Consider the following 144,179-nt stretch of genomic DNA (forward strand, 5'->3'; position numbering starts at 1 on the left):
TCCACATCATCCTCTTGCCTGTTCTCCTCTCCTGTGTCCCTCACCTTTATTTCTTCCACATCATCCTCTTGCCTGTTCTCCTCTCCTGTGTCCCTCACCTTTATTTCTTCCACATCATCCTCTTGTTTTTGACTCTTTTTCAAATTTTCCGACTTGGATGCTCTGCTCTACTTTCCTGATACCCCTCATGCCGTCGTCTATAAAATGGTATGTCAGGGCTCTGGTGTCGTCATGAAAACTACAGATAAAAATATGATTTTAATCTTCAGTGGTCTTGAAACGGGGCATTTGTTGGTGATACAGAGGCAACGGCCCCCTAACACACTCACGCAGGATAAGGGGGAGAATAACACCAGGCCCAGCAGGAAGAGGCCCGAAGGATCCTGGTTTGTTTGCTTGTTGCTTGGTTTTCTAATTTTATGGACGAGGGAGTTGAATCCTTGAGGAGCCTGGTCTGAAGCTTCATGTCTAACAGGCGGAAGGAAGGGCGAGTCCCATGTCACCTGACGACCCCACTGTGCTCCAGAATCACAGATTTCAGCAACAGCCCTCAAGAAACACAGAAGCATTCAGGTCTATGGAACCGTATGGTATATGGAATTATTTAGCTCATAAAAAAGGAGCCAAGTTAGCATGTCTCATCATTTGCATATTGTCAAATGCTTTCTTAGGCTAATCTTTCCTACTTGACAAGTCCTTAGTGTCTGAATAAATAAGGACCTTAAGAAACCTTCAGCACCATCACACACAAACCTTCAACTTTCTGAACAACTGAAACCATCAGTGTCATAACACGCGAACCTTCAACTTTCTCCACAACTGCTAGTGGCTTAGCCGTTATCTTCACGTATCTATCAATGTCAGGACATTAGGTTTGTTAAACGTAACGTGTTTACTCTTCACTTTTATACAGATGTGAGAATCTAATTAGTGAATGTGGTGGTTCTTCCTACACATCTGGTTCAACGGAAGTGTTGTCAAAAAATTGGCATTTGGTCCACTTGGAAGACTCTTGTTTTGGGGAGGGTGAAATTTCCACCTCTACCCTTCTTGAGTTCTTCGGGCTGGACTAATAATAAAGTTGATACAAGACAGATGAACAGGAGAAAAAGAAACAAATTTTAATTCGTGCACATGGAGGTCTCACAGAAATGGGACCCAAGAAGTGGTCAAAGCAGGCAGCTTTTATACTTTTTAGACAAAGAAACAATACATTGGTGAGGAACTGACAGGACAAAGAAACCTCGGTTTGGGTGCTCAATTCGTGAAGAATCTAAAGAGACCTTGGGCCTGGGGAGTCAACGAGAGGAGTCACAGGTTTGGTCCATCCAGCCTGCTTGGCCGAATTCCCCATCTCCGGAGATAAGGACGTCCTTCTACCTCTGGACGCAGGGAGAAGCACCTTTCACAAGGGAGATTTATTTCCTGCTTCAGGGAGACAGAGAGGAGGGTCAGAGTGTCCCCCTTGCCTTGGCCATTTCTTCAGTAACTTTAATTCAAAATAATCAGTCAAGCAGAAACTAACACACCATTGTAAAGCAATTATACTCCCAAAAAGATGTTTAAAAGAATCAATCAAAATAATCAACATTGATTATTTTGAGGCATAGTTGGAGGTGGCCCACCCTGAGTCCCAACAGTTCCAATATGAAAATTTAAATTCAAGAGTTTACTTTCACCTTTCTGATTCCTAGATACTGATTCTCTCTGCGGGCCTCAACCACAGGCGGATCGGGCACTCACAGATCCCTCCAGCGTCCGAAGGGGGGGTCCCACCTGGACCAGCATTCCTCGACACCTACGGTGAGGCCTCCATCTCGTTCACCAAGGTCAGGAACAAAAGGCATCCACAGGGACGCCTGCCTTCAAAACACTAAATTCCCATCCGGAAGATCCCAACGGCAAAGGAAAGCTCTGTGCTTAGTGAAGCCGCTCCCTTGGGGCCTGTTTGTTGGCAGCTGGGCCCTGGGGCCACTGCAGCTCCGGCTTCAGCAGCGCCCCTTGGAAACCATAAAACCCTAAAGCAAGCTCGGCTTCAAATGCGCACACACAGAACCAAAACGCTCCTCTACCCCTTGCTACTCCATGGAACGGGACTGACTTTCAATCTGAGAGGACAGTTAAACTGAGGTGTAGTTACCGAATTTGTCCTCGTGCTGCGTATTTTTATAAGCTACAGCGCTCGGGCTGCAAAATGCAGCTGGATCAGCGAAAGGCAAACACACTGGTCGTTAGGAAAAAGCCCCATGAAAAAGAAGACAGTTCCGAATCCTTAAGGACAGGGGCTTCCCTGGTGGCGCAGTGGTTGGGAGTCCGCCTGCTAATGCAGGGCACACGGGTTCGAGCCCTGGTCCGCGAGGATCCCACATGCTGCGGAGCTGCTGGGCCCGTGAGCCACAACTACTGAGCCTGCGCGTCCGGAGCCTGCGCTCCGCGACGGGAGAGGCCGCGATAGTGAGAGGCCCGCGCGCCGCGATGAAGAGTGGCCCCCGCTTGCCACAACTAGAGAGAGCCCTCGCACAGAAACGAAGACCCAACACAGCCAAAATAAAAAAATAAAATAAAATAATCACAAAGAACTGAAGTAATCTGCTGATTCATAGATCTAAATATTCATTAAAAAATAAAACAAAACGAATCCTTAAGGACAATGGTCTAGGAGCCTGAACGCGCGCCATGATCCCTTCCAGATTATTGTCTGGGTCTAATTCCTAGCAGAAAGTAAATGGTAACATGAGAAAGATGAAAACAGTAGCTTTGGACAGTCCCCAGGGCAGGCAGGAAGCCACTGTGTGTGCAGCTCCCGCAGCCACCAGGGAGAAGGTGGAGACGCTTTCCCAGACCCCCCAGCACCCGTTGTGGGGAGACTGGGGCTTAGAAAAGCAAGGCTTTAGCCACCATCCAAGGATGTGCAAATCCAAGTGTTTTTTGGGGGGTTTTTTGTTTGTTTGTCTTTCCTATTGTATCCGTTAGGCATAGCTTAGGCTGCAAATAACAAAGTCTGAACCAGGCTCAAACAGACACATCCCAGAAGACCTGGGGGGCTGTCGGGCTGCAGCCCCCAGCGTGTCGTCTGCGACAAGCTTTTACATTTCCACCCTCGGCACGTGGGCTTCTTACTCCTCATTATAACAGTGGCTTATTTTCTTGCTACCAGGAGTGAGACAGAAGAGACCTGCGGCTGAATGTCCCTGGACCCAGCAGGGGTAGGGACGTCTCACCCTCCTGTCGTGAGTGCCCCGGGTCCAGGACCACCAGCGTCACTGGCTGCATTGGAGGCTGGGCGACTGAGGTGTAAGTTACCTGTAATCCAACGACCTACTTTCCAGCATTATAACTGTTTTTCTTTTCGAAAAAGGTGGCAGCCACCCACAGGGAACCAAGAAATACCAAGCACAGCTAAACCTTAACAGTTTGCCTTTACCTGTATTTTCCTATGGTGCCCTAAAAGGGTACTTTTCATTGCTTACCGGTCACATTTGCTTTGGTCATTTTTTTTTTAATAGAAATTTTTTTAAGAATGTTGTAATTTGTCTTTTCAAGTGCTATAAAACTCAAAGATGAACACGTCCGCTTGAGGTATCTCGTTTTACAGTTTCCTGTGACAAGTCCTCTGACTGTCCGAGGACTGGGGATCTCCACTTCTTTGTAAATAGATCTGGAAATTCTTACACAGGTTACCGGCACGAGCACCTCCACTACTTTTATAACCATCACAGCTGGATGTTTTTAATTCTTCGGGATCCCGAACTTGTCATTGTGTTAAAATGCTCACAGACTAAAGATAAGCTTTATCTGAGTGGCACCAGCCTGTGACCTCACCATCTACCAATCAGAGAACTGGCGAGCTGATCACATAGCCTGTGACCCCCTCCATCACCTGGCTTTCCTGAAATTCATCCTGAATCCCATCGGGGAGCTCGGGCTTTTGGAGCACTAGCTGTCCTGGACTCCTTGCTCGGTCCCTTAACAATAAACGCTGCTCTTTCCTCCACCAAGCCCTGGTGTCAGTAGATTGCCTTTACTGCGGGCAGGCCAGCGGACCCAAGTTCGGTTCGGTACCAAGAGTAGGATATCTGTCATGGCACGTTTTCCTCTTGCCTCCAGCTCCCCGCCGGCCTTAAATAATTTCAGACCAAGGGCCCATGGACACGCAGATGAGACCGGATGTTAAATTCTGACAAATACCATAAAACTAGGGCACCGGCACTCACACACAAGGGCAAATCCCATCCTCTTCCCAAAGCCTGTCCCATCATGGCCCCAGGATATCTAGGCACTAAAGGAAGCTCCTAGGTGGGGACAGAGAGAGCCAAGGCTGATCTCTCAGAGGTTACAAAGCCAGAGAAAAACCCAGCAGAGCCTCCTCGCTGGGCCAACGTTCACAGGCAGAAAGAAGCCCCGAAACAGAGGTCCCGCCAAAGGTGGAGCTGTCATCGGCTGACAGCCTTCACGTGGCGGACGAGGCCTCCGAACTGCAGTCGGATGCGTTTTACCTGGCACTGAAGGCTAGAATCGCTGTTGACATTCGAGAATTTATTCCTATAGCTGTGCTACAGTCATTTCTAAGAGATAGATACACATCTGGTCCTAGCACACTGGCTCCTAAAGCCTTGGAATTTCCTAAGGAATAAGAGCGGGGAGAGAGAATCTTTTGTTCTCAAATAGCCCCGAGTGATAAAGGAGAAAGAAGTGTCTTGTTATTCCTAATGGACCCCTTCCAACCTCACCAGGGTTTATGTTAATTAGGCAACTACTGGAAGCACCTAAGGATGGGGGCTGGTTGCCAGGGGAACCAACCATCCATCTGAGGTTTGGAATTTTCAGCCCCGCTCCTTCGTCCTCCCACCCCCAACATACTGGTAGGACACAGGGGCTGGAGGTTGAATTAATCACCAGTGACCAATGACTTGATCAATCATTCTTATGTAATGGAACCTCCATAGAAGCCCAAAAGAAGGGGCTCGGGGAGCTTCTGGGCTGGTGAAGAGCTGGAGGTGCTGGGAGGGTGGTGCGCGCAGAGAGGGCGTGGACGTCCACATCCGCCCACACACCCCGCGCTGGGCATCACTCCCACCCGGCTATTCTTGAGTTACATATACCCTTTTAGAATAAAGAGGTAATCTGATAAGTAAACTGCTTCCCTAAATTCTGTGAGCTGCTCTAGCAAATTAATGGAATTCAAGTAAGAGGTCATGGGAACCTACAATTTGTGGCTAGTTGGTCCACATGTGACACCCTGGACTTGTAAGTGGTGTCTCCGGGGGGACGGGCAGGGCTGTGGGACTGAGCCCTTGACTGTGGATCTGACGCCGTCTCCAGGTAAACAGTGTCAGAAGTCAGCTGAATTGTAGGACGCCCAGCTGGTGTCACAGAATTGCCTGGTGTGGGGAAAACCCCACATATTTGGTGACCTGAAGTGTCAGAAGTGTTGAGAGTAATGTAGACGAGACGTAGATGTGAAACACAGGAGTTTTTCCTTTAAAAAATACCATATACCGAAAAAGAGAGAGAAAGAGGAATAAAGAAAGAAAGAAGAAGGGAAGGAAGGAAGGAAGGAAAGAGAGAAAGAAAGAAAGGAAGGAAGGAAGGAAGAAAGAGAAAGAAGGAATGAAAGAAAGAAAGGGAGAAAGAGAGAGAAAGAAGGAATGAAAGAAAGAAGAAAAGGAATGAAAGAAAGCAAAGAAGGAGGGAAGGAAAGAAAGACAAAGAGTTCCTCAATGTCTGTAAGCAAAACTTCTTGGAAAAATCTATAAAAAGCAATTATTCTCCCTTCTGAGCAGTGTAAAATAAAGTTGCCCCCCATCCAGTTCTACGAGGACCGTGTCATCAGCCACTGCAGTCACTGTGCACCCTGAAAGGAGTTCAGGACGCAGAAGAGGATGAGGTGCTCTGTGCTCTGGGGAAATAGGCAAGATAGGCCCTTAGACAGATATATTTCAGGAACCCGAACACCTGTATCTTCCCACACTTAGCAAAGCACTGAAAACATTAACTGACATGTCTGCTCCCCGTGAGTAGCAGGAACCTGGCCCGAGACGCGTCCTGGACGGCTCGCAGCCCTCAGCCGAGATCGCACGCTCGCCCGCCCCTCCAATGCCTCTTCAGTTCAGAGGGGCTCCCCCGGGGGCTGCAGTGCCCAGTGAGACCCTGAATAAGACCACCTCACAGACCTGACACTGTGCGTTTTCCTTTCAGTCAACAACAGCATTCCCCAAAGTCTTAACTTTCCTGATTAGTGTGCAGCTCACTTAGGGAAGGCAGAGGCATGTGGTGGAGAGAACACAATTCGAGTCCAGCTGACGCGGATTCGAATCCAGACCCTTGAATTTAGCATTCCTAATGCCTCGATGCCTTGCAGAGACAAGGGAGAAAAGTGAAAAGAAAGAAACAGGCACAACGGAACCCAGACGCAGAACTGCCTTCACAGAGCTCCCGGTGCTGCAGGCAAGCCCACAGCCGGACGGCAGCTGCTGAGATGGGCTCAGCCTCAGGGCCGCCCGGGCGCCGGTACCTGGCGCGGAGCATCAGGAAAGGCTGCCCTGAGCCCCACGCGGAGGAAGCAAAGGGCTGGCGCGCCGAGCCTCGGCCGCAGGGACGGCAAGGCTCCCGACGGGGCGCTGGTGGGAGGGCCACGGGGAAGCTGGCGGCCTCCCTCCGGACAGCAAGGGCCGCCCGAACCGTGCCTGGACCCCTCCCTGGGGGCGACGGGAAGCCACGGCGGACATCAGATAGGGCCGTGTCCTCATCGCGCCTGTTTTGAAAGGCAGTCTGCGACGGACGCCCAGGGCGCTAGACTGGGGAAAATGAAGGCGGAGGGGTGCCCCGGGGAACAGCAGTGCGGACGCGGCGGAGACGTGCTCAGGGGCGGAACGGAACGTCTGTGTGCCTGCCCGGCGGGTGGGGAGTCCGGGGCGGCAGGGCCGAGCACCACGAGCCCTCTCGGCCCGCCGCTGGGTCCTGGGGCTGCTGGCCGCGCGAGGGGCATCTCGGAAGGGGCGGGCCTGGGGCCAGCGCGGGAAGACTGCGGCCTGGGCTCTGCTGAGGACATCTGAGCCACGGTGTCCAGGGGCTGGTGGATGCACTTGACCAGCGTTCGGAAGGGAGTCTGGGGCTACAAAGGGCTGTTTCGGGACTCGCCAGGGTAAGGCTGTCGTCGAAGGAGCCTGGGAGGGGCGTCCAGACCTTCCGGGGAACAGAGCCCCACGTGTTTGGCCCATCATACCCTGGTGTCTCCGAGCCGTGATGGCCACAACCTAGGTGTCTGTTCCACCAGTCAGCAAAGGGCACCGCAGGAGACAGGAGAAAGGCGCGTCGGGAGGCAGAGCCTTCTCGAGAGAACCTGAACTTGTGTTCATCCGTGGCTTCCAGGGCGTCTGCCGTTGGGGTCGGCCCCCGGTGGAGACGCCAGGTCCGTTCTTAGGCGATAAGGTGCCACCCAGGGGCAGCGCCAGCACTGTCCCCAGGAGGTCGTCGGGGGCTCCCCTGGCTCTGTCCGAGGAGTCGGCCCAGAAGAGACTCACTCCGGGGCACGTGGTGTCTTTCCCAGTCAACCACATAGGAAGGTCCTGAGGACAAAGGCCTTTTCATGGTTGTCCCCTCCCCCCGTGGTGCTCACAGCCACGCCTCGAAAATATCAAGCTTTCCACCAAGGCTTGTCACCCGGGCCCTGGCACGTCGGCGTCACACCGTGCTCTGCCGATGGGTCACAGGCAGGCCAAGACATTGGCCACGTTAGCGGGTCCACATCTGCCCCTTTCTCATCAGCGAGAAGCACGAGAATTAGAAATGAAAGCTGTGTGCTCTTACTAACACGTGAAATGCAGGAAACAGATTAAATAAACCGAGTGCAAATCCTACCAGTTTGTGTAAATGTGCGTTTCTAACACCACTTATTTTATTGTTCTTTGATAAACTGAGCTACAAAGCTTCAGGCAGCACCTCCACCAGGTGAGGTTCTGAGGACGTGCTCAAGGGCAGCGTACTCTTTCCTTCCTGGGAGCCGTCGGGGGGACAGGACGCTGGCCACCTCCGGCTCCACCAGCTGCCAGGTGTTGCAATATCGGGATGAGCGAGCGCTCCCAGGCCAGAGTCATAATCCTGGGAGGGGACACCTGAGGAACAATTTGATGGGGAAGGTCCGGTTTTCCTTAATACACGTTATCGTTTTCGCTTTTTGTGACTATGGATTGCAAATACCCAGACATAACTAGTCAACAGGCAAATATTCAAAAGATCACCCCTGAAGTGTAGGCCGGTGTTATGGGCTTTCTAAGATTTCCTCCACTCGGTTTAGATGGGATCACTGGCCATGTGAACAACGCTGCACAGATGTTTTGGCTCAGCCAGTGACTGACGATGGAGCCCCAACTAAATCGCTCCGTCCTCTGAGCCTCAGCTCTCTTAACTGTAAAATAGGGGTTGTCTACAATCACCATGAATCTCCAGACATTCTAACAGTGATTCTGTGATGGGAACAAGACAGATCCCGGCCCGCTGTGTGCATCTCCGTTGCAGCTCTACCCTCACCCCGATCACACCGGTGTTTTCATGGTCCAGTTCTCCCACAGAGAGAGCTGGGGGAGCAGGGCTGGTTCCATCCATCGTCCCTGCAGCCCTGGGGCAGGGTCAACCACTCTCGGTGCCTTGGGTCCAGGTCCCCCACTGAGTGGAGCCCCTGTGCCCCTCCTCTACCCCGTGGGCACCCTGCCCCCGCCAGGGCTGGGGCAGCCCAGAAAAATGGCATTCACACACATGCCTGCACATCTGCCCTCGCCTGCCACTCGTATGCCCTTTCGTTCTCAGGGAAACCACAAGAAACAGCATTCATGACTCTGCAAACAGAGACAGAAAGTGAAGAAGCCGGGCCTTCACACCTGCCCATGAGGCTTCTTTATTAATCAGCGTTCTTTATTATTTATCTGGACCTCTCTTTCACTCAAAGTCTAAGTTATAACAGCTTCATGGAACGTTAAACAGCACTTAAAACAGCATACACTTAACCTAAGACCAGCGAAACAAAGTAATTTACAACGGTTATGAATCTGGTGTGAATTCTTCTAACATTTTCATTACATTGAGCCATTAAAAGAAAGTAATATTTGAAAACAGAGTCAACTCTATTGAAAAGACTGATTTCGTTCATCAACCTTTTAGAATATTCCATTTGAGGGGCTTCCCTGGTGGCGCAGTGGTTGAGAGTCCGCCTGCCAATGCAGGGGACACGGGTTCGAGCCCTGGTCTGGGAAGATCCTATATGCCACGGAGCAACTAAGCCCCTGCACCACAACTACTGAGCCTGCGCTCTAGAGCCTACAAGCCACAACTACTGAGCCCACATGCCACAGCTACTGAAGCCCGCGTGCCTAGAGCCTGTGCTCCGCAACAAGAGAAGCCACTGCTCGCCGCAACTAGAGAAAGCCCGCACACAGCAACGAAGACCCAATGCAACCAAAAATTAATTAATCAATTAATTAAAAATATATATTTTAAATATTTTAAATGCTAAATGCTTTTGGCCGATTTCTTATTAGCAACAAATTCCAAATAGTCAGTCAGCAAAAATATCTGTTTTGTCCTACTTTTAGATTAGAACAAGCCTTTCACTTAGGACGCATAGCCCCTGCTAACATCCCATAACTGCACAATCTGAAGTGTAAAAACTTAATAAACAGAAACCTCAATTAAACAGAGCCGGGAGGCCGGAAGGGGGAGCTCTCATGCCTGTGCCGATAGCAGACCCCACCAGGAAGAAGACAGTCTCCTCTCTCCTGGCCAGGACTCGGCCAGTGACGAGCCAGGGACCCTTTGTTTACTACATCCCTCCTCAGTTCCTTTCCCCTCTATAAAAGATTCTCCTTTCCTTGCCCTGCGGGGACTTGCTGTGGTTGCCATGGTTGCAGACTCCGAATGGCAATTCTCTGCAGCTCTGAATAAACCCACCTTTGCTGGAGAAATATCTGGCAGGCTAATATTTGTTCCAGGTCAACAGAAGCACAAGTGACCTCCACAGTCACTGATCTTATATTTTCATCTGAAGTCGGATTATGCGGTAGAACTAATATCATGACTACCAAACAGCTGGAGAAGACACAAAAACAGTACTAAATTCCAAATATCATTTTGTCTTCCTCTTTTTAATTCCCATCTGTTTGCTAAAAAGCCTACATCTCACCCAAGTAATTACAAAACAAATACAGATTATAAACAAAACCAGATTCTAGATTTCAAACAAGCTTACGTATTTTGTTTTTCTTATACAGATTTGTGGCAAAAGTCCGGTCTAATAAAGCCTGTAAGTGCGCCGTGGGTGCAGCGCCTGCCCTGTGGCAGGCAACCCTCTGTAGCTGCTGTACCGCGATACCAGTGCATCTGCAAGAGTGCGGCTCATCAGCGCCACCCACCTGGTTTTCCAGCCATCCAGCCATCCATCAGTACAAAACCGCAAGGTAGTCACATCGACACTAAAAGCTTTCCTGGTCCAAATGCCGGGTATGTGATTTTAATTATTCTCTGGGTTGTTGCCAATCCAATGGCTATTTTCTCATGTGAGTTTATCATATTTATAATTAGGTTAATGTAAAAAGTTAGATTTAGGTCCTTAGAATTAGATTTAGAATTAGAATTAGATTAAGGTAAAAAGTTGAAGAAACAAGTCTCACAAATTACCATTTAAGGCATGAAATTAAATTAAATTAAATTACCATTTACGCCTAAGAAATCGTTTAAAGTTGGAAAGAGGAGATTCTCCACGCGGTAAGGAAGAAGCCGTGCAGGTCCCAGTGGAGCCTGCGGGGACGCCTTCAAAGGCTGCTCCGGCCTCAACGCCTAACCAACAGCAGGGATGGGGGGTGGCCACGTGAGTATTACGAACCAAAGCAAAAGGGCAGCAAAAGCCACCCGAAGGAAAGAACAGAGGAAAATAGTTTCTCTTCCGAGAATTACTCCTGCGTCATGTGTCTGTGTATATCTCCCCCTTTACACCGCCTACCTTTTATAACAATACTACACTTCACACTTGCGAGGTTTAATATATTTATCACTTTTGTAGTGACTGCCTACGAGGCAAACATTCACCGCGAGGCTGGACACCGGGCACCTTGATGGGGAATGAGCAGGAACACGACCCCCCAGAGTGCCAGCGTTCCTGGAACACACGCGGTGGTGGGTGCACAGGTATGGGTAACAGAGACGGAAAAGGAAGACTTGAGAAGACCACAGGCGGCACTGAGAGGAGATGGGAAGATACGTGCAGAGGACAGCGTAACAACAATGGACGTGACACCCAGAGACAAGGGGCAGCCGTGCAGGCTGGCGATGGCGTCAGGGGTGCCTCTCGGAGAAAGGGACACTGCAGGGGTCCCGTGAGCCAGGACGAGCCAGGACGAGCATCTGAAAACCAGAAGTTTGAGCTTTTCCCAGCACTGACTCAGCAAACTGAGAACAAGGGGTGGGTCCTGGGAGAACAGAGAGCAGCTGGGAGGGGGCAGGACCAGCTCAGATGGACAAGCCCTGGCCCCTGAGGGCGGTCTGAGTCCATCCCAAGACCCATGGACACTGCCTGGAAAGTCTTAAGCAAGGGAGTGTGACAACACAAGTTGTGTCTTAAAAAGATCCCCCTGTGTGATATTGTGTAGTATTTTATTTGGCCGCTGCAAAAGATCTATGATGTAGTCAGCTCAGATAAATTACCTTGTACATATAATATCAGATATAAATATAAGGATTTTGTATTTTATAACCTTTTCAAAATGTAGTACCAATCTTAGTAGAACTGGGTTAGGAAAGAGCCTTAGTGAGGGGGATTTGGTATTCCTAAGGGACGTATATAAAAGCTATGCACTGTACTCTACAATAATCAGGTTTGTAGAACAGTTTTCAGTGGAGAAGCACTTAATTAATTAAAAATCAAGTTCCCTATGCAAGCAGGAAAGCTTTTCAACTTTCCTTTAAAAGTCAGCACAGGGGGCTTCCCTGGTGGCGCAGTGGTTGAGAGTCCGCCTGCCGATGCAGGGGACACGGGTTCGTGCCCCGGTCCGGGAAGATCCCACATGCCGCAGAGCGGCTGGGCCCGTGAGCCATGGCCGCTGAGCCTGCGCGTCCGGAGCCTGTGCTCCGCAATGGGAGAGGCCACAGCAGTGAGAGGCCCGTGTACCGCAAAAAAAAAAAAAAAGTAAAACTATAAAACTCCCAGAAGTTAACATAGAAGAAGGTCTAGAGGACTTCGGATTTGGTGATGCCTTTTTAGGTACAACACTAAAAACGCAATCCATGAAAGAAAATTGATAAGCTGGACTTCATAAAAGTTAGAAACTTCTGCTCTGCAAAAGGTAGGTCAAAAGAATCAGAAGACAAGCCACAGACTGGGCAAAAATATTTACAAAAGACATATCTGATAAAAGATTGCTAGCCAAAATATAAAAAGTGCTCTTAAGACTCAACAATAAGAAAACAAACAATCCAACTAAAAAACTGAACAAAAGACCTCAATGGACACCTCACCAAAGAAGGTAAAAACATATGGCAAATCAGCATATGCGGAGACGCTCCACATAATACATCGTTTGGGAAATGCAAATTAAAACAATGAGCTACCACTACACACCTGTCAGAAGGGACCAGAATCAGAGCACTGACAACGCCAAATGCTGCTGAGGACGTGAAGCAACAGGAACTCTCATCCGCTGTGGGTGGAGTGCAGAATGGTGCGGCCACTTTGGAAGACAGTTACTGCCAAAGTAAACATACTCTTACTGTACTCTTACTGCTCTCATACTCTTGCTATCATCTAATAATTGTGCTCCTTGGGATTTACCCCAATGAGTTGAAAACGTATATCCTCAGTATAACCTGCACACAGATATTTATAGAATGTTTATTCACCATTGCCAAAACTTGGAGGCAACCAAGATATCCTTCAGCAGATGAATGGATAAATAAACTGTGGTCCATCCAGACACTGGACTATTAAAAAAGAAACGAGCCATCAAGCCATGAAAAGACAGGGAGGAACCTTAGATGCACGTGACTCAGTGAAAGCGGCTCATCTGAAAAGGCTGCACACTGTGCGATTCCAGCTCTAAGACATTCTGAAAAAGCGAAGCTACGGAGACAATAAAAACATGAGTGTTGCCAGGGGTTAGAGGGAAGAGAGGGATGAACAGGTGAAGCACAGACGATGTTTAGGGCAGCGAAAACACTCTGTATGATAGAATAATGCCCGTATACATTTGTCAACGCTCACAGAATGTCCAAAACCAAGAATGAACCCTAATGTAAACTATGGGCTCTGGGTGATACTGAGGTGTCAGTGTAGGTTCATTGATTGTAACAAATGTACCATCTGGAGGAGGATGTTGATGGCGGGAACCTGAGCTTGGGAGAGGCTGTGTCTGTCCGGGTGGGCGGACAGGGGGTATATGGGAAATCTCTGCATTCGCCACTCAGTTCTGCTGTGAACTCAAAACTGTTCTAAAATATAAAGTCTATTTTTGTAAGTCAACACAATCAAATAACCCTTCCTGAATTTTGTTTCTCTTTCCTTCATACATCCCATATTTCAGAACCAGTTTTTAATTACAGCACATTCTGTGAATAAATCATAGCTTTATTTTCACAATCTGGCTTTGATCAAACCACAGTCCTTGTTTTGCAGTGATAAGGGGGAAATCTCTAGTCTATGAGCAGGTTACCAATTGTCTACTATGCCGGTGACTGTCTATATGCTGTGGATACAAAGATAATTAAGAGGAAAGCTCTGACCCTATGGTCAAAGTAAACACTCATAAGAGGTGTTTATACATAAAGAAATACCGACATGGGATCCCACGTGTGTTCCACCGATGCACTGTTCTCTGTTCACTACAAACACTCAATGCCTGCGGCTGCTTCTGGAGCAGGTCCTTTCCTAACAGCCCTAATGACAGTCTGAGTTGTGTGTTCTTTCTGAACGGTGCCCATCGTGTGGTCAGTGCTCAGCAGCTGTCTGGGGCACGAGCACAACCCTGGGAACAGTCACCTTAGAATCCGATCTGGGAGTAAAGCTAAGGCCGAGGGGAAAGGGAAACCCTGCCTTGGCCTTGCCTGGGATGGTAACACTTATTTCAGGAGCATCTGGAAGAAACCAGATAAGCAGCACAGTGTTTGCTTCCCTCTTCTCTCTTTCCATCCCCAAAGGGGCGACCACAGCTCCCACTGTGCCCAAGGGGCTGCCCCAGGGCTGGCAGACCTCTAGGAAACTCAAGCGTACTCAAGCATACTCAGACGGGCAGATTTTGGTTTTGGAAAATCAGAGGAGTAGAAGATCTGCACACCATGTGCTTACCACGAACAGAAATCAAGTTTATTGATGATTCATTTTTGGAAAAGGAGGATACATGAAGGAGAAAGGAACAGAAGAGGGTGGAATATAAAGAAAGGAAAAAAACGAAAGAAGAGATACAGGGAGGTCTGCCCGGCCCAGAGTGCATTTTAAGTAACACACCTGCACAAGAATATTTCATTTCATGTTAACAAACATCTTGAATACCTACTTTGTCATTAACACCAAACATCCTTGTCTAAAAGTGTATCTTTCTTTTCTTTTATTTATTGAAGTATAGTTGGTTTACAATACTGTATTAATTTCTGCTGTACAGCAAAGTGATTCAGTTATACATATATACACATTCTTTTTCATATTCTTTTCCATTATGGTTTATCACAGGATATTGAATATAGTTCCCTGTGCTCTACAGTAGGACCTTGTTGTTTATCCATTCTCTCTATATAAAGTTTGCATCTGCTAACTCCAAACTCTCAGTCCATCCCTCCCCCTACCACCCTCCCCCTTAGCAGCCGCAAGTCTGTTCTCTATGTCTGTGAGTCTGTTTCTGTTTAGTAGATAAGTTCATTTGTGTCATATTTTAGACTCCACATAGAAGTGATATCATATGGTATTTGTCTTTCTCTGTCTGACTTACTTCACTTGGTATGATAATCTCTAGGTCCATCCATGTTGCTGCAAATGGCATTATTTCATTCTTTTTTATGGTTGCGTAATATTCCATTGTATATGCACCACATCTTCTCTATCCATTCCTCTGTTGATGGACATTTAGGCGGCTTCTGTGTCTTGACTTACTGTAAATAGTGCTGCTATGAACACTGGGAAAGTGTATCTTTCAAGCTGAGGAACAATGGTCTCATCGTATCAGCAAAGAAACTTCACTTTCAGTATATTACGGAGCTTTGGTCAATAGGATAGCATCTTTCTAAGTTTATTATTTTGGAAATTATTTTAGAACTTACAGCGCCAAGAATTTTTTTTAAGAGTCTGTTAGGGGAGAATAGAGATAAACAATGAGTTCAGACTAACTAGTTTTTACATCATTTACTGAGAATAAGAACTGAAGAGAACTAAAACAAAAATAGAGGACATATCTGAAAATACCCTATTTTTCCAGTACCCTAAATTCCTTTCTGTGTATGGCCTAGATAAACTGGTCTATTTGAGTTCCAGTTGTTCTTTCAAAATGATGGAAACAATTTGGTTATGATAGCTCAGGCCTGAAAAAGGGAATCTCGGAAGGAGAGTGAATCGTCTCCAGCCCTTCAGGAATTCACAGCTCATCAGTATCAAGACACAGTGTTTGTATGAGAATCTTAACGTTTTAATAGGAAAGAGATAAACGACATAGACAATACAAACAGTCATTCTGCCCAGCAATTTCAGGCATGCATGCCTCTATATATAAGGCAGAGGAGAACAGACCAAACCATCCACTACCTTCTAGGTTGACTCTTAATAAATCAAGTGTAGACAGTGTTTCCTGCTCTGCTCTTTCAAACCTCCAAGGAAAATTAAAAGACAGTGTTAACTCAAGCGTGGAGTCACTGAGACTCAAAATTACATTACTTGGCACTATTAGCATGGCAGAAACCTGAGAACACGAGAGGTGAGTCCCGTGACCCTCCTGGAAGTCTCCCACACGGAACACCGAATTAGAATAGTCACGACCAGTCCTTCACCCTGATGTTCTAGAAAGAGATGCTGAGGCAGCGGGACAGTTCCGTGATAAAGGCTGCATCTCTGGACAGGTTTGGAGGCTCCTCCCAAGAACTGTTGTCTTTCTCCCTACGTGTCTGTCAAGGTAAAGCTTCCAGCTTTCAAAAAAACCTCAATCACTAGTCAAAACAAAATAATACAAAACAAAATAACCAAATAAGAGGAAGAAAATCAACAAAACCCCTGATTCTGTTAGCCCAGCTGGTCTCCCATGCTTCATTTAAAAGCTGTCCACCTCTCTAGCAAGGCTTTAAAATAAGTTATCTTCAAATATATATTCATAAAAAAGACAGATAATCTAAAGGAAGCATGTGCTAGAGTAGCAGATTTTATTCACCTCCAGACTATTTAATCTAACCCAGAAGGCAAATCGCTACTCTGCTCCCAGGGTCATAAATCGATACCTACCGCCCTGAGGCACAGGCCTTACCTGAAGGCAGAGAGCAGACGGGGTCCCCTGTCACACACTCCCTTCAGGTAAAATCAGAGTCAGCAATCCTCACAGAGCAAACGCCCTTACATCCTACAACCACCTCCAGTTCTCATATGCGGCGTAAGTCTGCAACACTCTGGTGCAGACTCGGAGTCTGCAGTGTCGTGGTGATGTCATTAGTCAGGAAGATCAAGCAGAGAGCAGAGATCGAGGCTCTGTCTTTACCTGTGCACACTGTCCTCATTAAGGCACCCGATGAAGGGCAGACACCACTTCCAACAGCAACGTGCATTCAGCTCTTCAGGGGATCTGGCTGAAATGCACGTTCTGCGTCAGAAGGTCTGGGTTACTGCTGAGACGGAACCACCTCCCAGGTGGCACCACTGTTGTTGCGATGAGTTGTTCAGGTATAAAAACATTCCGTCCGTTACTAAATACTATGTTATTATTACCATCAGCAGCTGCTGCATTATTGGTGTTGTAGGCTGAATAAAGTTTTCCCCAAAAGCTCTACGTCCTAATCCCTGGAACCCATGAATATGTTAACTTATATGACGAAAAGAACTTTGCAGATGTGATTAAATTAATGATCTTGCAATGGGGAGATGACCCTGAATTATCCAGGCGGGCCCAGGGTAACCACAAGGGTCAGAGGTAAGAAAGAGGCAGGACGGTGAAAGTTAGGGAAGATGGAAGGTCAGAGGCAGAGATCGGACAGAAGAGAGGACGCCATGCTGCTGACTTTGAAGCGGAGGAAGGGGCCCTGAGCCCAGACACGCAGGCACCTCTAGAGGCTGCAAAAGGTCGGGAAACAGACTCTCCCCTGCAGCCTCCAGAAGGAGCCAGCTCTGCCCTCACCTGGACGTCAGTGGAACTGCGTCCAAACTTCTGGCCTCCACAACTGTAAGAGAATAAATGTGTGTTGTTCTGAGCCACAAAGTTTGTGGGAGTTCGTTACAGCAGCAACAGGAAACCAATACAACGGATACCAACAGTAACAGTTTATAAAGAGCTCACTATATGCCAGGCATTGTCTTAACTGCTTTACATACATAATTTCTCAAAGCAACCCTATTGCTACACGGATAAACCTTGAAGACATTATGCTAGGTGAAATCATCCAGTCCCAAGAGGACAAATACTGTACGATTCTTATATGAGGTCCCTAGAGCATCAAATTTACCAAGACAGAAAGTAGGATGGAGGGTACCAGGGACCAGGGTTGGGGTGGGGGGCGATGTTATTTAATGGGTACAGAGTTCCAGTTTGGGAAGATGAAAAAAAATTTTGGAGATGGATGTGACGCTGGTTCCACAGCAGGTGCCTGTAGTGGATGCCACTGGATTGTACATTTAAAACGGTAAGTTTGGGCTTCCCTGGTGGCGCAGTGGTTGAGAGTCCGCCTGCCGATGCAGGGGACGCGGGTTCGTGCCCCGGTCCGGGAAGATCCCACATGCCGCGGAGTGGCTGGGCCCGTGAGCCATGGCCGCTGAGCCTGCGCGTCCGGAGCCTGTGCTCCGCAATGGGAGAGGCCACAGCAGTGAGAGGCCCACGTACCAAAAAAAAAAAAACACACACAAAAAAACGGTAAGTTTCATGTTAAGTTTATTTTTATACCATTTGGTAAAAAGCTATCATCTAATGCAATCCTTGGAAGACCTAGAAAGCAACGCTCTGTGGCAGGAAGAGCCCAGGTGTGAGGTGAGGCGACCCAGCCACTCACAGGTCACCCTGTCCTGGGCCTTCGGGCCTCAGCTTCGGCTCAGGAAAGAGCTGAGGGCTTCCCAACATCCAGCCGTGAGCAAATTCCTGACGGGAAAAGAAGCTATTTTTTAAAAGCCACCATTGTGGGTTTCATTATTAGGATTTATTAATAAATCCCACACAGAGGCTCCTGGCCCCAGACATATGTCACCCAAAATGAAATAACTCAACCCAAGGAGGTGGATGTCTCTTTCTAAATAAGAGACGGCAGGTATTAGAAACAAAGATTGATCACAAGAGTATTTCGAGAGAGAAGCCTCCCGTGATTAAATTCTTTCAACGACTCTTTGGGAAGTTGTACATTTATGGTAATAACACGGAGTTTTTACACTTCTTGTAACGTAACTTTGCCAGGCGGGATTTCAGTACGTCTCTCCACAGTGGAGTCCAGGCTCAGCCAGGCCCTGGAGCCCGGCTCTCAGTTCTGCCCTGTCATTTGTGTCTCCTTGGACACATCGCTGTTCTCTTATTTCTGTAATGGGGACAATAATAGAACTTGCCCCATGAGTTTATTACAAGGATTAAATGAGTTAATCATTTAAGGTACTTAGACGAGTGTCTAGCACATAATGTGCATTATAAATTTTTGCTATTTTATTATTATGATTCCTCCCAACTCAGCATAGAAACCTATGACCATGATATTTTAAAGGCAAGTTAATGCTGTGGGTAGACTACTGACATACTGACACAGTTATTGTTAGTTAATATAGTAACACCGCTCTCGCTGTTTAAAGACAAAATATAAATAGCTACAAAAGATAAAACATAAATACCTATAAAGATATCCAAAACTCTATTAACCCTCATAATCAGAGAGGTAAAAATTAAAACAGCAAGCCAATAACAGGAGTGACCAGGACAGTATCTCGGGAAGCCCCGACCCAGCCTCCCAGGGGCCCCGAAAAGCCTGCAGAGCCACGACTCTCCAGAGCATCTCCATAAGCAGCACCGGCAGAAAGGAGCTTCTGGAACTACAGACGCGAAGAAGGAACCACAAGGAGACGGGGCGGGCGAGATGCGGTTTAGCTGAGCCCCACCCCAGGATGGGCAGCCAAAAGAAGGAGGGTGACCACACCACAGAGGTTCAGCCGGGAACAGAGGTGTGTGCCCCATGGGGCTCCCCAGCCTGGCTCCTGCGCCAGGAGACGAGCCCCCAGAAAGTCTGGTGCCAAGGCCAGTGGGGCTGACTCTCGGGGGAGCAGAGGGCTAAGGGGATGGAAGCTCCAGGCCTAAAAGATGTGCAAAACCTCCCAGGCTCCGGGTGGAAGCAGTGGCCCAATAGGAGACTGGGCACCTCCACCAGCTGGTCCTGGAGGGCCTCCCAAGGAGAAGGCTGGGTGAGAGACAGGGAGGGGAGGGGACCCTGTGCTTCCCAGGGACACAGACAGGGCACAGCCATCCTGGGAGCTCACTCTACCGCCAGGGCATCTCCAAGTCATTTGCAAACATCTTCTCCCATTCAGCAGGCTGCCTTCTCATTTTGTTGATCGTTTCCTTCACTGTGCAAAAGTTTTTCAGCTTGACGTGGTCCCATTTGTTTGTCTTTGCTTTTGTTTCCCTTGCGTATTTTTATAGAGACAGATCCATTAAAATATTGCTAAGACCAATGTCAAAGAACATACTGCCTACGTTTTCTTCCAGGAGTTTTATGGTTTCAGGTCTTACACTTAAGTCTTTAATCCACTTTGAGTTTATTTTTGTATATGGTGTGAGAAAGTAGTCCAGTTTGTTTCTCTGGCATGTAGAAGTTCAGTTTTCCCAACACCATTTATTGAAGAGGCTGTCTTTTCCCATTATATATCCTTGCCTCCTTTGTTGTAGATTAAATGACCACATAAGTGTGGGTTCACTTCTGGGATCTCTACTCTGTTCCATTGATCTATGTGTCTGTTTTGGGGCCAGTACCATACTTTTTTAATTACTGTAACTTTGTAGCAGACTTTGAAACCAGAGAGGATGATACCTCCAGATTTGCTCTTCTTTCTCAAGATTGTTTTGGATATTTGGGGTCTTTTGTGTTTCCATACAAGTTTCAGAATTATTTGTTCTAGTTCTGTGAAAAAATGCCATCGGTATTTTGTTAGGGATTACATTCAATCTGTAAATTGTCTTGGCTAATAATCTTTTAACAATGTCAATTCTTCCAATCCATGAATATGGTATATCTTTCCACTTGTTAGTGTCATCTTCTATTTCTTTCATCAGTGTCTTATAGTTTTGGGAGTATATGTATTTTACCTCCTTGGTTAAATGTATTCCTAGGTATTTTATTCTTTTTGATGCAATTGTAAATGGGATTGTTTTCTTAATTTCTCTTTCTGATAGTCTGTTGTTAGTATATAAAAATGTAACAGATTTCTGTATATTAATTTTCTATCCTGAAACATTACTGAATTCATTTATTAGTTCTAATAGTTTTTTGGTGGTGTCTTTAGGATTTTCTATATATAGTATCATGTCACCTGAAAACAGTGATAGTTTAACTTCTTCCTTTCCAATCTGGATTCTTTTTATTATTATATTTTTTAGTCTGGTTGCTATGGCTGGGATTTCCAATACCAGGTGGACTAAAAGTGGTGAGAGTGGGCATCCTTGTCTTGTTCCTGATTGTAGAGGAAATTCTTTCAGCTTTTCACTGTTGAGTATGGTGTTGGCTGTAACTTTGTCATATATGGCCTTTACTATGTTGAGGTATTTCCCTCTAACCCACTTTGTTGAGCGTTTTAATCATAAATGGATGTTGAATTTTGTCAACAGGTTTTTCTACATTATTGAGATGATCACATGATTTTTATTCTTCAGTTTGCTTAATGTGGTGCCAGCAGGCCGGTGGGTAGGACTGGAAGTGATAACAGTACCTTCATCAGCATCCTCTGTGAGGAGCAAATGAACTGCTGCATCAAGAGTGCTCAGTCAAGGGACTTCCCTGGTGGCGCAGTACTTAAGAATCTGCCTGCCAATGCAGGGGACACGGGTTTGAGCCCTGGTGCAGGAAGATCCCACATGCCGCGGGGCAACTAGGTCCGTGCACCACAACTACTGAGCCTGTGCTCTAGAGCCCGCGAGCCAAAACTACTGAGCCCGCATGCCACAACTACTGAGCCTGCGCTCTAAAGCCCATGCACAACTACTGAGGCTGTGCTCCAGAGCCCACGAGCCACAAGTCCTGAAGCCTGGGTGCCTAGAGCCTGTGCTCTGTAACAGGAGAAGCCACCGCAGTGAGAAGCCTGGAAGAGTAGCCCCCACTCACCGCAACTAGAGAAAGCCCGTGCACAGCAACAAAGACCCAATGCAGCCAAAAATAAAGAAAAATAAATAAATTTTTAAAAACTAAAAGAAAATAAAAATTACCTGGGAAGGGCGGTGCTCATTTTCACAATTAGGGCACTAAAACTAAGCAGAGAATGTATTTTATTTAAGAACCTCATTTGCTTTAAAACTACCTGTTGTTTCTTTCAAGTTTATTTAGATTTCATTATAAATTCAAAGACTTAACTAGTCTAGGTGTAAGAGGATCACTTTAGCACATAATAACCTAAAAAAAAAAAAAAAAACAATTTTAAAGGAATCAGGGACTTTCCTGGATGCCCAGCAGTTAAGACTCCACACTTACACCGCAGAAGGTGCAGGGTTCGATCCCTGGACAGGGAATTAAGATCCCACATGCCACATGTGCAGCCAAAAAGTAAAAAATAAATAAATAAAAAATTGTAAAAAAGAATCATTATGAATTCTTTTAAAACAGTGTTAAACCTTTTGGTACCAGTGTTCACTGCATTTGTCTGCAGGCTTTATTCATCGATACCAATTACCTGACTCAAGGAGTGTGTGCAGATGATCGTGTTTATATAAAAATAATCTTCCAAATTATGTCCTAGGACTCTCTAGGAGGGCTTGAGATGTAAACGGACAGCAATCTATTTGAGATAAATGGTCGGACAATTATTTTACACCCAAAGTAGCATCTGAGCCAGAGCTACTTAGAGGGCAGGAGACAAGTTCTCTTACTCATTTACCCTTCCAGTTACCAAAGCTTTCTGAAAGTCTTTTTCTTGGAGTCAGTCCCAATGCCCAGTGGTATCTAAGGAAACGTGACGTAGGCTCCAGAACCCCAGTCCTCTGAGGGCAGAGCAACCCGACACACGGCCCCTCGGCCGCCCCTCAAGGTCTCATCAAGACGCAAGGGGACCTGTGCTGCCCGCGGCTTCCTGGGCAGGAGGCAGCCTCCCGGGGTGGAGGGAACCCCCCTGTCAGAGTCCCAGCCCTGGCTGACCTCCAAACACTCCTTGTAAGGCCTTCAAAGCCCTGTTTACAAGAGTCCACCTGCCTAGACCCAGCAGCCACGGGGATCACTGGGCGTTTTCTGAAGCTCTGAACAAAGGTGTGGGCTGAATTGGGAGTCTCAGGAGATACCGCAGGTCCAGAACCCAGCCAGATCCCTCGTCAAGATCACCTTCAGCATCCTTTGTTTCCTCTCCTGTTAACTGAAATACTTATCTACCCCGTAGCGAATGGGGAGGCTGACAAATGTTGTTGAATTTAACTATTAAAATACTTTAGAAACGCCCTCAATAAGACAACCGTGATTCACAAACTTGGGATGAGCCACACTGACCCCACGTGCACTGCCTCTCTCTTTCTGGTCCCCTGCTTCTCACCCAGAGTGTACTCTTCTGTTAGGGCAGGTGACACAGCACTGACTGATGAACAGCATCCCAGGCCAGGTTTAGGATGATGCACAGCACTGCCTCCAAAATCCCTCATCACCAACACACACACACACACACACACACCCTCCAATAATAAGGGAGAAAAGGGCACAAATGACGTGATGTGGAGGACAGGTCAGCACCTTCATGAACATGCACCACATCGATACTCACAATTCATCCCGAGTTTCAGTCTGAACCAGAGGCCACAGGTGGATTAAATCACCCACATCAGGCCCCGTAAACATCACGGAAGAGGCAACAGAAAACAAAATCCTTTCTTTCTTTCTTACACTGTCTACCCAACGCTCAACCCAGACAACCTTCTAAAAAACAGCGGCCTTAAATACACACATTGTCAAAAAAAAAACCAAAAATACACACATTGTCTTTGCTAGTAAAGAGGCAGTTCAGACAGAGAAGTTTCCCTGGCTTGGGACAAGAGCAGCTATGGCTTTGGCCGTCTCCAACTTTCTGCTTACGGCAGGGGAAATGCAAAGTCTCTCCAGAGAAAATGCCAGTTATTTAAATATATGTATATCCATAGAGGAAAAATACTCACAGACAGTTGCAATGATTTTTCAAACAGAAATGTCAGCGCTCTTACTTTGCCAAAGGGAAACTGAGAGACCTCATCGTGGGTCATATCAATGTGACCTGGTGACAAAATGCTTCAGACACCATGCTGGATATGGGGCAGACCCCTTCTAATTTTAATTACTTGAAAGCTTAAAATTACTAACAGAATACAATTTACAATAACATAAGAGACACTATAGACATACAGCGCCACTAAAGACTGTATTTTCAAGATCAAATACTATCCAGTCTTCCTTTTCTGAGTACTTCCTCAGCAGATTTTGTCCCTGTCAAAATGTTTTTTATTTTCCATCTAAATTTTAACCACCATTTCCAATCAATGATTTCTCTGTGAGGTGTGAATAAATGAATTGGCACGTTTCTTTTACACTATGCTCGAGCTCATGTTTTCTCTGAGCTAAAGCTCATGTATTAGATGATGCTGTCTGACTCCAAGTCACCATGGATTCCAAAGGTCCGATAAGAAAAAAAAGGAATGTTGCATTGGAATATTTGGTTTAATCCCAACTGCATCCTCCTGGCTTGCCCTCTGATCATGTCCAGATTCAGCAAAGAAAACCCAGACGCAAGAAGTTGGGTGGGGGACAGAAGGGGTTTGCTTTTATTGTCATCCTACCTGGTCCTCGATAATCTCAAAAAGAGAATCAAGGTTTATAAACGTAAGTAGTTTTTGGTAGTTAGTGTATTCTCCCTCCAAATTCCTTTCTTTATCAGCTAAGATACATACTTCTGTAATTTCAGTTCACACTTAGTTAGGGCTGTTGTTGTTTTTTTAAATTTATTTTATTTATTTATTTATTTGGCTGCCCTTGGGTCTTCATTGCTGCGCGCGGGCTTTCTCTAGTTGCAGCAAGCAGGGGCTACTCTTTGTTGCGGTGCTCAGACTTCTCATTGTGGTGGCTTCTCTTGTTGTGGAGCACAGGCTCTAGACGCGTGGGCTTCATTATTTGCAGCACACAGGCTCAGTAGTTGTGGCACACGGGCTTAGTTGCTCCATGGCTTGTGGGATCTTCCCAGACCAGGGCTCGAACCCGTGTCCCCTGCATTGGCAGGAGGATTCTTAACCACTGCGCCACCACAGGGAAGCCCAGTTAGGGCTGTTTTAATATAGATCGTGTATTCTAGCATCATGAACCCAAACTAAAGACCACCACCCACCATCTCTGGCCAAATGGGTTCAGATGGGGGAGGTTAGGTGCGCCCATACATCTGCAGTAAGGTTTTCTGTCCTCAATGTTCATTTCCTCTATGCTTACCTTATTTAAAATTACTGTCATGACATCAGTGATACCTGCTTGCATTGTAACAAAGCACCAAGTTACAGCAGCCCCAGGAATTCCTTTGGCAGTGGGGAAAATCCTGGCCTTGCAGATGGAAGTGAATTTGGTGGTCACATCTCAGCTCCCCAAGAAAACTTTCCACATGACAAAGTCTGCTCACAAAGGATGAGCAAACTATGTGTGTGGGCGGAGGTGCTCTCCAAGCTTGTCGCTGAGGTATCTCAGGTCAAGACGGAAGTGAAGACCCGGAAAGGCGGGGCGTGCCAGCCAACACCCGGGCACCTCCAGCCAGCACCACTAGCCCTTCATCAGTGAGCACGTGACCATTTACACAGCAAAACGGGAAAAGCACAGTCACCGTTCAGGGCACAGATCCGTCCTCCAAACATATCTCTCTTGCTCGCGTAAAATCTAACAGAATAGTTTCCAGAGAAATCTAATTCCCCTTTCCATTGTTCAGTAAAGATTATCCAAAGCCGTAAACTGCTATTGGCTATTTTTAAAAACTATTTTTGAATACTGATTACTTGTTTTCCTCTTGAAGTTGCCATCACATGACCTCCCAGGTGTGAGACAATGAATACCAGGCAGAATCCTTAACAGAGACCGTCCTGAAGGAAAGAGTAAAGACCCCCAGGAACTGCAATCATCCCTCTATTTCTACCAAACCGGTGGAAAATGAGGACGCATTTCAAATGTTTATAAACTGACGTCATTTCATTTGGAGCTGCTTTTTAATAAAAAAGAACACCTTTTTTCTGTTTTCACTCTGACCCATAATATCACAGTCATCCTAAAATAGCACCTCAGTGAAGTCCTGAAACCCGCACGTCTCATGCCAAATGGTTCATCAGTGATCTGGTTCATCTTCTGCCTGAAGCAAGCACAATACAAAAGAACAGAACGGAATTCAGCTAAGGTCAAGCTGGGAAGATTCCTTCACAAGGACAGAAAAACGAAAAAGAAATAAGGTGCTTAAGGGGGTATAATGTTTTCTGAGAAAGTTATAGCAGCTAAAAACAGATCATCTATAGCAAGCAGAGTAAAGGTGGTTCCAACAGCAGATTTACAATTAAATAAGCAGGGCAGGAAGATCCTGACCCAAAGCCTGGCTGTGCCGAAGCTCTGGTCCACACAACCTCTCAGACCCAGTAGACTAGCGTGCACTCCTTTCTTTGACTTGATAGAAAATCACACTTAACCTCAACAGATTAATGCATCTTTGACCCTCAAACTATGTATTTCTTTGATCAAGCCACCAGAGATCTGAAACTTATTTTCATATTTTTCTCTTGGCTATTTTGATAACAACTTATAAAGATTTATCCTGAAACATTATAAAAATCATCCACCACCACTGGTGAAACATTATAAAAATCATTCACCAGTCTAAAAATGAACAGTGTCTGTTATGTACGTATTTAATACAAGGTTAAAAATTCTGCAGCAAAAGGACAAAACCACAAGTACTTATTTCATAAATGTGGAGGAATAGGGATTTTACTATAGGATTTACGTATAGTAATTTCTTAAAATATCATAGCCAGTAAAAGAAAAAATGTACTGAATATCCCCATGCCAAGTCCTGTGGGAAGCTGCAAAGACCAGTGTGTTTGCCCTAAGGCTGCTGTTGATACAGGGATAGAGGGGATGCTGAGAGCATCTGCGATGACCCTCTGTGGGATGCAGCCAGATGTAAGGTCTGCAGAAGCGCAGAGGGAAAAGCGATGGCTCGGGCTGATGGGGGATGGGAAATGCTTCCCTAAGAATGAGCCAGTCCATCCAGGCTCTGAAAGGCAAGTCGTAGTGACAAGTGGAACTGCAGGAGGGAGTACCAGGTAATATGCGTTCATCTGGCAACACTGATTGGGCATCACTTCACACGAGGTCCTGGAGGACACAAGAGGCCCCAGCGCTGAATGATGGAGGCTCGTCCACCCAGGCCAGCACTTCCACTGCAGAGTCTGGACAAGACTACAAATAGACCCACACTGTGTGTCTACACTGTAAAGTAATGGAAACCAAACTATTAGATAAAGTATATTCTGCCACCCTCTCCTGACAAGAATACCTCCACAATCATAAGGTCTTTTGAATATCATAATCGTCACCTGTGCTGAGATGTTCTGATGATGGACCAGTGGTGGTGGATGACTAATAAAATGAAGACCTAGAGAACTCATAAATACTCACATATTTATTCCACAAAATTTATCTCTGGCCTTCATGTCAAAAAAAATCACTAATTATGTGTTTACAATCCAGACTGTCCACATTATCTTGCTCTGTTGAGAATAATGCCAAATTAAACCTCATTTCTAGAGTCACTGTAATTCTTGGAGAGATGTTTTCAGTTTGGAGAAATTTTATTCACTGAGGCAGCAGCAACTGTTAATAAAATTCTTAAAGTGATACTTAGACTCAGAAAGAAAACCTAACAGATTTTACATATAGAATTGTAAAGGCGGATTGAATATGGAAAATTATCATTATCATGGAAAATACCATGAAATATTTTAACTTCCTTCATATGAAACATTATTACAGATCTCAACATCTCTTAAATATCTAAGAGTGGATATATGTATATGTATAACAGATTCACTTTGCAACACCTGAAACTAACACAACACTGTAAGTCAACTATACTCCAATAAAAATTTTTAAAAAATAATAAATGAAAAAATAAATATCTGGATCCTAACAATATTCCCATTATATTAAAATTTTCACTTGATTTTATCATTCTAGATAGTTTGTTTTTTTTGTTTGTTTGTTTGTTTTTGCGGTACGCGGGCCTCTTCACTGTTGTGGCCGCTCCCGTTGCGGAGCACAGGCTCCGGACGCGCAGGCTCAGTGGCCATGGCTCATGGGTCCAGCCGCTCTGCGGCATGTGGGATCTTCCCGGGCCAGGGCACGAACCCATGTCCCCCGCATCGGCAGGCGGACTCTCAACCACTGCGCCACCAGGGAAGCCCCATTCTAGATAGTTTTAATTTGTTTTATTATTTTTATATTTATCTGACATATTCAGACATTCTAGCCCCAAATTCCAAAGTTACTTCTTCTATACTTAGAATCTATCCATTGTTTTCAGTAAATATTGGACACTGTCAAAAAATAAATAAAGTGTCATTTTATTTGACTAAATATGTTTAGCTAAGTATTTTTAGAACATCATACCAATGTTTTTATATTGACTATTACTTCTATTTGTTAAATACTACCAATTTTTTGCTATTTCTCCAGGATTTTTTCAATTCTAGCCATTGTATTATGTGTGCTTTTCTCTATAATAGTGACTTTTTTATATTCTCTTCATAAAGAACCCAAATGCTTCCATCACAAATAACTTCACTGACAAAAGCTGCTCTCCAAAATTAGCTATAAAACATAGAAAAATAGTAACAAAATATAGATTGTCTGCCAACTTAAAATAAAGGTTCGTTTCTATTTCTTCTTCATCCAATGCAAAAGGTTTCTCACCATGAACCCGAATCAGCTTGTTTTCCGGGAGCAGGGCCACACCCTCCAGGATCAGCTCCCAGACGACAGCGGGGCCCCCAGTCCTGACCTTCTCCCCCGATCTGCTGATTCTGGGAAGGCGTCTTCTTTGTCATCTCACACTGGACAGAACCGCCTTTGTGCTTCTGGGTTAGAAATTTGATGTAAATACTTCTGTCACTTATTCTCATTATTTTGATCAGTAACTCAAGCTTCATTCACTAAAGACTGTAGTTTCATAAATTTTATCAGACCTGATAAAACTGTGGATTTGATGAGAATAATTTTCTGCTCATTTTCATTATTTTGATCAGTGGTAAAAATCTAAACAATTTGCAATGCCCAGTTGGCTTGTTTTTATTGTTTTGATCAGTAATTAAACCTGAAAAATGCGTAATGAACTCTGCAGATTTTATATGGGTCATGCATGACAGAAGCCTACTCTTTCATTATCTTCAGATTTTAAAAATTTAAGCAGATTGCTTCTAAAATCCTACTTTTCCGCTGTTTTTTCCCCTTTTCTAAGCTCTATTTTTGTGTCTTCTTTTCCAGCCCTTCCTTGGCATGTACTATAATATTTCTCAATGATCTAAAGAATTTTTAAAACATAATTGTATCCAAAGGCTGTTTGAATATATATTCATAAAAATCCAAATCAAATGTAAAAACTGAATAAATTATTTTCATATGTATTTTGACAAAGTTTATTTTTCTAAAATAATCTAAACTGAGCAAGATGAAACAGTAGGAGATACCAGCCTTCGTTCCCCTCACAAAAAAACAATTAGACAGCTATTCACAATTGAAAACAGCCTTAGGAGGGCTGAAGAATCCAATTAAGGGGCTTCCCTGGTGGCGCAGTGGTTGAGAGTCCGCCTGCCGATGCAGGGTACACGGGTTCGTGCCCCAGTCCGGGAAGATCCCACATGCCGTGGAGCGACTAGGCCCGTGAGCCATGGCCGCTGAGCCTGCGCGTCCGGAGCCTGTGCTCCGCAACGGGAGAGGCCACAACAGTGAGAGTCCCGCGTACCGCAAAAAAAAAAAAAAAAAAAGAATTCAATTAAGAACCTACAGCAACACAGTGGAGCAAAAGAAGGAGAAAAACTGCACAGAAAGGATTGCTGGGGAGCTCAGCTCAGCAGAGACGTCAGAGGCAGCGAGGAACAAAGAAGAGGGGGGTCCAACAACACCAGGCAAGCAGCAGGTGCCCCTGTGGTACCCACGGCCTGCTCTGTGGGGACCAGGCAGCCTTTGCCACTGGGGAGCACGGCAGCTGTAGATTTCCTGCAGCTTCCCTAGTGGAGGACCCCTAGTGTTATATGCACAGGCCCCCCGGGAGGGAGATGCTGCCATGCCCCCCACCGAAAGGAGCCTCTGCTACACTGCCCCATGAGCACAACTGCCAGCAACCTCACCCCGGTGCACACCCAGCCCCCAAAGCCTGCTCTGCTTGCTCTGTGCCCACCTGCACCCCAGACAATGGCTCTGCACCTGTATCTCGGGCTCCCCGAGCCAGCACTGCTGCAGGCTGGCCAGCACCCCGGACGCAGGAGCCGCTGCAGATCCACAAGTGCCCCCTCTCCAGACCCCGGTTCCACGGCTACTGCCTGGGCACCCACACATCCAACACCAGTGACATCACCACCATGAAGGCCACCACAAGCTGGACCAATTACCAAAAAAATCCCCTCAGCCACGACATCCCCCATGGAAGAAAAGAATATCGGGTGGTCCCAGCAGGCTTTGCCACTAAAGACCCCAGCATCCCTCAGCACCACTGTGGACACCCACAGCCTTGGTCCTCTAGAAGGCCTGCAATCTTCACCAACACTGCCCCCAGCTGACAGAGCTGCATAGAGCCTAACACAGAGGCATCCCCAGAGCCAGAACCACTACTCCAACCCAGCCACACCCTCTTACCCACACACAGGTGAAGGTCTTTCCACACCAAAACCAGTCTGTCAAGTATGAAAGAGGTGACTGCTGCATCAGATACGCAGACAGCAGAGCAAGGCTACAAGAAACATAAAAAACTGAAAAACGTGACCCACCACAGGAGCACAACTTCAGCTGCCGTCAGCTTAAAAGAGACTGTCACATTTACAAGAAGTTTCATGTAAGCCTTATGGTAACCACAAGGCAAAAAAACCTATAGTAGATACACACAAGACAAAGAAAAAGGAATCAAAGCACACCACTACGGAAAATCATCAAATCATGAGGAAGAAAGCAAGAGAGGTAGAAAAAAAAGAAAAGAACCACCAAACAGCCAGAAAACAATGAACAAGATGATAACAGTGAGTCCCTACCTATCAATAATTACTTTAAATGTAAATGGATTAAATTCTCCAACCAAAAGACACAGAGTAGCTGAATGGATATTTTTAAAAAAGAGAGAGACCCAACTATAGACTGCTACAAGAGACTTGCTTCAGCTTTAAGGACACAGGCTCAAAGTAAAGCGGTGGAAAAAGATATTCCACACAAATAGAAACCAAAAGACAGCAGGGGTAGCTATACTTATATCTGACAAAATAAACTTTAGGTCAAAAACTATAAGAAGAACAGAGAAGGTCATTATATAACGATAAAGAGGTCAATTCATCAAGAGAGTATAACAATTGTAAAAATATATTACCCAACACTGGTACACTCAAATACATAAAACAAATATTAACAGATCTGTAGGGAGAAATAGACAGCAATGTAACAATAACACGGGACTTCAATACCCCATTTTTAATGATAGATCATTCAGACAAAATAAATAAGGGATATTGAACTTAGACTACACATTAGCCAAATGGACCTAACACACATATACAGAATACTTCATCCAGCAACAGCAGAACACACATTCTTCTCAAGCTCACATGGAACATTCTCCAGGATAGATCATATGTTAAGTCACAAAGCAAGGCTTAACAGATTTAAGAAGATTGAAATCATATCAGGTAAATATCTTTTCTGAACTACAATGGGATGAAAGCATACATTAATAACAAGAGGAAAACTGGAAAATTCACAAATATGTGGAAATTAAACAGCACACTCCTGAACAATCAATGGGTCAAAACAGAAACCAAAAATGAAACTTAAAAAAATCTTGAAACAAATGAAAATGTAAACACAACATAGTAAAATTTATGGGATTCAGCAAAAGCAGTTCTAAGTGGGAAGTTGATAGCCATAACACCCACGATAAGAAAAAAGAAAGACCTTAAATAAACAATCTAGTTTTACACTTCTAAGAACTAGAAAAAGAAGAACAAACTAAGCCCGAAGTTAGCAGAAGGAAGGAAATAACAAAAATCAGAGCAGAAATAAATGATATGGAGACTAGAAAAACGGTAAAAAAGATCAATGAAAGGAGGAGCTAGATTTCAGACAGGTAAAATTGACAAATCTGTAAGTAGACTAAGAAAAAAAGAAGACTCAATTAAAATCAGAAATTAAAGAGGAGACATAACAACTGATAGCACAAAAATACAAAGGTTCATAAGTGGCTACTATGAAAAATTATATGCCAACACACTGGATAACCTAGAAGAAATGGATAAATTTCTAGAAAAGTACAACCTACCAAGACTGGATCAAAAAAAAAGGAAAATCTGAAGATCTGTAACTAGTAAGAAGATTGAGTCAGTGATCAAAAACACCCAAAAAAGAAAAGTCCAGGACCAGATGGTTTCAATGGTGAAAACCATCAAACATTTAAAGACAAATTAACCTCAATCCTTCACAAACTCTTCCAAAAATTTTAAGCTGAAGGAAAACTTCCAAACTCATTTTACAAGGCCAGCATTACTCTCAATAACAAGAATAGTACGAGAAGAGACAATCACAGGTCAATATCCCTGACAAAAAATACATGCAAAAATCCACAACAAAATACCAGCAAACTGAATTCAACAGCACATTGAAAGGATCATACACCACAATCAAGTGGGATTTATCCCTTGGATGCAAGAACGGTTCAACATACACAAATCAATAAATGTGATACACCACATTAAGAGAATGAAAGATAAAAATCAAATTATTATCTCAATAGATGCAGAAAAAGCATTTGACAAAATTCAACATTTTTTCATGATAAAAACTCTCAACAAAGAGGGTTTAGAAAGAACATATCTCAACATAATAAAAGCCATATATAGCAAGCCCACGATTAATATCAGACTTGGTGGTGAAAGCTGAAAGCTTTTCCTCTAAGATCAGGAACAAGACAAGAGTTCCCACTGTTACCATTTCTAATCAACATAATACTGGAAGTCCTAGCCGGAGCAATTAGGTAAGAAAAAAAAATAAAAGGCATCCAAATCAGAAAGGCAGAAGTAAAATTGTTTCTGTTTGCAAATGACAATCTTAGATTTAGAAAACCCTAAAGACTCCATCAAACTAACTGAAAGAGAAATTAGGAAATCAATCCCATTGACAATTGCATCAAAAACAATAATATACTTAGGAATAAATGTAACCAGGGAGGTAAAAAAATCTGTGTGCTGAAAACTATAAGATGATGATGAAAAAAACTGAAGACACAAACAAATGAAAAGATATCCCATGTTCACAGATTGGAAGAATTAGTATTGTTAAAATATCCATACTATCCAAAGCGATACACAGGCGCAACGCAATCTTTATTAAAACACAACGGCATTTTTCACGAGAACAGAAAAACATTTATAACTCCTAAAATTCATATGGAACCACAAAATACCCCAAAATAGACAAAGCAATCCTCAGAAAGAAGAACATAGCTGGAGAAATCACACTTTCTGAGTACAAGCTACATTACAAAGCTATAGTAATCAAAACAATATGATACTGGCGTTAAAAAGACACATAGACCAATGGAACTGAATAGAGAGTCCACTATTAAACCCACACATATACGGTCAATTAATATTTGCCAAAGGCACTAAGAATGCACAATGGGGAAAAGATAACCTCTTCAATTAATGGTGTTGGGAAAACTGGACAGCCACCCACAAAAGAATAAAATTGGATCACTAATTTATACCACTCACAAAAATTAACTCAACATACATTAAAGATTTAAATGTAAGAACTGCGACCTAAATCTCCTAGAAGAAAACACAGGGGAAAAGCTCCTTAAGATTGGTCTTGGCGATTTTTTGGATTTGATCCCAAAAGCAAAGGCAACAAAAGCAAACACAGGACTACATCAAACTAGAAAAATTCTACATAGCAAAGGAAATCATCCACAAAATGAAAAAGCAACCTACAGAATGGGAGAAAATATCTGCAAATCATATATCTGATACCTGGCTAATACCCAAAATATATAAAGAACTCATATAACTCAATAACAAAATCCCCAAATAATCTAATTTTAAAATGGGCAAAGGACCTGAATAGATATTTTTCCAAAGAAGATATACAAATGGCCAACGGAGAGATGAAAAGATGCTCAACATCACTAGTCATTAGGAAAATGTAATTCAAAACCACAATAAGATATCACCACGCTTGTTCAGATGGGATGGCTGTTAACAAACAGACAAGAGATGACAAACGTTGGCAAGGATGTGGGAAAAAGAGAACCCGTGTGCACTGTTGGTGGAATGTAAACTGGTGCAGTCACTATGGAAAACAGTATGGAGGTTCCTCAGAAAAATGAAAAATAGAACTACCATATGAACCAGCCATCCCACTTCTGTGTATATCTCCAAAGGAAGCAAAATCAGGATCTCAGGGGGCTTCCCTGGTGGCGCAGTGGTTGGGAATCCGCCTGCCGATGCAGGGGACACAGGTTCATGCCCCGGTCCGGGAGGATCCCACATGCCACGGAGCGGCTGGGCCCGTGAGCCATGGCCGTTGAGCCTGCGCGTCCAGAGCCTGTGCTCCGCAACAGGAGAGGCCACAACAGTGAGAGGCCCGCATACCGCAAAAAAAAAAAAAAAAAAAAAAAAAAAAAAAAAATCAGTATCTCAAAGAGATTACCTGCACTCCCAGGTCCACTGCAGCACTGTTCACAATAGCCAAGATACTGGCAACGTGGATGACCTGGAGGGCTTCGTGCTAAGTGAAATAAGCCCAATAGAGAAAGATAAACACTGTGTGGTATCACTTATATGTGGAACCCTAAAATTAAACTAAAGTTGAACTCACAGAATCAGAGAATAAACGGTAGTTGCCAGAGCCTTGGGAGTGGGGGAAATGGGGAGCTGTTGGTCAAAATGTACAAACTTTCAGTTAAAAGAGGTTCTGAGGATCTAATGTACACCATGGTGACTATAGTACTGTCGATGTGAAATTTGCTGAGCGAGTACAGTTAAAGCATTCTCACAAAAACAAAACAAAACAAAACAAAAAAAAAAACAAAAGAGTAACTATGTGAGGTGATGATGTGTTATTTAACTTGGTTGTGATAATCATTTTATAATGTATTCACAGATCAAATCATCACATTGTACATTTTAAATATATACAATTTTGTCAATTATACTCAATAAAGCTGGAAAAATAAAAAATATATTAATCTAAACTAGTTAAATGCAAATCATAATCTATCAAATTTTAAATCAAATGTATTAAAATTAAATCTTTACTTATAAAAATGTAATTAAACCTTATTAAATATTTTTACAAAAGTAAATCTATTTTTAATTAAGCATTCCAAGTTTATACAGTTACCAGCGTAAAGAGTCTGTTATCACACTTCACACACATTATGTCTAGACATACAAATATACAAACGTAGAGTGTGTGAATTCAAGAGGAAGATGCAAATCCCTTGCTAACTTATGAGTATGTCCAGTCCAGGGATGGGTTCATGAAGAGAATCAAGGAAACGGATGATCAATGAGATTGGGAAATTGATTATGCATGAATGAGAATAGCTGTCATGCTATTGTGAATGGAGGGATGTGACAAGGTAGCGTATTTGTGTTCTCTCTTATCTACATGTTCCTACAGCTCAAATCGCCTCTCTGCTCCAGGGTTAGCATCAGTATCTCCCATAAATCCCGGCAGCCTTTGGAGAGGTAACATCCCCTTTTGTTTTGAGGCATTAGGGCAGGAGATGAGGGGAAGCATCTTCTGGGACCACAGAAGATGGTCCTCGTGATGGCCACATGATGGCCACGTGATGGTGATGGCCACGTGATGGTGATGGCCACGAGAGCAGACGTTCGGGTTTTGGGTGCACCTTGCCAGCACCAAGCCCTGGCTCCCAGGGACAGAGGCCCAGGGGCTGCTCGCCTGCCCAGGCTTGGCTGAAGGAGGTTCTCCTCTACTCACTTCCTCTACTCGATGTCTTGAGACACTCTCCTTCCAGCCACGAAGCCCCACTGCCCTTCTTTCAGCTTCTCTAAGAGCCAAAATCTACTCAGCCTTAGACTTCACTCCTCTGCTTGGAAGTTCTTTGAATGGCTGTCTCCTCATTCTGTAGGTTTCAACCCCCTTCTCAGGCAGGCCAGCCCTGATGCTTCTAAGTAAGCTCTCCCCACACCCACCCCTGCTGGCAATGTTCCATCCCTGCACAGTTTCCTACATAGGACATCTCAGAATTTGCACTCTATATATTTGAGGGTTGGGGTTTTTTTTCTTTATTATCTATGTTCCCATTTTTGGTATAAGAGCCAGAGGGAAGGACCAAGAAGCAAAATATAGCTTTTTTTTTTTTATTTTTTAGCTATTAGTATAAAATAGGCACTCCATGAATATTTGGAGGAAGGAGAGAGGGAAAGAGACTGGAAAATTCTCTGTAGGCAGGAATTATTTATAGATCAATTCTCCACTTAAAAATACTGCTAAAGGGACTTCCGTGGTGGTGCAGTGGTTAAGAATCCGCCTGCCAACGCAGGGGACACGAGTTAGAGCCCTGGTCCGGAGAGATCTCATATGCCGCGGAGCAACTAAGCCCGTGTACCACAGCTACTGAGCCTGCGCTCTAGAGCCCGCGAGCCACAACTACTGAGCCCACATGCCACAACTACTGAAGCCCGCACACCTAGAGCCCGTGCTCCACAACAAGAGAAGCCACCGCAATGAGAAGCCCGCGGACCGCAACAAAGAGTAGCCCCCGCTCGCCACAACTAGAGAAAGCCCGCGCACAGCAACAAAGACCCAACGCAGCCAAAAATTAATAAATTAATTTTTTTAAAGAAAACATTGATGAAAGAAATCAAAGATGACACCAACAGATGGAGAGATATACCATGTTCTTGGATTGGAAGAATCAGTATCATGTTTTCATTTTTCTTGGACCAGAATTGCTGGGTCATACGGTAATTCTACGTTTAAGGTTTTGAGGAATTGCCAAGCTGTCCTCCAACGGGCTCTGCTTCACAATTCCATCAGCAGTGTTTCTCCACATCCTTGCTGACACGTTATCGTCTGACATTTTTATTTTGTCATTCTCAAGAGTTAAAGTTGTAGCTCATTCTGGATTTGCATTTCATTAATTACTAATGATGCTGAGCATCTCCAGATGGGTTTTATTCGCCATTTGTGTACCTTCTTTTAAAAAATAGCTCTTCAAATACTTTGCTCAATTTTGACTGGGTTATGTGGGTTTTTAAATTGTTGAGGTAAAAGGGTTCTCATATATGATTTGAAATTTTTCTCCCATTCTGTCTTATTACTTTTTTGATGGTGTCCTTTGAAGTGCAAAAGTTGTTGATTTTGATGAAGAACAATTTCTCTCTTTTTTCTTTTGCTTTCAAAGGCAGATCTGCCTTTTCTTTTTCAGAATTTTCATCTTAAGCAGTTAGTTGTGGTCCTTCATGATATTGCTTGCATGAAAATGTAATCCTATGTCAAGGATTTTTGGCCCCAAAGAAGTAGAGGACCAATCTGAACAGACTTTGCATATACTTCTCTCGGCTTTCATACCCTGTCTCCAATAGGGGTCAAAAACTGAAGGTTCTGGGCTGAAAGCAACCTGCAAATACACGTGGTCGAGCCTTTCACTTTGAAAAACTGTAATTAGCTGCTAATATTGAAAAGTCAGGGGGACTTCCCTGGTGGTCCAGTGGGTAAGACTCTGTGCTCTCAGTGCAGGGGACCCAGGTTTGATCCCTGGTCAGGGAACTAGATCCCACATGCAGAAACGAAGATGCCGTATGCCACAATTAAGACCTGGCGCAGCCAAATAAATAAACAAATGTTTTTTTGAATAAATAAATAAAAATAAAAGTCAGGGAGGGAACTTCCTGGCAGTCCAGTGGTTAGGACTCCACGCTTTCACTGCCTAGCGCCCAGGTTCCATCCCTGGTTGGGGAACTAACATACCTGCAAGACGTGTCGCTTGGCCAAAAAAATTAAAAAAAAATAAAAATCAGGGAATTTCACTTTTGACTTCCATATTTTCTTGAAAACTACAGCCAGCTCATTATCAATGGGCCCCAAGCCCTGAGGGCAGCACCCACTCAGGAGCTGGCTGGCCCCGGCTGTCCCCGCTCCCCAGGACTCCAGCTGCAGGTCAGTCGCTGCCCATCACTCTACTAAGGTCAGGTCGTCTTTCGCGCCCCCCCCCCCCCCGCTCCCCTCAGAGGACCCTGACAGCCAGCTTCCTGTGGGTATATGAGTCCAAAGTTCATGCCCTGAGCCGTAAACAGTAGTCACTGCAAACCCTTCCATACAGCTGGGCAGAACCAGATCCTCTCCTAAGCGTGTAACGCGCACGAGCTCATGTCACCTGAGAATAACGCCAGGAGGCGAAAACCGCTAGCATCCCCATTTTACAGACTGAGAAACCGAGACCCCAGGAAGCTGGGAACTCGCAGGGGGCCCGGCTGGGGTCCTGAGGGTCCAGCCACTGGGCATCATTCTCCAGCCGAGGAAGGCTCTGCACAGCTGCAAGGCCAACGCCCTCTCCCTTCCGCTCAGGGCCTCCAGGAGAGGGTGTCCGGCATGGGCCGACCGCCGACCTTGGCACCTGACGGGCGGCGGACAGGCCGCCCTGTGCCTGGCGCTGGGGCTTCTGCAGAAACTGACGCCGCAACACGACACAGGCAAGGTTCAAGGCCAAAGGCCCCGCTCGCCCTGCCCTCTGGCCACCACACGAGAAGCGGCCCCGGGCTCAAGAATGCGTCTTGTGGGTTTTTCCAGTAAGGCTGTTTTTCGTATTCACGAGCACATAAAATTAAGATGCTTAACAAAAATTACTCTGGGCCGAATATAAGTGGGCTTATGTGCAACGACCACCACCAGCTTGAACTCTCATTACCCAGCTAGATCCTCATTTCACGATTATGACGAAAAGTGACCCGGCGCTGCTCGTCCTACCTCTTGCTCAAAATCCCCGGAGTCTCACTCGGGGAGAGTGAGACTCACCCGCCCAGGGATGCACCCGAACGGGGCAGGCGGCTCTCTCCCGCGCGCACCCGCCACGACCGGCAGACACTTTACCGGGGACGCTGGGCCCTTCCAACCGCCTCGTCCTAGAGGCACTTCTCCTCTTGGGGCGTAAAACCTGAGCACCACGATGAGAAGGGTGCGCACGCCACACACTGTGCGACCCGAAGGGCAGCTCAGTGATGCGGTTTCTCTCCCCACACAGAAGGCGAGGACGGCGGGTGAGCACCCAGGCCCATCTGCCCGCCCACTCCGGCGTGGTCTCCCGGGCGCCGACCTGCCTGCTCGCCCGGGCCCCCGCCCCGCGCTCCCGGCTGCTCTGGGTACCCGGGAGCAACGCCCACCGCAGGGCGCGGGGAGGCCCAGCCGGGAGCGGGGGCACGCGGCGTGGGCGGCTGCTTCACCCAATTCAGAGTAGGGAAGATTTGGGGGTGGGGGGCGACGATAAAGGGGTTAAACTGGGACTCTATGGAGGCAAATTACCCAAGGAATGAAGATGGGAATTCTCTGTGGTAAGTTCTGGAAGATGCTAGGAGACCCGTTCCTTTCACCGCTTCAGGGCTCGCGCTTTCCAGTCTAAGCGCCGAAGCCTGGGGTTGCGGAAAAGTGAGGACCCTGCTCCGACGACCCGAGCGGGGGCGGGACCTGGGGGGACAGAGGCGCGGCGGGGCGGGGGCGCACGCCGCGGGGGCGGGGGGGAGCGCGGGGCTGGGCCAGGAGGCGGGGCGGGCCAGGAGGCGGGGCGGGGTGCGCCGCGGGGAAGAGGGCACGTCAGCGCCAAAGCCGCCCGACAAGGCACCTCCTCTTGGCGCGTCGCTCCACTGTTTCCGTGAGCCCAGCCTCTCAGCCGTCGGCCGGGCTTCGGCAGCTCACGTTGGTTCATTATTTATTGCATCCACGCAGGACAGCTTTTCTTCTTTTTATCCGGTAACACTTCCAAACCCTGAAGGGCGAGCGCAGTAATAATTGGCTGACCCGGGGGCACATACTCCCTACTCCGAACAGTATTATTCCACTCCTGAAACCCAAAGCGCTGCACTAATAAGAGATTCCCACCAGCTACTTCTGGTTTCTTCCTTGAACACTGTTTAGCGCCCACGCCCGGCCCTGGAGCAGACGCACCCACGGTCACGCGTGTGAGCACGTGAAGTGGCACCGATGAGCCTCCAGGACCCGCCGCCCCGGCGGCTGCAGACCCGCCTCTCACCCTCTAGGTGCCCGGGGGCGGGCGGCCCTCTCCCGGCGACACCGCTGGAAACAAGACTTCTGCCACAAGTATGTCTTGCAGTTCAACGTGTACTTTTTGGGCACTCTGTAAGCAGGTATTTAAGGTTTTGGTTTTATCTTTGAAGACTGAAACTTTCAAACAAATCTCATCCCTAAAATAGGACTTTAAAAAATGCAAAACAGAAAAACAAAGTGAAACTTGGATGGTTAATTTAGGCAGCAACTCCAGATGACCACGCTGCGAGACAGACGTAGTGAGCGGAGAACGTTTTGTCAAATTTTATCAACCTTATGAGTATAAAGAAGAAACATTCATTCTCCTTCTCTCAGCAATTCTTCGTTCCTTTACATTCTACTGTAGGTGAACACTGCCCTCTATTGGCAGAATGTTCCAACTTTTAAATATGTGGGGTTTGGGGTTTTTTTAATACAAAAATCAGAAGAAAAAACTCAATCTCCATGAACAAGAATGATTTTAAAATAAACTTGAACTATGCTTGACATTGTTCGTGTGTCTCTTATTGTCTATATCAATAAACGAAAAAGCCAGCTTCGTCCTTTCAGGCCCACCGCTAACGATTCCGATGCTCTTGGTGATGTTTGCAATTTGGAGAACTTGGACAAGACATGCGGGTTTGTGTGTCGTTTTCAGTTCAAAATATTCAATATAATAAATATTACATTGTATTCGTAGGGCATTTTTCTGGAAGGAAAGACTAAAAACTTTCTACTTTTAAAAACCTGACAGTCAATGGAAAAAAAACACCCTACTGTTACCTTCCATGAGTATAAGGCTAAGAACTGCAAGAGGAGCACATGAATGCCAGCCGCATCGTGGCTGTGGGACCTTTCCTCGCAGGCCTTAGGAAACTCCAGCAGAAAACTGTGTGCGCTAGATAAAAGCATTAGAAACTTTTTTTTTTTTAAGGCATCAGTGTGCTGAGTGAGCACGTTAGTAAGACATAGACAAGGGTCCAAAAACGAAGTGAAAAGGGAAGCCAGCAAGGTACGTGAGCACCGGAGTCTCATTCAGCTGGAGTATTCGCTTAACTTAGCGACGTTAACTTCAGATTTGGGGCAGCAAGCTTACAGGAAGAAGGGGAAAAGCCCTTTCCTAACTGGGGAGGGCTTCATTGGAATCTCCACGTCCGCATAAAGTTCATTAAGGAGAACTAGAAATAATCCACCTTGTCCCCTCCTTCCCCCAGAGAACGCAGAGAAAACTGCCTATTTCAAAACTTGCTATGAGGAGGGAGTAAAATCTCCCCGAAGATGTAACGTCCCAGGTTAGCTTTCCCGTGGATGTTCAGGCCCCTCTCCCTGAGTGGTGTGAAACCCTTAAACCCAGGACTTAGTTTGAAGAGGCCGTGAGCCAGCAGTGCTTCTGGCAAAGACCAGCTGGCCTCCAATAAACCCTCACAGATAGAGTTCCACAAGCTCAGTCAAAGCCCGCAAAGCACAAGAGAAACGGGGTCGTCACAGCTGGCCCTCAGAGACATCCTGAGCAGAAGCCCGCCACAGAGTTCAGATACTGGAATCAGATATGGAATAGAAAACAGGTTCAGTGTGCTTACCGAATTGAACGTATTAATAAAGAGCAGGAAATTATTTAAAAAAAATTTTTTTAAGAACTAGAAAATTTAACAGACATTAAAACTCAGTGTAAGGGTTTAACAGCAGACTTAAAGCAAGTGAAGACAATTAGTGGTTGGAAGATATATTTGAATGAATTATTTAGAATCCAATGCTGAGAGGCAAAAAGTTGAGGCAATGTCTGTAAGAAAAGAAAATGGCCAAGAATTTCCAGAGCTGATCAAAGAGGCCAGTCCACACACCTATAAAACAAATACCAGGTAGGATTAAAGATAAAAATTAACACCTAGCACATTATATGAAACTACAGAAAATCAACAATGCCAAGACAAGAGTATTAACAATGTCAGGACAAAACTGTAAAAACAGAGATAAAAGACAACCTTCAAAGAAATGGCTATCAGTGAACTTCTCAACAGCTACAATGAAAGCCAGAATGTAGAGAACTCCATTGTTTTAGAGAAAAATACTGTCATCCTAAAATTATATTAGTAATATTTTTCAAGAACAAAGATAAATTTTTTTCAGACAAAACTAAGAGCTAGCTACCGCAGGGTCTTTCACCAAAAGAAATTTCAAAAGATGTACTTTAGGCAAAAGAAAATTGAGATGATCCAAGAGTCAAGAAGAAATAATGAACAAAAAAGTGGGAATGTGGGAATCTAGCATCACCACAGACAACAGGGACCAGCCTCAGAAAGACAACGTGCAGTGAAAACTAGGTGCACAGGAATGAACAGGGGTGATTCCACTCATACCGCCTGGAGATACGAGCGTATGTGTAAAACCGCGGCAAAAAGCCAGGTGTGACCGTCACAAACGGGCACCCTGAGAGGGGGGCTAGGATGAGCGGGGAAGAGGGGCACACACAGGAACGGTAGTGCTGTCAGTCAAGCCTCATGGTTCGTACTCACATGTACGGACATGAACACTCATTCCTTGGACTTTCCAAGCATCTTATAAATATCCTTCGTATCTACTTGAATAGTTCATAAAAATACATTTTTTGTTGTTGTTGTTTTGTTTTTTTGCGGTACGCGGGCCTCTCACTGTTGTGGCCTCTCCCGTTGCGGAGCACAGGCTCTGGACGCGCAGGCTCAGCGGCCATGGCTCATGGGCCCAGCCGCTCCGCGGCATGTGGGATCCTCCCGGACCAGGGCACGAACCCGTGTGCCCTGCATCGGCAGGCGGACTCTCAACCACTGCGCCACCAGGGAAGCCCCATAAAAATAAATTTTTTAAAACCCTACACCCTTCAGCGGTGGCAACAGTCAAAAGGAAATGAGATGTCCAAATACAGACAATTCTATACCATAATTCAGCATATATCCATAGGTGTACTGACATTTTCTAAATTTAGAAAGAGAAAAAAGGCAGGCCACTGGAGAACGATGCTTAATTATATGCAACTGTTTATTTAAAATAATTTTCCAAGTTTTCCCATAAATTAACAGGTTTTGCTTCACTTTTGTCCTCTCAAACAGCTGGAAACCAACACTTCCACATTTTGTATTTTAACTACTATGTGTGCTATCTTAATGACATTTTTCTTTATTAGTACTAGAACCAGATATATGGACCAATAAGCAGTACAGATTTAAACGATGTTCCTGGTAGTTAATGGTGTTGCCGGCAGTTTCTCGGGCTCTATCAGATCCTGGGTGCTATTTCAAGCCATCTCCAAGCAGCAATCTGACTGAGGGGGGAAGTCGTCGTGCTCCCTCCCTAGGCCTACTTTCTCTCCGCAAAACAAATAATTACCCCACTGTAAATTCCCATGAATACACTGCTCATCATTTTGAATTACTTCATCTTTATTTGCTACCTCTCCACCTATAAAGCACAATTATCCACACTCAAATATAACATGATTCATTAAAAAATAAACACCCAAAATATTCTTAATCATTCTAATATATTCCCATTAATAGATAAAAGGGCTTTCGCTTAAAATTTCATTCTTTATTTCTACTTCTTTATTTGAAGTCAATAGTAAAGTCACAACTGTGAAATAAATGCATTTAAAAACACAAAAGATACATTTCAATGACAAAAAATAGGCAATGATTATGAAAACCTACTGTACATTTTGCCAAAGCCAACAGAATAAAAGCTGCTATGAAAAACTCCATCTTCAAATATATCCTTAACAAAAACGTCCCTCATGAATAGTTAACACGACGATTTAAGAAAACGTCGTGTTGACGTTATCTGAACACTTGCCCCGAAAACAACAAAGCTGGTGGGGGGGCGGCTAGATAAAAAATATGTGGGCACCAGGAGCCCCAAATTAAACTTCTAAAATGGACACTGATTTCAAAATAAAAGGAACATTTCTAACGTGACAATAGCATGAAACTATTTTTTTTTCCTTGACAGAAATGAATGGGGCATTTCTTAACAATAACAGCTTAGTAATCGCCTAAGAAAAATTGTGGAGATACCCCCAACGCCCAAGCCCAGTCAATGGTAAAAAACGAACAGCTTCCACAAAATTATCTTTCACATTACTAAAATATCCTGATTTACCTGGGATGATTCATGCTTAGACTATTTCAAACAGTTGTTTTTAGACGTGTGGAATTACCAGAGCTGAGATTTTTTTAAACCATTCATCTAACGGTTGAATCTTTGCAGAGACATAAGAATCCTTCCACTACACATCGATTGCATTTCCTCAAGCATACTTGTTCAACAGTTGTAACAGTGATGCTGGTGGTGATAAGTGATACTCTCAAATTTTTCCTTCTAAAAAATATATAATCCATGGAACACTAAATAGTAAATATGCTACACTGTATACTTTCTTAAACAAGGCATGACTCTTCAGGCCCTAGTAGGAAGAAAAGAAACACTAATAACGGCATTTACCGCCTGTTTCACTACTGACATTCAAATAATGAATACAGTAGTATGCGATATTAATCAAAAAAATGAAAATCACTGTTACTTTACCACAAGAAACAAGAACAAAATAAAAACATGGGAAGAAATTAAATGAGCCCAGTGTAGGTCCCAAAGATTACACTATGATTCCGAATTTTCAAAGAAAAGGTCATCTACATATAATTTCTGTGACTACTTCCTATGCTACAAAGATGAATTTCAAAGCAAATGCAGGCTGGCGCAGCCCTGCTTGTCAAGGATGAACCTGCCAATGAACCAGGAGTTTCCTTTGCTAAAGTGCACCTGTGACCAGCCCACTCAGGCCGATTCACCGATGAGCCATCAACAGTCGCGTAGAACAACGGACTCTCTTAAAGCAAATACTTTATACAGTGGACTACAGGGAAAACCGTCCTAAATATACTATCTTCTAAAACTTCAGAGTAAGATAACCTCATCATTTTTAAATACTGAAAATGTAAAGGGTCCAACCAAACTAAGAGTTGTATTAAGTATATACGTTTTACTTTAATATTCACTTGACGTGCTCCTAAAATCTCTATGAGAGAAGCAGATGTTTTCCCCATGTCTTTTGGCAACAGATTCAAGAGCAAGAGTAGCAGTGCTGTTGAACCCCCTGAAAGGAGGAGGCTTTTTAAAGCTACATTACTCCGTATCTGCATCGTTATTGCACTCATACATTGCCCGGAACAGACCTACAGCAACTCAGCAATAGTGACGGCAACACACAAAGCTTCTGATTTCCTTGTTGGATGAAGGTTTCATGGAGGAAATGCAAATGGCTGCAATTGGAATCAGACTACATATATGCTTCCTGATTATTTCACCTTATGGAAGATTAAGTCTAACCCTCACCACTACTAGTCTGTAAGGAACCAGATGAGGGTCTGAAGGACCCAGTCTTGACTACTGTTACATTCCACTCTTGAAGTCGCTCCAAGTTAAAACAGCAATTTTAACAAGATTTAAAGAAAAATATATTTTATAAAAGGGATTCTTTTTAATCACAGAATACATCATTTTTATTACCAAGACAGAAACAAGTTATACTTTTTCCACTAAAAATTCACTCTGATGAAAGAAAGCATTCTCTTTTAACGTCTAACAATGCTACATTTTCAAGACTAAAGGAGTTATCAGTAGGCGTTCTTCCTTCTTGCTCTAAGTTACTTCTCCCTAAAGTACGTCAGGTACGCTTTTAGAGCCTCGGGCAGGGGGAGCCTCATGATCTTCTCCCTCAGCAAGTTCTGGGGCGGCGTCTCCTGCTCGCGGGCGGCGCCGCGGCCCGTCTCCTCCCCCGCGTTATCCTCTTCCATCTTCTCCTCCTCCTCGCTGTCCAGAGGCTGAGGGATGAGCTGATTCCCCACAAAGACGTAAGTGTTAATCCTCTGCTTGACCCTCTTCCTTTTCCTTTTGGGCGGAGCCCTCTGAGGAACGCCCTTGGCCTGCATCTCATCATTGATGAAATTTCTAAGTGTGCGTCGAATGTAAATACGAGCCAAGTCCTGCAGATTCCTGACAGCACAGGGGGCTAAAAACACACGGAAAACATAAAAAGTACAACGTTATATACTGTTCACTTCTTAGTGAGTATTAGGAGACAGGACATAAAAAACTGACGTTCATCTAACACAGATTTTAGGAAGCACGCCTACTATGTGCCAGACCACTGCAGTACTGAGGACAGCGGACGGCACCGGGGTCTGTGTGTACGGACATGTGCGCACCCCCAGGTATGAGCATAAACCCTCTCGGGGAGGATAAATAACTTACAACGGCTGGAGCGCACGTGAATTAAGCAGTTAGGGGACACGAAGAGAAGAGCTTTTACCCTACACATCTTCTGTACTTTCTGATGTTGAAAAGTACGTGAAGGACCTGTTTCAAAACCTCAGATGAAGGCACTGTTTGAACAGCTGCCTCAGCCTGAGCTCTAGACTGTTACACGCATGCACACGCAGTTTCCATCTTTCTGTAAATCAACAGGCAGAACTGGTTCACGGGTAAAGGGCCCCCAGAAATCATGGCGCACACTTTAGCAGCCCCGAAACACCACAGACCTAAGCTGCTGACGCTCGCTTCCATCTAGCGCACGGGGAGAGTCGGAACAGGCCCTGTCTGCTTCACTCCTGCTTCCCACCGGCGCGCAGGTGTTAAGACCTAGCGCCACACGCCCCTCTTGGTGGCCTCCTCCAGTGCATTGCACCCAGACAAAGAAAATTCTCAGGTCCCCACCTGAAATCCGTTCTTCCTAGTTTCCACCCCTGTGGGAATAAAACCCTTATCAAGGATTCTTCTCAAATACCTAACAAAACAAAACACAGCCCTCCTCAGTTCAACAGCACAAGAAAGCCTTCATCACTTCTCCCCTTACTTTTGGTACTTGTTCTTAGCTACCTCCTTCCCAACCTTCCTGTGATCATGTCACTTATCCGAATGTGTATGTGGCCACTCTTTGCCCTCAGCTGTGAGCCCTTGGGGGCGGGGGGTAGGAAAGAGGCCTGGGGCCCTTCCTCACCCCCCCACAAAGGGCCTGAGGGTGCACATCCTGTCCTGGGTGCTTCCCTCCTGCCCTAGTGCCCGGGGCTCTGCCCAGTCACAAGCTGGGCACATCGTGCAGCGGGAGATGTGGTCTTTCATAAAACTCCAGGCAGGAGGCATTTTAGACCAATTCCAAGATCCCTTAGCACATACTTCCTGGCCTGCTACAAAACCTTTTCTTCAGACTCTCTACTGAAACCCAAAATGGAAGAGCACGGCCCGGCCCGGCCCCTCTGTGGGGTGGCGGCTGGCAAGGGAAGGAGCGGGCGTGCCAGGGGCCGGCATGAGACAGGACCACGCTGGGGCGGAGAGAGGGGACAAGCCTGAGTTCTGCTGTGAAGACAGGACGGACGGGGACTGGACGCGGAGTCTTTGGTCCGAGCGGCGAGGCGGATGTAACGCTGATTACCCACGTGACCAAGAGAAAGCACAGTTCGGGGAGGAGAAGATAAAGATTTGCTTTGCTCGCGCTGTGTGTCCTAAATGGAGGTCTGGGCGCTGCTGCCACCCCGTGGGCCTTTCACATGGGGCAGCCAGTCAGTGCCGGGCGAGGCAAGCGGGGAGGGGCCGGCAAGGTGCTCGGGGCCCAGAGGCCACGCGACGTGCCGGCCCTTTCCAGCCGCTTCCAGCCGCGGCAGTCCCTCCACCGCCAGGCTGGGGGCAAGGCCCGGCTGCAGACGGGAGTCATGGGGTCATCAGCCCCAAAGGCCAGGACGGCCCCCGCGGGGGGCGCCGGCGGGAGGGAGGCCGGAGGTCAAGGGACCACTGCAGGAAGCGGGGTAGAGAACAAGCGGGGGTAGAGCTTCAGAAGCTACAAAGAAGAGAAGGAGTACTTAGACTTCTCGGGCGTCCCTGTGGGTGTGACCCGCCCACACCCCGGGCGCTCTCCCAACACGTCCACTGTCCTCCTCCTCTGCCAGCACTGCCTGCTCCTCCAGGGACACGATCACCACGACGACCGCCGGGACAGCCCGACTGCAGAAGCACCGACGGACCCGGACTGGAAAAGGATTCAGACCTGGCTCCATTCAGTCGCTTCTAACACTCACAGGTCCTCATAGTCGCTTCTAACACTCACAGGACCTCACAGGTCCTTCTAACACTCACAGCACCCACAAGAGCCTCATTTAAACGTTTTTCTGATAATACGAACACTTTTAGACAATTCTCAGCCCTACTTATTCAAAAATCCCAGTATTTTCTGTACTGCAACCTCCTTGTTCCTAATGCTTCTAGTCACGAGAAGGATTCAATGGACCAGACAGACAACACTAGTCCTGACTGCTATAAAATTTTACTGTGAATTGAAGCTTTCAGGCCAAAACTACAATGAAGGTTATCTCTAACACACACGTCAGCTCTATTTGTTTCCCAAAAGGTGGTCTCTATGTAGATTTTATAGGAACCTAGCAGTCAGCACTTTCATTTTTATTTGTTAAGTAAGACTGAAAAGGGCACTGGATTTAGGTCAAACCCCATTTTTAACCTACAAAACCGCAACTTCGTATGGCTCAGTGTGGTGCAGTTCAACAGTTCATGAAATCTCCTGACCTCTGTGATACTGAGATTTATAAGAAGAAATGCACATTTGGCTTCCCCTTCCTGACACAGAGCTCCTAAAACACGTGGAATTTCCTAAGTGATGAGAGCATCAAAGTGAAAAGCAGTGCTTTTTAGTGTTCATGAGAGGCTCCCTTCAACCACACGTGACTTGATGTTACGGGGTGACTTTCACTAAGCCCTTCAAGGTGCTAGGCTGGCTGTCGGGCACATCAACCATGGGATTAGAGAAATGGAACTTTCAGGCTACCCCTCCAGAGACGGGAAAGGGGCTAGAGGTTGAGTTAATCACCGAGAGTCGATGATTTAATCAATCGAACCTCCACAGAAGCCCCTAATGGAAAGGCTCGGGGAGCTTCTGGGCTGGTGAAGAGCTGGAGGCGCTGGGAGGGTGGTGCACGCAGAGAGGGCGTGGACGTCCGCATCCGCCCACACACCCCGCCCTGGGCATCACTCCCATCCGGCTGTTCCTCAGTTAATCTAATGAGTAATCTGTTCTCCTGCATTCTGGGAGCCGCTCCAGCAAATTATCGAACTCTAGGAGGGGTCATGGGGGCCTGATTCACAAGCAGCCCGTGAGAAGCTGGAGGAGGACAGAGCCTGCAGCCTGCGGGGTCTGGGCTAGCACCGGCGAGCACCACAACTGCACCAGACCACAGTCTAGCTCGCTGGGGTCCGCAGAGGACTGCAGGATTGCTCAAGGAGGAGAACCCACAGGTTTGGACGACAGGAGGATTCGGCAGGTGGTGTATAAAGGAAACAGAGTTTTCCTTTAGTTGGTGTAGTTTTTCCTTCACCCCTTCTAAAGGGCCTGCTGTGAAATTTATTTTTATAATGTCTTATACCAAAGAAAGAAAAAGAAATATGACTTTAAGTTGAATAAAAATTTGTGATGAACCTGAGGAAAAGTTATGAATATATTTCAGTAACTGCTGACATGAGCAATTTCATAGCTACAAAATACATTTGGCAAAGGATTTGCACGTGTATTTTTTAGGGTTTTTTTGTGCTAACATACTTTCATATTTTTATTCCCTATAATTAATGAAATAATGTTCTCTACACAGAAACCTATTTTAACTTATTTTAACAGAAAAGCAAACGTGTTCTTATTCTCCACACATCCTATTCCATTTCAATTCCTAGCTACCTAGTCCCCAAGTCCACCTCTCCACTGTTAAGAACTTGAGCAGGGGAAACAGGTGTAATTTACTGACCTTCCCAAAATCCCAACACTATTCTTTACTAAGCCATTATTACCTGCTAAGCACTTTTTATAAACACTACTTCATTTAATTCTCAAAACCACCCCAGGGCTTCCCTGGTGGCACAGTGGTTAAGAATCCTCCTGCCAATGCAGGGGTCATGGGTTCAAGCCCTGGTCCGGGAAGATCCCACATGCCGCGGAACAACTAAGCCCGTGCCTGCAACTACTGAGCCTTCGCTCTAGAGCCTGCATGCCACAACTACTAAGCCCACATGCTACAACTACTAACACCCACGCGCCTAGAGCCCGTGCTCTGCAACAAAGAGAAGCCAACGCAATGAGAAGCCCGCGCACCGCATGGAAGAGTAGCCCCCGCTCAACACAACTCGAGAAAGCCCGCGCGCAGCAACGAAGACCCAACGCAGCCAGAAGTAAATAAATTAAATAAATAAAATTAAAATTAAAAAAAACACCCCAAAAGACCACAAAACCACATGGGTTGTGGGAGGGTAAAATAACCCTGAAAATAAAATGAAATCTCTCCCAGGTTCCTATGAAATAAATTCATTTAGAAAGCAAATTAAACCAAGAAGTCTACTATGGTAAAGTTCTAAAGCTCATTTTTGGCAAAGAACTTTACTTACTGGTCTCCAAAGCCATGATACACGCTGGGCCAACCACGGCCGCGCTCACCGCTCTTCCTCAGGGTCTCAGCAGCCCTCAGGGAGCTCAGCGCTCCCGCCTTCTCCAAAGTCCAGTCTCGCACACCGCACACTGCTGTCCCCCCACTTCTCGGCCTTGCCTCTGCTCGTGGTCCAGCTCTGACCTGGTGGATCACAGGCCCAGTCCCAGTGCCTCCTCACCCATCCTCCTAGCTCGTGCAGCGGGGTGACACCCACATGCCTACCTAATGGGAAACTCAAGCCCAGCCAAAATAAAAGTCTCTGATCTTCCTACACCGATTTCCAAGCTATTCACCCCTCAGTCCTAAACAGCAATAAATGGTACCATCACTCAGTGAGGGGCTCAGGGTAAAACTTTGGAACCCTCTTTTTCCTCCACCATTTTCCTACCTTCAAACAACTCCACCCCCATCAACACTGACTCTCTCCTTGAGGACAAGGCAAGTCTCCATCAGCTATCCTCTGCAGCCCAGCCGAGGAGCCTCAGTGACCCTGAAAGTTACTGCTGGTCTTGGAACGAGCAAGCTCTTTTCAGCCTAAAGAAAGGCTTTTGTGTCTGCTGTCCCTCTGTATGGAAAATGGTGCCAACAAATTTACCGTAATTAATCATTTCACAACTGTAAGTAACAAACTCATCTCTTCATTGACCTGCCCCTTCTTTTCATGCCTCCATGAAGGCAGCTAACAGGGTCTGGCGCAAGGTAGGAGCTTCATCGAAAAAAACAAATCCATGGAATGTATTACTGCATTATTTACTTAACTCTCCATAATTAACACAGTCCACTAATCCCAAGCACAGCTGCTGAACAACACAAGCCACGGGCCAGTCAGAAAGGCCCGGCGGTTACTTACGGAGGCCCACAGAGTCCGGTTTGCCACTGTCGTTCTTGCTCGGCTGCACGAGTGGGGCAAATGACACAGCAAGGATGTTTTTACTTTCCCAAGTGTTTTGTCCAGTTCGCATAATTTGTGTTAACTATTTAGAGGGAGAAAAGAAATAGAACGGCTTTATCTTGGAAGTGTGATCACCTTACAGTCACAATTTTGTTTTAACAGAATAACAGCAGTGATTGCTATATAATCACTTGTATCTGAATGCAAGCAAATTACTTTCGTTTAAATATTTACCATAAAATGATACAGGAGGAATCACAAATACCTGCTGTTCAAGACAGACACTTGAGCGCAAAAGGCATGACTTTGCAGGTTGTATCTGGGGTCTGAGGGCTTCTAGGGGTACTCTTCCAACCCACACCTGCCACTGGCCCCCAAAACACACGTCCCACACAGGTTCAGTTGTTTGGCTGAAGTGTTGTATTAGTAAAAAGACGTTTTCATTACTGTACCAACGAATCAACTTCATGATCTTCCATGGTGGTTATAAAATACAGATTCTAATTCTAATCCCAGCTTGACATTTCACAGATATATGTAATTAGTCACAAGGGGATTAGAAGTTTTACCCAGTCAGCAAATACCCACCATCAGTTCTAGAGAAAAAATATTAGCTCAGTACATGACTGAAGGAAGATGAATTAGCATCTTCAATTTATATTATAGCAATCAGCCTATTATATTTTACATTAGTACAATAGTATATAATAAATATTCAATAAAATACCAATGGGAAACCATATTTTATATGTTTAAAAACGTCTCTTTAAAGGAAAACAGAAAAAGATGATTAATCTGGGAGTCTCAACACTCCGGAAGCATTCAAGTAACATTTTTCCAAGAATGTGTTTTAATGAATGCTTTATATTTCTTTATATACACAGTACATGGTGATGGTGAAATCCTCTGACCTGCAAATCACATGTGTGAACTTAGGGGACCCTCAGATATACAAACTCCAAAACGACCACACTATGTCCCAGTCATCTTGGACAATCGATCTTCTACTTACAAACCACAAGGTGTTTTAAACATCTCAGATGTAGGTTAATATGAATATAAAAGATATTTTTTGCAATGTATATTTATAAAATTTCAAAGTAAAAGAGCCACCCATTTTCTGAATAAATTAGCATTTCATACACTTATTATACCTAATAATTCCAAACCAAAGGCAGACAATAGGTGACAAATACTTTCAAATGCGCCTACGTATACTAAGAGAAGATCTAAAAATTTACTCGTTTCTGGAATGGAGTTAAGCAGTTCAAACCAAACCGCAAACAGGATTTCCTTTTCATATGTTCAGCTAGAAGCAGTTACCACATTCAGTGGCACTCGCTCCCCTCACCCGGACCAGGGAGCAGCTCAGCGCGGCTCTCCTAACCCTAGTTAACGGGTCTTTTCCGCACCTGCCTTGGTTAATAGTCAAGAGCCCGTTTCAATGTTCTCCTCTATAGACAGATCTGTGAAGAGTAATTATTTCTTCCTTAACACTTACAGTGTACCTTTCACTGAGGTAACGCTTCCCGTCTTACGCTAAGTGCGTCTCCTACGTCAAGTGAAAGGACAGTGGAAGCTACCTGGTCTTCTACAGGCATGACCAGGATGCCCCCGACTTTCAGCAGTATCTTCATGTAGTGTTCGTGGTCCTTCTGGACTCCAGCCCCGCAGTAGACCCGGTCATACTGGTGGCTGTCTGATGCTATCTGCAGACAATTACCAACCACAAATGCAGGCTCACAGAACTCGAATCTATACGGAAAACAGATGGCATTTTACCTCATTAAGCAAAAGATCAGATCTAAACAAATTAACAGAGTCTAGCTTCTTGAAATAGTGAAGTTACCAAATTAATTATAAGGATAAAATATTATAAAGTTTGACTGAAATATCAGCTTTATGAAGTTTAACACTGATCAAATATATTGTTTTATTATCAGTGATGCATTGTACATTTTTTCAAAACATTAACCTTTTTTTTTGCCACACTGAAACCTTACTTAAGGCTTAAAAGGTGAATATAGTGAAAAAGCCATCACAACACCAACCTTGCGATGCCCACAAAGGACATACAGTAAGGATGAGAATCCCAAAGGTCAAACAAGAGAGAAAAGGCTTCACTCCCCCCGCTCTTTCCAAAAGAAGCCAGGGGCCAGTGGACATGGAAGGGCTTGTGCAGTCTCCACTGCGGGCACCTTGCTGCAGTTAACAGTGGCAAAGCTTGTCAGGAAGACACCGGTGCCCTTACCCTATGCTCTTGCAACCACTAAAGAGTAGGGAGATTTTCCTAATACATTTTGGCAGAACTATGTTACAGGGTTGGAAAAGAGAGCAGAATGAAGTGTTTTTTGGCCCCCATGATCTCCCTACACAACAAAAGAAGAGAGATGGATGGTTTCAAAGCAAAGGCATCTTATCCAGGCCGCCTGTTCCTGGTTACAGTGTTGGTTCGTTGTATATAGAGTTAGGCTTTTACAAACTATCCTATTTAGACTTCTACTTTATTCCTTAAGTTCTGGCAAATCTGAAAACGGTCTCTAAAATACATAATTAAAAGCCTAATTCACTAATAAAACACGTACGGTAATATTTTTAAATTAATTCATGAAATATCCTTTCACTTTTAAGTTGATTGATGTTAATTTGACCACACAGCAAAATCAGGCTATCATTTGAGGGTGAAGTAATTTACATTAAAAGTTTCGGCATGCGGTGAAACATGACTCTGAATCATAATCACTTTTATTTTGTAAAACGTATCCTGTCCTTTGGTAATTAACAGACTTATTCCGCAGTAAGTTCCCATTAAAATTCACTAAAGTACAGACACACTATGGTCATCGATATCTAAAGAAGAGTTTCGCAGCATGATGCCGTCCTCAACTTCCTGTCCCCTTGGTGGAGGGGCTGGGGGCATGAGGGTCAGTGTAGAGCCTGCACCCTCCTCTCCATACGGGGCTCCACACAGGGCCGGCCCCGCGCCACCGCTCCTTCTGCGGCACCTGCGCCCCAGTGCTCACGCCTTCTGGCTCTCCCCTCCCTCCACCGCTTCCCGCACGGCTGCTCAGCACAGGTCCATGCCCCTTAGAGGGCCATGTGGGGCTCCTTACGGTTCTACCTGGAACCCCACTTCCAGACTCACTCCCTGGCTCTGCCCCCACCCCACACACACTGCACTGCAGCCACAGGTTGAACTGTTGGCTTCTCATCACTTAGAGGAAATATTACAAAGTGTCTCCTGTACCTGTGTCTGTGCTGTTCCTTTGACTGAAAGGCCCCTCCCTCTCTACTTGATAAATGCCTAGCATCACTTGGAGACACAGCTCAGATATGAGATACACAATGAAATCTTACCCAACTCCTTAATCGGGTCTCATTCTTTCTACTTGCATAATACACACAAAAGTGTGAACTTACCTATTTAATGGACAATGTTTAATTCCTCTCTTACACTCAACACAACCTAGGCTTGTCTATAATCTGGCTTTCAAATAACTAAATAATGTGATCACTTGGTTTAATCATCTCATCAAACTCAAACAAAATAAGCATCCTTTAAAAAGAAAAAAGACCAGTATTTTCAATCTAAAAATCCCATTCTTATAAAATTTCATTTTAAATAACTTAATTTTATAATAATTTAAGCCAGTCTTAAAATTTTCAGGACGAACGTGAGCAGGGAATTTAAATTTAAAAATCTGAATTATTAAACCTCTTTTACCATTAAGTCTGTTAAATCAACTTAAAAATATGCTTATAGTTTAAAAGTTTCCTACTAGTTAAAAATACTTGAAAGCTCACAGAACTATTATCTAGCAAAACACCATTACAAGTAAACAACTTACAATTAAAACCACTTCTCATGTTCGTGATATTTTTATATACTCTCATCCCAGCAAAATGAATTAGAAGGAGTTTAGTGTCTGATTCTAAAATCAAATGTGTGACTCTAGCCAAGTGGCCTGACACTAGCGATTAGGACAATTCATCCCAAATACTGTTTCTGGAGCACCAGTTGTGTGTCAGCTGGAACTACAACAGGAAACACTCAGGCCTGCATCTAGTGGAAGAGACAACAATCTCAGTAACTGAAGATTAATTTACAAGTGTGATAAATGCTCTAAAGGTATATGACTCCATAAATAGACTGAGGATGCAAGGAAACCGACAGCCCTGGGGAGTGAGAGAAAGGCTCCCTGAGAAATGATTAAGCCGTGATCTGAAAGGGGAGACAGGACAAGCAAACCACACGACCCAAGATGGCAGCCACTAGCCACATGTGGATACGAGCCCCTGAAGTGTGGCTCGTCCACACTGAGATGTGTTGAAAGGATAAAAATCACACAAGATCTCAAATATTCAGTATGAAAATGTAAAATATCTCAGTATTTCCTTCATATGCGTGTGTATATGTGTATGTATGTATGTGTGTGTGTATGTGTGTGTATATGTGTATGTGTGTGTGTGTGTATACTTCAACAGCCGCATAAACTGAAAACACTGAACAACTACCCTTCTAACTCTATCACCTGTAAACAGGAGCTTCAAATATTTCCCTTAACACAAACTTCCCTTTGGAATATTCTCCTGGTTTTCCTGATATCTCTTCAAACACTTCCTCTGAATTTTAATTGTATCTCCATCACCTATTACGGGCCTCAAAAAACACTAACTAAGTAGGAGAGAAACATAAGAAACAATTGTTTTGTCAGCTGTTCCACCTACCAACTTTGAATATGAACCCAAACTTGACAAACTAAATATGTTAATCACAAGAACCCCAGGACTAGAAGAGAAACCTGCACAGAAACAGTTACAGAAAAAATATGTGCCCATGGCACCTTCTATATCAATATGATGGTTCTTGTTTTACTAAATTGGATAACTATAAATAACTGTAGCTTCATGTTACAAAATACATGATTTTTTCCCCAAGTGCTAAAAAAAAGGCAAAACTCAAACAGTAAAAAAAAAACAAAACAAACACTTTTGCCTTTAATGAATAAACCAAACCAACTGTCCTCTAACTGAAAGGTACTTTGTTTTTGTTTTTTTTTGAGGTACGCAGGCCTCTCACCGTTGTGGCCTCTCCCGTTGCGGAGCACAGGCTCCGGACGCGCAGGCCCAGCGGCCATGGCTCACGGGCCCCGCCGCTCCGCGGCATGTGGGATCCCCCTGGACAAGGGCACGAACCCGCGTCCCCCGCATCAGCAGGCGGACTCCCAAACACTGCGCCACCACGGAAGCCCCTGAAAGGTACTTTTTAGGGGCCTTTCTGAAGATCTTAAATAAGCCACCTTATTCTAGGAACGAAAGTCTTTTCCCTTGTAATGCAGATCTGAACAAGTATAACTGCTTCCACTTAGGGAATATTACAAAGAATCATTATAGAGAAAAATTAGACCTCTAAATTTATAAATAACTTCTATTAATGCAAATGGACCACATACCTCTAACAAATGCATATGGGTCTTTACACTTTCATTTAACAAATTAATTTCCTTTACCAGCATACTCAAATTTTAAAGTTTAACAGAACCTGAGACAACATTCCAAAGAGTAGAAGGATTGGACTATTTCTAGACACAAAATAGTAAAGCTTCAAGGACACATCAGGTAGAAAGGTGAATGCTTTTAAATATAGGCACAAAAACACCTAGCATAGTAATTTACTAGTTATAAGAAGCATGTCTAGCAGAGACAGTGTTCCGTCTGGGTACTGTTCATTACACTTAGAGCCATGGCTTCCCCTTCACCAATAATTCACGAATCCTTCACGTTATCAAAGAAAACAAAACAACTCTCAAACTGCCTGTACTTATAACGTTATTTTTTTAAATACACAAATGGGTTATAGATTATCTTTCCTAATAAAGGATTTAGAGATGAGCTTTAGTATTTCTGACGAGGTAGAGGTGAGAATCTTACTTAGACATTCTGTATTCTGATACTGAAATTATGGCTCATTTTTAAAATAGCATTTCATGTAAAGAAATTCATATAAATCCTACTAATAATATTTTTTCAAAAGTCTATGATTAAACTTTTTCAGGCAAATGTTTACGGATGTGCTCGTATACGTATGAAGAACAAATGACTGATTTGAGGCATGGATGACAGCTACCGTGTGGCTAGAGTCAATTACAACTGCTACTAATTCTTCCAGTGTAAAGAAGAAAATAAAGAGAACAGTTTCCTCCTTCAGCTTTAACTAGATTCTGAAAGCTGCATCTTCCCCAAGTTTCCACAAACCTCTATAGGCAAAGGACATATAACAAAAATACCATTCTGTATAATCTGGAAGACTGTAGTAATAAACTAACCAGAAGTTTTCACTTTATTATAAAATAGTGCTACATTATTTATAGATTTATACATAAAATCTAAAATAGTTTTTAGTTTAAATAGTTTAATAGTTTAAAAATAGTGAAAGAAAAAATCCAAATTCCACCTTTCCACATCAACCACACACAAATGGAACCTGAGAAGGGAAAAAAAAAACAAACAGCAAAACAAAAATAAACAAAAAGAAGAAAGATAAGAGACCTACCAAAAGGAGACTTCCTACGTGGTTATCATTTTAATCCTAGAAGTATGGTTCTTGTGTTCTCTTCCAGTTTTCACACTCGATTTAGGGGAGCTCATTAAAATTTTATGTCTGTTAGTAATGTGAAAAGTAGCAATCATTTTTATCCTTTGAAGAAAATTTCCAAAACAAAATTTCCCAGATACAGATACCTTATACTCCTAATATTACACCAAATTATACTTCCTAACAAGTTAGGTAACTTAGTTACCTGTATACAAAAAAAAAAAAGTTAAACAGTTCTAAAATGTAATAACTACAAATTCATCCACTTTAGACTTATAATTATTTATTGATTTAAACCTGAAAATCTAATGGCTTTTTAGACTCTTACGTCGAGAGGGAAAATTATTTGACATGCCCTTACTAAAATAAAATGTGCACGGAAAATCATTTGTGGGAAAAGAGAGAGCACAGATAGCTTGGTTTACGACATGAGCGCTTGGCCAAACTAGCACCCGAAGTCCAATCACTTACCTCAGCAGTGCTTTTCTTTACAGGTGCATGCTGGATTATCTTCATCTCGAGATGGACAGACGATTCCATTCACAGCAGGGACCTTGCCAACTCGCCCATATAATTCTTTTGATAAGCTGCTAGGAGACCAGGGTGACCTAGCCTTGCCCTGCAGCTTCCCTCTTAGATGGATAGTCTAGGTCTAGGAGCTGACTGAGAGTAGAAAAAACAACATTCCCCTTCAATACACCGTTGGAGTGGGAGCTGACAGTTTGCACACCAGTTTATCATGTGCCATAGGACACTATCATTGAAATTTCAGACTATTATTCCCGTGGAATACAGGACTTCAAGGACAAAGGAAAGAATCCTATCTTGTTCTCATACTTCGTCCAAAACAACCTGCCAAATGAATCACAGACACTTCTTTTTCTTAAAACACTGTCATAATATACATTTTGAACTCTAACAGCTAGGACTACTTCATTAAAACAAAACTTCAGGGCTTCCCTGGTGGCACAGTGGTTGAGAGTCCGCCTGCCAATGGGACACAGGTTCGTGCCCCGGTCCGGGAGGATCCCACATGCCACGGAGCGGCTGGGCCCGTGAGCCATGGCCGCTGAGCCTGTGCTCCGCAAAGGGAGAGGCCACAGCAGTGAGAGGCCCGCGTACCCAAAAAAAAAAAAAAAAAAAAAAAAAAAAAACTTCACAACATTCCATTGGGAAGGAAACGTTAATCTCTTGATCTCCAAGTACAGTTATACCATTCAAAAACTCGTACAACCAAGGATTAAGCTACTGAATTTCAAAAAATTTAAAAAATCAAAGACTTTACCTTTTCAAGTGGTTTCCCTTCCAACTGTATCAAACTCATTCCAGAATAATTCAAGCATTATTTAAAGCACAGTGTGAAGAGTAAACACACAGATTTCTCATTGAATAGAGCTTTAGGAGACTCCACAGGACCAAAAACAGTCTCTAAACATTTTATAGGGAATGTGACAGGTACGTCGTATAAAAATGAGCCTTCATATATTTCAACAATAATTTCTTATAAAGTAACTTGGGATAAAAACTATTTTATTTCTGTCAAACAGTATGTTATTCCCGGAATAATTTCTTCTCCTAAAATGTGTTAGAAGCCATCAAACTTTTACCCATGCCATTTCTAACCAATGTTAAAATACATAACTGGTAGCCCTGATGACTATTTTTAAGCATTTTTCTGTCCCACCATTTCAATGTTTGTCATGATTAAAAACTGTGTTTACAACCTATAATATCTCTCATACAACTACCATCTGAACATTATTAATATACCAAAGTGTTCAAGTATCCGAGAACTAGTTTGAAATAATATTGACTATATATCTAAGATAGCAAAACTACTTCAAGTATGCCGTAATTCTCTTAAAGATGAAGCAGGACTGCTCTAGTGATAAACTCATAGAATACAGTATCATTTAATATTTTCCAATGCAAACTATATAATGTGGAAAAGGAGTCTATAATTAAAAATAAAATTAGGACACTAGACATTGCCACAAATCAATCAAATTCTTCTAAAATGCAGACAACTACACTAGCTCTGAAGGTAATTTAAAGTGTGTACCTTGACTGACCCTGAGGGACACGCTTCCTCTCCTGCCCATCTCCATCACCCATACCACAGGTAAGTCTCATTAATGAACAGGTAGGTGTGCTTTTTGATAAAAATGCTATAGTGCACGTAACCATGCTAACAGCAGTCCCTAAATTCTAATCTGGAAAAAATAAATAAATGATGGAAATAAAAGTGCTGCTTCAACTTTTGTACCTGGGGCCAAGTCGCTAGGCTGTAATTCATTGGCACAGCTTACCCCTGATAAATCAGTTTTTACATCATCATAGCTAAATCAGAACTAAACAAAGACTGGCCTAGCTGAAGTTATGGACTGTCTAACCCTGTTTACCCATCTGGGAAATGTGGACATCAATATTGCCTCTAGGACTGTGGGTACAGCACTTAGGATGGTACTTGGTACTTAAGGAACAGATAATACACATTACCTGCTGTTATTTTTATCATCTCATTACTGTCTTCATGACTCATTTCTACAACAAACTATGTAGAAACAACAGTCCCCCATTCAAAGAGAATGAAAATCTTCAATTAGGCTACGCTGCACTCATGTGGCTAATGACAGTAGAGTATTTCCAAAATCAGGTACAGCTTCCTTGGAGGGGAGAGGAGACAGGACCTATTGTCTCACAGGGAATGGCACACCCCAAAGCATGCCCTCTAGGGAGCCAAGTCGGCTCCGTGTATACAGCGTATACAAACACATCAATGAAGCCGTAAATAAATGCTACACCAATTACCACTTACTTGCAAAGCACTTACAGGGTAAAGGTTTATAATTCACGCTCCTTTAACTGACTTACTCTTCCAAGTAAACACAGCTGGACAGATTATTTTGCTTACTCTACGTGCACAAACACTGATTCAGATAACCTCACCTTCCCCAAACTTCTCCTTCGCTCATGAAAGCCACTGGGCTAAGATAAAAACGTCACGGAGCGTGTGTGTGACGGGCAGAACAGGAGTCGGCAGACCACGGACAAGAGGCCAAATGCAGCCCGCACTTGTTTCTGTCAATGAAGTGGTACCAGAACTCCTCGCCCACCCCTCCACAGGGTGTCCCAGGAGGCCTCTGCACTGCAGTGGCACAGCTGAGCAGCTGCAACAGAGCCCGCTTGGCCCAGGAAGCCAGATACATCCACTATCTGGTCCTTCATCTGAAAAAGCTTGCCGGTGTTTTAGAGAACCTTTGAAATCAAATGTCAGTTCATTAGGGAATTTCGGTACATGTATACCACAGGCAGAGCAAAGGAATAAACCACACAAGAGAACTCCCCCTTCCCTCCTATCTCCAAGTACAGTAAATTCAGGGTAGCCTCTCCAAATTATTTCATTTGCTGATACAGAACCAAGACATAGAAAGAAAGTTTAAAAGTATATACATTATACTAAGGATCTTTTTTCTGAAAGAAGAAATAGTATTTTCAAGACTCAGGAACCAAGCTTGCTTTATAAAGCACACACAGAAACATACATCTGTATATTGTTTTTTAAATATGTATCTTACATTACATAATCTAACGTTGAGTAGTTTACTGAATCTTTTCCCGCCTACTATGTTTGGGAGTTCACTATGATCTCCAATAGATATACATAAGAAAACTTTAAAGATACAGTTTAAATCATAAGTGACATGACAATACTTTCGAAAAAGGAACTGATAAAAAAGATCCAAACCAACAGGATAAATAAGATTGGAAAAGTATTAGGTTTTAGCTTTCTACTGTCTTTGTGTTACACACAATCAAGGAGAGCCTGGTACTAAGGAACAATACTAAGTACTAAGGAATACATAAATAGCAATTTGTTTTCCTGAGTTACTTTATATTTTATTAATTAAAACGTATTTTGATGACCCGTACACAATTAAATGTAATAAAATTGCTTAGGAACGGAATTTTAAACATCACTTTCCAAAGCAAGGTTTTCAAATTTAAAAATTGAAAATAACTAGGAATATTATCAACAAACGCCAAGAAAAATCAAAGAAATCATCAAAACACAAGTAAGATAGGAAGAAAACTACTACATCTTCATCATTTCTATCACCAAAACCAAATGATGTTAAAGGAGCCCATTAAATGACTCAACTTTGATTACTTAACTTCCACCCAACTCACGACTTTGTGCAAAACGAAGCATTTCCCAGTACCTACTACCCCTTGTATGTGCAAGGTACCTTTATAATCTGAAGTACATAACCACTAGTTCAGGAGCGACTTGAAAACCAGAATAGATAACATTTCCAGAACTGTCTTTTTTTTTCAGAATAGTTTATTAATATAAGAATCTGTTTTAAAAGTAAGTTGTAACACTTCAGAAACAACCATATCATAAAGTCTGATTAACTAAAGTAACAAGACCATTAAAAATTATAAAGAAACATTTAGATCAGTCATATCACCATATTTGATGATTCACCATTTTATGGATAACAAACCTGTATAACACGGTAACAACAACACTCAGGAAATACAAGCCAAGGACATTTGATCATCTTACGATTACATGAAAACAATTTTAGAAAAAAAAATTTTAATTGAGACACTTAAATATATAAAACCTTCAAAATTATCTGTGTTATAGATTACTTAATATTTAAATTACATCAACACAGAAATACTTTAAAGAATGACATATTTTACTGTTTGCCAGGACCATGCCCACTTGGCAGCAAGAAACTTGACTCCACAGATATTGTAAAGAGGTACTTCGATGATTCAAAGTTCTTCCTTGAGTTTGTTCTGCCTGATTAATGACCCAAAAGTGAATTATCTGTGCCTTTATGTGTTAACACCTGAAATATATTATCTAATATATAGCAGTTCTTAAGATAGACCTTAAACATTTGCTTTTAGTAATATTACTTTCATATTTTCCAAGTTTACTTGTATTCAAAAGGTCTTATGTGTATGTTAAGTTTCAACATCAAAACGAATACTTAGAACAATAGAAATTCAATAAATTCAACAAAGTTCCATAGTTCTAATAACCAATATAAAAACTAGCCATGCCCATATCTTAAGCACTTACCATACCACTAATTATAAGACAGACGGAAATGATGAAGACACAAAAGGATACTAACATTGAAACTCAATTTCTTATCAAATAACTTGAACTCAAAACTATTTTATTTCTGTCAAACAGTATGTTACTCTTGGAAACAGAATACGATCCCACACGGTAAGCATTTGAAAAATGATTCAAAAACATGAATTAAATGTTAACTCTTTATAAATAAGATAAAGAACTGTGTTCAGCAAACTGCTGCAGAAAATTCAAGGGACTTGCTCAGATCCACTGGCTTGATGACAGAACCAAGCCAAAGCCGAGCCGAGCACAGCTCCCGGCTCGCCGCCTGAGGCCGGTAACACCCAGTCACACTCCCTCCTGCACTGCGGACTCTGCGGCACCTGGGTTTTCTGTTCTTCAACCCACCCAGTGCCACTTGCCAGGGGACACATACAAACTGGCCATGGCAAAGGGGACGGAAAGAAAAGGGCCAGGGAAGGAAGGTGAGGAGGAGCAGAGAAGGGAGGAGAGAGGGGAAGACGCTCCAGGAGACCCTCAAAGGCCCTCCTGCTTCCTTCTTAGCGCTGACCCCCAGGCCTGAACCCTAGGAACAGCCCTCAGCTCGGAACCCACCCCCAGCCCAGGTCCCCACCTCCAAGCAACGCCAGGCCAGGCCAGGCCAGAGCTGAGTGAGGCCCACTCCCAACAAGCTGGGTTGGAACCCTGGACCAAAGCTCTGCTATACAGTAAAGGGACTAGGTTCTAAGCTTGATTCCTATCCGTTTTAGGCCTTTCTCTCTTTGAAAATATGACTAGTTGAGAGAAATAAATGCCCTCCAAATTTTCCAGTTTCACAAGAGTTCACGGACTTCAGCAGAAGCAGCCTTTGCCCCACAGTACTACCACTGCTGAACTTCAGGGACATTACACAGCAAACAGACTTCCTTGCCCACGCAAGGGCCAACGCCTGTGCAGTATTTCTTCTAAGGGAAAGTAGGAGTTCAAAACAATGGTTCTATAAGCAAATTTCTCAAACACAGCCCTCACAGGATATATTAATATACTTCGATGATAATTTCCTCTGGCTATATTACTAAGTAACTTCATGTTTTTAAGAAAGTCCTCCATATTCTAACAGGTATCACTCTTATGCTACAAACAAAGAGGGCAGACTATTAAATTACTATCCCAAAGGTGTGAACACAGTTCCCAAAAAGTATTCTAATGCCAAGCACATCTTTACATTCTATCTTCAGGAAAGGTACTTGTATGATGTTTAATGAATGCAACATTACCCTACTAATAAAGTGACAGTAGCATATAATTAAAACATAGAAGTTATTTATTTGTAATTCACTATATACGTACACAGAATAAAAATCACAGCAGTTTTCTAACTTAATTTTTTGTCTCATTTTATACCACACTGATTGTCGCTGCACTCAACTGACAACTCAGGATCAATAAACTAACAGCAGTGAGGAACAGACATGTCAACGCGTCTACTTATCAAGTGCTTTCGAAGCAGAACTATAGGTGTGAATACTTACTTATCAAAGCTATCACTATTTTTGATGAAGCTCTCCAGCTTTTCCTTGGCATACTCCACCACATCTGAATGAAGCTCAATCCCATGATTTATTCCAAAAGGACCTGCAATTGTAGCAGCAGCATTTATAAAAAATATTAAGAATGTCTTTATAGAGCTCTTTCAATTTCTGCTCATTTATCTATCACAGGAGCATTTAAAGAGGGCTTGAAATATGTCTCTGCTAGCCACAGAGTTAAAAGCTATATGGAAACCTATTTACACCGCTTTAAAAAAAAATAAGTCACAAAGAGTTCTCTCCAGGGTGTAGCTTATCTGTCAGGACAATACTGCCAAAGAGATAATCATATTTCTATATGAAGTTTAAGTTAATTACCATTATCTTCTCCTTTACCATTTGTTAAGAATTTGGTAATTCTCAAATGTCTGCAGCCACGGGCTGACACAGGTATGACAGAAGCCTCGCACAGCACCCCCCGACCCAGTGAATGCTACTTTCCCCCAGGGCTGACACCACACCCTCTGCCTCTGGAGCTCCCACTGTCCAGGGGAGTGTGGCGCCGGGCGGAGCTGGTTTGACTCTCCTGTTCCCGCCCACTTTACACCGCTTACTTGGCATTTCTTTTTGCACACAGCCAAGGATGAGTGACAGTCCAGGAACGAGGTACAGGGCAACGATCTAGGGACTGCTCCTTCCCCCACCCTGCTACTGGCCGAGAATGTGACCAACAGGATTCCCATTTCCTAAGGCTACTGTGCCTTGTGCCTGCCCCACGACCCCACGACAGTAACACACTGTTCTGAGCTAGTCATCTCATTCGTCCCAAACTTCTGAGACTGAGCCAATCAGGTTTTCCATTCTACGTTTTTGTTATATTCCTGTCTTACTTTGAGATTGGTCTCTCAGGAAAAAGTGTGTGTGTGTGTTATTTTCTGTATCTGGTATGTATCTTAGGAACTACTTAACTGGATGTGCCCCCTTCTGAATGCCATTAAAAATACAACATATACTGGAGTTCTACCGACCTCTAAGAACTTTAAAATAACAAAAAAATCAGTCCTCAATTAACATTTTTGAATGTACAGGGGGGCACATGAAATACCGGTTTGTAATCTAGGAATTACCTAACTATAAAAATTAAACCAAAATGTTCAGATACTATCTTCAGGTCAAAAGCAGATAAACCTACTATATTTCTATTGCATTTGATTAATTTAAAAAAAAACTGATTCTATTTGGAAAATGTATTCAGATTAAAAAAAAGATTAGATAAAAAGGTCCATCAGACCACAACACTTATAGCATTACCTTCCTTTGAAATGCTTTATACTTTTTTAAATAAGTTATTCTGATCAATGAAATCTTAAATGTTTTGCTTCTCATTTTTTGTTTCCTTACTGTCAAACCATTAGTCTTCATCTGCTAACTGGGACACCCATCCAATATCTTTTAAGATCTCTTGTAATTCCTTAATATTACCAAAGACAAATTGCCAAAAACTAGAATTTCCTTTTTCAAAAAATAAACGAAAATGGCACCAAAAAAATAAACTTAGAGAAGTACACGTAGTAACGTCACTTTTTAATTTAGTATTGAATCTGACTATTCTGAAAACTTGAATTTCCGTAAGGAAACAAAAAAGGCTAGGAAACACTGAGTAAAGTTTTCCTCATTTAAAAAAACTCAAATTACTCTACAGTTACTTAACATTATATATATAGTAAGGAAAATATTGCTCTAGGAAATGAATCTAATTTTCCTTCTACCCTTTTAAGGTAATCCACTGAACGTAAAACATAACGGAGACTTTTTTCATTTTAAGAATCTAGTTATACTCATCAACCATCTGGAAAACAAAATGAGGGCTATATGGATGAGAGGTCAATAAAAAAAGGTCACTATTGCTGGGGCTGAAGCTTCCAATAGGACCGAACGGATAAACACTATAATAAAGGCGGCAAGTAGAGAATGTAGAAATCAAGGCTTCTGCTCAATATTTCAGACTGCCTTAGTAACAGAGGGCGTCTGAACTTAAGAGCTCTAAGTCAAAAGGGACTACGTAGGCTGTTTGTCACTTAAGACACCACTGGTCTCATTTTCCTTTTCTTGCTTTCTGCTTATACAATATCTAAAAGCAAAGTGGCACCTTTTGGAAATAAGGTTTAAAGTTTGTTAAGAAAATTTCTTAACGTTGTTTTTCACATCACCTTGACACAAAATAAAGACAATTTCATTAACATACAATGGATTTGTTTGGTAGTATCATAAACACACATGTACGATATACTATCATTAATTTCTAGTACAAACACCATTCATGATTTTTTAACAGGTGGAATTGCTTCATTTTAAAATATCATGGACATATATCTTTAATTATCACTAATAAACTGAACAGTAATTAACATGTTGAAAAAATAAATTGAAAAGAATGCATTCATAGAAGGCAGAACTTAAATGGCAATGCCACCAGTATCTCATTTATTTGGAATGTGATATACAACTAGAGCACATCAAGCACACAATAAAATTGCAGCGCGATGCTCTTTATTACAGCTCATTTGACACCTGTATCAAATAGACCGGAAGAATAAAACACAGAAAACGAAAAAAGCATACACAGCTGCTTCTAGGGAAGGGGACTAAGACGCCTGGGGTGGGAAGGAGGCATTCTCACCATTACACTCTATTGTCTGAAGTGTGTCTTAACACATGCATGTATAACTTTTTCGATCAAAAAATAATGAGCTTAGTCAAAGAGATTTAAAAAAAAAAGTACAAGATTTTCAAATAAATAAGTAATGTACAATAACTCTAATAGAAAGGTATAAACTGTTGCTGGAGAAAACTGAAATGGCATCCAAAAGATGAGAGCTTAAGACTCCCTATCACCATCTAACAGATGAAATGTTAATCTGACTGTGCTGAATACATGCCAGTGTTACTTTGTATGTGCCAATGTGAAGAGATTTTTCTATGAAATAATAAAAGCTTAACTTTTGTCATATAAATTCTTAAAAAATCAAAGTACTGACAGTTGACCACTATCTTTAATTGCTAAATACTAAAGAGAAAACAGAAACTTACACAGAAGTCAAAGTTTATTAAGACAAATACAGGTATTAGAAAAACATAGGTATCCTATATTAGAAATTGTTTTTAAGGCTGGCAAAAGTCCATTTATTAAGAGCAATAATATAACAAAATTCCTATATAACAAAAAAATCTAAAGACTGTTTTTCTTTTGTAGTATTTGGACCTAAACCAGCTTATTTATCATCTTCCAGTTAGTCGATAATGAGAGCTTATACATAAAGGTCGCTGATTATTAGGTCTAGGTATCAAGTGTCTATCAACACCTCCACTTCTTACCTACATGGCTGCTGGCCCTGTGTGACGCCCAGCACCCCACACCCCCTCTGAAGCACTGAGCGTGGTGTGCAGGCCCGGGCACCTGAGAGCTGCACAGCGCCCGGGATGCCCGGTGTCCTCCGTGCTGTGCGGAGAGCTAATCCGTGGAACAGCCACAAGCAAAAAGCACCTCACAGTGCACAGCACGTAACCAGAGGAGCTCTGAAGATGAACAAGTCGCAGTCCGTGTGAGACCGAAGCACTGCAGGGTGCTGAGAAACCGGGTGGATTAAGGCCAGTGCCTTCGTTTCCAATCCTGGCTCCTGCTACAGCTGGATCATCAGACCAGTCACTTACCATGTGAGGTCTTTCCTACTGTATGGAATGGGTCTGTGGGAAAATCATGTAAATTATGTAAAAGTCTTTCACACACCATAAAGTACAAGATGGGTACAAATCATTAGAAATTATAACATGCTCTCCCCTTGAATACAGAACTGGTTAACTGTAGAAGCAAAACTGCAGCTTATAGGTGGTTCTCTACCCTGACTGCATGTTAGAATAACCTGTGAATTTTAAAATCAAATTTCAAAGTCGATTAAATTTAATTTGATTTAAACTGTAAACAGGGGGAGGGAATCTCTCAGGGTGAGGCCCAGGCTCTGCAGGTGACCCTAACAAGGCAGCTTGGGTTGAGCACCCTAGCTACACCCTCCTAATTATTGCCATGCCCATCTAAATGATTTTTTAAATCTCTTTGGACTATTCAAATCTGTGCTCTCGTTGCTAAAATGATAATCAAGAGTTAATAACTACAAATAAAAGCATCGGGATAAAACTAAATATTTACCACAAGAGGGAGTAGGTGAATCAGTTATTCGGTTTCCATGAAATTAGCATAAAGTTTCTCAGTGAGAATTAAGTCACCCTTCAGTATTGGGGCGAGGGGGGGGGGGCCGTTGGTTCCAGGACCACCCCCTGCAAATACCAAAATCTGTGCAACTCAAGTCCCTCATATAAATGGTAGTATCCGCATGCACCCTGCACATCTGTACATCCTCCCCTAATCATCTTGACTACTTGTAATACCCAATACATAAATGCTACGTATAGGAAATACAGCGTAAATACTATGTATATAGTTGCCGGCACGTGACAAATTCAAGTTCTGCTTTTAGAGACTTGCTGGACTTTTTCCCCCCAATATCTTGATGCACGGTGGATGAATCCATAGATGCAGAACCCGTGGATACAGAGGACCAACTGTATATGTAAAAACACCTTTAAACAAGTTACAATGATATTTTATTACTAATTCTAGTTGAATAAAGTAGGCATCTTTGGGAAGATTTACAAGTAACTTTAGAAGAATTCAGAGATGGTAACAGGTGAAAAGCAGACAAGAATAGGTTTAATTCTTTCTTTCCGTGAACACCCTGGGGTATAACGCCAAGAAACAAAATAGTGCAAAGGTAGATGAAGAAAAGGGAAGAAAAAATGAGATCAGCAAAAGATTAAGTAACCGATAACCAGATAAGAGAAACTGATCGAATGCATTTCCATTACGATACAAATATTTTCTTATGGTTCTCCGCCTTATTATATCACGTTACCAAAGCATATTAACAAAAGACACTGTCAAACATTTACCTGAATCTTGCCATGTTAAGCTTAAAATTCTTTAGCTAGTGGGACATACCTAAGACTGGAGACTTGTTCTCTGCTCTCTAGGTTTGGGAAAGGCCGCGTGAAGCAAGCCTTGGAATTTACCAGAACATTCCAGTCCCTCAGGCTTCTCTCAGCTTATGGATATAAGTACTGTTTTCTTTTACTACAGGTGAATCTTAAAAATATGTTTACACGAAATCTGAAAGTGTCGGTTTAAACAGTTACGGAGCATGGCCCCAAGATCCTAAGTAAACTATGTCTAAAATGTCCACATATCAAGAACACATGTCACCATCAGCTGCTTCAGGTATTTCCACCCAGTGGGCTGATAATACCCAAGTCTAACGTGGCCAGAGTAGTTTACGACCATCTCTCACACGCCTACACCAGACACTACGCCAAAGCAGTCAGTAAACTGAGGAGTGTGCGCAACTGTGACAGAACAGGACATGGTTTACAAGGTAACGTGAACAGCTGTAGGTCTTGATCCAACTCTGTTCACGCACTCACTTTCCACGGAAGCCATTTCATCAGCCCTTTTGTTGTACTGCATATTCACCTGTGAAGACACTCCAGGGCCAGTGCAGTGACCAAGTCACATCAATACTCAATAAAAATTCCTGAACTAAACGAAGAACAGCCAATAAATCTGACCCAACGCTTCTATTGCTAGTTCAGAAGCGATGTGCACGATTTCAAGGGTGTGGGATGTGTCTTCTGCACTGCTGTATCCTCAGCAGCGGGCTCAATGGCACGTATAATAAATACTCTTTGGGAGAATGATAAAGTACATAAACTTAGCTACCATCCCAAATTTAAAAGGTTCACAAGGAAGGCTGAGGCAAGTGATATATATACAAAGCATAAAAATGTGTATTTGTCACGTCTTCATGTGTCAAATCTATTTTATCACAGAATGAGGCATTGTACAGAAGTAAATCTTACAGAAAAGTATATGTCATTGAAAATAAATTTCTTACTAATTTTAGCTGTTTGCTAGAAATCTTCTAAAATGCAATACAGACTTTCCTTTATGTACCTAGGAAAGGTCTTCTGCTTTCAAGTCAACTGCCACCCTCTAAGCATCCTGCGAGTCTGTGCCGAAGCGGAGGTGTCCCCAGGGCTCCATGCGCTGACTGCTCTTCAGGTGGGAAGATGAGACAAAGCGAGGAGACAGGTGAGGGGCCTGGCGGTTCTTTCAGGTTTCTAACCCTGTGAACAGACTGCCTATCCCGCAAGATAAAAGTTAAGGACAGAGAAGAGAGACTGCTGTTCAGGCCCTGCCTTGAGTAATTTTTGTAGGAAAAAGTACCTTTCACCAAAATGCAAACACAGGAGGTATAAGCCACTTGAGCTGCTCTGTCTTGTGTGGGCGAGGGTAAGGAAGGGCAACTTGAGCTGGAGACAGGCTGAACTTGGGAATCTCGTGCACACTGAAGAAGAGGCGTGCAGTAAGCACTGCATAATCAAATATCCAGCTTGTTGGCCAGCTTGGAGGATGCGGAGTGTCCAGAGCTCAGCAGACAGACCTGGTGCTGGAAACCTGGGAATCCTCTGCCTGGGGAGGTGACCTGAAGACAGAAGGAAGAGCCACCCTTCACCATAGGCTGAAGCCAAAGAAGCTTCCACAAAAGGACAGAGGAAGTGTATGTAAAGGCAACGCAAAGAGCAGCAGAATCCGGGGGAAGATTCTTTGCACCAAAGGTGAGGGAGGCTGGACGGGCTGAGGCTGCAGGAGCTCCCGCACAGACGACGTGAAGGCAGCTTCCAGGAGCAGCCCTGCGACACAGGTGAGCCTCTGACGCGGGTGCTCAGGCCGGCACCCAGCTCAGCCTAGAGGAGGCTGCCAGGGAGAGACACGGCGTGGGCGCCAGCTCCGGAGGGAGTCGCCGGGAGACGGAGATTCACAAGTCATTTCACACAGAGACACAAATTCAGAGAGGGTGAGGAGTGTTCTGGAGTACACAGTCAGCACACGGTGTCTGTGGTCGTTTATGTTCTGTAAAGTCCAGAAAATACTTACGAAGCAAATGCTACACCACGGCTACTAGGGAAATACGCACACATACACATACATACGTACCTCACAGAGATAATAACGTTCGGTCCTAAAAACTCACCCTGGTGGAGTCTATTTTCTCTATTTTGCACAAGAAGCGAGCTTCTGGAGAAAGGGGCCCAGCACCCAAGCTGCTCGCACCGCACTGTGACTGGATCCTCTGGCCGCCGCTCTGAGACGCTGAAACCAGGAGCAGAACCGTCCCTCGACCCAGGCCAGCTGGGGCCACGCCCACAGAGCGGCTCCCACCACCACCACTCCGCCCCCACCGGCACCCGCACATGTGCGTCAATGACAGATACTGACATCAGGGTTACAGACGCATTTCAGCAAGTCGGCAAATTCGCAAATACGGTTCAACTGGTTTTGGTGCATGGACGATCCAGGCTGGGGAGCGTTAAGCCTGAAGGTAAAAACTCAGGATGCAAAGTGACCCACCTGAGACTTTTCACAGCACCGAGGGAAGTGCCTTTCAACCTCGAAGAAGAGCTTGAAGAAATATAACCAGAAGAAATTACTATGAAAACTTGGTAAAATTTCTACAGCTTGCACTGTTCCCTAAAACTGTATTTTTATTACTATTAGCTGCCCTGTAATAATCAGCAGTAACACCCATAAACACAGAATCATCTGGGGACTTCCACAGGAGCAGCAATGAAGGAGACGGCTGTCAGTAATGACTTCCGCTCCACAACCAGAAGTGAGGGGAAAACCCCAAGAAACACAATAATGGTAGCAACTCAATGCAGGGCATATGGGCAGAAAAAAGATGCACGGGAGCCCAACCAGGGCTAAGAAGTAACGGTGTAAAGGAGCTTAACTGATCTCAGAAAATGGTAGTGGCCTAAACGCAAGGGTTCTTTTCAAAACAGATTTGCTCAGAGCCCAAAATAAAGCCCATTCCAAGGACAGTCTTTGTAATTCTTAAAAAGAAAAATAATAATCTCCTAAAAAAGAAGAAATAGGGTAGAAATATAGAGGGAAAACTGAGGTTTGGCTTAATGCAGAGAAGAAGAGAAGAGAATCTACCTTAGAGAGAACCCTGGAAACGTGCAGAATGGGTTTTGTCTCACCAAAAAAGATGGGGGAGATGAGGCAGAAGACCACTCTGGATCTCCCTCATTCTCAGGCCTGAAGTGAGCCATGGGGGTTTTCTAAAAGGGGTGCTTAAAAAGATATGAAACGATTATTTGAAAATCCTATTTCTGATAAAGGGCTTGTACCTAAAATATATAAAGAACACTTACAACTCAATAATAAGTACACCAACAACTTAATTTAAAAATGGAGAAAAGGTCTGAATAGACATTTCACCAAAGAAAATAGAGGAATAACCAAAAAGCACAGGAACAGATACTCCACATCATTAGGCATCAGGGAAGTGCAAGCTAAAACCACAAGATACCACTTTATACCCACTAAGATGGCTATTAAAGAAAAAAAAAAAAAAACCATCAGTGCGGCTATGGAGAAACTAGAACCTCGTGTACTGTTGGTGGGAATATAAAATGGTGCAAGCCACTCCAGAAAACAGTTCGGCAAGTTCTTAGAAAGTTAAACATAAACTCCCCATACAGCCCAGCAATTTCACTCCTAGGAACCCACCCAGGAGAAATGAAACTGGAGGTCTCCACCAAGATCTGTACATGAATGTGCACATCAGCATCATTCAAAATCAGCATTAACTGGTGAAAGGACAAACAAAATGTGGCACACCCACACGACGGAGGATTACTCAGCCACCAGAAGGAACGGACCACTGATACACGCCACAGCACAGGTGAACCCTGAAAATGTAACGCTCAAGGACAGAAACCATACCCAAAAGACCACAGACTGCATGACTCCACGGACATGACAGGTACAGAAGAGGCGAATCTACAGAGACGGAAAGTAGCTAAGTGGCTGCCAGGGGCTGGGGCAGGGGCCTCTATGTGTGATGGAAGTGCTCTCAAGCTGGATTACGGCCATGCTTGTACAGCTCTGCTACAGACTTAAACTCCCTGACTTGTACAGTTAAAATGGGTGAACTTTATGGCATGTAAATTAGAACTTCATCCAAGTGAGGAAGAGGGCTAAAGTGAGAGAGAAAACATGAATGTCTGAGGTCAAAGGCAATGTCAGTGTAGCTGAATAAGTAAGTACCACTTAATGTCCTGTGGTAGAGAAAGAGCACAGAGACCAAACATGACGGCCACGCACAGCTTGACCAGCCCCCTGGGAGGTGAGGGCATTTAGGTACACTGGCGGTGCTCTTCCCATCAGACACGCAAGCCTGCCCACCGTGTGACCTGTAGGACCTAAGGCTGCAGAGCTGAGGCAGCGGCGTACGCAGTGCTGGGTGATTCTGGCAGTCTCTCCACAGTCACGTCTGCTAACTCAGGACCTAGGCAAGAGACTGAGAAAGTCATTCAGCCCGAGGTTCCAGGTTTTATAAGCAACACCTAAGTTTTATATTATGGGTTACATAAGGGGTGAATCCCTCAGCACAAAGGACCAGAATGGAGACGAAGCGTCCCCACCTGAACCAGAAAGATGATCAGAGTAACGTGCCTGCGTGGTTCTGATATTTAATGACACGAGAGACCTCTTTCCCGCACCCTATTCAATGGGCTTCCCTGGAGAAGACAGCACTGAAAGGAGGGTCAATTAAGGACTAGATTCTGTGTGGAAACCCTTTGCTCCAGGAAGACTCCTAAGGAGAAGAGAGCGGAACAAGAATTTATCTTCAACTGGGAACGAAACAAGTTGTCAGAAGGAGGCATGATTTAGAACCTGGAGCAGTCCATTTCCTCAGTGCGCGGCAAAACTAAATTCCATTTATGAGTAACTGCTCCAAATGTGGTGGAAGACACTTCCTGCAGCCAGGATCACCCTAACCTCTCACTGAATGAGAGCTCTCAGGACTGCAGCCCACCCTCTCCAGGGGAGATCCCTCAAGGGGCCTCGTCAGACGCGCTGCCCTCCCGGTGCGGCCCAGAGCCTCCGGATCACACGAAGCGTGTCCTCGGGCGAGGAGTGCTGCCCACGGGGAGCACGCGCCGCCCGTCTCGGGACTGGAGAGCAGGGCTGAGGGCCAGAGTGCTAGAGCAGTGCAGCTAGGAGACAGCTTCTGCTGCTATGGCCACTGCGAAGCACTGGGCCAAGCCCGACGCACGGCTCTCAGATTATTACAGGCAACACGGAAGCAGCCCCCTGTGGAGCTGGTTCTAAGTGATTTTTACGGATGTATCCCCCTCCTTGACTTTAATTAAATGCTCGAGAAACACAAACCAAAAAAGGGGAGCAGGAGGAAAAAAGATTAGCTTCCTCAGAAGCTGGAGAGATCCAAGGTTTATTAACTGTAATCACAGTCTTACAGACTCCGCTCTCTCTGCCTTTCCTTTTTTAAAATGTCTTTATCTTTCTCATCAAGTGAATTATTTACCAGCAAAAGGAGAGGTATTCTATCTTGGTCTTGACTGCAGGACCACACACAGACAAACGCTGGAACACTGTCCAGTCAGCACGGTCACACATGTGACTGAAGATTCGCGACCTCCTGGAGCCTGCTAACAGGAGGAAGCGGCATCACTGTGGGTCACTCAAACCAGGGTCTGTTTCCCCACAATGCCCGCGGGTATAGAGGAGAAAGCATTCAAGATATGATGACGTTTGCAGTCGGCCTTCAAATACATCTGGCCCCAGTCATCTAATTTCTTGGAGACAAGTACTAAGGAATGGAGTTTAGGAGGGTGACCTCACTGCTGGTAAGGCAGCTAGTTAGGACCCCTGCTCTCCCCCCACCAGGCCTTTGGCTAAACTGCCCTCCCTCAGCAGGAGCCAGCTGACCGGCTAGAAGAGTGAAGGGCAGAACAACAGGTGCCTGGATGTGGAGTGAGGCCTGGACTTGAGCCTTAAGCAGCCACAGCTAGTCAAGAAACGCACTGGCTCAAGGAAGGCAGCTCCCGCTTTGGAAAAGCAGCTCTCCCTACTCCCCCTCCGCTAAGCTCCTTTGATTTGGAGACCGTCTCAAACCCTAGAGATTCCTTTTTCAAAGAGGCTCTAATGACACAAGTGCTAGGTTTCTGGGATTCCCAACCTGATGAAAAATTGCTATCTCAGGATCAGCAGAGCACCAAATTTAAATGTAAGCTGCTAAATTTCTTTCTTGGCAGAAATTAATAATGTTACCGTTTTTGACCAGTTATTATGTATCGGGAACTGACTCAGCTGTGGGATGAAAGGGCTTTTTTTTTTTTTTTTAAAGTGAAATGATTGCAGGTTCCACGACTAGGAGAGCAAGTACGGAGCTAGTCAGTGTTTAGGAAGGGGGAACTTCAGGCCTGAAAATGCCTAAAGTCGTACGATGTGAACACATAATTTACCGTGCAGACTGGGACACTTTGGGAAAGAAAAGGACATCATTAATATTGATGCTAGGATAACCAGGAAAACCCAGGACTGCCTCAGTGCACCAGGACCTCCTGGAGTACAGCCATTTCTCTATTTAAAATCCTTCCATGATCCCCATCACTGTAGAGTAGTCTGTAAACCAGTCTCATCCCTATAACGTGGGCACACACCCAACCACGGCACACAGCACACAGGATGAGAACCGTGCGTCTTCCTGTCTCTCCACTCCCGCCAGTCTGCAAACTCAAGGGCAAGAGTCCGTGTTATGGGCCTGACGCTCTACCTTAATGCTTGTCGCACAGCAGTTCTCGGTAAATACTAAGCGGCTCAGTGACACTCGTGATTGTTCATCCTCCATCCAACATCACAATGTCTCAGAGCAGACGCTCCTGCGTGCATGCTTTGTCCACCCGCCTCCTCAATCCCCCAGCTGTCATTTCCTAGCTACGTGACTCTAGGCGAGTTACTGAACCTCTGTGCCTCGGTTTACTCACCGACATACGCAGGAATCATGACAATACATACTTCACAGGGTTACTGGGAGCATTAAATGAGTTACTGTATGTCAAGTGCTTTCAGCAATGCCTAGCCCTCGTAGTAAGCACCCAGCAAGCTTCTTGAAGGCAGAGACATTTGTCCCTTTTGATCACTGCTGCATACTCGCTCCAGAAGTAAGGCCTGGCAGAGACACTCGACGAGATGGCATACACACTTCTCTCCCCGGTCCTGCGCTTTGCCCCACAGTGCCACACCCTCCATACCCCACAGACTCCTGCACCCTAACAAGAGCACAGCACCATCCCCTTCACCATGGGGCACTGACTGATAGCCATCAAACTCTCTATGCCAGCTGTCAGGATGCCAGCTGTCAGGACACTTTACCTGAAGTAGATTACATGATACTTCTGAGTTTCCCACCTTCCAACTGTTCAATTCTAAGTACAGACAATGGCTGGGGGTTCAAAAACAGCTCCAAGAACTTTTTAAGTCTAGGACTGAACGCAAAGCTAACTATCAGGGTCAGGGCTGAAAATAAGGCAAGATTACTACTATGACCTTGTGTTTCCACACTTAAGGAAGGTAACTACTTTTAGAATATACATTCAAACATACATTGTACACAAAGTTACAAACCCTATAAATCATAAACAGTAATACAAACTCAGCTTACTTTTTAAAATAGAATTTTACAAAAATTAAATTACCTAAAATTAAGCCCACCATTGTACTTAAATATCCGGTTCCACTTCCCAGGTTAAGAAAAGACAATCCTGGTTGAAGTTTCAACGCTTCCATAACTTCTGAATAAATGCAAGGTGCTGACAAGTGTATGTTGCCATGCTTCCAGGCTAAGTCTTTGTAAGCATTGTCTCGGTAGCCTTCCAAATAGTAATCTCCGCGATCAATCGCTCTGAAGGCTTGCTCCACTCTTTCAGTGCGGATATACTGAGCTTCTTTTAAGTTATCAATTAAGTCATCATTATCTTCCCCAGCACTCACAGCTCCTCCCATGATAGTATTCAAATCAAACCATAAATTTTAAAATGTAATAAAATTAGCAGAAATGGCTTCCAATAATGTAGTGTGGTTTGTTTTCCTTTAATATTGCACTTGATTTCCAAAAATAAATTAATCCTGAAAGGGAAGAATAAAAATAAACAGGTTTAAATGAATGCTCAAAAGGAAAGTAATTCCAGCTTATTAAATATATAATAGTCATTATAACTAACTACCATTTCTCAAGGACATATTCTGTTCCAGGCACAGAGTTAAGCTCTTTAAATATATTGTTTTATTTATTCTTATAACCACCACAAAAGGCAGCTTAAGTTTGATCTCCTCTGTACAGACAGGAAACCTGGGACACAGAACTAAGTTAAATCACCTCATACTGTGAGGTCCGGTATGGCAGCCACAGTCACACATGGCTACCCAGACCTAAATTAATTAAAATTAAATACAATTAAAAATTCAGTCACACTGGCCACACTCCAAGTGCTGAAGAGCCCCACGTGGCCAGTGGCTGCCATGGTGGACAGGCTGCTCTGGAAGGGGGCGCGGCTGGGGCGTGGCCCCCCGGCCTTCCCGACTCCAGAGACCATGCCCCTCCATCACTGAGCCACGTGGCCTTCTTCAGAGTGTGGAAAGCCTAGGTAAATAAACACGAGTTACTGGATTTAAAGTTCCTAAACTTAAACATCCACTATCAATTCCTAAATGCACCACATAAATTCAAAAGGTTAACATAAAGAAGAATAGATTACCTAAACACAGAATACAAAATGGAACATGTTTAAAATGTGTGTCTAGAAATACATATATATACCTATATGTAAACATACATACTAAGATTGTTGTGTTTGGTAAACCCTGTCATGATAAATGAGACCACAAATTTTGTTAACAACTTTAATAGGTTAAGCCTTAGAACATACGTTATACACACGTAGGTACAATGAACTTCTAACAAGTCAAACTCAGCATCTTTGAACGGAAACATAAGTGCAACTTGATAAAATAAGAATTTCAATAGTACTATTCAATACACAATTTAAGCTTTATTCAATGCGCTAATAAGCAAATTCATGTATCAATTAATTTCTGAATTGATAAATCAGGCGAGAGGGAAAGCGAGAAACAAAAACACCCATATGGCCAAAAACCAGAGTTCTGACAGCCCACTCGGTCCGCTCCTGACTGGCGAGAAGGCGAGCAGCCGGACCGCAGCCGGACCGCAGCCGGACCGCAGCCGGACAGAGCGGCCGCGCCCCTAGGGCCTGCCCCACTGCCGGGGCCCCTCTTGTCTCTCCTCCTCTCCAAGCAGGGGAAACACTGCAGACTCGCGCCGCGCTCCTATCTAGCGCGCTCAAGCTCAGGCACACAAACGGCTGGCTCCGACGTCCCCACCCGCTCTCCTTGGAAAGGGCCAGGGCCCGCGGCGCCATCCTCCCCGCGAGCTGAGCGCCCTGCAGCCGCCACGCAACGAAGGCGGACGGGGACAGACCCTTTCCAGCTCAAGCACCGCGCGCCGCGCGGGGTGCAGTTCCAGCACTTAAAGGTGGTGGGATTTGGGGCCGCGCCGTGAGGCTTGCGGGATCTTCGAGGCCTACCGCTGGCCCGCCAGGGAATTCCCCATTTAGAGGTGTTTTGACAGCATGGCCTCTAAGCACAGGTTATAGCTTTCTCACCGGGTCCTCAAAGTCTTCCCGAGACGACAGAAAAGCTGGCGACGCTGGGCAGCGGCGGCTGCCGTCAGACCCCCCCCCCCCCGCCCCCGCAGCACTTGCTGAGGATCTGACGAGAGCGACTCTGACTACACAGAGACATTTTACAGACGGCTCTACCGAAACGCCGTAATCTACTAGCTTGAAAAGTTCCCTTCTGCTCTGTTTTATGGCTGAAGAGTGACCTGACCCTTCTCGGGTCCTTCTTAACTCTAACCCAAAATCATCACAGCAAAACGCACGCGTGGACCGCACCACACGGGAGCTCACACTCTCAGTGAGAAAGGCAAGGGGAAGACCCAAGCGACCAGGGACTGCCGCCATTTGCCGCCATCTGTGTACTGCCTCACCAACGCCACCGTAAGCCTGGTAAGAAGGCCCTGGCACGCCCACTGTCAAGTGAGAAACCGTCCGTAAAGGATGGGGAGCTACAGCTCACGTGACAGACGCTGCTGAAGGTGCCCACGGAGCCCACAGGGAACTGGCTCCGGGGATCAAGGAAGCTCTCCTAAGCGCATGGACTGTGCAACACAGTAATGGGAGTCAGGGAATTTACAGGCTAAGGAAACAGCTCAGCCTAAGTCAAGAGAGCAGAGAAATTACACGGAGCTGGGTAGACTTCAGCCTGCAGGCCAGTGATTTCTTTGGGGGGGACCCTTTTGAGAGTCTGATCACAAACTCCCCTCTATTAAAAAATGAACAAATTAGAAGTGTTGCATACAATTTTAGAAGGCTCCTGAGTTCCTGGAGACCCAGGAGTCCACTCTAGTTTAGGAACATCTACTATAGGCAGCAGAGTCAGTCAGGTATTAACAAGGGAAATTACTTTTCCATTTTAGAAAGTGCAGTGCATCTGTGTTTCAGATCTACTGCAACAGACCAGGCACTCAGAAGGCTGGAAAAAACATCACCTTTGTCAACAGGGTGTAGCGCCCAACTGCAAAATCAGATTTCCCACACTCCTTTCTCTCTGGTCTGGTAGGAAAGAAACCGATCTGAACAGAAAGCTGAAAGGCTGTGCAGGAGGGAGGAAGTCAGGAAGGGCTTCCTGGAGTAGGAGGTACACCCTGCTGCAGTGCATGTTTCTTCAACACAAATGAGCTCACACGTTCAGCATACACGGTAATGACGTGGAGATAATGAAGGTGTGGTGGTTTACAATACATGTTCGTGTTCTGAAGTGACAGGAAGGCACAAGCTTCCACACGCTAAAGGCATACCGTGGCAGCTCATAAAGACTTCAAGCAAAAAGCTTAGAATAGAGTACCTTCCTAGGTAAGACAATGAGACGATGGGACAGTGTCTTCAAGTGATCTGGGGGACTGTGGATGCAGATGTAAAAATGCTAAGACGTTTTCCCTGAATTAAAACAACAGACTAATGAAGGCTATACCCAGGTTCATATTTTTTAATTTTAATAAAAATGACATCTATATGCAAATAAAATGATAACCCATAAGCAAATGGTCTTCCAGGGCCTGAATGTCAAAGGAGGACGATGAGCCCCAGGGTTTAAGGCTGTGAAGGACTGACTGGCTGTGATGCCAGCTGCAAACCCCAGCAGAGGTTTAGCTGTCCCAGAAATTTCCTTAGGATTGGTATTGTTTCTGCTGGTAAGCTGGCTGCACAGGCTTTGAGTGGCATGCCCCAACGCTATTTTTCCCACAAGCCCTGCTGTTTTGCAAAACATTAGGTGTTTTCAGATGTTATAGTAGAAAAACCCAGTACTTGACCTCTCAGACCCTTGAAAAGATCCTAGGAGACCTCAAGGACCCCAGAGCACATGTGGCAAGCAGCTGGCATAAACAATTACAAACTCAGATGCACAGGGCACAGCAGTTGCACAAGGTGTTAGGGGGCACCCAGCCCAGACACAGTGGGGGCAGGGGAGGGGATGGAAGGACCACACGAGTTGCCTAAAGAAGGCCTGGGAAGCAGAGACAGAAGAAAGCAGGAAAGGCATTTCGGGATGTAGAAGGGACAGGGGCAACACACCCGCTCAAACACTGCAAACAGCACCGCAGAGGTGAGCCCGGGGACAGAAAGCAGTGCTCCCGAGGCCAGAAGGACCAAGGGGCCTGGCAAACTCGCAGGCCACAGCACATGGAGCCTGGACCTCCTCCTGCAGACGGGGCAAGCCAGGGAAGGATTTCAGACAATGAGAAGCGCACTGAATGACTCAAACAGGATGTTAAGGGAAAACCAAAACCATAAAAGAAAGGGACTGTTAGAATTGGAATACATTATTTGGTCTGTGGAAGGCAATATTTACACAGTCATAACAGAAACCATGATTGCTGATTTAACTTGAATAGTCATTTAACCACACTGGGAGGATGAGAGGGAGGTAAAGGGGGTATGGGAGTTAACCCTTCATCTGTAGCAGGACGTAAAAGCTACCTTTTTAAGTTCCCTCTGGAGTGTGAGCCTCCTGGGGGGGACAGGTGAAGCCAGGAACTGCTATGCTTTGTCTGCAAGGCTCGTAGTATCACTTAACTTTCTAAACTGCGTATCTGCATTATTTGAACAAAACTGACAAGGTAAAAATGAAGACAGCTATATATATTTATTTAGACCAGAAGAAGTACAATAAAGACACATGGAGAATAGTTTCCTAAGGAATAAAAATATATTTAACAAATAAAATAAGTCTACAGCAGAAAAACCACGGAACAAAAAAGAGATCATAATATAAATAATAATTTACACTACAGAGCTTCAAAGATGTCATTTTATCATATACATTGTTCTGAAAAACTGAGTGAAAATGAATCACATAGTACATATAAATTGTATGTATGATTATAAATTACATTTTATAATATTCACTGATTTGATTATAAAAGTAGTATATGCATTTGCAGAAAACCTGAAAACCAAGTAAAATAAAAATTATTGATAAGCCTAACCTTTGAAGAGTCAGTTATTATTTACTTTCTAAGCATCAATATTCTTATTTTTTTAACATAATGTTGGTATTATACTGTATATATTATTTCAGACATTCAGTTAATGTCTTAAGCATTTATTCATGCCATCAAAAATTCTTCCAAAATTCAGGGGCGTGATATTCCATGAGACAGATGCACCAAGTAACCAATCCCCTGACTACGGGACCGTGAGATTTACACTGATTACCATCAATGTACATATGAGGAGTTCGCAAGTTAAATCTGTACTGAATATTTTGATAATTCAACAATCATCTCCTACCTTGAAATTCAGTTCATTTTTTATGAGTAAAGCAAACAGTATTTAAAAAGCCATTACAGCATTAGGTCATGGAATGTGTTTGCCAGTTGTTAATTCTGAGATAATTCCATCTCGATCATGGAAAAGTGCCAAACACAAGTCAAGAGACCAAGGTGTAGCCTTGATCCCATTGATAACTTTGCTGTATGGCTCTGGGCAACCCTCCAGAACACCACTTCCTCACCTGTGAAATGAAGAGGCTAATTCTGATTCCTAAGGTAGCCCAGGGCTCTGATTTCTCTGCTATTTTGGCATCAGTTCAACCTGCATTGAATACAACTGAGTTTTAGTTATCTAGAAATGAGCGTCTGTGCCTCAGCATTTGTTACTTCAATCACAATTTTTTCTGCCGCACTCCTGCCATTTTCTCTAACATAGAAGGGAAAAAAATTTAGGGGTGTTCAAGTCCTGCATTAAACAATAAAAGCAAAATAAGGATTCTGAGAAAAAGAAGAAAGGGTAAAGGTAGAACAGGACAAAGTGTCAGAATAAAGGACTGAACAGCTTAGGCAGTTATGTCCCAGAAGGAAGCTGCGGCACTTACTCCTCAGAACAGTTTTCACTCCTGAGGGTGGAGGAGCAAAGGGCACATTCACATAAGCTCACCTGACATGATTTCCAAGTGCTCCGAAAGCTGCTTGCCCTATGCTTTCAAAATTAGGTCTGTGACTTTATGTACCTGGCAGCGGGAGAGAACTACTGGCAGCTCCATTCAACGTCATGGTGTCTTTCAGGCAGCTCAGGGATGTTTTATGGGAGGTTAAAGCCAAGTCAAAGGAGGCAGGAAGCAAGCCAGTGGCAGACAGACGCCACGGGGCAGGAAGAGAACAGGCGGAAGGCTGACCCCTCCCCTGCCTTCCTGGCACCGGGGGCCAGCAGTCACTCCTTGTGCTCCTGTCCCCGCAGAGGTGGGGATGCAGCCCACCCAGCTTTGGGGGAAGGAGACTGGTGACCCAAACAAAGGAGAACACACTACTGGAGGGCACGAACATAGGCTCTTTCTTCCTTAAGCCTTCAAGGATCTTGCCATGGGAGTCATGGACCAAGGCCGCTTTGAGTACAGAGAGAACTGCACGGGAACCTTTCTCAATGATGACAGACAAACACGAGGAAACATAGAGAGTTATGAAAGGAAGAAAAAGAAAAAATAGGGTGAGCCAAGGTTCGCTACTCCATGCCAAAAGCTGCTGAGAACATCTAATTAACTCCACGTCCAAGGACAATGCAAAGCTTGCCCTTGTTTTACCACTAATAACACACACATGCAATTCCCTGTGTACCTCCACCTACCTGGCACTGGAGTCTGTTTCTTCAGCATCCCTACAAAGAAGCACTAACCTCATCTTACTGACGAGAACAGAGTTCAAAGACCACGAGACAAGCTCACAGCTGGCAGGGGTGAGCCACAACGCAAATCCGGTCTGTCAAGCCGTGGACCCTCCTGAAACACAACAGCTGACCCAGAGGCTCCTGACCTCTCACTCCGAAGAACCTTTCATTCTCTTAGCTGAAAAGATGTTCACTTCAGATCTCCTTCCCTCTCCTCAACCTCTCATTTCCTTTTTTTCCTCCCTTTTGTACTCTTGGTTCCAAAGAAAGAATGGATTAGAACAGCGGTCCCCAACCTTTTGGGCACCAGGGACCAGTTTCGTGGAAGACAATTTTTCCACGGACGGGGGCGGGGGCGCGAGCGGTGGGCAGCGGCAGACGAAGGCTGGCTCGGTTATCCGCCTCTCACCTCCTGCTGTGCGGCCCGCCTCCTAACGGGTCTGCAGCCTGGGGGCTGGGGACCCCTGGATTCGAGGGAAATTAAGCATCTGATGTCATTTAATGACTGTACAGCCTCGGGCAAACTGTTTAACCTGTGATCTTCAGTTTCCCTATCTATAAAATGGGAAAAATAATAACCACATCATCAATTTGTGAAGAGTAAAGAGTACGCTACATAGAAAGCTCCTAGTAATACACAAATCCAGTAAATACTTCATTTTCTTTCACTTCTATGACACAATGCACATTGCAAACTTTCATTCTTCAATCCAGAAGACCAAAGAGGGAACACAAGGAAGCACCAGTTCTGGAATCTGGCGCCGTTATCACCTAGCGAGCGGCCTCCATGAGACACGATTCTAGAGGGAGTGTGAACCCTGAAGCTGGAGCGCCAGGAAGAAAGGCAAACTGACAAGCCACTGTTCAAGCATCCACACTAGATACTCTGACATTCAGCAAGTGCTAAGATGCCTATATTCACAGGTGTGGACTTCTCAGTTACCTTCTCAGCCCCACGACTCCAGAGCTGACCCTGCTGCCTTTCCCCACAGTGCCCCTCATTCTTCTAATTCTCCCCTCCTCCCCACCTGGGACAGTGGACAACGGCATGAACTCACAGATGGACAGAGAAGCAGTAGGTGGTGGCTCGCTGAAGAGTTCAAGGTACAGGACATGAGGGGATAAAGAAATACACATTTTTTTAAAAGAAGAGATATGAAGCAGCTCAATCTGAAATTTTTTTATTTTGAAAATTACAGAACGTCATATAGCTCCAGAAGTCTCTCCTCTCCTCTTACTCAAAGATCTGAATCTATGGCCTTGTCAAACCTCTACCACTGCCACGCAGGCCCGTGGTCACTGAGCACAGCCCTAATCGTAGACCACAAACACCCTCGCTATACACCTGTGTCTGTGACCTGACAAAACCAGTCCTCGGGGAATAACCTCATCAGGTTTGAGGGTATTTACTTGCCATCTTTCCATTTTTCAAGAAGTATTAAGAAGTGCTATACTACAGTCCTCATAGGAGCCACAGCCTGCAAGTCGTTTGCCTCCTCTAACTCGGGAAAAGTCAGAATACGGAACTGGCAGCTGTGCTGTCCGCTTTCAGTCCGTTAAGTGACAATGTTCTTAGGACGTAATGAGATCGATGGGGAAGCATGAGAGAAAAGCATACGTATTTTCAGCTCCTCTTGGGTCACGCTTTCAAAGTGGGGCTTATTTGAAAAATTATGAATTCACACAGGACAATATTCAAATAAAAATAAAAGAATACTCCGAAGCAAAACTACATGGTTTGGAAACTACTCATCAGTTCAGATGATTTGTATCTGTTCCCTTCCACTAATCTGTTCCAACATTTCGTTATAAAATAAACCCGAAGATGAGCTCACGCCAAAGATGTTCTTGCTATATATTAACGCACTGTGTAGTGCAAAGACTGGCCTTGTCACACAGTCATTACATCAAATTATTTTGATGGCACCTTTAAAAACTTTCAAAAAGTCTAAGTAAGCGCTTGACTAAGCAAAGATAAAGAATGTAAGTAGGTTAACTACCGTTTTCCAGTATTATAAAATGGCATCTTTTTTTTTAACATCTTTATTGGAGTATAATTGCTCTACAATGGTGTGTTAGTTGCTGCTGTATAACAAAGTGAATCAGCTATACGTATACATATATCCCCATATCCCCTCCCTCTTGCGTCTCCCTCCCACCCTCCCTATCCTACCCCTCTAGGTGGTCACAAAGCTCCGAGCTGATCTCCCTGTGCTGTGCGGCTGCTTCCCACTAGCTACCTATTTTATGTTTGGTAGTGTATATATGTCCATGCCACTCTCTCACTTTGTCACAGCTTACCCTTCCCCCTCCCCATATCCTCAAGTCCGTTCTCTAGTAGGTCTGTGTCTTTATTCCCGTCTTGCCCCTAGGTTCTTCATGACCTTTTTTTTTCTTCTTCTTCCTTAGATTCCATATATATGTGTTAGCATACAGTATTTGTTTTTCTCTTTCTGACTTACTTCACTCTGTATGACAGACTCTAGGTCCATCCACCTCACTACAAATAACTCAATTTCGTTTCTTTTTATGGCTGAGTAATATTCCATTGTATATATGTGCCACATCTTCTTTATCCATTCATCTGTCGATGGACACTTAGGTTGCTTCCATGTCCTGGCTATTGTAAATAGAGCTGCAACGAACATCGTGGTACATGACTCTTTGAATTATGGTTTTCTCAGGGTATATGCCCAGTAGTGGAATTGCTAGGTCGTATGGTAGTTCTATAAAATGGCATCTTTCTGAAGTCCATGACGGTCACTTTATCTATAGACAGACACTAGTAAAAGCTGCATAAAACAAAAACACCTTGTTATATTTCAGTACCAACTCACATAATATCATAATTACCTTAGGGTATTTCAGAACAGGTGGTATTACCTGCACCATATGAATGAAGAAAACCAACTGAGAAAGAGTAAATTGTTCTAGATTTCCTAAATACAGAGATATTTCAGCCTTATTCATAGATCTTACGTCATGCACTACTACTAATATTCACATTATCAGAAATACAGTGACTAGAAATGCAGGTCTGAGACCCTTGAGAAATGCAAACACACACACACACCACATTGATACTATAGCTTCATTTCATTTATGGGGACAAATAGTTCTATCCTTATTTTTACTCACAACCCAGAGAAAGTTTAATAAGTTCTGAGAGATGAACTGTCGTCCTAAGACAATCATAACAATGCTACATGGGCTCTGAATTGAGTGCTAAGAGCTTCACCTTAAGTTCAAATGATTCATTTGTCATCCGTGGTTCCTTTAGTTAATAAATCTCATTTTCAGAAAACTGTCCAAACTAAGCAATCAAAATGCTTGCAAAAGCTTTTACAACTATAGCTCAGTACCTCTCTCCAGCCTGCACTGAACACTTCTTCACCACGAATCCGGCAAGATGAGCACGACACAGGCACACTGAGGAAAGGATGTCAAAGGATGGCTTCAGTGCACACAGACAGTCTCTGCTCAAGGAAATCAGTCTCTTAAATAGTTAGCATATTTTCAGAAAAAATGTTTAAAATTTACTTTTAACTTGGCTAAAATGAATTTACAGAACTAAAGGTCTCTAGTAATGTAAGAAACCGTTTCATTTTAAAATGAAATTAGACCGGTCTTCAAACTATAAACAGTAGTCAAAATGGGTGAGTAAAATCATGTTTATTCATAGCGTATTTAAAACACTACACGTTCCCTCAACAAAAAGTTACTCAAAGCAAATAGTATTACCTTACATTTGGATATTTTAATTTTTAAGTGTTTTGCACAAAAAGACTTTACTTGATGATTTCCTCATTTAATAAACAAAAACTGATAACCTAGTCTCAGGACCTCTGATAGGCACGGAGGTTACGTGCTGAGTCACAGCCCTCCGCAACGTGAGATTCTGGTCAGAATTCGACAGGAGCCACATCAACAGGAATGTAACTTAATTTCGCTTTACTCTTTGCTACCCTTACAAGGACCATTTGTAGAAGGAGTACTAGCATATCAAATCATAACTTCACATCAAGTTGTATGTTCATTATGAATCATATTCTAACAGAAAGTGCTCTTTTAAAATAAAAATTATACTTAAATAAAGGCTCATAGGATACTGTGTGGGTTCTGTGTCGGAACCCTAATTGTACAGCTTCCCAGCTATGTGGCCTCAGGACACATAATCCACCTCTCTAGGCCTCAGCTACTACATGGTAAACCCAATATTAATAATAATAACTACCTCAGGATTAGTGAGAAATATATGGGATAATCTACGTAAACTGCCTGTGACATCCCATAACACACACCATGTGCTCAACAGCTGTGTTTATGATTTAATACAGACCTACTTAGTCCTCTCACAAAAGAACATGTTTCCATTTCAAGAAACATTCATCATATGTATAGAAATCTAGCAATAAAATATAATAAAGACACATAAAATACTGTGGATGTTAGGTGCCAACTGTCAATGAGATCTCAAAAACCCTATGGTGTTTCTGAGGGAAACCAAAGCATGGAAAGATTGGGGCAAGACTGCGAGGATATATCTCGTGAGCTGGATGGAACTGGAGGAATCAATGTGAACTCATGATACGTGTTTAAAATATATACATATAAAATATATATGTGTATGTGTACACATATACATGTATATATACACACACACATATAAAAATAAGAAGCTAGAGAAAACACATATACATACATAGTCTTCCGTGTTTAAGAAGGCCTAGAAGATTGACAGCGACTGCTTTTCACTCTTGTTGGAAAAGGTGCGGAAGACATTGTGCATTTCTACCTCCCACTCCACTCTCCTATCTGTGCACACTGATCTCCCCATCCGCACACTGAGGACCCTGAGGTGTCCACTCCCCCAGTGTCAGTGGGGACTCTGGCACCTCAGCTGCAGGTTCTCTGCCGCCAGCTCTCACCATCATCCTGGGCACCTTCAACAAGCACCACGACTCCAACAACAGCAACTGTCTCATGTCTGAGAACCTGCCCACCCACTGCCCCTGGGAATCCTTATTTCATTCTCCAGGCACATCTTGCATCTAATTTGCTGATCCTTCTACCACTACACTTAACCTTCAGTGTCCCCAGTCCTTGAGCTAACTTTTTCTATAAAAGGTCAGAGAGCAAGTATTTTAGGATTTGCAAGCCATAGTTTCCATCACAACTTCTGAACTGTGTGCTTCCAGAGCAAAGGCAGCTACAAACAACTTATAAATCAAATAGTGTGGCTATGTCCCAGAAATTTTATTTATGGACCCCCGAAACCTGAATTACATAGAATTTTCACATCATGAAACAGTACTCTTAGTATTTTTCCAACCATCTGAAAATGTAAACACCCTTCTTAGTTTGCAGGTTACACAAAAACAGACAGCAGGCCCAGTTTAACCCACGGGCCACAATTTGCTAACACCCGCCAGTACCACTTTCTTCCCAGACTGAACAGGTCCCACGAACAAGTCTTCACCCCCTTACTCTGCCCCTCCTCCTGTCCCTCTCAGCCCCTCGCCCAGGCTTTCCACCTCACTCCTCCTGCGGGCTCCTGACCTTGGACAGCGTAGCCATGTCTCGGCGGGCTCCCACAGAGCAAGAGGGTTCCCGGCACCTGGCTCCCTCAGAGGCTGCCCTAGCCACTTTGCGGAAGGCAGCCTCTGGTGAAACACCTCTCTAGCATTTTTGCCTCATACCCCAGAGAGCAGATTTCTAGAAAATTCCATCAAGGAGGCACCAGAGCAACTTCTCTGCCATCCAATGAGCCAGACACCCTCCCAACAAGGCCTGGATCTCGGCGCCAGGCGGGCCTCTCCCTGGAGCGCTCGATCCCAGCCCCAGGAGTAGTGGCTGCTCCTCACACCGGTTCCATATTCTTTAGGGCTCTCTTTACTTACTAGCCAATCCCATTCCAGCTAACAATTCTTCACATTAAACTTTCCCTGTTCAAAGTACCGTGTGGTTTTCCTTTCCTGTACGAACTAGACTCATACAAACCTGAAAACCAGAAAGACTACATTCAGGTCCATCAGAGAACGAAAGACAGTTAGGCAGTAAAATGAACTGAGGATACACGAGACCCTGATACTATGCCAGCCAAAACACCCACAGTCCCATGGATCTGACGTGAGTTGCTATATCCTGCAATGACCACCCCTTTTTTTAAAACTTCCAAGTATGTGATTGTGTTTTATCTTAGTTTCTTGGCAAAATGTTAAACACTTGTCACCAGCTTTTCTGTGCTACGAGAGCTGTCCACCGTGATCACAAAGGGAAGTTAGACGGCCAACAGCAACTAGGAGTCTGAGGGCAGCAGGCGCCAATTCTGCCGTCTTAAAGTTCTTGCTCAGGGGGACTTTCCTGGGGGAGCCATGGCTAAGAATCCGCCTGCCAATGCAGGGGACACGGGTTCGAGCCCTGGTCCAGGAAGATCCCACAGGCCGCAGAGCAACGAAGCCCATGCACCACAACTACTGGGCCTGCGCTCTAGAGCCCATGAGCCACAACTACTGAAGCCCGCACGCGTAGAGCCCGTGCTCCACAACAAGAGAAGCCCCCGCTCGCCGCAACTAGAGAAAGCCCAGGCGCAGCAACGAAGACCCAACACAGCCAAAACTTAATTAATTAATTAAAGTTCCTTCTCAGGAGATCCATCACTGGGTCACACTCTTAGACAGAAGGATGCCTGGCAGCCTCAGCTACTGGGAGTCAGCTTAAACATGAGCTTGTTAACTGAAACACAACATCTTTCTGGTTCCCTTGTTTCCCCTGTATAGACTTCAATAATTATTAGCACACCTGGAAAAGGACAAAATAAAACCAATGAAAAACTCATTAAATTTCATGTAGACATGGTAGGCAGGCTAAAAATAGAGACCCACAAAGGAATGAAGGAACAGGGAAACAGCAAAGCCAAATTCTTGAAACAAATGCCTGAGATAAGCAATAGTAAAGGTTACTTTTTCTAGCCAGTGGCATTTCAAATCGAAAGAAGACAAGACCATCAAAAAACATTTATTGGAAAATGCAGTCCCAGAGTTGTAGGAACACAGAGGGAAAACTAAATATACAAACAGGCCCTAAAGAATTCAATGGATTTGTTGTATTACTCATTTTGCAGAAAATAATTTTGGAAGAAAGCAACAGTAAAAAATGGTAAATAAGCCATATAAACGTTGCAGCTATGCCCTAAAAATGTGATACGCTGAACACCAGAGAAGAGCAGGACTAGCCAGAAAGACATCCTTATGCTTCTACAGAGCATTTGGTTTTATTTTAATGTGTGTTGTGTGGGGAGGTATATGTGTTCTGGAAGAACAAAAATATTTTCGGGCTTCCCTGGTGGCGCAGTGGTTGAGAGTCCGCCTGCCGATGCAGGGGACACGGGTTCGTGCCCCAGTCCGGGAAGATCCCACATGCCGCGGAGCGGCTGGGCCCATGAGCCATGGCCACTGAGCCTGCGCGTCCGGAGCCTGCTCCGCAACAGGAGAGGCCACAGCAGTGAGAGGCCCGCGTACCGCAAAAAAAAAAAAAAAAAATTTCAAAAATAATAATCTCTAATAATTTACCTTATCCAACTACCTTACTGTCATTTTTTACAGCAGGGGAGCCTAGGGTAGAAATTTACTTATGTCTATTTACAGTGAATGCAGAGGGATAGTCTTTCTTTCCTACTGAGAACAAAGAGTATATACAACTTCTTCAAATATAAGACTCCTTCCCCCAAACTGGAAGGATTCCATGTAGCAAACTCACAAGGACCCCAGCTTCTATCTGCCAGAAAAGCGACTTAAACAGCTGTTAATTTTGTCTATGCCTTCCTCCAACATACTGCCTCAGGCTTTTGAGGGCAGGTATGTATCACTCCTTTCTCTTGCTCTGCTGATTCAAAGTCACCCTCCTCTTCAGTACAAATTTTCCAGTGCATTTAATAAATTACTAGATTAATTTCACAGGGCCACGGGTCCCCACCATCACTTCAAACACAATACACCCAAAGCCTTCTACACAGCCCTCACCCTGCACGGCAGCTACTCGCTTCAATTATTCCCACCGCTCTCAGTGAAAATTCCATTCTATCACCATCCTTATCAATTTTAGCTAGATTACTACAACTAACTTCAAGACGGTCTTCATACTTGTGGTTCTCCCATCTGTACACCATTTTGACTCACCTACCCAATACACCACTTTTGTCATTAAAAACAGAACGAAGCTCCAAAAACTCAAGAGGTATCTCCAGGATGCTACAAAAATGAGAGAAAATCCCACCTGGCAGGGCTCAAGACCACCCCCATTTAAAAACAGCAGTAGGACTTCCCTGGTGGCACAGTGGCTAAGAATCCGCCTGCCAATGCAGTGGACACGGGTTCGAGCCCTGGTCCAGGAAGGTCCCACATGCCGTGGAGCAAATAAGCCCATGCTTCACAACTACTGAGCCTGCGCTCTAGAGCCCACGAGCCACAACTACTGAGCCCACGTGCCACAACTACTGAGCCTGCACTCCAGAGCCCACGAGCCACAACTACTGAGCCCGTGTGCCACAACTACCGAAGCCCGCACGCCTAGAGCCCGCGCACCGCGACAAAGAGTAGCCCCCGCTCTCTGCAACTGGAGAAAGCCCCAGCGCAGCAACGAAGCCAAAAATAAATAAATAAATAAAAATGACACTAATATAAACGCTCTAAATCAAGCCTTTAAAAAAATTTTTTTAATAAAAATAAACACAGCAGTACTAGTTTTTTATCAGCTTTGTAATGTCATCTAAATATTTTGTTGGGGGAAGGGGTTGCTTAGCAATCACTTCACTAAGGAATCAAATGATCACAATGTGTTATTATTACCTGTATACATTTTCTATCACTGCCTTAACAAATTACCACAAATGAAACTGCCTAAAACCACACAGGTTCATTATATTACAGTCCCGGAGATCAGAGTCTAACACAGGTCTCACTGGGCTAAGATCAGGGTGCAGGCAGGGCTGCATTCCTTTCTGGAGGCTCTAAGGGGGGTTACTCTTGCATTTTCAAAAGTCTAGTGTCCAAAAAAAAAGTCTAGTGTCCGTCTGCTTTCTTTGGCTTATGACCCTTTTCTCCATCTTCAAAGCCAGCCACGTCAGGCTGAGTCCTCACTCTGCCTCTTTCTTCCACTTCTAAGGAACCCTGTGATCACACTGGGCCCATCACAGTAATACAGGACACTCTCCCTATCAAAGTCAGCTAATTAGCAACCTTAATTCCCCTGAGCCATACAGGGTAACACACTGACAGGGTCCAGGAATTAAAGCATGAACACCCTGGGGAAGAGGGCATTATCTGTCTATCACACTGCCCGAAGTCTACAACCAAATGCTGCTCCACAGGGAATTAAATCTGTACACTTGGGGCCTGAATCCATTCTACTCACCAAGACACAGGAAACAAAATAAGAGATCACAAGGGTAATCGGCGGCAAGAGAGCTCGTGGTCCTGACGGAACACGGAAGTCATTTTCTCTTACAGACAAGGCACGGCCACACCAAGACAACCCAAAGTCCCCTGAAACAACAATGACTATACTGCAGACGACTATACAAGGACTTTAAAGATGACCCTGAAAATCAATTTGAAGCACTAACTGGAAACACTGCAACAAATAAAACCATCAATTTTTTATTTGGTTATTCTTAAGGCATGTAATCATTTTCTCTTATAAATGAAAACGTATGCCCAGTCCTATAACCCTGGAGCAGTATCACAAAAAAACTCGAGCATCCCTAATATGCTACACCACTGGGCGAAGCTGTGCCTAAGCTCAAAACCACTTAGGGCTCAACCCTGCTCGATTCCTGCCCTTACTTTTAGGACAGTGGGAAGCCACTGCACAGATTCATTCTGAGGGCTGACAAAAATTCAGTTCAGCGTGAGTTAAGACCCTGTACGTGAGAGCTGGCACCTTTTCTCAGCTGTTGGTACTTGTCAGGATTTTTGCAGCAGATTCAAAATTGCTCAAACTTTAATGCAGTATGATTCCAGGTTGGCCTCAAGAGGGAGCACCCTTTTAAAAACAGACTGCCCTACAGGTGGTGCTTTGCGTGTTATCACTAAAAACGAACGGAAGACAAGCGAGCCTAAGGTGGCTCCCCAGCGACCGCGCCCCGGCTCCCTGGCTACTCCTGACCCCCCACACAATACTGACGCGAGGCTGCTCCCAAGGCTAGCCTCTCGTTTAAATGGACACTACTGCTGTGCGAGTCCCTCGCTCTGCCGAGTGACGACTGATCTCATGATACTTGAAAAGCAGTGTGTGACTCATAAAGCATTACTACCTTTATCATTAGTGCAACTTTCATTAGTTGAGCATTTACTGCATATAAAGTGGTGCCATTTTAATTCATTTAATCTTAACAAAACCCTGTGCAATAGTATCACTTCCAAGCAAAGGGATGACCTAACTTCCTTAGGAGGCAGAATGGGCTCTGAGTTCTAGGTCTGTTCTCGCACCAAGCCCTCTGTCCTTGAAGACTGCAGATCCTTTCACAGGAAAGAAAGCAGATTCAGCAGATTCAGGAAAAGGAACTAACTCTGAATCTCAGTTCATGCATCTATAAAATGAGACTAATGATACTCACCACACAAGACACTCTTTGACAAGGCTGTTGTAAAGATTAAATGAAGGGAAAGTTATACAAAAGTGTGAAAATGTTAAAGCACCAAGATATTAGCATCTCGTACTGCACCGTTCCAGGGAGCATCCGTCACACACAGGAGACTTCCTGAGGCAGCGCAGGGAATGGCAATCACACTGTGTCTGTGTGAATGGGGCCTCCTGGAGCCGTGCGCCGCGGATGTCCACGCGCACGTGCATATGCAGGTGTGGCCCCAAATACATACAGGATGTACTATCTAGGCACAATAAAACCAGGGATTATTAAACAGTGACAGCTGAACAAGTCCTTAACAAGAAACAGAAAGCTTACAAGAAGCTTTTTTGCCATAAACAATAAGGTGGCTCAACTAGTTTAAGACCATGGTGATCTCTCCCTTTCCATCAGAATCAAACCAATTTCAGGAACAGTTACAATACAGGTATTTATATAAATCACTGCAGAAAAGCCTAAATCTTTCTTTTGCCATTTCTAATTTCTCTGGTTCATAAAAGAATAAAGGTTCAAAATCACTCTATTTGCAGGAAAAAAGTCAAGTCCATTAAACCATTAAAATGGTTTAGAAGTATCTGAAGTAATTCTTTCACAATGGTATTTATAATACATGTTAAATCACTACAGACCACTGCCAGGCTTTTTCTTAAAACTAAAACTGTAGTAACTACCTTCATGTGTTCCAAAATCTGCTCTTATATTTGAGTATCAAGGTGACCATGAATTTAAAAATCCACTCTAGTCATCAAGAGACTACAATGCAGGGGGCTTCCCTGGTGGCACAGTGGTTAAGAATCTGCCTGCCAATGCAGGGGACACGGGTTCGAGGTCTGGTCCAGGAAGATGCCACATGCCGCGGAGCAACTAAGCCCGCGAGCCACGACTACTGAGCCTGCGCTCTAGAGCCTGCGAGTCACAACTACTGAGCCCCTGTGCTGCAACTACTGAAGCCGGCACACCTAGAGCCCAGGCGCCACAGCCAGAGAAGCCACCGTAATGAGAAGCCCGCGCACCGCAACGAAGAGCAGCCCCCGCTCGCTGCAACTAAAGCCCACGTGCAGCAACAAAGACCTAATGCAGCCAAAAATAAATTAATTGATTAATTTTTAAAAAGAGACTAGAATGCAAACAGGAGACTAAGAGTACCAGGACTCACAGGGGTCACAGGGATAAAATACACCATCCTTCGAAATACTGTCAAACAAAGAAAGGCTCATTTTGTGTTTGTTTTTGAGCTATGGCATTTCTAAATATTTCTTTCTAATAAACTTAAGATCCAGTATTTTAAAGACGATTACAAAAATACAATGATACACAATCAGAATAAAAGCTCTGAATTATTAAACCAGGAACAGCAATAGAGGTGGATATACTAACCCACCTACTGACACACGTGGGGCTCCCATCACCAACAGCTAAACCACTCGGCACTTGGCCGTTCATGCACAAACCACCTGACATGCTAAGCTGAGGCCCTACCACAGCCTTGGTCCCCTGGCAAAGCATCCAGGTCAGAGAAAATTCAAGCACTCACATTTTCCATGCTTCTATCACCAAATATATTTGCCTTATATGGCAGCAGGATTTATAAAGCTGGGCTTTTCTAGTTGGTGTTCTCATTAATACAGAAATCTCTCAGAATTAACTAGAGGACACTCACCCCGGGTGATTACATTCCCGACAATCTGTTTCTTTTTTATCCATATTTTCTAGTCTTTCTACAAGGAGTTCTTACTGCTATTATATGTGGCAGGATCTGGAGATGAACAAAGACAAATGACCTTTTTACCTATTATTTCTACGAGGGCCAGGAAAGTGTGTATAAGTGACCAAACGAGAATCATAGGTGTTCAGAAATGAGTCAGTGCAAACGAATCCTTGTTACAAAAACCTGAGCCATGTGGACCCAGGCAGCATATACAGTACCAGCATAAAGAGAAATGACATAGCTACCAAACACCTAAAAAACTCATTGTTTGATGCCTATCAGAAAAACACTCAAATCCCATATTTAGGACAGAATTACTGAAAAATAACAAAGAAAAGATAACTCATCCTGTTCAGTAAGCCATATCTACTATGTTTAAAAAACAAACAAAAAAAAGGCACAGCTTGGGAAACCTTAAATGACTTGTTAGGAGTAACCTGATAGACCAGCTACACAACTTTAGCAGCTGTTACACTTGTATACGATGACAGTCTGTATTTATAGCACCCTTGGTCAGAAGGAATCAAAGTGCATTCATTATTTACCTGACATCCCATCATCACCTTATGCACTTGTTATCACATTCAATTCTGACTTTTCATTATTCTTACCGTGACTTGTTATTCAATAGGATTCTGACTGACATTTTTAAGATACATGAATGTTATTTCTGTTTATACATAAAGTCTGAAAGGATTCACACCACACTGTTAAAAGGCCATTATTACCCAAACAACCCATGAGGAACAGATGTGGATGACAGAGGTTTGCTGAAGGAGGAATTTGTTAAACTTCATTTATTTCAGTAGTTTAAATCTTACACCTGAACATACAATAACACTACAGTAAAAAATTCAATGACCTCATAAAATATATTGTATTATTGGCCATGACATTTCCTTCTAGATGACACCCAGGGATCTTAGTTCATTCCCTGAACAGATTTCCTATGTTAAATATACTATTACAGGCCACAGTCCCAGAGACGAGTTTCCAGATACGGAGAACCCTTTCCAAGTACAGAACTTCTAACCGCAGGCAGAGGTGGCCTCGCGCGGAGCGGACACTGGCCCTGGGAGCTGCGGCCAATCACCACTGCCACTGCCATTCCTACTCTTCCGCCCACAGTCACCAGGGACTCCAGCAAGCATCTTCACATGGCCCGTCCTTCTCTCACCAGTCATCATCAGGCCTGAAAAGGAAACCATTTCATTCCCCAAGAAACATCCATTTCAGTTTTCAATTTTTATTTTTCCCTAGAGAGAAAGATCTTTTTATTTCTCTTCCTTCAAACGGGTGGCTCAATGGGTATAACAGTATAAAACTGGAAACAATCTAAATGTCCATCAGTAGGGAATAAGGTTAAATAAATGATAATACATACAATCTACATATGTAGCAATATATAGCAGATACTTTGAGGCTGCAAAAAGGTTTTTTTAAAGAATGAAGAAATTCTTTACTGTTATGGAATATTAGAGATACACTCAGTGAAAAATGCAAGTGAAACTGTTGCAATGACCCTCATCCTAACTGGAAAGAAGAAGAGTATTTATTCAAATTTACTCGCATACAAATAGTTTATTTTGTATCATTCCAGAGATAAGTGGCTACCTCCCAGCGGGGAGAAGGGCAGCCTGAGGAGTCATCTTCAGGCTAGAAACTTCTCACAGCACTTAAACCTTGAGCCATGTGACTGCAGTACCTATTTTCAAAATCATTTATTTTAAACTTGCTTACAACTTTTATCTTTAGAGAAGTATTTGTGATTACTTTAATCCTTTATGAAGTCGAGAGCAGGAAGACTAATAATTAGTCTGAGAATCAATCTCACTCTTATAATCATGCATTTAGTATTCCAAAAAGAAACCCCAAATGTGTCCCCCATCACCATCACCAAGATATCCTACATTCGCAACTCCTAACAGAAAGGATTATATTTTTATAAGATAAAGCAGAAACTAATTACTTAATATAATACTTATATTGTATTACTTACACTATAATACAAAATGCAGAGGCAGATATAAGAGAAATATAAAATTTTAACCTTTGCATGGTAACCATTAACCTTGATAGATTCAAAATAATCTGAAATTTCACATGAACTCTTCAGGAAGCAGACTTATGTATAATCTGTGTGAGGGCATTTCAGCTGACCAAAACGTTGGAGCTTCCTGGTGTCACAAAAAAGGAATAAATGACACTGCAGGATAGGCCCGTATCTACATAAGCACAGAGAAAGGTGTGAGGCCAGAAAGCTTATGAGAACATTGTAGTTCATTTGACAATATGTCTAATTTAACCGCATCGAAAAGAATTCAAATGTCAAACCATTAATTTTAAGAATTTATATACATATATTATACATATGTACAATTGTCAATAACTCAGACACATGCATACAAAAAAAAAACTGAATTTTTAAGAAAAAACAACTTATCATAATTACCTAGAAATGAATCTGAAAATTGAACTCATTTGATAGCCTACAACAAGAAAATCTGGTTGTCACATACACAAAATTAAAAACTCCAATAAACTATTGGGTGTCATCTACCAACTAAAGTCAAATACTACTTAAATTGCCATTAACAGGGCAGGTGACCAGAGATCATTTTCATATCCATTCACACCCATCTCCTGAGCATCCACAACACACGGTTTCTGTTTTCGAGCATTTTTTAATCCAATTACAACTGTTAAGAGTACTCAAAAACAAATTCAGAGTAGAAAGTTCTCATCACAAGGTTAAGCAACTATAATATGAATGAGAGGAGACCTTACTCGCAGGCGGGGAAGAGGAGCCCTAGCGAAATACAGCGCATCAGCAAGCCTTCCACAAGGAGGGCCTCAAAGAGCAGAGACAGGAAAGGGAGGAAACTCCGAAAGAAAATGCATAAGAAACCAGAAGTTTGAATAAAACAAGGAACCAATTGGAGGAGGAGCGCTGGGGCCACGTAATGCAGTTTTGAAAAGGCAAAGGTGAAGAACAAGGACTGTATTCCAGAGTGGATCAGGAGCCACGCGGTGCAGGCACAAAGGTCAAGAACACAAAACTGGAAGACATGCTTGGGATTCCAACTCCAGTTCACCTACCCACTAGCAACTCCCTCAGGCTCATGAACTCTCGATTTCTTCCTCTGTAAAGTGGCATAACAGTACCTACAAAATAAAACTATTACAAGGACCAAATGACACAAAGCACCCGGCACAGTGGCTGTCAGAAGAAACACTCCGTACGTTTTGGGGTTTTGCTTTGTTTGCAAGCAGGGGGAAAAAAATGATCAGGGCTGCATTTAGTACAATTAATTTGATAGCAGCAAACGATGGGATGGTAAAACCTAGAGATTCGGGACGACTCCGGTTAATGGCAGTTGAAGCAAAGGGATTAAAACTACTTAACTGCTGGGAAAATGGAAAAGAGGCAGGAGAATCAGGAACCACATGCAATAAAATGACAAATCATTTATAAGAAGGGGCCAAGTGTCAAAGGTGTCCTTTGATTTTGAGTCTAGATGACTAAGAAAATGTGAGGATCATTAATACAAACAAGTAAATGAAGGAAAAAGAATTAACTTTGCAAGGAAAACACTTCAATTCTGAATCTATTTGATTCAACATAACAAAATGACAGCACTTTAAAGAGTCTGTCAAGGAAAACAACAGAAGGCAGGTCTGAAGCTCTGGAAATAAAATGAAGCTGGTGATGCAAACTGGGACCTCAGCAAAGAGGGAATGAACAGGGGGATCCAGGGGCCTGAGGCGGCCAGAAAGGAGAAAACACAGCTCCAAAAAAGGGAGACGGGAACTGTATCTCAGGTAACACCTGTACGTAAGTCCAAGGTGCTGGCCTGTAGCAGGAACAGGGAAGACAAGGGCCTCACGACACTTCACAGTCCACAGCTCTCAGATGCTCACTGCACTTGAGGTTATACACTGAACTGACTTACTGCACTGTGGTTATTACAGGTTTACAAGAGCCCGCCCATTACTGCAAAGTGTTAATTATTCCAACTCAACCCCCAGCAGGACACAGCTACCACAGGATAATAATCGTAATTAGACTTTTTTTCAGTATCTCAAAGAACTATAACTTTTAAGTTCTTATCTCCCTTGACCTCCAACCACGGAGCTGACTCTTTGAGGGCTCCCCTTTCCCTCTGTCTACTCTGAGGGCCAACTCTCAGATTATCTCCCCTCTCCTTTGGCCTCTCTTGCATCTTAACCATTTTCTCCCTAGAAACAGAGCTATCAGGGAACAGGTCCTTTAGGCAATTCCACAAGAGTTCTTTCATACTTAGCTTTTAAATCTCATCTAGATTTTAAACTCTAGATCATAGCTGACGCTTTTGTTACCATTCATAGGCCCTAAATAGTTTATTGACGGCTACTCATAAATGTATGCCGCCCCAAAAGAATTTTTAGGCTAACCTGGAAAACTGTATTTCTCCCCGTGAGCCATAAGATCTCTCTCATTAATTTTTGAGACTATGCACACACAGAATTGGATTCCCCATCCTCCAACAGCTGCAAGTCCTAACGTATTCTAAAGACATCTTGCTAGTGCTGAATTGTTTTTTTGTATCCCACAACTATAAAACCCACTCACATCCAGTGTAAGTTGTCCAAGAGACAAGTGATGGCAGATATGCCATTTAAATGTGAATCTAATTACCATCCTTAACAAATGCCAAGAAAAAAAAGCTCAAATATTTTCCTATACGTGGGTTTCTTCTCAAATACATATTACAACTGATCATACTTTAACTTCAGTACGTGCTGTATTTCTTTAAACCACACAGTTGTCACATCTGCTGGAAAACCAAAACAGATCAATAACCATAACATTATGACATACACTCTATTAAACTGCCTGTCATGATGCAGTTTTAGGTGGCCAAAATAAATAAGCAAATTTTAATCTTTTCAGGACGCTCTTTGTATTGTTTTCATCATATTAGTTTACAAAGAGTGTAATGGTGTTCATAAAAATACTAAATGAACTAGTCTATAAGGAATAAAAGCATCTGTAAGAGCTACAATTCACTATGACATCCAAATTTTGCATGGCATCAAATGGAGTGACTGAAAACTAAAGTAACACAATGCCCCATCTACTTGCTTAATGGCATCACCTCAAGGAATTCAATATTTTATTTAATAATACACCATCAGAAACCTCATCTAAAAGATATCATTAGAGGGACTTCCCTGGTGGCGCAGCGGTTAAGAATCCACCTGCCAGTGCTGGGGACACGGGTTCGAGCCCTGGTCCGGGAACATTTCACATGCCGCGGAGCAATTAAGCCTGCAAGCCACAACTACTGAGCCCACGTGCCACAACTACTGAGCCCGTGTGCCTAGAGCCCGTGCTCTGCAGCAAGAGAAGCCACCGCAATGAAAAGCCTGCGCACCGCAACAAAGAGTAGCCCCCACTCGCCGCAACTAGAGAAAGCCTGCGCACAGCAACAAAGACCCAAAGCAGCCAAAAATAAAAATTAATAAAAATAAATAGATATTGTTAGAGTTTCACACTAATTATCCTTTAGATTATTTTTCAATACATACAATTATATTTATGTCTCTATTTGTAAGGAACGTTTCCAAGCCAAAAAAGAGAAGGAAACTCTAAGTTCGGTAATTTTGTGAGGTAATTTTCATTAATGGGGGGCAGCACAGGAGAGCAAAAAACAGGTTCTTGGATGCAGGTCTGAAGCATGAAGCATGCCTGAGTCTAATGCAGTCAGCACCACTGAAACGGCAGCGGGGTCTTCACCAGTTTAACCTCTCAGAGCCTCTGTTTAAAAATTCATATAGTGGAGAGACTGCCACCTATGTTGTGAGAAATACATAAGAAAGCGCATTCCACTACGAGCAAGGATAACTAAAAAGGCCACGGATGTTTTTTATTCCTTCTAAACAGTTTCCCGAATAATAAAATGCTACACTACTGGGCCTCAGATTTCAGGCTATACATGTTGAGAACCAGATGGTGATGACCTTACTCAGTTGTTTTCCCTGGAAGCCAGCACCAAGATGAACGCACAGCACATTTTTAATAGATACAAGGCGGTGATTCGATCAACGAAGCCTCCAGTTCTGCACGCAGAAATATCAAGTGTAGCAGAGAGCCCCTAGTTCCCCGTGCTCTTGAATAGTAAGCAGCTGCTCTCATCCCTCCACTTAACAGCTTACTCCCTACGGTTTACCTGCCTGAGACACAAACCTGCGGGCCACTGGCCTCCTACCTTTACCTCTTCGTCACACAGGGGCCAGTTCACATTTGAGGGACTGAATCTGTTTTCAACTGAGCATATGGAATTTAAGTTTACTCTGAAAAATGCACTTAAAAAAACAAAAAATGAAGTATTTTAGTAACCTGCATTATGAAGTCACCCAGGCCTCCTGAAAGCTACCATTAAGCTCTATGTAAACATATTACTCAACTTCCTAATATGTAAGTATCCCCAACTGGCAGACATTCTGAAAGTTCTACCACATTACGTTTCAAAACATTAGTTTGTAGACCTTATTAAAAGCTAACTAAAAGCTAAATGATTATACAACTATGGACGACAATGTTCATCGATTAAAATAGAGCTCTGTATGTTTTTAAAAGAATGAGGTATGTCATAAAATGGAGAAACAACCATGAGTAGAACTGGCCAATAAGAACTATATACTACATATGATCCCAATTTTGTTCTTTTTGTTTTATTGAAGTATAGTCGATTTACAATAACGTGACAACTGTGTTTTTAAACTGTATTTATTACACGCACAGACAAATCCTTAATGGCTAAACACCACACTCGCAGACTGGTTCCCCTGGGCAGTAAGCGGGGGGGGGGGGGGGGGGAGATGGGGGGGGGGAGATGGGTGAGAGGCCGGCGCGGCGGGAGGACACACTTCGTCACTGTGCGGCTGCGCTGTGTTTCCTTAAAGAGCACATAGTACTTCTGCAACAATGATACATAACAAACTAAGAGCAAAAACTATCGGGTAAGACCGTACTTCCTCCTCCGTACCCAAAGGATGCCAATGTGTAATATAAAAAACACAGGATCTCTAAATTTTAAGAAGAGGACAGATGGAAACACAGTTCTGGAAGCGGGGAACAAACAAAAAAATAATTGGATTCGCAAAATTTCTCCCCGTGTGGTTCCACGCCTGGGTCCCCTCTACTCCGGCGGTGGACGAGCCCGCACTCTACAGCAGTAACCGCCCAACCAAGACCCGAAAACGAGAAAAGGCGGCGCCGCTCCAGCCCCCGAGAGCCCCGCCAGCCGCAGCGCCGAAGCCGCGCGAGGCGCCGCGGGCAGGTCCGCCTCCTCCGAAGCCGACAACAACAAAGTCGCGGCGGCGGGGCCCGGGCCCGGCCCCCCGGCCCTTCCACCTCCTTGGACCCCGCGGCCGCCAGCCTCCCTTCAGCACCCAGGCCCCCTCGAACCCTCAGCCGCCGGCCCCGACCTCCGGCCCCTCGGCCCTTCCGACCTCCCGGCCTCCGACCCCGGCCCCGCGGCCCTTCCGACCTCCAGGCCCCAGACCCGCCTCCAACCCCGGGCCCAGCCTCCCCCGAACCCTCGGCCGTGCGGCCCAGACCTCCCTCCCTCCCGGCCCCCGACCACCCCCTGACTCCCTCAATCCCTCGGCCCCCTTCGGCCCTTCCGGCCCCTTGGCCCCCGACCCCGCCCCCAGCCCGAGGCGACTGCCTTACCTGTGGCGAGGCGGTCGGTGGGCCCGCCGCAGCGGGCGCAGGTGAGGCGCTGGGACTCGGCGGGCTCCGCGGCAGCCGGCGCCGCCGCCAAAACAACACGTCCGCCGCCGCCGCCGGGGGGAGGGGCGGAGCCCGGACGCTGGTTGGGGAAGCCCGAGCGCCGCGGCCTCCGAGCCGGCGGGGACCGGGCATGCGCGGACGGCGGCGGGCGCGAGGGCCGCCGCGAGGACGCTGAAATCAACAAGGCCCGGGGACGCCCCATCCGACTCCGCCCCTCGACTCGCCCCGCCCCTAGCCCAAACCACGCGAGATCTCTACGGAGCCCGAAAACATGGAGGCAGAGAGAGATCCCGCGAGAGCAGCCGCCGCGTAGCCGCCGCCGACGCCACCGCCCTCGCCCCCGCCTCCCCGCGTGGGGCGGCTGTTTCCGGAGCTTGGACCGGCGAGTGAGCTGGTGCTGCTCAGCGGTTCCCGGCGGCGTGTGGGCGCTTGTCTGTCCGCCACGGCAGGCGGCTTCCACCCCCTCGGGCGGCGCCGGGAGAGGAGGCGAGGCCGAGGGCTGCCTGGCGGGAGGGGTCTGCCCGCGGCTGCCGGCCTTGCAGACTTGCGGACCATGTCTGCGGGCTGCCTCCGCGGGTGAACAGTTAGAGCGCCCTGAATGCCGTGCTGCTTCCCACCGTGGCTATCTGTGTGCAGAAGCGTTTAAATCAGATACTGTTGGCGGAAACCCTGCAGGCGAGGTCAGAGCCCTAGGGAGGAGCTCGCAGACGGAGCAGAGTTGCTAAGAGCTGGTCGGCGTTCAGTTCAGCAACTGTGTTTGCAGTGAATGGAGTGTAAATGCAGGTCCGGCGGCCGCTCCGCTCCTCCTGCAGTCTTTCTGTCTGCGGTGTCCTTGACCCCTGCATTCCTGGTCCCGGGCCCTAACTGTGTACTCACCGTGATGGGGTCACGGAACAGTCTTAAAGGGTTCGCTTTCTGAAATTCCCAAGCAGGAATTTCTGCACCCGAAAGTCTCCTACTATAAGCTAAATAAGTAAAAATGGTCAAGTTAGGAAAATAGCTGAAATCATGAATCACCTGCCACACCTCTTTTCTCCCCTTCATTTCTTTATGCATTTTCTTTGCTTTCCCCATTCTGCAATAGGAATTTTTCAGAGTTCTAGACTTTTTTTTTCTTCTTCCGCAACTGCATTAAACTTGACCACATGTCATTTTTAGTAAGACTACCAGTAAGGATGTAGTTAGCAAACGGGACCAAGTGCTGTTCTTGTGGGTGAGTGATTCAACAGCAAATCGGCCGACAGCTCAGTGTCTTCCTGGGGTTCTCCACCCTCAGACCATTTCTGATTACGCCTGCATTTAGCACTTCTCGTGCATAATTTACTTCTGGTGAGTGTGTGCCTTCCTACTGATGTGTAATCCACAAAGTCTGGGCGCAGGCCTATGGTGTTCCCTGCTGCTCTCCAGCACCCAGTACAGGGTCTCCTGCAAGACTGGTCCTCTGCAGTTGTTGAATGGCTGATATAATTTTAAATTATCCCGTCATCCAGAATTATTTAGAGATTTGTTTAGACTTTGATTAATGTAGATGCCCACAAGACAATTTATTCCTAGAGCTCTTGGTCCAGTTTTGCAGCGAGTGTGGTCCTGGCAACGGGAAAGTAACACTTGCTGCAGTAACTTAATTCTTCACACCAGGTTGCTTCAGTTTTAATATTAAGCAGGAGATAGCCAGAGTGCATACTTCATGAATACAGAATCCTGTGTAGGCAGGAGCCTTGTAATATCGGAAATGCTCTGTTAGTTGCACGCAGAGGCTGTCGACTGAAAAAAAAATGCACAAAGTGAGAGTTGTGAGTTAAGTTTTATTCGTGGGAAGATCAGAACTCTAGCCCGGGAGACAGCTTTTCAGATAGCCCTGAGAAGCTGCCCCGAGGAGGTAGGGGACGGTCAGTGTTATACAGGTTTTTAGTGCATTGGGCGCACACACGTTTTGGCAGAGGTTTGCCGCTAGTCACGAGGAGCAGATGTCACTGCTTATGCTTTTAGTGCTTTTCTAGGTGTGAGGAGATGCAAGAATTGGGCTCATGAAATCTTCTGAGACTATCTGACTGTCTGAAAGCCTGTTCCGCCAGTTTTTCCCGGAGCACAGAGCGCCTCATTCCTGATCTCCAACCTGAGCTCCTTTCAGGGGGTGCTGAAGGTCAGCAGCTGCAGCGGCTCATGATTTAATCCTTGTAGATGGCGAATGCCAGTGTGTAGTTGGCAGGGCATTCGGCAAATGCTTATTAAACTAAACCAAATTCAGAATACAAACTACTGTCACCATCCTGGAGTTCACATTTCCCAAAGTCATGGCAAGAGTTGTTGCATGTTCTCTTCAGCCTCAGGATTGGAGGTCTTCGTGTGTTGCCCAGATTAACCTTAAATCACGTAGTTATTTGCAAACACCTCTGTTGCATAATGGGCCTTGGTTATGGTTTATAGTGAGTGCCAAGTCTGGTCTGAGGCCTGAAAGAATTTCTTTGTATCTTTCATTTGACCTGCAATGTCTGGGGAAAATCCAGGACTAAATCCTACTAAATATGGAACTGTTTTGTTCTGCAACTAAATTTCCTTGTACTATTTTCAGTACAGTTACAAGTCCATCGCCTCCTTCCCCGCCCAACAAAAAAATAAATATCTCCTCTCTAATAAAAGAGAATTAGTTTCACTGTACTTACTTTTCTGTTTGAAAAACAAGAGCCACACAACGGCATTGCCTTACTGATTTTAAGAAACATAAATTTGGCTTTTTGGGAAGATGGTCATGTTTCTAGAGTAGGACTAGAATTTGGAAATGAAGGAGAAAACTTCAGACCCTACATTCCAGAGGAGTGATATCTATATAATTTACAAATCAAGGAAATACAAAGCAGTCTCAGAGCTGACAGATGAAAGGGAATCTTTTAACTTCGTGACAACCTTTGTTTATAGCCATTAGCACTTTGTTTTATTCCAAGGTGTCTCCTTGGTGTTGCGTCCCACTGTGATCACTTAAGATTACTGAGAAACATTAAAGTCAAAATTCAGGATTTCTCTATGACAACATAAAAGTAGCTTATCCTCTAGAAGAAAAGTGAAACAGACTTTAAGTCAGTGGTTCTCAAAATGTGGTCTTGGGTGGCCTCAGCCTGCAGCGGCTTGAAGCAGGGTTTCAGTTCCCGGCCAGTGACTGAGGTCGGGTCACAGCAGTGAGAGCACCGAATGCTAGCCACTAGACCAAAGGTCAGTGACAAGGCCCTGGCCCTACAGCTTTGCAGAAAAAGAATTCCCACAAAGACGGAAAGTAGTGAAACAAGTAAAGTATTTATTAGGAGAAGAAAAAGTACAGTACGTGTGGAGAGACACACGGGCAGACTCAGAGAGTCGTGCCCTCGTGAATCAGTGAATCACTCTTATGGGGCATTTCTTCCTGGTTTCCTTTGGCCAATCATTTTGATTTGCCTGATCTGAGTCCGTATTTGGTTTATCTCAGGATTTCCCCACGTGTGCGTGCACATCTCTTAGCCAAGGTGGATTCTACTGAAGAGGCCTATGGGCCACTTAGCATCACTCCCCTTTTGACCTCCAAGGAGCCTTTCTGGGCATGTGTAGTCGGGGAGGTCTCCTGACTTGGAGAATGAGGAAGATGTGGTCTCTTATCTTCTATCTGGGCAGGGCCCAGCCTCCTCTCTCAATTGTCCTGTTATTCTCCTCGGAGTATCTGAGTATCAGTCCACATGGAAGGAACTCCAACCATTTGCCCCCGGGGGCCAGTCTACTTCCTGCCTCAGTCTGGGCCCAGAGGCATCAAATCATAAGGGAACTCACCGGAAGTGTAAATCCAGGGGGCCCAAACCCAATTTAACAAGTCCTCTGGGCGATTCTGATCAGTGCTGAAAGTTTGAAAATAGACTTTTTCAGTACATCTTTTTTCTAAAGTACATATAGTTCATAGATATGAAACTGGGTGGAAAACAGGCTTGCTTTGGTGAAAATACTCCATTCCTGGTATTCCCAGTGGCTATAAATCATCTCCTAGTAAGGAAAGTGTACTCATTGTTCATGGACCTTCCCCAGTGTTTCTTCCTTTCTGGGCCTTTCTCAATCCTTTGAGCCACAATATGGTGTTGTTTTGTTGATATTTTTCACATTCAAAGATGCTATTCGTGATGATGGGTGTGCACGGAAAGACTGCTCAAGCAACCCTTCCCACGTGGGACAATCACCTGGAATCGTGCACCACCGCTGCTTCTGTGGGCCTGAGCCTTTAGTGACTCTTCTGTATTTTTTTTCCCTCTGAACTACCCACCCAGAATGCCACGTTGATCTGCAGAATCCATTAGTTTCCCAGCATTTCAAAGCTATACTGTATTTTCTGAAACTTCTTAATATGTTAAAAACAAACAACAACAAAAAAACTACGACAAAATTTATGTAAAGTTATTTTATAGTAAGAGTCTTTAAAAACCTGGAACCTGGAACAGCAAAGAATTCAATTCTTCTGAGACCAAGCAACAAATGCAAAAACACATACCTTGCTGTGTCTAACCACCTCCCTCCACTGGAACTATTCACAGCAAAACACTGAAAAGCAGAAAAGTTGCTTTTAGCTTCTCAAATTCAGTAACCATTGAAATCTAAGTAATAAAGGAATTGTATGTGCAATTAAAAATAAAATTATACTTTCCCCAAGTCACTTGACCCTATTCTTTGAGTGGATACTTCCAAAATTCCTGCTCTATTGAACATTAAGAATGAAACCTGTTTGTGCAGACTATATTCAATTAGAAATGACTTTTAATTGGAAATTTAATCTCTAATAATATTAAGTCATAATATACATCTATTTGTGTTACCCTGTTTTTATATATAGATCCCTTTTATTCTATCTGACAATACATAAAATGTATTCTGTCTGACAATACCTAATACCAAAGACATTTAAATGACTATTTCAGGCCTTATTTCTCACTTTCTCAGGGTTTACTTGAAAATAACTTATCTGATAATGGACTACTGATTCCTACATCAACTCTTTTTCTCTTTTCTGTTGGCTTAGAAGTCTTTATACTCAAAGAAGCTATGCAGATAGCCCCTTTGATCACCTAAATTGAGAAGTCTTAAGGTTACTTATCTTGTTGCATTTGCCTAAGTCTCTAATTGTATACTATGTAATATTAAATTGGCCAGATGGTTTTCAAAGTGATGTATAATATCCATTTTATTAATAAGTAAATTGATAGAGATTCAGTGAAAATAAGAATAAGAAAAAAAAAAGGGCAAGGGCCAGCCACGTTGAAGAGAAAATTTCATTTATATAAAGATTTGAGAGATTGCTGTATTTATGTTCATATGTTTTTATCTCATATGATAAACGTTGGGTCTAAAATGTTGATGAATTCGATAGTTTATTACTATATACACTTAAATAGATGAAACAACTATTTTGAAGTGATGACATAACTTTAATTGCTTCGTCCTAAACAATTGAAGTGCTTCCCTGGTGGCGCAGTAGTTAAGAATCCGCCTGCCAATGCAGGGGACACGGGTTCGAGCCCTGGTCCGGGAAGATCCCACATGCCGCGGAGCAACTAAGCTCGTGTACCACAACTACTGAGCCTGCGAGCCACAACTACTGAGCCCGCGAGCCACAATTACTGAGCCTGCAGGCCACAACTACTGAAGCCCACGTGCCTAGAGCCCGTGCTCTGCAACAAGAGAAGCCACCACAATGAGAAGCCCGCGCACCACAACGAAGGGTAGACCCCGCTCGCCACAACCGGAGAAAGCCCGCGCGCAGCAACAAAGACCCAACGCAGCCAAAAATAAAATAAATAAATTTTTTTAATTGAAATAATTGTTTAATAATTGTATAGTTATCTTTGCCTATTTATTCTCTTACTCTGGAACCTGTGTTCCTTCCACATGTCAGATTTCACCCCCTCTCTGACAGATTAAAAGTACAAAAAGTTAAAATCATTTCCCTAAGACAAATATTTACATTATATCTTTGTTTCAAATTTTGCAAAACAGGCTTCTTTCTGGAACTCAAATATGATCATGTGGTTTCCTTTTTCATTAGAATAACAGCTTAGGGAAGAAATTGCCCTAATAAGCTAACTATATATCATAGGTTTATATAATTTAAGCTACTAACATAATAAATGTAATGAAGATATTTTTATTGACAAAAATAGCATTTAAGATACTCTATTTCCATGAAAACTTTCAGCCTCTTCCTCTCGTCCTTTCTCCACGTCTTCACCATCTTCTCTACTGTGGGCATTCAGGCACTAGTAAATGGAAAGAGGAAGTTATTCCATTTTCAGAGATGATTAACGTTTAAGAGAAGAGAAATCTAACCATCTTGCATCTGGATTCAGATCCACCTTTAGGTTTTTTTTTTTTTTTTTTCTATCAAAGCTTATTCCAGAGAGCTGCCTGTGGGCAAACTTCTATTATAAACTTGAAAAGTAATGGCATGGTACCTTCGAATTTGATAAGATTAGGTTTTTTGTTTGTTTGTTTTGGGGCCACGCCCGCTTCTTGTGGGTCTTAGTTCCCTGAACAGGGATTGAACCCCGGGCCCGGCAGTGAAAGCACTGAGTCCTAACCACTGGACCACCAGGAAATTCCCAAGATTAGTCTTTTATGAATGAATGACTGAGAAGGAGAAAAACACTGGAAGTGTACCCATTTTCATACTTCCTATTCCTTGGTACTGTGAGAATTATATTCTATAAAAAATATATATATATTACATTTGTGCTAAGAAGGAGGAGGGGGGAGGGGCGGGGAGGAAAGGAAAAGCCTCCCGCTCTCCATTTAGTAAAACTCATGGAGGCCAAATTAATTGATTCTTCTAATCCTTTAGAATTATCATTCCCATATTATCTTATTTTTAACGGCCCTTACAGCTGTGTTCACATTTAATTTATGGCGTTGACAGGCCTCTCCACATAGATTGTGAGAAGCTTAAAAGAGGCCTAGGGCCTAGCACAGTGGCCCGCGGGAGGGGCTCTACCAAAAAAGCATCAGTAGAATGTTCATAGTCTATAAACCTCTGCGGGAGAGAGACAAGCAGTCTGGTTAAGTGATGCGCTCATTCGTTCAACAAGTGTTTATTAGGATGTGAGCTCTGCTGGGCAAGGAGATACAGCAGGTAACAGTTGGAAAAGGCCCTGCCTTCTTAGAGCTCATATTTTAGTGCAGTTGTACATAAACAGACAGTGGAAATTATGGGGCAATAGTATAAAGAATTTCAGAGCTAACCAGTACCTTAGAAGGCATTTGGTCAGCTCTCATGTTTTAACAGATGGATTGAGTATTAACTGTAACTTTGCAATTACAGTAGATTTCATATTGATAGGATACTGGAAGTTCTTCCAGTAAATGGAAATATAAAAATTATCAACAAAAAAGGAATTTATTTTAGGAAAATAAGCATTTCTACTTCATTGTCTGCAGTAAATAGTGACTTCAACTCTAATATGTTTTTTAATCTATAGAGATGCTTTTCTTTCACTAGGGATACTGCTTGTAAATTAGATGCATTGAAACTATAGATTTAATTTTTTTTCATTTATATGTAACTAAATTTTAAATTAATTTTTAAAGAATCTATTAAAAATTTAATGAACATTTTCTGAGAAACTGTGATAGATGTTGAAGATATGAAGCAAAATGTGACATCATTGCTTTCTTAATAAACTTGTATTCAAACAATGCAAGGAAGAAAGTGACGCGGCACGTGCTTAAGCTATGGCATCTGAATTCTGAGATGAAGATGATAAATTCCTTGGTCAGTAAGCCTGTCTTTATTGATCAGATAACTGAACCATAGTAATGAGTCCAGGCACTGAAATGATAACTAGTATTCATAGATTCTTCCTGCTCTAAATGGGTTGATAATCTTGAACACAGTAATTAGGAGGAATTGACCAGAACCAACTGGCCTTCAAATAGAGTGTTTTTTAAAAAGTCCCATTAAATGGAATAGTTTGCTAAAAATAATACTAAAAATAGGGCTTGTGTCAACAAATTCATTATTAGGGCAGAACAGAGAATTTAAATGAAAAATCCTAAAACAAAGCCTTGGCCTAAATAATCATCAACACCCTTCCTTTTGGCAAACGTGGTATAAATCAGAATGTGACTTAAAGCCTATGCTTTTTCAGGGAGATATTTACAGAGTCTGGTCCACCCCAAACACTCTGGAAGAGTGTTCAGTGTAGCCCAATTTGAAGGTCATGGTTAAGTGACAGAGGCAGTCCAAGAGCACAGGTGCTTGGATCACGCAGCTCCCCGGCCAGGACCAGCTATAAACCAGCACTTAACATGAGCAGCACATCAGCTCTCCTCCTCTGCCTGGTGCCGTCACGCTGCCCGACCCCTCTGTGGTCTCATCCCCACCTTCCCCACCAACATTCCCTCTGCCTCTCTACAATGTGTCCTGTTGGACCCAGGAGTAGCACCATGTTGGAAAGAACTTATGATAAGGGATTCACGCCAAGATGCTTCATAGACAAGATCAGCTCGGTTTCCCTCCAGGAGTATTTTTACTTAGACAACTCTCTAAAAAATGTAGAATTCTTACAAAGGAATTAACTAACGATGTTCTAATCACAGAGGACTTTGGCCTCAGCGGTCAGCCGCCACTGAATGTTACAGGGAGAGGGCTTTCTGTCTCCTTAGCTTCCTTCAATTTCTAATGAAAAGGCTGAAATATGAAATACATCTCTGACACTAGTTTATATTTTTATTCTGCATCTGTTCCTTTTCCCTTGATCTGCTTGAGCAGGTAGGCAAGCCACGTGGCTTGTGCCTTGTGGGAGAGGTGAAGTTGGCAGGACAGAGAGCTGACTTTGTTAACACAATTATGCCCCAAGGCCTCCCTCCCCAGATGGGAATGAAACAGATGAGCCTGCGTCCAGTGAGCAGCAAAACAAAACCAAAACCTGTTTACCAAGCCAGGGGCGAGACCTCGGAGAAAATGGACGCGCAGTATAGCTGGAGAGGCCGGACTTTCAGACTTGGAGTTTCTGGTTGCACGACATTCTCTCACGCCCGTAGGGTAGAACGGACTCAGTAGGACCTCCAGAAGCCAAGGGTCTACACCAGGTGGGACAACGGGCATCTCAGTAGTAACTACTGTGAGCTGATAGCTCCAGGCCAGGACAGCCTCCTCGGTGGTTTGACCTCACACAAGAACCCAGGAGGTTTAATCATTACGGACATAGGAGACCTGTAAGTATAATTCAAACGGAAATTTCTCATGGGTTCCGTAGGTTACGAACTCACACTCAAAATTCATTTGACTAGGAAAAAATATTTGACTGTATTGACTTAGGCTTTAAAATGGCACAGTCTGCTGTGGTTTTGACTGCATTCCAACATACCACTGGAGAATATTACTGGACGGCTGTCTGGAGGTCAGATATTCTCAGCCCACAGACTGAAGGTGACCATCCGTCCTGGTCTGCTCGTGGCAGTCCCAGTTGATGACTGCCGTCCTGTCATGATTATTAACAGTGCACCCTTTCACTTGCAAGTGCGCAGGTTTGGATGATACACTGCATGGCTCCCCGATACAAAACTCTCAACTACCGTCTGCACAGGCTAGATTCTGCCTCTGTAACAACACAGAGTTGCCGTGGTTTCCCCCGACACAAGTTTATCAGGTGAACTCTAGGCCGCTGTCCCCGTGGGTTGGCTCAGGGTTCCAGGCCCCACCGTATTAACATGTGTTTTCCACGACCTTTACAACGGGAAAAGAGAGCTCTTAAAGTGTCTCATGCCAGCAAATAAATGATCCAACTTGCTGGCCAGGACTATTCATACGGCTCAAACTATTGGCAAGGGCAGGGGTGGGTAATTTTGCCATTTTCCGAGAAGAAAAGAGCAGAATATGAGTGTGAAAACTCTCACTGCTAGCTATTCAAGCAAGTAGGCGGATGAGTTCTTTGCCACTTCCCTCGGGCTTAACCACAGTTCTAGTCAAAGTGACTCTGAGGTTCCTTGATGGCGCAGTGGTTAAGAATCCTCCTGCCAACACAGGGGACACAGGTTCGAGTCCTGGTCCAGGAGGATCCCACGTGCCATGGAGCAACTAAGCCCGTGAGCCACAACTACTGAAGCCCATGCTCCGCAACAAGAGAAGCCACTGCAATGAGAAGCCCGCGCACAGCAATGAAGAGTAGCCCCCGCTCGCTGCAACTAGAGAAAGCCAGTGCGCAGCAACGAAGACCCAACTCAGCCAAAAATAAATAAATTTATTTATTTATTTATTAAAAATATATATTAAAAAAAAGATAAGAGGGTTTAAAGTTTTGTTTGTCACTAAGAAAAAAATCCAAAATACGATTCAAGATCCTTTGAGTTTGAGAACATTACCAGTTAAAAATAATAGTCATAAAACAAATGCACACTTCATAAATATATATGCATTGCCTAGCCCCTAACGTCACTAGTGGTCAGGAGAAAAAGAAAAAAAAAAAAATCTAAGCTAATTCATACGCATTCATGGTCATTAGCATTCCTGCTGAAGAAATTAACCAGTTGTTTTGACTGTAGAGAGAAACTTTATGTTTCAATAGAAAACCATACCACAGCCTCTGGGTTATCAGATTCTAGTCCTAGTCACTGTCTTGGAGCGATGTGGCGCCTCTTTATAACCTGCATGGTATTCGTACCTACCTGTCAGTTGGGCTGGGTTCTGCTGTTGTGCACATTCTGCCCATCCTTTACCAAGTTTTCATTTCTTCGCATTGGTTCATATTGTTCCCCTCCCCTCAGTGTGATCTGGGGAAGCTTGCCCAGGGGTCTGGTGGCTGCAGTCTGATGCTGCCAGAAGGTCACTACCTCAGCCCAGCTGTTCCTAGTACTCTGCAAATACTGCTCGCCCCAGAAACACTTAGTGGCCACTCAGAGGAAATGTTTAACTTAGCACTTCTTTGTTATAATCTACCACGTTCTCAAAATTATCCCGTGTTGTCATTTTGCTTGATTACAAATTTTTTGTTGTCATTTTTCTTCTGAAGACTACTTTTGTTTTCCTTATTAGTAAGAAAAAATATTTCTTCTTCAATATATTTCTATTATCTTAAATTCTTAATCATCGTTATTTGAATACATTTCAACCTGTTCCTTTTCTTAACATTTTTTTGGGAAATAATTATAGATCCACAGGAAATGATAAAGATAGTACAGAGAGTTCCCATGTACCTTTACCTAGTCTAATATCTGATGTGTTTATAATATGATATCAAAACCAACAGCTTGGGAGTTCTCTGGTGGCCTAGTGGTTAGGGTTAGGTGCTTTCACTGCAGAGGCCTGGGTTTGATCCCCGGTTTGATCCCGTAGAGCAAGCCGCACTGTACGGCCAAAATAAATTTAAAAAAAAAAAGCAAAAAAAACCAAAGAGCTTGACATTGGTGCAGTATGCACTCTTCTGCTGGATCCAGTCTGAAGCTCTGTTGCATTCTTCACTTCATTCATTGAATCCTTCAGCTCCAGAACCGACCTTCGGTTCTTTTGAATGATTTCTCTCTCTTTGTTGAACGTCTCGTTTTGTTCATGAATTGTCTTCCTGATCTCACTGTCTATCAATGTTCTCACTGAACTTATTTAAAACATTTATTTTGAATTCTTTGTCGGGCAATTTGTAGATCTCCATATTTGGGGTTGGTTACTAGAAATTCAGTGTTCCTTTGGTAGTGTCACATTTCTTTGATTTTGTGTGTTCCTTGCAGCCTTGGTGGGTGTACAGTGGCCCCTTCCAGACTTGACGGACTGGCTTGGGTGGGAAAGACCTTCCCCTGCAGTGGTGCGAGGGTGCCTGCGGGGGGGGGGGGGGGGGTCACACCGCGACACGTCCAGGGATGTGGGGTGCCGTGGAGGCATGGACTCTGGGGGAGCACAATGGCACCGCGGATGCGGGGGTGTGCGGTGAGAGGGTCTCAGGGGCGCCTCCAGCTGGGCAGGGGCCGCGGGGGCAGAGTTGGCTCCACAGAGGGAAGGTGGGGTCTTCGGCCCCTCGATCAGCATCAGCAGACTGAGGAGGCCATCCTGCTCTCCTTTTTCCCCCCAGAAGGAGGCTGCAGCTGAGGGTGTCCCTCTCTACACTCAGCTGTGCAGTCTGCAGGAAGAGGCCGACGCAGGTAAATGCTCCCTACGCTTTTCTGTGCAGCCATCCTTGGTTTTTATGCTCCACTGGGTCGCTGAAGCATTTTAATTGTATTCTGGAACTTTCCCAGAGCTACTTTCTTTCTTCCATGGGTAGTTGTTCATTGTTTTTCTGGGGGAAGGAGGGCTGGGAGGTCTTAGTCTACCATCTTGCTGACATGACTTCTGTATGTAGAACTCTAGGTAATCTTACTACATGTGTAGATTTCTGTAATCATTACTGCAGTCAAGACATAGCACAATTCTATCATCACAAAGATCTCCCAGCTATTACCCCTTTATAATCACATCCACCCCTTCCCCACCATTCCTAACCCATGACAACCACTAATCTGTTTTCCATGTCTATAATTTTGTCATGTAAAGAAAGTTATAAACATGGAATCATACAATAATATGACATTTTGAGATTGGCATTTTTCAATCAGGTTAACGTCTTTAATATCCTTCCAAGTTGTTGCCTGTATCAGTAGTGTGTCCCGGGCTTCCCTGGTGGTGCAGTGGTTGAGAATCCGCCTGCCAATGCAGGGGACACGGGTTCAAACCCCGGTTTGGGAAGATTCCACATGCCGCAGAGTAACTAAGCCCGTGCACCACAACTACTGAGCCTGAACTCTAGAGCCCGCAAGCCACAACCATTGAGCTCGGGTGCTGCAACTACTGAAGGCCGTGTGCTCTAGGGCCCGTACTCCACAACAAGAGAAGCCACCGCAGTGAGAAGCCCGCACACCATCACGAAGAGCAGCCCCTGCTCACCGCAACTAGAGAAAGCCCACACGCAGCAACGAAGACCCAACGCAGCCAAAAATAAATAAATTAAAAAAAATAGTGTGTCCCTTTTCATTGCTGACTAGCATTCCATGGTAGAGATGTACCACCGTTAACTGAACTTTTCTTCATCTATTGAGGGATACCCTGATTATTTCCAGTTTGGGGCTGTTACAAATAAAAGTGCTATGCGTAATTATGCTATGCATAATTTTTCTGCAGATATAAGCTTTCATAAGTAAAATTTCTGGGTCATATGGTAAGTGTATGATTAGTTTTTTAAGAGTTTGCCAGGCTATTTTCTTTCTTTTTTATAAATTTATTTATTTATTTATTTATTTATTTATGGCTGCATTGGGTCTTCGTTGCTGCGCACAGGCTTTCTCTAACTGCAGCGAGCAGGGGCTACTCTTGGTTGCGGTGTGCAGGCTTCTTATTGCGGTGGCTTCTCTTGTTGCAGAGCACGGGCTCTAGAGCGCAGGCTTCAGTAGTTGCGGCATGCGGGCTTCAGTAGTTGTGGCTCGTGGGCTCCAGAGCACAGGCTCAGTAGTTGTGGCGCACGGGCTTAGTTGCTCCACGGCATGTGGGATCTTCCCGGACCAGGCTCGAACCCGTGTCCCCTGCATTGGGAGGCAGATTCTTAACCACTGCGCCACCAGGGAAGCCCCTGCCAGGCTATTTTCGAGCGGTTGTACCATTTTACATTCTCACCGGTAATGTATCAGAGAACTAGATTTTCCACATCCTCACCGGCCTTTAGTATTGTCATTATTTTTTTTTTTTTAACTGTCCTACTAGTAGTGATTCTGAACATCTTTCTCTGTGCTTACTTACCATCAGTATATCCTCTTCAGTGAAGTGTTTCTTTAGGTCTTTTTCTCATGTTCAAATCGAATCGAAAATAGGACACAAATGAACTTACCTACGAAACAGAAACAGACTCAGACATAGAGAACAAACTTGTGGTTGCCACCACTAGGTTTCAGGACCTCGGAATAACCATCTGGGCTCACACATTCACCCTCTGAATTACTGACTGTCCTCTGGGCTTGTAGTCCCACCCTCTGGTTCCGTGTCTTCACACGTAGAGCCATCCTTCTTCTTTCAGGAAAGGTAGCAGGTCTGCGATCGAGTAGTTTTATCAGCCTGTTTCCTGCCTGGAGAATTTGGGGAGTCTGACACCCTTGGCATCCTTCCTTCATTCTGTTCTGTCTGGTCCATTTCAGCTCAGTTCAGTGTTTCTGCCAAGAACCGTGTGAGTCTCTCGTGTAAGTCTTAGAGATTCACTCCATTAGAGACAAGAGGCTTCTCTACACATCTTTCCTGGTTTTCCTTGTTTACACTTAGGTGGCTGAGGTTGGCCATGAGTCAAATACCTGGTCTCTTCAAAGATCCCCCTGTGTGCTTGAATACTCTCAAGACAGCAAAAGCTGTCCAGCCACACTCCTGGCTTGCTCTCAGAGAAGGCTTTCCTGCCAGTGAATCTCTTACTTCTAGCATCTTTTGCAATCTGAGTAGAATGTTTCCCAAATCATCAAACCCCGATTCTTTTCTGCTTCACAGTTCTTCCTTCAGTTTATCTCTTTCCTCTCACTTTTTACTTAAAAGCTGCAAGAAGAAACCGGGCATCAACTTCCACATTCTTGAAAATCTCCTCAGCTACATAGTGACAAGGACACTCTGTCCTTTGACCAGACTCTCTCCTCTGAGCTCTGGTTTTGACTAGGTCTTGCCCTTGGGCTCTGTCCTTGGCTTACTTTGTCCAATTTTAGCAAGAATCCTGCTGATTCAGTTTAGTGAAAAACCCCACCCTGATCAAATTCCTCATCCTCAAACTTTGCTAGCCGCCTTCAGCAAAAATCCTGTCGGGCCAGTTTAGCCAGAATCCCCCTACCCACAGGGCCTCCTCTTAGTAATTTTCCATCCACGGGCCGCCACCTGCTTCCTGGGGTACTTGTGCTTGTACTTGGCGTTAAGCTGAATCTCTTTGCTTCCTGCAAACCCCGTCGTAGTGGTCGCTGAATGAAGTCAACCTTACTGTCTTTCACATGAGTCATGAAAATATTTCTTTATCATTGTCCAAGTTCATCACTTACAAGTTCTGCTTTCCACAGAAAGGCAGGAAACTGCCAGTATGTAACAAGGATCCCCTTCCTCCAGTTTCCAGTAATGTTTTCCTCATCTCCTTCTGGGCCCTCACAGCAGAGCCTTCGGTGTCCTTGTTAACGGTCTCTTCCTGATGATTCACGAACTCTCTAAAACAATATCCTTTCTCTGCCATGCTTCTCACTGCCTGCTGAGTCCATACTAGCAGACCCACTAACAACCACATTTTCTAATAGGGAAGAACAAATCTCCCTTGACTTTAACCTGTGTATTCTATCGCTCTTGCTCCAAATTCATCACTAATGGGATGTTGCCTATAGCTTAAAGTATACACAATTGCCCATCTCAGGGAACCCTGCCCCCGCGCTTGAATGTTAAACTAGAATACCTTTGTTCAGCTCACAGAGAACATCCGGACCCCGCCCACCTGTAAATGGCTGCAGGAAAGAAGACATTAATACATCCCCTACAGAGACTGGCGGAAACCAGGAGATATTTGTAACAACCTATAACCTAGATTGCCTTTTCTGTTGTTTCTTGCGTTAACAGATGTGCGGCTGAGACTCTGATAAAATGATAATGTATAGTTCCAGATGAGATTGTCGACTTAAAAAAAATGCCCAGTGTGAGGGTTACGAGTTAAGTTTTACTGGGGGCAAAATGAGGACTGCAGCCCGGGAAACAGCATCCCAGATAGCACTGAGAAACTGCTCCAAAGAGGCCGGGGGCGGGGGGGGGGGGGGGAGGTCAGTATATATATATGTGATTTTGGTGTACTGCTATAGTCACGCGGAGCAGACGTCACCGTGAAGGAATTTAGTGCTTTTCTAGGTAAGAGGAGATACAAGAATTGGGCTCATAAAATCAGCTCCTGAAAATACCTGACTATCTGAAGACCTGTTCTGCCGGTTTTTCCCAGAGCACAGAGCGCCTCATTCCTGATCTCCACCCTGAGCTCCTTTCCGGGGATGTTGAAGGTCAGCGGCCGCAGGGACACCTGATTTAATCCTCGAAGACGCAGAGGGCCAATGGCGAGTGACAATTTGTAGTTGACGAAATCTTCGCCAGGCCTGGGGATGCGCATTCCTACCACCATGGGACGAAACGGTTATGAAATGCCACGAAAACCATGGTCAAATTTAGGACCATGAAGGGGCCCTGCTGGCTGAAAATTGACACACACCACCTGCCTCTCCACTGTAGCTGCTGTCCTTCAACACGCCCTGAAAGGAGTTCAGGGTGATCAGGAACGAGGCCCTCTGTGCTCTGGGAAAAACTAGCAGAACACATCTTCAGATAGTTAGATGTTTTCAGGAGAAGATTTGACGAGCCCAAATTCTTGCATCTTCACATATCTAGAAAAGCATCAAAATCACTAATGGTGATGTCTGCTTTGGCGATTGAGGAGAGAAATGCGTTTGGAAGTAAAAATGGAGTAGCTGTGTCAGACTTAGATGCCGCCAGCCATTCTCAAAGCAGTGTCGCCGGAATGTGGGTATCTCTGTCAAATTTATGATTAACTTCCTTATCTGAACCTTTATTCCTTTTCTTGTTCAAAACTTGTTCTCCTCAAGACTGAGGAGTAACAAAGAAAAGGGGGAATTGTAACCGAACAGGACCCCAGGGCCTTCCCAGGACAGACCTCCCCCATGTCCTCTGCTGTAGCTCCTCTCTGAAGGACCTAGATAGTAGTATTTGATGCGAATTTCCTGAGTTGTTTTGCAGATGTGAAAAACCCCCACCAAAGGGAAGATGTTAACAATTGACGACCACGAGCACACAGCCCCAGGCCTCCTGGAGCCTGAGGACTGATAATGTGAACCCCTGTGACACCACCCTGCAACCTCAGCCGCTGTGGCGCACGGACTCAGTAGTTGTGGCTTTCAGGCTCTAGAGCACAGGCTCAGTAGTTGTGACACATGGGCTTAGTTGTTCCATGGCATGTGGGATCTTCCCAGATCAGGGCTCGAACCTGTGTCCCCTGCATTGGAAGGTGGATTCTTAACCACTGCACCACCAGGGAAGCCCCTTCCGTCCCTCTTTGGAACAGCTTCTCAGAGCCACTGAGAGGTTGTCTCCCAGGCTGCAGTTCTCAATAAGACCCTGAATAAAACTTAACTCACAGCCCTTACGCTGTGCACTGTTCCTTCAGCCAACGCTTGTCAGTTACCCTTGCTCATTACGAGTTCTTTAGGGTCTCATTCTGCAGGAATTCCTGGGTACCCACTCTGGTCTGTGAAAACACCTGTGTAAATGAAGATTAGGAGTTGACTTTGGGACCCTAATTAAGTGGGGAAGAAATGAGTAGACAGAGAAGAAATATTACACATTTTGCACATAGAATTAAATGAATAAGATGAAATAATGTCTTTTCTCATATAACATTCAATTTAAAATTGAACCACAGATCTTATAAACCTTGCTAAAACATGATGATAGATACAATTTTTACTACTATCTGGTTTTTGCAGAGAACGTAGAAGAGTGAGAACTATAAAATACGCATCAAGGATGGTCAGATCCTAAAAGTAAAGCTAGAACATTTCCACAAGGATGGTCCAGAGGCTGTGAAGTAACTTCTCCCAGCCTTGACAGGTTGCCCACCCCAGGCAATGTCAGGGATGGTGAGGAATTCTGGGTGGCATTGAAGAGGCAACCAGGAGAATTTGGGGAAGAATTGGTGTTTGCTCTGACCACTCCCCTCCCCCTCCCGCGCAGGAGGCCAAAGGAGAGGATCTCGGCAGCGTGGGGAGCTGTGGTCACCTGGGACTTGTGGGGTTAACGGGGCCGCTAGGCTCGTTCGTTCAGCAAATGGGTGCAGGAGTCACAGTGGCTGCTTTTTTTAATTAATTAATTAATTAAATTGTTGGCTGTGTTGGGTCTTCGTTGCTGTGCATGGGCTTTTCTCTAGTTGCAGTGAGCAGGGGCTACTCTTCGTTGCAGTGCACACGCTTCTCACTGCGGTGGCTTCTCTTGCTGCGGAGCATGAGCTCTAGGCGCATGGGTTTCAGTAGTTGCAGCACACAGGCTCAGTAGTTGTGGCTTGCGGGCTCTAGAGCGCAGGCTCAGTAGTTGTAGCGCACGGGCTTAGTTGCTCCGTGGCATGTGGGATCTTCCCAGACCAGGGATCGAACCCGTGTCCCCTGCATTGGCAGGCGGATTCTTAAGCACTGAGCCACCAGGGAAGTCCCCGCAGTGGCTGCTTTGAACGTGAGCTCTGCTACCGGCAGCAACACCAGCTTGGGTGTGGTCCTCAGTACCTCCATGCCTTTGCTTCCTCATCTGTAGAGTGGGGTCACAAATGACCCACATCCCAAGACTGTTGTGGGGATTTAATGATGTTTGTGAAGGATAGTACTTCTGGGGCTTCCCTGGTGGCGCAGTGGTTAAGAGTCCACCTGCCAATACAGGGGACATAGGTTCGAGCCCTGGTCCAGGAAGATCTCACATGCCGTGGAGTAACTAAGCACGTGCGCCACAACTACTGAGCATGTGCTCTAGAGCCCACAAGCCACAACTACTGAGCCCACGAGCCACAACTACTGAAGCCCGTGTGCCTAGAGCCTGTGCTCCGCAACAAGAGAAGCCACCACAATGAGAAGCCTGTGTACCACAGTGAAGAGCAGCCCCTGCTCGCCGCAACTAGAGAAAGCCTGGGTGCAGCAACGAAGACCCAACACAGCCAAAAAAAAAAAAAAAAGAATAGCAGTTCTGACACGTGGTAGGACTATGTGTGTAAGAACTCCGCTGATTAATCCCTGAGTGCCAGGGATTGTTTCTGTCTCTAGGGAAGCAGCAGAGAACTAAAGTACACAAGACTTTGTGATTCTGACCGTTGTCAGCTGTGATCTGAACATCTCTGATTTCAAGATGCTTCATCTTTCAAAATCTTTCCAGCTCTGAAATTCTATGAAAGAGGGAAATATTACTAAATTGACAAAACACCTATCAATTCAATGCTAATTATTTTCCTACTGTGATGGTTAATTTTATGTGTCAACTTGGTTGGGCCACTGTTCCTAGATATTTGGTCAAATACCAGTCTAGATGTTGCTGTGAAGGTGTTTTTAAGATGGGATTAACATTTAAGTCAGTAGGCTTTGAGTAAAGCAGATTACCCTCTGCAAGGTGGGTGGGCCTTATCCAATCAGTTGAAGGCCTTAACAGAAAGAAGACTGAGGTCACCTGAGGAAGAGGGAATTCTGCTCCAGATGCCTTTGGAATTGAGCTGCAACTTCAGTTCTTCCCTGGGTTTCCAACCTGACAGCCTACCCTGTGGGCTTCCCAGCAACCCCCATCATGTGAACCAATTCCTGAAAATAAATTTCTCTCTCTCTCTCAATAAATACATAGACAGATGGATAGATAGATAATTGGTTCTCTTTTTCTGGAAAAATTCGACTAATGTACCTACCAAAATTAATGTACGGGCCCTATGTTTTCTTGTTTGAGGATTGTAAGCGAGATTACATTGGTTAAAGTGTGATATACACTATCTGATACGTGAAACTGCACAAACTCATCTTTTTATTTATTTATTAAAAAATTTTTTTTTCTTTTTATAAATTTATTTATTTTTGGCTGCGTTGGGTCTTCGTTGCTGTGAGTGGGCTTTCTCTAGTTGCAGCGAGCAGGGGCTACTCTTCATTGCGGTGTGTGGGCTTCTTATTGCAGTGGCTTCTCTTGCTGCAGAGCACGGGGTCTAGGTGCGCAGGCTTCAGTAGTTATGGTACGTGGGCTCAGCAGTTGTGGCTCACAGGCTCTAGACCTCAGGCTCAGTAGTTGTGGTGCAAGAGCTTAGCTACTCTGCAGCGTATGGGATCTTCCCGGACCAGGGCTCAAATCCGTGTCCTCTGCATTGGTAGGCGGATGCTTAAGCACTGTGCCACCAGGGAAGTCCTAACTCATCTTTTTAAATTGCTCAAATCATTAACCAAGGAGGTGAGTATATAAAATGGGCAATTGTTAACAGATGTCAATTCCTTCCTGTATCTCACAAGCCTCTCCGGTTTCCTATTAAATTTGGATACTGTAGACATTAAAAGAAAAAGTCCCCACCAATTTAGGTTTTATTTTATAAGCTCTTCTATCCTTCTGGAATAATAATAAAAAAAAAAAAAATCCCAAGTTTAGCTGCTGGAAACTGCATCCTTCTTAGAGGAGGTTTCCCGAGATCTGGGATCATCTTCTCGCCAGCTGAAACCCAGTTATCATCCACACAGGACTGGTTCAAGAAGCATTCAAGGCCCTGCTTGCATTTGACCATTATAAAGGTGAACTGTATTTTCTGCATAAGTTAACTTGTCTCTAAATCGAGGTTTGCTGGCCTGGGGATTCAGGGGCGGTCACGAGCTGGCCTGGCCTCCCCGGCTTGTCAGGTGCCCTGGAGGAGGTGACAGCTTCTGTCCTCTGTTCCCGACTCCATCCCAGAGATCTGGAGTCTCCAGGTCACAGGCAGCTCCTGGAATTTGGGGGGCTTCTGATCCAAATGTGAAGAGAGACTTCCTTTCCCTTTGTTTTGTCCCAAATTTAAGGTATGAGCCCCCTAGAGAAGAGTTTTCAGTAGTGTTTTAATTTTGCGCCCCAAAGAACACTCAGAAATACAATATTTTCTGCACCAGTTTCTCGATCTTCTACTGAGGCAAAATTGTTTTGCTTGTTGTGCTTTGGGTTTTGGTGATGTGTTTCAAAGTTCTGAGAACTGGAGGCCCAACGTTCTCAGGAGAGGTGACCAGAAAAGTGTTCGTTCATAATTTATCACAGGGCTAACAATAGTACCTGCCTGACAGGCTGACCTGGAGGTTTGCTAAATCAGCACCGTCAAGCTGTCCAAGTATCAATCAGCACATAACGAACGGGTGCCACGGATCTCAGTTAAGGGAACCTGTGGTCAAGCTTTGGAGAGGCTGCCTTAACCCTAGCAAGGGGACCTGCCGCCCTCTTTTACTACTCCAACAGCATTAAATTGCAACCCTGCCTTTCTTATTTGAGGGCATGGAGGGGAGAACTAGATCTGTTTTGTAACAAAAATGTAGCAAAGTTCCAAGCATACAGGAGGCTAGAGCAAGATGAAAAGATCAAAGACCATCTCCTGCTTTTGTTCTGAGACCAGAATAGCAGCATGCCCGTTCCCTAAGGCAGTTTATCCAGGCCAGACTCGCAGAGGGATAGAAACATTCCCCACAGCCAAGGAGGCAAGCTGTGGCGTCCGAGGGTGTCCAAGTGTCTCAGGCACGTTTAGGAAATGGGATTTTCGATACACACCTCAGATAACTCTCATGCAGGTGGTTTAAGGATCACAATTTTGAGAAACAAGGGTCTAGTCCCTTATTCAATTGCAATCAAACTCAGAACTTTTAAAATACATTGCAATTTAATTGAATAAACTGCCTGAGGTTTTCTATTCCTTGTAATTTTAGATGAGATAGGAATAAAGGACTTAATAACAGTTATGCTGGATTTTTACAAAATGTAAAATGTGCAAAATGTTCTTTGCATAGGAGCAGCTTCCTTTATTTAGCATTTCTGACCTACTCCTTAATTTCACATTAGAGTCCTTAATTCTTTTTCTGTTTTGTAAATGACTGAGAGGCTTCAAACAACCCAGATGCCTGCATTCCAAGCATCGGTTGTCTGGGTCTATGCACTGAGTACAATTTTGTCCACTGGGATTTTGTTCAATGCTTTTGCAATGTGCCACGGAAGACGGTCCAACAATGTTTAAATTGGTTATATCAAAAACAAGAAAAAAATTCATGGTGGATCAAGCTGTTAAGATAAATGTTTGTAGCCATAACTTAATAGTACATGAAATTGTTTTGCTTTTTTTTTTTTTTTTTGAGTTGATAAATGTGGGCATGTTTGTGGGTAAATTTACCTGAGGCTTTACTTCTAACTTCGTCCTTATGTAACTATTAGGAAATGGCTCATATGGGACACTTAAAAAAAAACAACACAGTGCCATAAATAAATGTCACATCTCACAGAAATCAAGATTTTCCCAAAGATGAAAATCACAGGAAACAGGACTGTTGAATTCTAGGAAGTCGTTGTCCGTACCAAGGACAATGGTCTTTTAAATTTCGACATTCCTTTTAAATTGTGCCTTTTCAGATAAGCCAGTGGGCCAGTAGGTGGTTATACACAAGGCCTTTGGGTTCTGTTCATGGATTGGGAAATTTCTGGCCTTTTCAAAATGCTCAAAGTTACCATGTCATAGCCCAGCACCCTCCTTGTGTCTTTGTTGAAAATAAGAAGACATATACTAATGGAAAAAAATCAGCACTGTTTTTGTGAAGTATTTTTTTTCCTAAAGAAAAGAAATGCCTTTAGTAAAAAAAAAAAAAAAAAAATTATCTTTCTATCTCCAATATGACATAACAGAGCCTTTAAATATTCTTTTGTACTCATATGGTGAACGTACCATTCCCTACTTAATGAGGATTAATTCATTAGCAGATGGTCAGGAGTGGGTATGAAAGGTAGGGGCTCAAGGGGAACTACAGTGTCACAGTGAGTGGGAGAGAGAAGTAATGACCACCCTTATCTAAAATCATCTGAGGAGAGAGAGAAATCCTCAGAAGATGCAGAGGCAGCGGTGAGTGGCGTGTGACAGAGGTGATGTTAATTAGATGAAACAGCACGAGGACCCAGACCGTGTGAGCGCCTACAGGCTGTGGGTGATTTTATTAAGGAAGGTATTCGTGGCACAAATGTAGAAGGATGCCCATTCCAGAAGATTCCAGAGCATTCTTCCCAACCTCATCGTAGGCGAGGACGTCGTCTTTCTTGCCTAAGCTCTTTCCGCCACTTTCCACACGGCCACGAGGACAGACCCCCCATAAATGCTTCCACATTTTCACCGCTGCTTGGAGAAAAGAAATTCCACCCTTCTTAATAATTTAGACTCACAACCCTTCGGATCCAAAAGATCTAGGTAGAATTGGGCGAACCTTGGCCAGTTCTGTGGAATTGTGGAAACCTGTGGAAAATTCTGTGGAGCCTGTGGAAAATGAACCTCCCCTAAGATTTTATGGGAATTTCAGAGCCTGTTCTGAGTCTACACTTCTGTTTCTACGAGAGCGGTCTCTGGGAAACACAATGCTGTCCCATGGGTGAAGCCCACGAATGATCAGGGTGATCCACTCATACAAACTGTGGGTCAACATGGACGTGCAGAGGTGCTGGAGGTCTGTGGTCCCTGGGGAGTGACACACGGGGTCCCCACCCTGCCCTTCCCTCCTCTCTCCTCACACTGTTCCCCATCTCCTTCCCTGGGGCAGAACCACACTTTTCCCACGGCTGCCTGTGTAGGCGTTTAACCACCAGTGTTTGGGGGTTCTTGGGTGTGCTTTTGGGGTATCACCATCCATCTCAAGGTGCCCACTGAGGCATTTTTCCCCCATAAGGAGTTCTCCTGAGCTGCACATCCCCTTACTGTCCCTCGGAATTTTCACTCTGTCTGGCTCTGCAGCCCAGCGAGCCTGGGGACCACACGGGCCAAAGTCCCTCATCTTAGGCTCTGGTCACATCAGCCAATGGAGGCTCTGAGGTGATGGGGCCGGGGTGGGGGCCTGTCCCCAGCAGCGTCCCCGGGGAGCGGCGTTAGCTCTTGCTGGAGTCCTGAAGCCATGATCCCTCTTGGTGGACCGTCTGCTGATGATCTCCAGCTACCAGCCTGACGAGGAGGCAGGTGCCTCTGCTCTGAGTGCTGGAATTTGCCCACTTGACGTCACAGGAGCCCAACACGTCATGGTTTGTTTGCATCCTGTCTCCTCTCTCCAAACGCCCGGCCTCTCCTTGAACCCAGCAGTGTTGTCCCTTTGCTTCCCCTCCTGCAGCACAAGTCTCCTTTCTGCCCACACCTGCCTCTCCATCTCCAAGGCCCTCCTCAAGCATCCTGGGTCTGGGAGCCTTTCCCCTGCCCCCTCGCCCAGAAGGGCTTGGATTCCTGCCCCTGACTGTTTTGTGACATGTCTGTCTGCCCCACAGGAATGATGTCTTCATTCCCCCAAACAAATGTACGTTGAGCATCTTCTATGATTCAGGCACTGTTCTACATCATGGGACACAGCATCGATCAAAACCCCATCCCTGCCCTCCTGGAACTGAGACCCTCGTGGAGAGACAAACAATAGACCAGGAAGCAAGTAGGTCTGTGAGGCATCCAGTGGGGCTGGGTACCACGGAGATAAATGGAGTGGACTGAGGGTCCGTCTGTGTTGGAAAGAGGGGTCCGCAAAGGCAGAGAGTTGTTGCCAGGGGGGCCTGAGTGAAGCCAGGGTGTTTGAACAGAGGCCTCAGTGAAGTGCGGTGATCTCTGAGGCTACGTCTGTAAGCCATGGAAACAGCAGTGCAAATGTCCTGAGGGAGAAATGGGTTTAGCAGTTCCTTGTGAGGAAGAGCCGGGAGCCGTGGGCTGGGGGAACCCTAGGACAGGAGGTGGGGGGTCCCCAGGGAGGTGAGCCCAGGAGCACAGATTCAGAGGCCCCTGGAGAGCTGTGAGTTGGGGGAGGGACCCGGACTTGACTGTGCATCCGGCTTCCCCTCCCCAGGGCCCAGATGAGCAGAGTCATTCACAGTTAATTCTGTGCTTTTTCTTTCCCCTTTTGCCAACATACTTTCCTAAGTGTTATCAAAATAACTGTAGCTTTTCTTAACTACAAAGCACCAGGGCAGCACAGGTGACGCCCACGGGGCCAAGGCTGGGAGATGGCCCGTCCGTCCCCAGCTAGCCTCCGCCTGTGTGTGGGTGTCTCTGTGATGTGTGAAGTTCCTTTCAGTCTCGGTGCCTGGGCTCCCTGCACAAGCGTGAGGGCAGGAGGTGACGAGGCTCTTCCACCTCTGTCAGGACCACTGCGCATAGTGGTCACAGATTTTTTTTTAATATAAATTTATTTATTTATTTTTATTTCTGGCTGCCTTGGGTCAGAGTTGCTGCGTGCAGGCTTTCTCTAGTTGCGGCAAGCGGGGGCCGCTCTTCGTTGCAGTGTGTGGGCTTTTCATTGCAGTGGCTTCTCTTGTAGCGGAGCACGGGCTCTAGGCGCGTGGGCTTCAGTAGTTGTGGCACGTGGGCTCAGTAGCTGTGGCTCGCGGACTCTAGAGCGCAGGCTCAGTAGTCATGGTGCACAAGCTTAGCTGCTCCGCGGCATGTGGGATCTTCCCGGACCAGGGCTCGAACCCGTGTCCCCTGTATTGGCAGGTGGATTCTTAACCACTGCGCCACCAGGGAAGTCCCTGGCACCCCTGGTCTCTGATCCCTCTTCCTGGTGAATGTTTTACTGGTGAGAAAAGCCATATTCCACACCGTTCCTGGCCCTGATGGTTACTGTAGCCACTCAGTGCCGCCCAAAGAACCCAAGGAGCAGCCTGTCATTCCATTTTCATATTCTACTCGAGCGGTCTGTCTAAGGGACACCTTTGCAGCCTTTCCCTGGATTCTGTGTTCAAGTTTACTTGAACAAACAAACTTGCTTATTTGTTTGTTTCTTTCCTTAATGTACATTGATTGTAGGATATATCACCCAGAGGTAAGACTTTTAGGTATTTCCACAGGGTGACAATATTTTTCTACATTATATTGGTGATGTAAATGATATTCCTTCTGTCTTCCATCTTCCCACTTCAGTGAGCTCCCTCCAAAGCTAAATGTTCGCTACTATCAGCGCATCAGGACACTGGTGGCTTGGGTCTGCCAGCCTCCAGTGTAGGTCCCACCTGTGACGGAAGAGACAGCCACCAGGTTCTGCCTCTCGGTGGCTCAGAGGCTGCCCCCGACCCCGAGCATCCGGGCAGACTTCAAATAGAATGTTGACTTCCTGTGACACCAGCATCACGGGATCAGACAACACCTCCACCCCCGACCTCACAGTGCGTTTCAGTCAAGACCCACGTACATCAGTAAAGATCTCCTGGCTTTATGTGAACCATCAGGCACGTAAGGCCCACTTTCTAACCAGGGCAGGGTGAAGGCCAGGCAGGGTAAGAGGGGTTCAGGTTTTCTGAGGTGACTGTCTAATGAGACAGGAAATTAACAGAGACAGTAGATTAAGACAGTAGATTAAGACAGTAGATTAAATGTGGGAAATGGGACTTAAGGCAGGTCTGGGTTTCAGAGCACCCCCCTTACTTGTGATGTGTACTCTGAGATCTCAGTTCTGGTCAACCCCCCCGCCCCTCCCCTCCCTCCATATGACACCAGGGTCTCAGAATCAAGCATTTCCACGTCTCACAGGGCGGTAGGATCGGTGACAAAAATACCACAGAATGTGTTTGTCGAGAGATTACATTTTGTCTTCATTTTGTAGACCACTTCCCTATTTGCAACGCGGACAAAGCCTCCTGTGGAGCCCGTTGTTTCCATGACAACCCCTCCCAGCACCGCCTCCCACCCCTGCACAGCCTGTCACACCTGGTGCCCCCTTCTGGCCCTCGAGGGGCAGGACGCTGCGCCCAGGGACGCTGCGCCCAGGGTGTGGCCCGGATGCCCCGAGCTGGCTGCGCCCACACCTCCCACGCGTCCCTATCTCTGTTTTCTCGTTCCCCTTCCAGCTCCAAACTCCTGGTGGCTCTGGAGCCGAGCTGGGGTGATGGAGGCGACCCCCTCCAGCCCCTTTACCGGCACACGCACGGCTTTATGCTAATCACGGATCAGAATTCAGGTAAAGGAAGCCGTGGCCTCCCCAGATCGGATGGGCAACGCCTCTGCGTGGTATGGGATCGAGCGCAAAGTCCCCACAGCCTGGGCCCTCGGGGTCCTCGGAGGCAGCTCGCTGAGGCTGGGGGCTTTGGAATGCAGGACGGGGTCTGCTCCGAGACAACCAGGAGGTGAGCGGGATGGGAGAGAGAGCAAGGGCAGGAAGACCCTGACAGGGGCGCCCGGCCTCCCGGCCCTGATCTTTTACGAGACGATAGGTCCCAAATAAAGTCACTTACACTGAGCCCATGTCGTCAAACTGAGACCTAACTGCATTAGTCTCTGCTCTCCCAGAAACGGAATCTTAAACCGGCCAACTGGGAATGGCCGTCCAGCACCAGCGAGGTCATGTGCCTGGTAGACCGCGGGCGTGCCCTGAAGGGAGTGACCTTGACACACTAGCCTGCTGTTTGCTGGCGTAACCTCCTTGCTCCCTGCCTGTAAAGTCTCACTGCATGCAGCTCCTCGGAGCGCCTTTCCATCTGCTGGATGGGATGCCGCTAATTGGAATCAATTTTTTGTTGTTGTTGTTGTTTTTGCGGTATGCGGGCCTCTCACTGTTGTGGCCTCTCCCGTTGCGGAGCACAGGCTCTGGACGCGCACGCTCAGCGGCCATGGCTCACGGGCCCAGCCGCTCCGCGGCATGTGGGATCTTCTCGGACCGGGGCACGAACCCGTGTCCCCTGCATCGGCAGGCGGACTCTCAACCACTGCGCCACCAGGGAAGCACCTGGAATCAGTTTTTGCACAAATAAACTCTTATAAACTTTAATATGCTTCAGTATATCTTTTAACACCCGCTTCAGCCCCCTTTTGCTCTAAATGAGACCAGGATTGTCATTCTTATTCATAAATGCATCCTTGAGGGGGAGACTGAGCCACAGGCAGCAGGGAAAGGAGGGGACCTGCGCTGTGCTTGGACCCCCTGCCCTTGGGCCACAGGCCGGCATGGGGAGCTGATGTCCTTCAGACGCAGCACCGGAGCCTCAGCCAGAAGGCGGCAGATAGGCCAGGCCAGCAGCCCTGACGGGACCCCTCCTGACGCCTGTCCTTGGGGTCTAAGTGCACAGTCTAGAGCCTGGGAAATGTCTCGTGCATTTGTACACAGCGGGGACTTCCTGAGTCTGCCATCCCAAAGAGCATCGCGACAGCACGTCCCTGCCGTCTGGGCATCTCTCCTTTGGCAAGTCCCCAATGTGTACGCCCAGAAACCAAGCGAGAGCTGCTCTTGTCAACAGAGGTCTCCCCAGGCTTCCACCTTGAGTGACTTCATATTCTGTGTCTATCAGAAACTTAATTAATGAAGACTGTGACGTATAGAATGTAGATCTTTTTGAATAAAAGCTACAGAACAGAAAATCTTATCCCAACGTTAATTTTCTCTTCCTGGGGCTTGGCAATTAGTTTTCACACAATCCCTGAGAAATTAAAATTTTCTGGAAACAGAATAGAAACACTGTAAATGAATTTAATGTAGTAACACTGGATACCTCTGCTAGAAAACAAAAACGCTTCTAAACGCTGAAAGATAGACTGTGAGGTGCAGCGGTTAATTCCTCCATGTCAGATTCCAGTACCAGGTGCTATGGGGGAAGGTTTAAGGGTAGGGTGTGTGTGTGTGTATATGTGTGTGTGTGTGAGTATGTGCATATGTGTTTGTGTGTGTGCACGTGTATATATGTGCATGCACGTGCATGTGTGTGCACACGTGTGCATGTGTGTATGCATATGCGCACATATGCGTGTGCATATCTATGTATGTATGTGCATGCATATACATGGGTGTGTGTGTATGTATACACACGTGCATATGCGTGTGTGTATGTATATGTGTTTGTGTGTATATATGTTTGTGTGTATGCTTATGTGTATATGTGTTTGTGTGTATATATGCGTGTGTGTATGCTTATGTGTATATGTGTTTGTGTGTATATATGCGTGTGTGTATGCTTATGTGTATATGTGTTTGTGTGTATGTGTGTGTATGCATGTGTGTGTATATATGCATGTGTGTGTATATGTGTGTGCCTGTATATATGTGTGTGTGTGTGTGGTGTTACTTGGAGAAAGACCACATTAAAGCAGGAACTGAAGGAAGATTTTGTCTCTTCTCCTCACTTGCCCCCGGGGTGGTAGATTTGACAGAGTAAAGGTGAATGAAGAGGCCAAGATGGTGTGTGTAGACACAAAACCCAGAGGGGCGGCTGGACCCAGGATCAGCGACGGTGTCTGCACGGGTGGAGAGCAATCCAGGAGGAAGGAAGAGTAGACGCCAGAAAGCAAAGACGAGAGAGGACAGATCAAGGGGGCAGCAACCACAGTTGGAGAGATGGCCCTTTGGTCTGAGGAATGCGTTAGTTTCCCAGGGCTGCTGTTACAAGGTTCTGCAGGATGGGTGGTTTAAACAAAAGGAATTCATTTTCTCCCAGTTCTGGAGGCTGGAAGTTGAGATCAAGGTCCCAGCAGGGTGGGGCTTCCCTGGTGGCCCAGTGGTAAAGAATCTGCCTTCCAATGTAGGGGACGTTGGTTCGATCCCTGGTCGGGGAACTAAGATCCCACGTGCCGCGGGGCAAATAAGCCCGCGAGTCACAACTACTGAGCTTGTGCTCCACAACGAGAGAGCCCGAGTGCCATAAACTACAGAGCCCACATGCCCTGGAGCCTACGTGCCACAACTAGAGAGAGAAAACCCGCATGCCAGAACTAGAGAGAAGCCCACGCCCCACAGTGAAATATCCCACATGCCGCAACTAAGACCCGACACAGCCAAAAAATAAAATAAAATAAAGAAAATAAAGAAATAAATATTTTTTTAAAAAAGAAAACAAATAGCATGATATTTAAAAAAAAAAGAAAACCCACCAGGGTAGGTTCCTTCTGAGGCCATGAGGGAAGGGCCTCTCTCCTTGGCCGGTGGGTAGCCGTCTTCTCCATGTGTCTTCACACAGTCTCCCCTCTGTGCATGCATGTCTGTGCTCACCTTTCCTTCTCTTATAAGGACACCAGTCACACTGGACTAGGACCCACCCTAATGGACTCATTTTAACTTAATTATCTCTGTAAAGACCCTGTGTCCAAATATAATCACTATCTCAGTGCATTTGGACTGTTTATAACAAAAATGCCATGTAACTAACTTATATGTGGAACCAGCCCCCAAAGCAAACCAAAACGAAAGAACAAAACAAAAATAGACTCATAGACGCAGAGAACAGATTGATAGTTGCCAGAGGGGGTGAGGTGTGGGTGAATTGGGTGAAGATAGTCAAAGGTACAAACTTCCAATGATAAGATAAATAAGTCCTGGGATGTAATGCACAGCATGGTGATTATAGCAAACAATACTGTACTGCAAAAAGTTACTAAGAGAGTATATCTTAAAAGTTCTCGTCACAAGAAAAAAAATTTGTCACTATATGTGGTGATGGATATTAACTAAGCTTACTGTGGTCATTACTTCGCACCATAGCCAGGTATCAAATCATAATTTTGTACACCTAAAACTACAATGTTATATGTCAATTATATTCAATAAATAATAAAGAGAAGCAAAACGAGGAAAAGGTACAAGGATTAGAAGATAATTATGGGAGGTCCAACATCAAAATAATAGGAGTTTCAGATGTACTACAACAACAAAAATTTTAAAAAGGGGGAGGACATTTTTAACAGGATACTTCAAAAAATGTTTATGTTGGGAAAAATATTTGCTTCTCCATTTGAAAAATTTACTAAATATCCAGCAAAAGAAATGAAATGTAGATATTTTCCATCTGTTCTCATCTACACTAGGACTTTGCCTTCCTTCAATCCCATTTGAGAAAAAACTTGGCCAAGCCAGAGGTTATTTTTAAAACTGGCCCCTAGAGGGGAGCCCAGCAGGTTCTACCTAGACCTCCTGGAAGGTGGAGATGTGACAGACGGGGGCCTAGAGGAGGCTGGTCTGAGGGGGTTCCCACTGGGGACTTGGGCAGCGGGGAGGTCCCCAGGGAAACAAGTGCCCGGTGTTCCTGGGGGCTGGCTTTGCTAAAGACCTCGTCTTCAAACTCGGCTCAGAATTATTTGAGCTCCCAAACTTCTGGACTTGGACAGTGAACTTGTTAGCAATGTCCGGTGTTCTGGAAGGTGAGGAAGGAAAGGACCTCGTTCAACCCCCAGGGGGGGACTTTAGAAAAACTAAATTTGTCTTGGAGAGATGCAAACCCTGTGACTTTCCTCATCCAGGGAGTGAAGCTCATGCTTCCTGTGAATGGACTCTTTTATCCATTTAATGCAGCAGAAATAAGAAATAATCATAGCTCCACCAGATTGTTTGACTCCACATGTGAAATTCAAAGCAAGAGTATACGGAGTAGGAATGGTCTGGGTGCTGTAGGGTCTGTAATCAAGTACGGGGAGCATCTCCATGGGAATAAAACCTATACACCTGAGGAAGAGAATTCGTAGACTCGGGGCCCTTAAGCAACATTTATTTCTCACTGTGCTGGAAGCTGGGGAGTCCAAGGTCAAGGCTCCGGCAGATCTGGTGTCTGGTGACAGCCAGTTCCCTCGTACATGGGCAAGGGACTCTGCCCTCGTGACTGTGTGGGACCCTGGGTGGGTCGCCCCCAAAATGTCCCTCAACAGCATATTGGTTATTTTTGCACTAAAGTTACTTAAGAAACACCCGACGCAAGGGGGACACTCTGACCCTCCTCTCTATCTCCCTGAAGCAGGAAATAAATCTCCCTTGTGAAGCGTGCTTCTCCCTGCGTCCAGAGGTAGAAGGACGTCCTTATCTCCGGAGATGGGGAATTCGGCCAAGCAGGCTGGATGGACAAAACCTGTGACTCCTCTCGTTGACTCCCCAGGCCCAAGGTCTCTTTAGATTCTTCACGAATTGAGCACCCAAACCGAGGTTTCTTTGTCCTGTCAGTTCCTCACCAATGTATTGTTTCTTTGTCTAAAAAGTATAAAAGCTGCCTGCTTTGACCACTTCTTAGTGTCATTTCTCTGGAACCTCCATGCACACAATTAAAATTGGTTTCTTTTTCTCCCGTTCTTCTGTCCCGTGTCAACTTTATTATTAGTCCAGCCACAAGAACTCAAGAGGGGTAGAGGGGGAAATTTCCCCTCCCTGACATGACTTAATCACCTCCCAAAGGTCCCACTTGCCAACACTTTCACACTGAGGGTTAGGTTTCAGCGTGAACTCGGGGGGTGGCGGGGTGGGAGTGGGGGCTGGGGGTGGGGGCTGGGGGGGGGAGGGCGACACAAACACTCAGTTCACAGGAGACACATTCTGATGCACTGCGCTTAGGGTTTCAACACATCAATTGTAATTCAGCCCGTAACGAGGAAACACGTTTTTTATTCCTGTAACAGAAGGGGAAAGCTGGGCAGACCTGGGTAGGTGTGTGGACTTGGGGGCAGAGATGGGGGGGAGGCTGCGTAGTTTTCAGGGTCTAGCATCTCAGGGAAACAAGTTGCTTGTTGGCCATGAACTTGTTGAAGACACAGAGCAGGAATTCGGGCTGCGGGGAGGCCTGGTTCAGGTCATGAATTTAAAGTGAAACCAGTCAGCTCGGTCTGTAATTTCTTCCAGCAGCTGCTCCGGAAGAGCAGAAGAAAGGGGAAGGGCCCTTTACCAGCAAGCACCACTCACCCCCCCGGAATGAAAATAACACGCAGTGACCAGGGGGTAGAATCCATCCCTCTCTTCACCCAGTGTTAGCTGCTACCAATCACACATTTATCTCTTTATGGTGCTCTCCAAGCTTGGATAAACGAACTTGCATCCAATGCTGTCTTAGAACCAAGACTTTCCACTGACCGTGTCACATCTCCGGGCTTCAGAATAGCTGACCCGGGCCAGCGAGATCCTCTAGATGAGACTCGGGAGTATCCAGCTGCAGGGGGTACAGCAGCCAAAGCTCCGACCTGGAGAAGGCTGGGAATCCACTGACTTTCTTGTTCCCTTGTAACCAGGGAGCCTGGAGAGGTTCCAGCGCTGCGCGTTCACAGCCTACCGCGAACTCCTGTTTATTGGCTCAGCAGACGCGTCCTGAGAGCGTTCCACGTGCAGGTGCTGTTCTCGGACTGGAGGAGGTGAACAGATCTCTGAAGTTTGCAGGGACATAAATGTAAGCAAAATTCCTGTGATTTAACATGCGGATAGCACTAGGAAGAAAATAAAGCGCAGGAAGGAGGTTAGGGGCCGGGGAGTCGGCCAGGCGTGGAGTGAACTCAGAGGACGTGCATTTGGGGAACACATGAAGGAAGTGAAGGACAGGCCCTCCGCAGGCCTGCAGCCCCCAGAACCCTTTGTGCTCAGTGTTTGCTGAGCTGCAGGTGGAATGACGATAAACCTGCGCCTTGAGGATTCGACTTCCTAACACACAGCGCTTTGCACACAAAGTTGATTAGCCACTGCTTTACTGGAAACGTGGCCACAGGGTAAAAAAGTCCTGTTATCCAATTATTAGTGAATACACAACTGTTGTTTCCACTGTACCTGTTGGTTCCCCTATTATCTGAAGTTTTAGTGACTTTTTAGTACTCATAAACAAAGTTAATAGAGACGTTGAAGGCACACAGACTGTCAGTTTTCACGGACAGCGGCTAGATACTAAAATATTCCCCCGCCCCCATCATTACAACTGCTAAGTGGGCTTTTGGACTAGGGGACTCTTCTGATGACACAGGGGATATTTCCATATCACAGGACTGTCACATGAGCTTTTTCCAAATATAAATTCACCTCTCTGCCAAGGCACCATGACATGCTAGCTAGACGAGTTTGGTATCAAAAGCAGTGGAAACATTTAGAGATGAAGAGTAGCCCCCTCTCGCCGCAACTAGAGAAGGCCTGAGTGCAGCAACGAAGACCCAATGCAGCCAAAAATAAATTTAAAAAAAGTAAAAAAAACCTTATTTTCTTATTTAGAAAAATGATTTGTCAAAATGTATCAAAAAGTCTTAAAAAAAAGCATGCATTGCATCCAGTGATCTCATACTGTGACTCATTCAAAGAGTAATATCAAATATATTAAACAATTAATGTCGAAAAATTGAAAATAACCTAAATTGGGAAATGTTTATGTTTGGAGGAATTTAATGAAGCTCTTTGAATCCACCAAATTGAGAAATGTTTCTATATATATAGTGTTATCTGAAAAAGTATGTAAAATTATACACGTTACATGAGTAAAATGATATTTTAGAAGGCGTACTAAAATTTTTATGGTAGCGATCTTTGATCTGTAGAAGAGAAATAAATTGCTAATTTAGTTTTACTTTTCTGTATATTTCAATTTTCCACAAGCATGAATTTATAACAAATTAAAATTTAAAACATAAAACACAAACATAAATTTGCATGGAGAGTTAGTTTGTAAGTAGACTCCTTATGTACCCTTCACATACATGGTGTTTAGTTGTTTTGATGGACTTAGACACTGGATCCACACACAGAATTTGTACAAAATCCTTGATTGAAGTTTGGATCTCAAGAAAGGATGGGATTAGAGTACTCACAGCAGGAGACACTGCCCCCTTGTGGCAAGATTGAGAATTTCAGGGATGGTACCCAGAGGAGTAAATCGGTTGGTGTCAATTTATAAACTAGGATGGATGCCATATTATTAAATCACAGTGAGTCCAAAGAGTTGTCTATTTTGGGGCGGGGGGAGTGAACGACACTGAAAAACTAAGTGAAGAGGAACTCGTACCTATCATAAAAGTCCAGTACACAATATTTTTGGGGTGGGTTTCAAAGTATGGCCCAAGGAACAATCCTAAATGGAGTTGACAAACTGAAAACTTATGAAGTAAATTTGTACAGTGTGACATTGTTCCCCACCCTGCAAACTCCTCCTCCCGTAGGCCTTACCTGTCAGAAGCCCTGTCACCTGTAAGAAGCCTCATCCCACTGTCCAAGCAGGGGCGGCCACTCCCTTCTCTGTGGTCCCATGACATCAAGGATGTCTTGCATAGCAATTATTGGATAAGTAAAATTCGAGAAAAAAACAGATGATTTAAGATTGTTTCCAGCCTTTCATCTTCTTCCAAACCAGAGACGGAAGGGATAGGAGGAAAAGCTGGAGGCCAGGAGAGGAAAGAAGTTTATCTCTGGGGAGACCGCAGGGCACGTAAGAAATTTTAGGAGGGTCTCATGTTCCCTTAGAGTGTTTGAAACCACGGAAAGTCCAGGGAGCGCACCCCTGTGACCCTGTCCAGCCGGAGCCCCCGGCCTGCCCCCCGCTCACCTCCAGAAGCCCCTGGGGAGATGCAATGTTACAACACACCTGTTACTGGCTTCGCTCCCTCCCCATCTACTGGCCGCGTTTCCCGGGATCAACTCCCCCGTTTCAGGGCCTGGGAAAACCCAGGTTGACTTTAAACTCACTCCGGATGGACCGTGTCCTGGCTGTCACCACTCACTCCAGGACCGGCAGGTGAGGTCCTCCACATGGCTGTCTCAGAGGCCTGGTCTCATTGATCTAACGAGCAGCAGATTTTTGTGAAGTGAGTAAATGTATGACTGAATGAAGGCTACCCCAGAGCGGCCACACGGTAATGTGGGAGATTCTAAAATGCTACAAGTTAGGGTCCCCATGGCTTTCCACTTCAGCAAACATACCCACTCTTCACGGACCCAGCCATGTTAGGTAGTGAGTGACGCTCTGAATATCTGAATCACGTGTGCGCTCTCCAAATGAGTCATTGTTTCCAAAACTATGTAATGCATTATTGGCTTTAAAGATGTTTTCACTATTTCAAATGATAATAATACAGTTTCAGAGGAAGAACGTTTTACTGAGTTTAATGATCCCGGAGACTCATTACTTTTCTTTCTTGAAACACGGAATCAAAACATTTCCATCTCTTCCTAAATCATTTTTATGAAGCTGACTTTCTCCACCACTGAATTTAGAGAGAAACCTCTTAATTCAGAATCAGATATTACATACTCTGTGTTAAGACTTAAATATGTAAGTATATATGTAAAGTAGCTTATTTTCTGCACCATGGAACAATACAATATTCAGGTTGATATTTTAAAGTCAAAATACAGAAACTGAAAGGAATAAGGGTTAATTATTTTTAGTGGGTTAGGAATCAGGTTTAAGACGCTAAAATATTATATTCAGCAGAGGATGGTTGATACTCTTCACATCTCATGTGTGGTTTGAAAGCATTCTAATTTTTTTTTTTTTTTTTTTTTTTTGCGGTACGTGGGCCTCTCACTGTTGTGGCCTCTCCCGTTGCGGAGCACAGGCTCCGGACGCGCAGGTTCGGCGGCCATGGCTCACGGGCCCAGCCGCTCCTCGGCATGTGGGATCCTCCCAGACCGGGGCACGAACCCGTGTCCCCTGCATCGGTAGGCGGACTCTCAGCCACTGAGCCACCAGGGAAGCCCCCCCTTTAGACTTTTTAGGATCAGGTGAGCCATCCGGTGGGTCTCCCCTCCCCCTGCAGGTCGCTGGTGTGGGTTTCTCTGCAGGGGCCACTCCCTTGAGCGAGGGCTGGCTTCAGAAGGTCAGCAGGCGGGCAGGTGCGTGGACGGCAGGTTTCACTTTAGGGTCGCGGGCAGGACACAGGCAGGCGCGCCGAGGGCCCGAAGCACCAAGCAATGCCAGCCTTCCCTGGCTGCGTGGTATTCCCGCCCTGGGCGAAAGCTCCCTCTTCCCTTCTTTCTCGTTTACGTTTGTGTTTCTGGTCCAGAGGTTCCTGAGACACACCCACTGTCTTAGGTGTTTTCTCCCCACCAGAAGGCTTCCTGAGGCCTGAGTTCACTCTCTGCACAGGGCAGGCTTCAGGTTTAAAACTCTGGTCCCGGCCAACTGCTGATGGATGCTGCACCCTGTGCGTGTGCACACAGGTGTACACGCGTGGATGTGCGTACACGTACACGTGTGTGCATGTGCATACGCGTGTACACAGGTGTGCAAGTGTATGTATGTATGTGTGTGCATGTGTGCACGTGTGTGTGTGGCATGGGGAGCTCTCTGCCCACCCACCTGCTACCAGGATGAGACTCACCATGGCCTCAGCGGCCAGGATTCCCCACCGGCTCTCGTCCACTGATGCCCACTTCCTGGTTCTCAAGGCTGCTGTGTATTTCCTGTTTCTGTCCTTCCTTTCTTTTCCTTTTCCTCCTTCCCTGCCTCCCTTCTTTCCTTCCTTTTTTTTTTTTAATTTGTATTGGAATATAGTTGATTTACAATGTTAGTTAGTTTCAGGTGTACAGCAAAGTGAATCAGTTATATATATATGTATCCACTCTTTTTAAGAGTCTTTTCCCATAATGGTTATTAGAGTATTGAGTAGAGTTCCCTGTGCAATAGAGTAGGTCCTTATTAGTTATCTATATTTTATGTATAGTAGTGTGTATATGTCAATTCCAATCTCCCAGTTTACCCCTCCCCCCTTACCCCCTGGTAACTATAAGATTGTTTTCTACATCTGTGATTCTATTTCTGTTTTGTAAATAAGTTCATTTGTACCATTTTTAGATTCCGCATATAAGCAATATTGTAGGATATTTGTCCTTCTCTGTCTTCCTTCTTTTTCTTGTTTCCTGTCATTTTGTTTTCAGTCCAGTATCTGAATCCAATCCTTCTTACTTACTTACTGGAGCCCCATTGGAGTCTCTGATGGAGAGACCGTGCAGGATGGTGGCTGAGAGCGTGTACCCTGAGGCCAGGCAGCCAGAGCTGGAGATTCAGCTCTTTCATACATTCTCTGTGTGACCTTGGGCAAGTTGCTTTACTTTTCCTTGCTCAGTTTCCACCTCTATTTGATTGTTTTAAGGATTAAAAGTTAATATGTGTAAGTCAGTTAGAACATTGCCTGGCAAAATATTTTTATTGTTTTATATATTCTGTTCTTAAAATTCAGTGGGTTCTTTTTTTAATATTATGATTAAAAAAACTTTTGGTTTTATGGATTAAACCGTTCATTTAATTTACTTAGTCCAAAGGTGAGAAAAACATAATTTGTATAAAGATAGTTGTACAATGTATTATTCACAACTAGAAATGATTCACATGTCTAACCATTAGAGAATGGATAAGTAAACCACAGAATATTTTATTGTACGTTAAAAGGCAGATGTGTAGGAAAAGCAGATTCACAAAAATTTGTGTGGCATAACTAGTAATATTTATACATTGTTTTCATGTATAACGTTTGAGTGTTTATATATAACTTTTGCGTGTTTGAGTTTTATATATAACCTAATAATATTTATACATAATTTTATATATAACTTCTAAGTGTTTCTGATTAGAATCAAAAAAGATTACATTCTACCTTTTTTTGTTTTAACTTGGTAGATTGTTATTTGCAAGGAAAGGACAGAGAAAGGAGACACTGGAATTCCTGTAACAACCAGCTCAGTTTTTAAATTTATTTTTTATTTTTTTAAGTTATTTTTTTGGCTGCGGTTGTGTCTTCTTTGCTGCACACGGGCTTTCTCTAGTTGCGGCGAGCGGGGGCTACTCTTTGTTGCGGTGCGTGGGCTTCTCATTGCGGTGGTTTCTCTTGTTGCGCAGCGTGGGCTCTAGGTGCGCGGGGTCAGTAGCTGTGGCTCGTGGGCTCTAGAGCTCAGGCTCAGTAGTTGTGGTGCATGGGCTTAGTAGCTCTGCGGCATGTGGGGTCTTCCCGGACCAGGGCTCGAACCCGTGTCCCCTGCATTGGGAGGCAGATTCTTAACCACTGCGCCACCAGGGAAGTCCCCAGGTCAGTTTTAAGATGCCTCCCAGCTCTTCAGGCCTGGAGATCGACGATGCTCTTGTTCAAGCAGGCTAGAAATGAAGCCTCAGATGCCGTAATTGCCACTGGGACCCACCCTAGTCTAAGAAAACAATTCTGAGACTCTATTTTGCTGAAATGAAAGAGCTCTTTGTGTTTCAACTTTCGAAGGCGGCACTCCCTGCCATGTATATTACAACACCATAGCTACAGTCAGAGCTTCTAGGAAGAATTTTCTAGCGAAGAACAAAGCTTCTGGAAGCTGAGATTAGAGGACTCCAAAGGAGCCTAGAGAAGACGGTTCATATTAAATACGCCCGACAGTGTTAACGTAAATAAAAATGAGGATATAGTTGGTGAAACATATTTTAGGTTTCCTTTTAGGGGCGGGTCCTGGGACAAGATGAGCCAGGTATTTAGAGTGTTTCTTTCTTTCTCGTCTGATTTAGGATTAGACAATCAGCAAGGTATTTTTAAATTGTGGACAAGCAAAGAAAGCTAGGGGTGTGGTTAACATGTATGATTTTTTTTAAATGCATGTTTTGATGGCTACATTTTGGAGATTTTATAATTTTATTATCTAATAATCACCTGCATCAAAATATTTTAAAAGGGTAATCATATCCAAGCTGGTGTTGAGCACCTTTAATCTTTTTTTTTTTTTTTTTTTTTTGCGGTACGCGGGCCTCTCACTGCTGTGGCCTCTCCCGTTGCGGAGCACAGGCTCCGGACGCGCAGGCTCAGCGGCCATGGCTCACGGGCCCAGCCGCTGCGCGGCACGTGGGATCCTCCCGGACCGGGGCACGAACCCGTGTCCCCTGCATCGGCAGGCGGACCCTCAACCACTGTGCTACCAGGGAAGCCCCCCACCTTTAATCTTTTAAAAATTAATTTGAAAACTAATTTTTCAATCATGAAAGTAGGGTTAAGCTTATCATTCATTAACATGTTGCTTCATTTTTGTGTTGTAAACAAGCGAGAAGGATGTTTATACATATATATTTTTTCCTTTTAGGAGATCAAATTCTGTACAATAATACTGATAAACCCTGATTTGTATACTTAAAAAAATTATATTTGGAAAGATACACTACATCCCTTAAAATGTCTCTCTGATATTTTCTTTTAGTTAACAAATTAAAAGGGAAAAAAAGAAATGTGACAGCTGAGAAATAGGAAAGAGTGTATTTACTAAAAACTAGTTTACAGATCGAGTTAAAATAATGTGCTGAGGAGGCTTCCGGCAGACACATAGGACTTGTTTACGTTTTGATTGCAGTTTAATAATTTGTTGATTGCATTATAATCACAGCAATATTGCATTTTAATCACATGCGTACATTTGGTTAACAAAATTAATGCCTTTAAATCACAATTTGATTTTTGCTAATACATAACCAGTTCTTTTTCTGTCCCTGCTCCAATAAGGATCATCATCAGTAAACCTGGTTTGGAATCAATTCTTTTTGGTGAACTCCCTAGCCATAGCCGGCTTCTAGCCTACCAAAAACACTATCTTTCACACAAATGTGGAAAAGTGAATAATGCTTCATAGAATAATGTATAATAAATTGGGAGCATGCCTCATCTAGCATAAACCTGCAATATTCCCTGTGTGAGTAAAAGCCGCGATTACGGAGGCCGGCAATTGCTCTGCTCTTCACACACTGGACACCTGTCTACTTGGTGCCGAGGCGGCCTGGCTTCAGAGGACCAGTGGCTGGACCAGCTGTTGCAGGAGGGGACCCAGGCACGTCATCAGACCTGCTCAGATCTGCAAACACTGTGAAGCTTGTAACGTGCCT

At 44.5% G+C, this 144,179-nt stretch overlaps 1 protein-coding gene across 13 annotated transcripts; it reads right to left on the reverse strand.

Moving 5' to 3' along the window:
- Positions 1 to 42,874: 42,874 nt before the first annotated feature.
- PCMTD1 (protein-L-isoaspartate (D-aspartate) O-methyltransferase domain containing 1) lies at positions 42,875 to 104,098 on the reverse strand. 13 transcript variants are annotated; one of them, XM_073794384.1, is made up of 7 exons: positions 103,862 to 103,963; positions 82,644 to 82,723; positions 77,189 to 77,618; positions 64,511 to 64,613; positions 52,863 to 53,034; positions 51,238 to 51,361; positions 42,875 to 45,925 (listed from the first exon to the last, which is right to left on the reverse strand). In XM_073794384.1, the coding sequence occupies exons 3-7, from the start codon at positions 77,493 to 77,495 to the stop codon at positions 45,561 to 45,563; spliced, it is 1,071 nt and encodes a 356-aa protein (XP_073650485.1). In that variant the 5' UTR covers positions 77,496 to 77,618; positions 82,644 to 82,723; positions 103,862 to 103,963; the 3' UTR covers positions 42,875 to 45,560. The 13 variants fall into 13 exon arrangements, 12 of the variants coding, with proteins under 12 accessions (XP_073650485.1, XP_019780922.1, XP_019780914.1 ...); XM_019925363.3 differs by lacking the exons at positions 77,189 to 77,618; positions 82,644 to 82,723; positions 103,862 to 103,963 and adding exons at positions 57,833 to 57,940; positions 58,346 to 58,537; positions 70,569 to 71,100; XM_019925355.3 differs by lacking the exon at positions 82,644 to 82,723 and having other exon boundaries at positions 103,862 to 103,997.
- Between the last annotated feature and the right edge of the window lie 40,081 nt (positions 104,099 to 144,179).

Source organism: Tursiops truncatus, chromosome 17, assembly GCF_011762595.2.
Source record: "Tursiops truncatus isolate mTurTru1 chromosome 17, mTurTru1.mat.Y, whole genome shotgun sequence".
NCBI classification, from domain to species: Eukaryota; Metazoa; Chordata; class Mammalia; order Artiodactyla; family Delphinidae; genus Tursiops; species Tursiops truncatus.

Bases quoted from the DNA above. Each gene is read 5' to 3' on its own strand.
- PCMTD1 (XM_019925355.3), bottom strand. From the start codon at position 77,495: ATGGGAGGAGCTGTGAGTGCTGGGGAAGATAATGATGACTTAATTGAT. The intron at 64,614-77,188 runs GTAATTTAATTT...CTACAATTGCAG, and splicing joins AATGGTGGGCTTAATTTTAG to GTCCTTTTGGAATAAATCAT. The intron at 45,926-51,237 runs GTAAGTAACCGC...GTGTGTTTTTAG, and splicing joins ACCGGACTCTGTGGGCCTCC to CCCCCTGTGCTGTCAGGAAT.